Genomic DNA, 144,179 nt, shown 5'->3' on the forward strand with positions numbered 1-144,179 from the left:
ATACCTGTTGCTGATGATTTGCTCTTAAATTAAGTCTAATTTGTTCAGGAACATAAATCACAGTGTTGAGATTTGTGTAAGAGGCAAGAAAGGCAGACTCATGGCCGACTATTCCACCACCATTCAAAGAGAAAACCCAGTCACTTCCCATTTAATTGGTAGACTATTCCAGGTTTATAAAATACCTTGAGATCTTGCATGTGGTAGATAGTTTATGGCCTAATTCTGTTAGGAATAATATAGAATCCATTTTTATTTTCTTTGGCTGTGTCTTTTTTGAAGGAATGATAATCTGAATCCATTTTCATTGATACCACATAGTATGGAAGCCATAAACTTTTTAATGAACAATCAAACCAACAATTTCTAGTGTAGGAACTGGGGTCAATGACCACTCCCACTGAGTGGTGCTTAGGTGAAGTTTCTTTCTAGCCTTTTCTTGACAGAATGACTGAATGTGCAGTAGTTTCTTGGGAAAATGAAGAGTCATCAGAGAAGACCATTAGTAAGAAGCAGTGTGATGAAAACGCATCGAGTCATATGGATGGATTCAGCTCACTGTTTCACCACTCACTAGCAGAACAACTGGGATAATCTCTCTGAATCCGAATTCTTTACCTATATAATAGGGATGGTGATACCCCTAGGTTTGGGAAAATTAGCATTCAGTGGGGGAACATGTTCTAAGGTTTGTAAATGCTTTAACAAATATAAACTATAATAGCTACAAAATTCAAGAAATTCTCCTTGGATCCAACATTGTGTCATCAATGTGTACAAGGCAGTTTCTTGCTTGCAAGCAGTAGAAACAAACCAGTTAAATGTCAGTTGTCCTGCTAATGTCCTTTTACTGGACCAGGATCCAATCCAGGAGCACACATTGTATTTGTTGTCATGTGTTCTTAGTCTCCTTTAATCTGGGATAGTTCATTTTTGAAGAGTATTGGCCAGTTTTATAGAATATCCCTCGATTTTGGTTTGTTTGATGTTTGCTCATGATTAAATTCAGGTTATGCATTTTTGGAAAGGACACCACCGAAGTGGTGGCATGCCCACCTCGGTGCATCCTTATCAGGAGGCAGGTGATGTCGGTATGTCTCATTTTTGGTGATGTCGACTCTGGTTAAGGTGATGTCTGCCAGGTTTCTCCCTCACAAAGTTAGATTTTTCTTTTGTAATTAGGCACTTTAAGACTATGTTTATATCCCATGTTTTATCCTACTTCCAGCCATTAATTTTAGCATTCGTTGATGATTCTTGCCTGAAACAATTATGACTGTGGTGTTCGCCAAATGATGATTTTCTAGCTCCATCATTCCTTCTGTATTTATTAATTGGAATTCCACTATACGGAAGAGCTTTCCCTTCTTCCCCGTTAACTTGTTTATTCCATTACTTGTATCAGCATGAACTCATGGGTATTTGTTTTATTCTCGGCATTATGATCCATTACTGTCATTTACTTTGTTGGTCAATTGTCTCAATTTGGCCATTGGGAGCTCCTTTAAGTTGGCTCCTGTGTCCTTTTGTAATATCTCATCTTTTTTTTTTTTTTTTTTTTGGCAGCTGGCCGGTGAGGGGATCTGAACCCTTGACCTTGGTGTTATAACAATCTACTCTCACCAACCAAGCTAACCGGCCAGCTTGCATCATTTTTTTAGCACTTCCTTACTTTTCTGGCACCACGTGATATTTACAGACTAAACTTTCAAGTTAACCACTAGCCTACCTTAATGTGATGGGGAGAAAGATGGGGGGTTCGGGTAGGAAAGAAAAGAAGTGGTATCAGTTGGAATATACAAACACATACATGACAAAATGAGGAAGGACTTAAGGGTAGATGTTCTTCTTTTTGTCACTTCAAAAAATAACAAGGTCATGGTTAGATATTATGACTTTTTTGTCTACTACTCCTTCAATGTTACCTTTCCCTTCAGCAAACACCTCAGCTGGTTCTTCACTCATCACAGGAACCCCTCCAGCCCTGAAAATAGGAAGAGACTTCCAATAGTTTGCCAGTGTGGTGTGTGGACTGGTGTCAATCTGTGGACTGTTACCAGTCTGCCATGTGATAAGTACAAAGACTGAGATCAGTGTTGAGAAATTTTTATAGCAATTAGACATTTCATGATATCTAAACACATCAACAGACTCATCTTGTCAAACAAGGTACAGACCAGTTTGGGTGTTGTAAAGCTTGCGTGGTGTGAGTCATGTAGGGAACAACCTGCAACCTAGTCACGCACAACAAACCCCTGTCATAAGGGGAGAGATTTTCAGGTTAGTTTGCCAACTGTTACCCACAAATATATAAAATCCAGAATTTATATTTAACTTTTACATCATAAATTGTTGGAACTGGATAAGTTTTGAAGACATATTTTGGGAATAAATCATCACTTGCTTTTATTTTGGATGAAAATTAAAAATGAATATCCTGAGCTGGGTGAATTACTTTATAAAGTATCTCCTTCCATTCCTGCAACAAACCTCTGTGAGATTAGTTTCTCTACTATAAATGTTATTAAGACAAAACACAGATATACTTTAGCTATATATCATCCCCTGCATGTAGCATTGTCAACAATCCAAAGTACATTAGGTTAACAAGCAACCAAGCTTATCTGTCACATTAAAAACTTTATTGATATACATAGTTTTTGTTCAAAGTGTGCATATAGGCATTTAATATGGGAAAATTGTTTTGACTCATAACTTAAGGTACATTTGTGGAATGACAAAGTGATGAATAGTGATTATTAATTGCCTATATACAATTTCAAAGACTACAGTTTTTTTTTCTTGTGTTTCTTCTGATTATATATTTAAAATACAATTTTATCTGTCAAATATAATAAGACAATTGGGCTTGCATTTTTATTTTATTTTTAAAATTTCATTTTCATACTAGTTCATTTTATTGTACTTTTCAAAAATACTGCTCCACCATGGATTTGAAATTAAAAATAAAAGACTTCCCCAGTCGATCCCCTGCTTGTCTTTCCACTCCACCCACTTTTTCTGGGGCCAACCCTATTTCCTCTTTGAGAGGAAGAAGAGGGTGCAATTTATTGAACTGGGAACTCTGTCCACAAAATGCCTTTAGGAAGAGAACAGAAAATAACAATCAGCTGATGAACATTCTCCCCATAAAAGCCAACCACGAAGCACAAAAAAAATCTCAAACATGTTTTTAAATATAAAAATCCTAAAATCAGATCTGTAAAAACTAAGAATGGAAATGGACAAAAAACAGGAATGTACGAGAGTTGATTGAACTCAGGAAAGAAATTATAGTCAGTAAAAGACAACCATATCAGAAATGGATAAACTACAAGCTATCCACAGAAGAGATTCAAATGAAAATTTGATAAATGACATTGAGTAAAGATGGGAAGAAACCAAGAAAATGAAAAGCAGATAAATAAGTAAAAAGGGTCAGAGAAAAAGTGGTTGAAATGGAAAATATGCAAGAGAAGACCAAAGGTGGACTTTTTAATAAATGATGGTGGGACAACAGGATACCCACTTGAAAGGAGATAAAACCATGTCCATAGCTCCCAGCATACACAAGAATAAACTCTAAATGGATAAGAGATCTAAATTTTTACAAAAGAAAGAAACCATACAAGCACCAGAAGAAAACGGGAAATTATTTCATAGTCTGAGTGCAGGAAGAGCTTTTCTAACTTGACTCAAAATCCAGATGCAAAAAAGAAAATGTTGACAAATTTGACTATCTAAAATTTTTTAAAAATCTGTAACTTTATTGAGGCATATTTTACATATGTGTACAACTCAGTGATGTTTTAGTGAATTTACCAAGTTTTGTAAAGTCACCATAAATCAGTTTAGAACATTTTCATCATCCCAATAAGATCCCTCAGGCACATTTACTGTTAATCCCTTTTTCCACTTTGACCCCCTGCCCCAGACAACCACTCTTTGCCTCTGTAGATTCACCTTTTCTTTACATTTTATATAAATGGAATCCTAAAATATGTAGTCTCTTGTGCCTGACTTCTTTCAATGAGCATACTGTTTCTGAAGAGAGGGAGAGGGAGGGGGAGGGGGAGAGAGCACGTGCCAGGGTCCTTTTTAAACAATCAGCTCTCACGGGAACTAATAAAGCAAGACCTCACTCACTACCCCTCCTTTCCCAGGGAGAGCATTAATCCATTCATGAGGGATCCGCCCGCATGACTCAATCAGTTTCCAACACTGCCACATTAGAGATCAAATTTCCACATGAGTTTGGGAGGGGACAACACATCCAAACTCCGTCAATAACCCACTGAATAAAATAAGAATCCATGAGACCATATGGATAATAAATAGGTAAGTAACAAAATGTGGAGAGAAGTGTATTAGTTCGTTTCTGTTGCTTATAAGAGAATACTTGAAACTGGGTAATTTATAAAGAAATGAAATTTATTTCTTACAGTTTTGGAGGCTGGGAAGTCCACAGTCCAGGGGGTGCATCTGGTGAGGGCCTTCTTGTGGGTGGGAACTCTCTACAGGGTCCCGTGGCAACCAAGGTATTACATGGTGAGAAATGGCATGAGCAAAAGAGAGCTAATCTTCTCATTTGCTCTTCTTAAAAAGCCATCAGAACCACACCCAGGACAACACATTACTCCATGAACAGATCAATCCATTCATGAGGGCACAGTCCTCCTGATTCAATCACCTCTCAAAGGCCCCACCTTTCAAATACCATAACTGGATTTCCCACCCTCTTAACACTATTAGAATAGTGGGGAGGGCCTCACTTGCAGTAGAACGCTGACTGATATACAAAGAGACTTCAAAATGTTCACGGAAAGATTCATATTATCTTTTAATTCCACTTTTCCACAAACTTTTTGAAGTACCCTTGAAAATATGGAAGAATCAGTGGAGATGGAAAACTGTCACTTTCAATCCATCACAGTATATATTGATTTGGACAAGAATCATTGATGAATGCTAACTATATGGGAGAGAAAGTCTGATAAAGAGCGGGATATTTACATACTCTTAAACTAACACCGTTTGGCTCAGTTGGTTAGTGCACGGTGTTATAACACCAAGGTCAAGAGTTGGGATCCCCATACTGGCCAGCTTCCAAAAATAAATAAAGTACCTACCTACTGATCACTTATGAGCTGCAAAGGGTTAAGTTGTAACCATACAGTGGAGAAACTAGACAATGCCTTGCCTGGGTGATCAAAATTTACATTACTGATTGGGGGCAGATAGACATGCACTTCTGGTGTTTTGGCTGAGACATATAACCTGAATCTAATCGTCAGGAAACATCGGGCAAACCCCAATTGAGGAACATTCTATAAAACGACTGATTTGTATTCTTCAAAAATGCCAATGTCACAAAAAACAAAGAAAAGCTGAGGAATTATTCCAGATTAAAGGGGACTACTAAATGCCCTGCATTATTCTGGACTAGGTCTTGTCCTGAAGAAAAAAATGCTATAAAGGACATTGGGACAATTGACAAAATTGGAATATGGACTATAGATTAAAGCATTAAATCAATGTTACATTTCCTGAATTTGATAACTACTATAATTACATCAGATATGTTTGTTCTTAGGAAATACACATTGAAGTATTAAGGAGTAAAGCAGAATGGTGTCTGGAACCTACTCTCAAATGGTTCACATAAAATAAACAGTAATGTGTGTTTGCACACACACACACACACACACACACACACACACACACCAATGAAGAGAATGAAAAAATAAACATGGCAAAGTTTAAAACTGGTTGTTGCGCTTGTACTGTGTCAGCTCGGTTAAGCTGGAACCATGTTTCCCAGAATCCTCTTCCCAGTGTGGTTACAGATAAGGGTTGGCTCAGAGACAGCTGTGAGAGAGTTGGCGTACAGAAGTGCAACGTGACTGTCAGAGGGTTGTCATGGCTGAAGGCAGAAAACAGGTGCAGCAGTGTCAGCAGGTTCCAGCTTGTTCTCACACTCCTCCTTGACCAACAGGCCCATCACCAGCCCCTCAGACCTTCCCAGCAGCCTCCTTTCAGAACCTCAGGCCCCACTCAGCTTCTCACGTTGACTGCTTGTTGCCACCTCTGGTCGTCCAGGTCCCGCTTTCAGACACCATCACCGCTCCAGCTCCTTCCACAACTCTGTTCGGTCTAGTCCCTGTAATGAGTCCCTCATCACTCAGTGGCTCTGCTTCCCTGATAGAAGCCTGACATTGGTGTCTGAGAAAAGGGTATATAAGAGTTCTCTGTACTATGCTCACAACTTTTTTGTAAGTGTGAAATATTTTCAAAACAAAAAGTGTAAAAAATCAGATTTCTATGTTTTTATATATTTCTCTAAGATTTAAAATATTGGATGATCCTCTCACTAAAAGGTTAAAAAAAAGGTTTTCATTTCTGGTGCAAGCAAAGACTAGGTATTAGGAGTAGGCACTGAACTATTTCCTATGACAGAACAGGGTGGCAGAATCTGCCACCCCAAAATATGCCTCTTTGACATAAGGATTATTTCAAGCTAAAGACACTTGAGAAACAGCAGATGTAAGAAAGGCATTCTAATCTTCCCCTTTTCTTCCTGAAAAAGGGAGATAAAACCCCCCATGGGAAAGATGCCTTCACTGTACTAGAAGAAACATTCTTTGATGGGGAGTCACAGACGAGAGAATTCTGCAGGAACAGACCTTGTTAAAATAACTCTCACCTTCCTTTAGCCTCCACACATAATTTAGCTACTTTTCTGCAATAGCCTTTCTTTGTTCAACCTAATACAAAAGCATGCAGGCTTTGCGAGTTCCTCGGGTCTTTATTTCCTTATGAGGTTCCCATGTCATGTAAAACATATTAAATTTGTACGTTTTTCTCCTGCTAATCTATCTTACGTTAATTTATTTCTCAGGCCCAGCTGAGACGCTAAGAGGGTAGAGGTAAAGTTTTGCATCCCCGACAACAGGATCCTCCAAATGAAGCGGTGGCAGGAGAGTGGGTGGAGGGAGACGTTGCAGCTTTCTGCTTGTTTCACTGCTGACCTGAGGGGTCAGGTCAGTCTGAATACACATGGCAAAACAGAGAGGAGAAACAAAAGACTGGGGGAAGCAGGGGCTCAAGGGGGCTGAGCACAACCAATTCCCTTTGCCACTTCATTGCACTGAGGGACCCAGACTGGACCGCAGCACAAGGGGCATTTTACAGCTAGAGAAACTGAGGTAAAAGACACTAACATTCTCGTAGCTACTGGCAGATGCTGGATAACCACCCAGCCTTCAGCCACTGTATTCACATGAGTACAACAGCGACGAAGGCAAAAGATTAGAATCAGGGCCACAGATGGCTCTAAAATTACCTTCAGCAGTATCTGAAAATAGCAGGGCCAATATACCCATCTATTGTTTTATTCATCCAGCTTCTCTTGAGGCACAACGCTATTTATTCCCTTTAGTAGAACTGAATAGCAAATATTCGAAGGAAATCAGCACAGGATATGGCAAAACAAACAAAAAAAAGCTTCATAAAATACTCAAATCTTAAGTGTTCCGTTTTCACAGCCATAATTCGGGTACAGTTACATGTTTTTGTAAATGTTGGCCAGTATTCCAGGGCAAATTTAATGAAATATATTTCTGATTTTTATTGCTTTAAACCACAAGACAAAATCATTTAAAAAATAAAATGTTTTGGGCCGAGCCGGTAGCGCACTCGGGAGAGTGTGGCACTGGGAGCACAGCGACACTCCCGCCGCGGGTTCGGATCCTATATGGGAATGGCCAGTGCGCTCACTGGCTGAGCGCTGGTCACGAAAAAGACAAAATAAATAAATAAATAAATAAATAAATAAATAAAATGTTTCAATCATTATAGTAATATTTGATTCAGGCAAGAATCATCAATGAATACTAAAATTATTGGGATAAATATTTGATGAGGAAATAGATATTTACATAGTCTCAAAGTATCTCCCCACAAATTACTTATTAATTACAGAAAACTTTACAGTGGAGAGAACTGGCGAGCGCTACCTTACCATCACTAATGACCAGACATGCATGCCTCCCCATGTGATGCACTGCCAACACACACCACTTCTGTGCTGTTCCTGCCCCAAATCAAAACCCTGAAGGTAGCTGTCTTTGTTTGTTCAGGCTGCCATAACAAAATACCTTACCTTATAACACCAAGGTCATGGGTTCAGATCCCTATACTGGCCAGCCACCAAAAAAAAAAATAAAAAAAAATAAAACCAAAATACCTTAGACTGGGTAATTTATAAATAGTAATTTATTGCTCACAGTTCTGGAGGCTAGGAAGTCCAAAATCAGGTGCCAGCATTTGACGTCTGGTGAAGGTTCTCTGCTTCCAACATGGCTTCTCGCTGTGTCCTCATATGGCAAAAGGGATGGAAGGGGAAAAAAAGGGACTAGGGTTCTATTTTCAACCTCTTTTATAAGGACACTAATCCCATTCATGAGGACAGAGCCCTCATGACTTAATCACTTCTCAAAATGCTCTACCTCTTAAGACTATTGCCTTGGCAGTCAAGTTCTAACATATGAATTTGGGGTGGGGGAAAGAGACACACATTCAGACCACAGAAGTAGTCATGAGGGCTGGCTGGTTAGCTCACTTGGTTAGAGCATGGTGCTGATAACACCAAAGTCAAGGGTTTGGATCCCCTTACCGGCCAGCTGCCAAAAAAAAAAAAAAAAAAGTCACGAGGAAACATCAAATAAACCCAAACTGAGGGACATTCTATCAAATAACAAGCTTGAACTCCTAAAATGTCAAGGTCATGAATGCCAAAGAAAGGCAAAGGAACTGTTTCTAGATTAAAAGAGGCTAAAGAGACATTACAATTAAATGCCATGTGTGATCCCAGTCTAGATCCTGGACTAGAAAAACAAAATTGTTATACAGGACGTTGTTGGGACAATTGGCAAGATTTGAATATGGATTGTAGGTTACAGTATCACATCAATGTTAAATGTCTTGATTTCGATGGGTGTATTGTGGTAACATAAAGGAAAGCCCATGAGTGTCTACATGCTTAGGAAATACACACTGAAGTTCTTGAGAAATACCCTTTGGGTAGAGAGAAAAGTAAAGCGAATGTGGCAAAATGTCACCAGTTGGTAAATCTAGCGAAGGGCATATGGGAGCTTTTTTTGACATTTCTTGCTTTGTTATTCTTGTTTTAGACTACTCTAACTATTCTGTGAGTTAGAAATTATTTCAAAATAAAAAGTTAAAAAGAACAATTAAAATAAACAGATGCAACATCTGGTTCACTGCACTGGGATTCACCAAAGAGTTGTGTAAGTCCAGGGTTGTTCACATCAAGCAGAGTTTCATAGGGCCTGTCACCAAGAACCTTGGTCAGAAGAAAGTGTGCAATGGCACCTTTTCAAGACGGGGGCAAGGTAGGAAAGGTATAACTCTATCTTTGCATTTACTTATCCTCTCTCATCATTTTCCTTTGAAAGATGATAGTGAACTTGCCAGCCATGTTCATGTTAATGTCTGTTGGTCGAGTCACACAGTAGGCCCTGACAGCTTTATGTTTGAGAAGCAGCATAAAGAGTAGAAATGCCACTTTCAATAATATTAATGGTAAAGCAATATCTTTCAAAATAACGATAAACCTTTAGCTGTTTAGTCTTATCTATTAAAACACAGTGAAATATACAGCAGCACTAATTTACCTGTGGGGAGGGGTGATCACAGGACAGCATTACTGATGTTCTCTAGTCCTAAAATTGTTTTGTCACTACCTTTGCCTCAGGTAAAATTCTCTACAGCTTTGCTCATTCCTAGCCCTGTATCATTCTCAATCTACCTTGGAGACCCTTTTACTTCTATGTCTCCTTTCAACTGCTGTCCAAGTTCCATTATAACGTCTTACCCTCCATTTCTAGCATGGGGCTGGCCCATTCATTGAGACTGTAACAATCAACAAGTATCTACCAGGCACAAATCTTATACAAAGGCTACATATAGCCCTGCATCTACCAAGAAAGTCCCTTACACATTGTCTATACCTCCATTCCCCTAGCTGTAAAATGCCCCTCCGAACAGTCACACTCTGTCTTGTTTTGGGCCACATCCAGTCAATGCATAAGAAAGGCTTGTGGGGAGAAGGAATATTTCATTTGGTGATTTGTTCCCTGGCCTAAAGGAACTTACAACATAGTTGGAAAGACAAAAACACATCATAAATTACAGTGATTTGTAGAGAGGATTGATGTGAGAAACAGGAAACCTTAATCCTGTGTCACCATGGCAAATGACATAATCTCTTAAGGCCTCATGGCTTCTTTCTAAAATAAGGGGGTTGGATTGTATGACAATAATGATAATAGCTAAAATTCACTGAGCACTAACTATATACCAGGCCCTATACTAAGCACATCCCATGAATTAACACACTGAAACCTGACAATACTACTGTGAGGTAGGTACCACTATAATCCTCATTTTACAGATAATATGTGAGATCCTTTTAACTCCAAAGTTCTATAATTATATGATTTCAAGTTAAGCAATATGGTAGATTGTATTTTCCAAAGGTGGCCACAACGATATTTCCCATCTCAGAAACTCTCCTAGAAGTGTGACTTTGATACTTCTGCCTTTGAGAGGTGAGTCTATGTCCCCTCCCAGTGAATTTGGGTGGGCTTGTGGCTATAGAGAAAGTGATGTTGTGTGACTTCTGAAGCTAGGTCTATAAAAAGCAATGTAGCTTATATTAGTTTTCTATTGCTGTGTACAAATTACCACAAATGCAGTAGCTTGAAACAAATGCTTCTGCTTGATTCTCTTTTTACACTTGCTCTTGGAACTTAGCCATCATGCTGTGAGGGAAGCCCAAGCAGCCTGTGGAGTGGCTCATGTGGAGAGAAACTGAGGTCCCGCAGGCCAACAGCCCCAGTTGAGCTCCTAGCCAACAACCAGCATCAGCTTGCCAGCCATGTGAGTGAGCCACATTGAAAGTGAAATCTCCATCCCCAAGCTGAACCACCCCCACTGGTGATGCATGGAGCAGATGAGCTTTCCCCATTGAGTCCTGAACAAATTGCAAATTTGTGAGTAAAATAATGGATTGTTGTTGTTCTAAGCCACTAAATTTTGGGGTGATTTGTCACACAGCAATAGGTAATCAAAACCAAGTAACAACCTATGTGGGATGATCTACAAATACTCAAATCTCCTTGTGGACAAGGAGTGTTCGCTTATATTTCTTTTAAGATGTTGGAGCATCTGGCAGTGTAAGTCTAAAATGTCATTCAATACATGGTTGCTAATTTATTTACTTTTATACAGATATTTTATTTATTTTTGTTTATTTATTTTTATTTTGAGGGGGCAGCTGGCCAGTGCTTGCTGATTTACTAATTCAAACTTATACAGAACTTATTTACACCAGTATACCAGTCATCCATATTTGGAAGCCCAGCATTTTTAAAAGATTATCTAAAAATTATGCCACTTTCCTTTTCAACAATGGCTATATACAGTCATGTATCACTTAATGACGGGGATATGTTCTGAGAAATGCATGGTTAGGTGATTTTGTCGCTGTGTGAACATCATAGAGTGCACTCACACAAATCTAGATAGCATAGCCTACTAGTCGCCTAAGCTATATGGTGTAGCCATTATAATCTTATGTGACCACCATCATATACGTGGTCCCTCGTTGACCGAAAATTTATGTGATGCATGACTGTATTTTAAAGCTATATTTGCAAAATATTTGGGATTAAATGAACACAGATAATAAATATTAATTTTTAAAGGTACAATGGGATTGTGTAAATCACTACATGAAGTATTAGTATTTCAATGCATATTCAATTACTTTTCCACAATTGCTATTTTTATTGGAAAAAGTAGAAAACACTAGGAAAGTAATCACCGGTTTCGTCATTAAAGAATTTTCATCAATGGATATTAAAATTTGTAGGTGAAAGGCTGTTGGAGGATAAAATACCCGCACAGTTTGGAAGCGACTTCCCCTGGATTATTTGTTGGTTAGAGAAGGGGAAAGGTACCTTTACAATGGAGAAACCTGGAAGACAACTCCTTAACCAAGTGATCAAACTTAACATCACCAATGACGGAACAAAGTGACCTCATGTGCCTTCCACTGTGATGCACTAGGGACACAACATCACCTGTGTAGTTGTTTTGCCAAAAAAATGTTTAACCTAAACGTAATTATGAGGAAACAGTCAAACAAACCCAAATTAAGGACATTCTGAAAAACCATTGGCTTGGATTATTCAAAAATGTCAGTGTCACGAAGGACAAAAAAAGCTGGTGAACTCTTCCAGATTAACGGAGATTAATCTAGGGAGTTAACTAAATGTGCTCTTTGATTGGATCTCTCCCCTCCAAAAAGAAAGAAAAAAACAGCCATGGAGTTATAAAATTTAAAAATGCACTGCATATTAGATAATAATGCTGTACTAAATATTAATTATCTAAATGGATTATTGTGGTTAAGCAGGAGAATGCCCTTGTTCTTAAGGGATTGATGCTAAGATATGTAGGGGTGAAATGTTACTAAGTCTTCAAGTAACACTCAGGAGAATTGTGGAAGGACTAAAATTCTGTACCTGGTTGAGGAATTCTGTGTCAACATCTAGTCAACATGTCCATAGACTGGACAGAACAGGCAAAGTTGCCCCCTGTGCAGCTCAGGAGAAGCAGGCTGTCGGACCCTCACCTCCCTGGGTGGCACGTGGAGCTCTGAGCACTACGAGATGGCCACAGCACAGTGAGGTTGAGGGGCAGGATGTGGTTCCGCCTCTCCCAGATCGACAGACACACACGTGCCCGCTCACACACACAGGCAAACATGTACGCATGCTCACTCTATGCACTTTACGGCAGGCACGCCAAGCTGAGAGCGAGGCCACACCCCCAGCCGCCACAGGCGCAGACGACAGCTGCACGTGCTGTCCGACGCACTTTACGGCAGTCATGCGAAGGCTCGAGGCTGGGACAGAGGAGGCTGCGGGTTTGGAACTCTAGGCTCCAAGTCATTGTGGATTTGGCTACTCGTCCGCTAGCGCTCCTGCCGCTTGGCGATCATGGCCAGCGTGGTAGCACTGTGGCGAAGGACGAGAGACTATGTGAAGACCAAGGAGTTCCGGGAATACCTGACCAGCACGCACTTCTGGGGTCCTGTTGCCAACTGGGGTCTTCCGGTGGCCGCCTTTAAGGACATGAAAGCATCACCGGACATCATCAGTGGTCGCATGACGACAGCACTCATCTTCTACTCGATGGCCTTCATGCGCTTTGCCTACCGCGTCCAGCCTCGAAACTTGCTGCTGATGGCGTGCCACGGCACCAACATGGTGGCGCAGAGTATACAGGCGGGCCGCTACCTACGCCATCACTATGGCGGCGGCACTGAGGCGGCCACCCCTGCCGAAGCCTGCGACCCTCTGGTTACCCTCTCCAAGCAGGAGGACGCCAGCCCCCCCGCTCACTGCACCGGGGATCTTTTGAATGGCCGATAGGGCTTGATCAAATCTTTGCAGGTTGTAAACGATGAAAAAAGACCAATGAGACTTTGGTTTTGACTCTGAAACGGTGCGACTCTGATTTAAACCTGCAGCTTTATTAATAAAAAAAAATAGAAAATAGCACCAAACTGAAACTGTTGAGTGTTGCCTGTTTCGTGAACTGTAAATGTTTTTTAGAAAGTGAGGGTAGATTAGCTGGTCTTGCTCTTCATGGAAGCTGTGACTTGAGGATTAGTTTATATGGGGGAGGAAGTCTTTGAATGAAAAATACTTCTAATTATCCAATACCTCATAACTTTTTGTTGTTTTTTAAGCTCTTTTGGGAACATGTTTTTGTTATTTGTTTGGGGTGTTCAGGGCAAATAAGGGTGCTTAGTATTGCACATGACTTTTTAAACTTGGTACAATCACACATCTCTTCACCAAGAAAAATCCGGGGCTATTTCTACTGAGGGAAATGTTTCAAAGTAGGTTTAAATTAATGTAGTAGTGAGGTCCAGTTTAGATTTTTAAGGAGTACTTATTAAGAGAACTTAGAATCACTTGGTGACCAAGAGCAATAATAGAATCTGCCATGGAGACGGGATAAACAACTCCCAGGATGGTTACTGTCAACCCTGGATTCTAAGTAAACACAAAGTAAAAACGACAAAATCATAATTCTGTCCTCCTTTTCCTATTCTTAAAAATGGGGGAAATGGGAGTTTGTAAAACTGGTTAACCTACCACCCTGGGTCGAATGCTAGCCAGGGTTGGGGGGTGAGGGTCAGTGGTCAACAGCAATAGCCCAGAGTATCCCCTTAGGAATCCTGTGGGTGCCACTAACTTTTCTTAAACCAGGGAGCATGAGAAAAGGGAAAAGAGAAGGGTGGAGCTGTGGAGTGGAGTGAGGCCATTACCACTACTGCAGAAGCAGTCTTTGAGGATTTGACCCAAAATTTCCCCTTGCCCTTGCCCCTGGAGGACACACGAAGTTCCAGAGTGGTTACTGGGGAACCCCAATGTGTGTGCTTAGAAGTGCTTAAACCTTGCTTTTGATAAAGATTTCAAATGCAAAAAAAAAAAAAAAAAAAATCACTATCTGAAAGGTTCTGAAGACATCAGCTCTTAGATAAGACAGGCACAACAGTAGTGGAACTCTGAGAGATTCCCCTTTTTCTTCTGTGGCTTCTAAGCAGAAGTCCTCTTTGCAGGCAGTCTTTCACATTCTGCATACAGAGGGAAAAACAAACTATGGGAAAGTATAGTGTATTAGCTATTGCTGTGTAACAAATCACCCCAAAACTTAATTGCTTAAAACAACAAATATTATGTCACAATTTCTGAGGGTAAGGAATCTGGGAGTGACTTTGCTGGGTGCTTCTGTCTCAGGGAGTCTCAGCAGTTATCTGTGGCTGGAAGATCCACTTCTAATCTCACTCGTATAGTTGTTTGCAGGAGGCTTTTGTTCCTTGTCATGTGGGTCTTTCCATAGCGCTGCTCATGACACAGCTCAGCTTCCCCCAGAGCACTGTTCCAAGAGAGAGCCCAAGATGGAAGTCCTAGTCATTGATAGCTTTATTTTGGAAGTGACATACCATCACTCTTGTTAAGCTCACACACACCAACCCCGGTACACTGTGGGAGGACGATATAAGGGTGAGAATACCAGGAGGCAAGGATCACTAGAGGCCATCTTGGATGCTGGCTATCACACATGGTTCTGAAATAAGAATTCTCATGTCTTTCTAACACTCAGTAGAAAATAATAAAGCATGTAAGGTCATTGCCCACCCTCCCAAAGAGATGTCACAAAATGCTCAGCTTATAGTTGTGTGGTCATTACTAATGTGCATATATCATAGAGCATGGGTTTGAGAAGCAGAAGTCTCTGGAAGATAATAGTAGCTCTTAATATTTTAGATAATTCAGACTACAATGCAGTAACAAAAACCAGTTCTTAAAGTTATGAAATGAATCATAACCTTATATCAAGATTTTTATTAAAACATTAAAGGACTTTTTTTTTCACTTCACTGAGTACTACATGAGTAGAAATTAATATATTTTTAGGCTTGCATTACAAAAAGTATTTTGTAATTTGAATATATTTCAATAAAAGGCCACTGTCTGTTGCAGACATTTCAGAGCAGGTAGGTTTCTAATTAACCTGGTAAGGGAAAAGAAGGCAATCTCTGCTGCTAATTTCCTATCACTGTACACTTAAAATTTAGAGGTCAAAACAATTAGAGAAAATATCAAAAAGAACGCAACCCCTCTACTCCAATGCAATGCTCTACTTACAGCATCTAATTCAGAATATGCCTAACCAATTAAGAGATCTAACCCTTTGTTGCCTAGGATATTAGTTTTTATTTTATTTTTTATTTTTTTATTGAATCATAATTAATTATATATATTTTTGGGATTCAATGTTGACATATGTCGATCAAATCAATATTACTAGTATGTATATTGTTACAAATTATACTTATTGTTTATGCCCCTTGTCCAATCTCTCCCTATCCCCCTCTAGCTCCCCTCTCCCCCCACTGATAACCCTAGATTTCTTCTCTCCCTCTGAAAGAGTAATGGTTACTCTGTTGATTTGTTGCCTAGATGATCTGTCCAATGCTGAGAGGTGGGTTCAGATCCCCCAATATTACCATAGAGCAGATGCTTCTTCTGTCACTTTAGAATGGGCTTTGTGGAGAGAGACATCCTCTTCTTTTCTTTTGTCTCTGCTGGTGACTCTCCTTGCGACAATGCACTCCAGTGGCTGGTGGACCATCTGTCTGGTGGTTGTGACGTCTAGCTACTTTCACAGCAGCTGTGGTTACTGTGGTGGGCCACCCACATGGAGGTGATGTTTTTGGCATGCTCCTTGGCACTGGTGGTGTGCCTGGTTGTTGGGGGGGGTCCGGTCCCCAGCTCAATGCCCCAGGACCACAGGCAGGGCCCCGAGGCGCTGGCGGTGTAGGATATTAGTTTTTAAAGCCATATAGGTAAGTAATTAATACTTTAGTAAAAATGAAACTTTCAAATCATTAGGGTAACAGTCATTTCATAATCTCCTAAAACTCTCAAATGTAATCCTTTCTGACCTTGGCGATTTAACTTCAACTGTCTTTAGATCTCTACCACTACTTTATGAAGCTAGTAACACTTTCTGAATTGGCAGAGCTAGTTTTCCAGAAGTTTTGGTCACCACCACACTTTAGTCATTTCCCAGAATTCAGGTGTTTTATGCTGAGTTTAATATGTAATTGTTCCTCCTTAGGTTCTCTGAGCTCCCTGACAAGAACAGGCTAAATCCAAAGAACTGCCTTATTTTTGCTACTATAATGCTAACACCATTTTTCTCCTCTAATTCTTTTGAAACTGCGAACCACATATTGCATCCCAGGGAGAGGCTGACAGTAAATCGTATTGCTGGATGAGGACAAAGCACTCCACGATGAAACCAAGACGGCCCTGTGAGGAAGGAAATCCACTGACTAGGCTTTTTCCCATGACCTTGATCATTCGAAAGTGCCCCTGGAGGTGGAGCCACAAAATGAAGGCTACAAAATATTCCAGGAAATGTGACACAGATATCTTGCGGTTTGAATTTATATTGTTCCTGTCTCTTCATTATTTTTAAATTAAAAATTTTAATTAAAAAATTTAAAAATACCCATGTGCATGTTTGTTGTAAAATTTTCACATGGGAGTATGCAAAATAGAAAAGCCAAATTCCTTTTTTTTTTTTTTTTTTTTTAATTTCCTCGGCCAAGTGGAACATGATAAGATTTTCATGGACTGAAGGACTCACTGGTGAATCACAGCAAACTATTCCAATTTCCCTAGCTGATATGGACTCAGGTTTGGTCAATCAGTCTCTGATTTTTATTTTTTGTAGAATCATGGTGTAGTAAAGAAAGAATGAAATCTAGCCTTTACCCTACATCTCCTCAGCTGTATGCCCCCAGGCAATCTTTAATGCACTCATCTTCAAAATGAAACAGTAAGTAAATATCCTTTAAAATTCTTTCAATTTTTTGTTTTTGTCTAATTTAATGTTTAATAACTTTTCAAACCTTTTATACTTAGCTAAATTCCATCAAAATAAATTTTAATTTTTTTTTTCTCTTGGTTGCAACCTAGTCTTATTTATTTATTTATTTATTTATTATTTATTTTTTACCATGGATTAACACTTTTATTTTTTGTTTTTTTTTCCCTTGGAGATTTTTTATTTTTTTTATTTTTTTTATTTTTTTATGTGGTTGATTATTGTGGCCAATTACCAAAACCTCCCTCCCTCCCCCCATCCCCCTCCCTCTTTTCTGTTTGCTTGTCATATCAACTTCAAGGAATTGTGATTGCCGTGTCTCCCCCCCCCCCCCCAGTTTTCTGTGTAATTGACCTCTCTATCCCAATTCCTTTCACAAAGGTAACACAGCAAAAAAGCTTGGGAAAACCACACAACTTTCCAGACCTCTCTTATTTTAAAATACAACATGCTATGCACTGTTAAACATTTTCCTTTTCTATTTAATATGTCTTAGAGATCATTCCATATTACTGTGTTTCGTCCTGCTGAACCTACCACTGTGAATTGTCCCAAAAGTAGTAGCAGGGGATTTCCCGCAAGAGAATGCTCCAAACTGCCCTGAGATGGGGCCGGTTGGGATTCCAAAGAAAGAAGCACTAAACGCCAGGGTGATCAGTCCAAAGCATTTATTAGGGGAACTTACGTACAGAGTGGACTGCATAGTCCTTATGATAGACAGTGAGAGAAAAGGGATGTTCTACTGAGGTATGTCTGCAGTAAGGGGGTCATGGTATGGAGTTTACATAAGGGTTTAAGGGATTCAGCTCAGGGCTTGGGCCATATCTTTCAGTATTGTGGGCAACAACCTAGAAACCTGTCTCAGTACCTGGGAATGTTCAAGGACCTGGTTTTGTTTCAAGCCTGCTGGGAGGAACCTGTAGCTGGCTGGGTCACAGAGGGGTCAAGGCTCTCTCTGATTTTCCATCTGGACACAGAAAGAAAGTGGGAGATCTGGGGAACCCCACATACTGCATTGCAGCATTACCTCATTCTTTCCAACAGTTGCATAATACTCTGTAGTATGGATGTGCTATATTTTATTTAACCAGTCCTCCCTCTATTGATAGCTGGTTAACAATGCTGCTGTTCACATCCTTTTGTGCACATCCCTGTGCCCGTCTATAGTTCTGTCGAAGAGGTGCCCACAGGCTGATGTCTCTGTATATGCTACATTTGCTCCCTGGGCATGTCTTCCTTTCTCTGTTTCAATGTAATTAAATGATGCCAGTATAAAGTTTTCTGAACAATATATTTATTTGAGTAGACAAAGAAATCCAATAAGATGACAGCTCGTATACCATCACCCATACCTTACAAATCCTATATTTGCATCTACTTCAGTGTCTGGCACACGGGAGACACTTGAAACTAACTAGACACAGGTATAAAATACAAGTGTTCATAATCCAAAGTTCCTAAAGTTAGAAATCAGGTCTTAAATTGGTTAATGAATCAAGACTTCATCTGATCCCAAGTTTTGTATCTCATATCTAGAAGCTAAGAAATATTTCATTAAGTTTCTTAGTTGGGGAGAGTTGCAAGATAAATGAAAATTCTTCTTACTGAACTATTAATGTCTTCTCAAGGAACTCCATGAAATGAAGTGAGAAAGAAAATGTAAGACCAAACAGTAACTGGAAAGATTAAAGCAGGAAGTTATAAGCACATTTGCATTTACAGAATTCTAGTAAATGCATTTTAATGTAGAAATGTATATCAAATATACCCCTACCCTCTGCCCATTCTCTGCAGATTACATCCTTGGTGGGAGCACAGGAGCACATCTTCACTCCAGGGAGAGGGGAATGTGGCAGTCCTGTCCCTGAAGGTTCAGAAGTGACATGACCCAGTCAAGTACCACTGGGCCTTGGAAATGAGCAGATGTAGGGGAAGGTGAAAGTGAGGCTGACTCCACACACCACTGCATACGACGGGGCAGGAAACAAACAGGATAGTCAGGAGTGGATGATTTCTTGGGTAAAAGGAATAGAGGAAGTATGAATGAATTTGTGAATTTGTTGAAAGAAAATGAAGCCTTTGAATTTCCACATGAATGTTGAAATGTCATTCTTTAATTTCATAACAAAGGATCAGGCTTAGTTAATCATATAACTAACATTTATGCCTATAAATACTCCCAGGCTAACAGATGACTCTTCAGTCAAACAAATATTCATTGAAGGCCAGGCCCTGTGCTTGGCACTGGGGATATAACTGAACACAAACAGCTGTGATTGCCACGGGAGTTCACTTTTCATAAGCGTACCATAAACAAGCCACCAATTGCAGAGCTTTCCCCCTGACACCCTGCTTGGGATGCTAGCCTGCCCCCAACCCCCAACCCCCAACCCTACTGCCTCAGCAACCTGGTAGTAACAGTTCTGTACTAATTGAACATGGCTAGAAAATTGCCTTTCACAACAATTTTTCTTCTTGCTTTCTTTCAAACAGGAAGGATTTCTATCTTAACATTTACATTCCATCCAACCTCTGGGCACCCTCGTGAGTGAGACTTTCCAGCAGCAGGTGAGGGGGAGTGGGCAGAGCACTCCGCAGGAGCCCTCGGCACAGGCCTGGCCAAACACCAGCCTTTACTATGTTAAGCAGCTATAGTTTAGGACCAGAAAAGAACCCCACATTTTTTTTTTTTTTTTTTCCCGTGACCGGCACTCAGCCAGTGAGTGCACCGGTCATTCCTATATAGGATCCGAACCCGCGGCGGGAGCCTTGCCGCGCTCCCAGCACAGCACTCTACCGAGTGCGCCACGGGCTCGGCCCGAACCCCACATTTTAAATAGCAAAAAATCCCTGGATGCTAGCAACTATGCTAATAAAAATTTTTTTTAAAAAAGATTATACAATCCCAAGTTTGTGAATGTAAAAAAAAAAAAAAAAAAAAAAAATACCCCCAAAGAGTTAAAGGAAAGTCCAGGAAAAAGACAACAAAAATTCATTTTGGTTTGCAAACAGTAGTCTGGTAACTTTGGGAGCCATGCTGACTTTCACAGAACATGCCTGATTTTTGTTGAAGGCAATCTAAAATGAAAGAGAACGTTTTAATTTTCTTCATTTGAGGGAGTGGGGGGGAAGTGAAATACTGAAGACAGATACTTGTTTTAACAGTTTTCCTCATGGAACTAACCAATTGCTATTAATGCCATGATAAGAGCTGGGCATCACTGGCATCATTTTAAGGCAGAAATGCTTTTTGATTATGTTATAAAGCTGGTTTGCTTAAGACTAGACCAGTGACTTCAGGTGTATTTGGCTACAGAAAGCTGCCAGGGAGTTGATGTTCAATTACTCCGCAGATGTGAGAACGATTAACTAGAGAAAGAGTACAAAGCTCAGTGTCCTTTCTTTGAAATAATAAGGACATAAGGAAACCTCAGATTAGACTGTTGTGTATTCATTATGGCCTCACATAAGAGAACAGACATCAAAGAGATGAGGCTATTCTGTCTTTACTTAACATCATATGCCTAAACTCACCTCAGGCCCTCCTTTCAGGTGTCTGTCTCCCAGGTTCCTTTGAATCCGGTTTTTGATGCTGTAGATGGAGGCTGTCTAGCTTCTGCATATCTTCTGTAAGACTGTTTCTAAGATCCTCATTGTTTCTCAGAAATTCCTTCACCGCTTCCAGTCGATTTGAGAGCTGCAAGAGGAAACCATACAATGGACAGCTTAGATAATTGTATAGCAGGTTTGTAATTCAAATGAAAAACTTACTAATTCCAAGATTGGTTCCTGCTCATGTGTCCACCAAGAGACAGAAATCTTGGCTACAGGCATCTGTCCACAGACAGGTTAAGGTTTGAAAAACAAAAATAAACCCTTTAAAACAGAGCATCCTCCACTCAAACACAACACAATCCAGAATAGCTGGTTCTGGGACCACACAAGGGGGTGTTTGCTTGTCTCCTCAAATTTTTTTGCTTTAAAACTTCCTGCATTTGTATGAAAGGGCTTCATTTTATATACACACACAAAAACATATACATACATACATATGTATGTGTGTATATATAAAAATAAAGACCTTTTATTTTGAATTTTGTACCTATACATCTATTACTATTAAATATGAGGCAACCTTGTTCTCCTGAGTGCTCTCCTGACTGTGCCCCGCCCTGATGCCCAGCTGTGTCCTGCCCTGCTGTAATGGCTAAAGGACCCGGAACTTTTCCCACCTAAATGGAAGTTATAACTATATAAGGTCACCCCTTCACCCCAATGTAAAAAACCGGAAGTATAACAATATAAAAGAGGCAGCCCTGCTGCATTTGGGGCTCAGCCTTTGTGACACAAGTCCATTGAGCAGGTGCCGGCCTCAATAAACTCTGTTTCCTACTATAAGCCTCGGTGTCCTGCCTCTCCTTGAGTTCACTGTAACACGCTGTAACAAATATACATATACAAACACACATATGGATAATACTTATAAACATATATACTCATATGTATGCATGTGGATATATATATAATAGTAATAAATGTATAGGCACAAAATTCAAAATCAGTACAAGGATACAAGTTAAAAAGTCTGTCTTCTTCTAAATCCTGTCACCAGTCACCCAGCTCCTCTCCCTAGAGATGACTATAATGAACAATTTCTTGTGTTTCTTCCAAAAACATTGTATGCATTTACGTGAGTACATGTGTACATACATTTTTAAAAATGCAAATGGCTGCATACCAGACACTGTTCTCCAACTGATCTCTTCTATATGAGATTATAAAGAATGGCCTCATTATTTTTTTAATAGCTGAGTAGTATTCCAATTATGAATGCTTCATATTTTAACATATTATCTTGAACCTTCTGCTAAGACAAATAATCCTGCAGTAAATAACCTGGTACATGTGTTATTTTGCATAAATGAGAAATCTATTTGTAGGATCTGTTTTTAGAAGTGGAATGCCATTTTAATTGATTGAGTTTTCTCTTTTAATTTTTATAGATTTTGCCAAAACTGCCAACTGTAGAGGTTGTGCCAATTTAAACTCCCACCAGTAATGTACTTCTCGACAGTGAAGCTGATAAAAGTACTCACAGAATAGTACTGTGAAAGTGTTTTTACTGGTCTTATCACAGAATACCCTCACTGGTCACTGCGCTTGTTACAAAGATGAGAGTTTTTGGGTGTGGTGAATGTTTTTACATAGGGGACCTGCAACTCCAAACTAAGTCAAGATAATCTAAATCTAATGAAGAAAAGTGATGGAAAACTTCCACTCCTAGCAGAGTGGGAGTTCTAAACATTAGAGAGCATGCATAACTGACTCAGAGGAAGTAGGTCTTGGGTGGAAACTTCACAAGCACTCAGGTCATTGTGATGAAATAGCCAGATGTTGGGTGAGGGCCTCCAGGGATGGAAGGGAGAGGGAAGACTGGCTAAGTCTGAGGTAAGGGTGAATAGGGAGCAGGGAGGAACAGGGAGGAGCTGAAGATGACAGAGGACTTCAGATTGGTTAGACTGGGGATGTGCCCTTCAGGTGGAGCTTTTTATTACATGACTGGAAACCAGCCTAGAGCTCCTGCAAGACACCAGGGCTTTGAATAATAAATCTGGAAACCACAAAAATGTGAAATGGAGATCCCACCAATGACATTATTCATAGCCTGTGTTAATAACTGTGGGCACTGCACCGTTAGCTCTTATTGACTGTGCCTGGTACCCTAGACACACCTAGGGTCTTCTCACGCCTCCCATCAGATGCTTGGGACCTGTGACTGCACTGGCCAGGTCTGTGCACCACACACACGCCCCCAGATGGACTCCTTGCCCTCAGTGGGATCCTCTTTTCCCCTGTTCAGAGACCTTTGCACTTGATAACCTCAGAGCTGTGATCTTTGTGTTGTCACCTCCTGACCCTCTCTGCAGACCCTCCGAACTGGTTTGCTCTGTTCCACTTTGTTTCTTTCCCTTTGCTCAAAGCTTCATGTGGAAACCCCTGCTCCTCTTCCACCATCTGCTACAGTTCCCTTTTCCATTGCAAATCACCTTTCTCATTTTTTCCAATAGGAGTGCCTTATAACTGACATTTCTTGGAACTTCACTTTTCCACTTTGTGAAAAGCAATAAATGCATTTGCTCTTGAAATGTACTTAAGAGGTGTCCATGGCTGGGGAGATCATTTTAGCATGGGGAGAGCAGAGTCAGAGTCAAAAGGAGGCTTTCTTTTCTAGTTATTAAGAATGGGGAAGGTTTGTGCGCATTTATATGTAAAGGGAGAAGAGGAAGTAGAGAAGGAAAAACTAAAAGTACTAGAAAAATGATGGAATACAGTCAGACAGACTTGGACACTGAAGCCCAGCTTTGTCACTTAACTAGCTGTGTGACTTTGGGCAGGACATCTGACCTCTCCGAGCTTACTTCTATGTTTGCAAATTAAGGATGATGATGCTACCACCACTGAGGAGTCTTGTGAGGATTAGAAATAATCTACTAAAAGCACTTAACATTGTGTCTGAAACACTCCTTCCTTCTTATATCCATTTAATAAATGTTTAATTTATTGAGTCAGTCTACTGTGTGCCAGTCTACTGTTCTAGGCAAAAGATGCTTAGCAATTCTTCCAGTCACTTAAGCCAAACTCTTGGCCTTGTCTTTGACCTTCCTCTTTCCCATGCCACATCCGCCCACCTTCTCACTACCTCTAGACTTCCACCCTGCTCCGAACCACCAGCATCTCTTACTTGGATAACTGCACCAGCCTCCTACCAGGTCTCCTTGCTTCTACCTCTGCCCCTGCCCTCCACCACCCCAGGGCATCCTCGACACTGCAGTGAAGAGCCTTTTGTCATTTCTGCTTGGAATTTTGCTAGACTCCCATCTCAGGAGGAAGAGCCTAGGCCCTTCCAATGGCTCACAAAGACCCATATGACCTGCTTCCTCCCCTTTCACTTCTCTGACCTCCTCACCCACTCTCCTCTCCCTCCCTCCACTCCAGCAGCTGCTCAACTTGCTACTCACTCACCCAAATGCTCTTCCTCCAGATATGCGCATGGCTGATCTTCCCTTCCTTCAAAGTATTGCTAAGTCTCACCTTCTCAATGAGCCCACCCTGACCACCCTATTGCAACCTGACACTTGTCCTCACTCTGCTACTCCTGATCCCCCATACTCTGTTCTACACTGTATTTCTCCTTCTTCTACCGCTCCACATCATTTACTCATTATGTTTACTGTTTATTGTCTGCCTCCCCCATGGGGATCTTTGTTTTGTTCACTGACATATACGAAGCTTCTAGAACCTGGCACATAGTAGGTGCTCAATAAATATTTCTGGACTATAACAAATGAAGAGTCGTTTTCTATCCTTTCCACAATGGTCTTGAGTATACTCTGTCACTGCCCCTTCTCCCTGAGCTTCCCCATGGATCTCTGTGAGGGTGGCTCCCTCACCAGGGTTTAAGAAACAATGATAAAGTGTGTGCAAATCCCTTACAAGCCATTTACTGTGCTCAATGTTCTCTAGCTGAATTTGTAAACTCCCAGATCATAACAGAGCACTGAGGGCTGGCCAGACTATGTGAAGAGCACTTGGGTGACAGCCGAATTCTGGGGCAGGTGGGCCCATACGGGCCTGAGAAGCCGCTGCTCCCATTCAGCTCCAAAGCAGAAAGCATCTCACAGTCACAGCTATACATGCACAGTGTATTTTACTGTGAGCCCCTTTTTAATTATGGTATACATATACCATTATGGTTGGTCACTAACAGAAAAGGATGACGATGCTCAGCTCTCCATGGTGCTCCATGATGCATTTTTCTCAACTTGGCTTTCCAACCGAACCTTTACTATTTTGACTGTTTTAGAAACAGGTTTTGTTAAACAGTCACCAAAAAAAGTCCTGTGGTCATAATACAATCAATGTATTTCTTGATTCCTGGATGTATGTTTTTTCATATTCTAGTATCTCAAATGAGAAGGCACCTTAACATTGATAGCATCTTACAATAAACTGGCATTTTTTTTCTTTCTTAGAAGTAACTGAAATAATGCTGTGTCTTACAATTGATGGCATTTTAGATTCACCAAAGTCTGGTCTTACCTAATACTCTGACTTCGGAGACTAACTCTAAAGAACATGGGCAATCATATGTGGAACTGAGCTTTCAGAAGGGGTCAAATTCCACACACGTGGAAAGCCAACCTTCAACTTCTTAGAGACAACATGTTAATCAATCTTAACTTACATTTTGATCAGTTGAAATATTAAGAGAGGGGCTGGCTGGTTAGTTCAGTTGGTTAGAGCACAGACTTATAATACCAAGGTCATGGGTTTGGATCCCCGTACCAGCCAGCCACCAAAAAAGAAAAAAAAAATTGACATATTAAGAGAAATGCCATGGTCTGCTAAACAGAAAGAATGAAAAATGAGAATTTACCAACTCTACCTAGAGACTCTGTGACCCAGAGGACAAGCCAATTAACCCCAATTTCCTCTCTGTAAAACAGAGATAATAGGGGTTTGAAATTTACAGCCACCTCCTCAGTGATACAAGAGCCGCAGCATGGCATGTAGAAAGTCACAGGACCAGAAGGGGGAGACCTCCTGGCCAGCCTTCACACCCGGTGCCAGCTCCCTGGGGCCCTTGCCACGTTTGCAGGGAATGTGATAAGATGACTGCCAGCTTCCCTTCCAGCTCTCAACTGACATAGCGTGTTGCTGACGTACTTTGTTCTCTGTTACACAAACAGGAAAAGAACTGCAGTGCCCTCAAGAGAGAAGAGAATGCTACTGACAACACAGGGGCAGTGAGCCTGGGCTCCCGGTTGTCTTCTCTTGCTCTACTCTGCTTCTGAAAGCAGGAGCAGAAAGAAAAAATATAATAAAGCCAGATGAAACATGTGGATTTAGAAAACACAAGATTCAACATTCTTACTCATCATTTAAGATACCTATGGTGTGCCAAGGCAGGCACACCCCAAAACCAGTAGTACCCAGTCCTTGTGCTAAAGTAGCTCACCAAGCTGAATAAAGCATCTGGATCAAAGTTAAAACTGTTAATTTAGGCATATTTACCAGTCAGATGCATGGCTTAATGAATGAAATACATGCTTTGTATTAAATAAACACTCCCCCCATGTTTAATGAGGTAACTAGCAAAACTACTTTCGTTGGACAAGGAGGAATGGAGACGTGAAATGATTAGTCCAATATCTCCTGGTGATCTAGAATTCTAATCTAGTCACTGTTGGAATATTTCTGAACTGTACTAGAATACAAGTCTACTACTGTTAGTTTCTTTTACCTCGCATGGACAAACATTCATTCCTCCTGTACTCCCTATGAGAATTTAGATCACCATTAGCCTGCAGGTCCTAAGCCAGAAATCTTGATGATCCTGTCATGCCCCCCTCTTCTCCACCCTTTTCCAGCCCCATGCCATGCCCCAAGTAATCTAACTGGCCACTAAAATCCATCAGCTTTGCCCGAGCAATGCCTACAGAATTCACCTCCTCCTCCACAGCTTCTAGTTTTTGTCCTTTTCCTCTTACCCTCACATGATTGCAAGAGTCTTCTGGCTAGTCTCTAGCCACTCGTCCAACTTCCATCTGCCACAAGAGTTAACTTTCTAAAAGCTATACCTGATCCTATCACTCTTGTTTAAAAACATCTGCTGGCTCCCTACAGCTTTTTGGGAATAAGGCCCAAACCCCTTGGTGTGGCATAGAAAACCTTTCAAAATATGGTTTCAGGGCCGAGCCTGTGGCGCACTCGGTAGAGTGAGGCGCTGGGAGCGCCGCGACGCTCCCGCCGCGGGTTCAGATCCTATATAGGAATGACCGGTGCACTCACTGGCTGAGTGCCTGTCACAAAAAACCAACAACAACAACAAAAAATAAAAAAAATAAATTAGAAATATTAAAAAAAAAAAAAAAAAAAAAATATGGTTTCAACCTAGTTTACCACTCTCATGTCTGACCGTACCACCTACGTTCGCCTTGTCATTGCCCAGGCCCAAACTATTCTTTCATGCCTTTGCAGGTGCTGTTCCCTCTGCCATGAATATCTTTCTTCCTGTGCCAATTTGCCGAACTCTTCTTTGATCCCGTGAGTCCCTGCTCAACAGCACCTTCTTGTCAAAGCCTTTTCTGGCAATCCTTCTTGACCAGCAGAGAACATCCAGAGCATCTTTTTTTCAGAATTCCGCTGTAGCCCTTACCAAGTTGTTCCACTTTGGGGCACAAATTAGGCACTCAAATTAAGTGAAAATACGTGTTAAAAGGTAACATTTTTCTGTACCTAAAGATTATTCACGTCTGGAAATTATTTAACATTAAATCAGAAACATAATTGGCTGTATGTTAAAATGAGCTACTCTTCCTCCTGGCACCTTTCTTCATTTTGTTTACTCACACAGAGAAATATAATACTTTTCCTTTACCTCTTCAGGCAACACGTCTTGTTCTTCTGCTTGAAGATACATTTCTTGAAGTTTTTCCTTCAGTAATGCCATTTCTATTTCATTGACTTGGCTCTCACTCAGGTAAATTCCCACTGGACATTCACACCCATCTCGCTGATCTTCCTCAGGGATGTGAACAGCCCAGTCAGATGTCAACAGCTGTGGATTACCACACAAATATATGAACTGATTAAATGGAAAAGATATTCCATTGGATTATTCCAAGAATTTACAACTGAACATCACTAACTGGATCCATTTTAATAATACACTATGACTACAGAAAAGCTTCTCAGCCCAGCATAATTCCAGATTTCATATCAGCATTCTTTCCCCTGCTTACATTCTAAAATTTAGTTTAAGTGTAATTCATTCTAAGACTAGTTAAATCTAATTCTTCAAATTCTAAATGAGTGACTGGTTGCTTTTTTTCCCTTAGTCCTTTATGACAAAACTGTTAAATATGATTTTTACCTGTTCTATTCTGGAGTAGGCCGCCACAATCTCTGGGATATTCTTGAATTCATTCAGAAAATTTCGAATCTTCATCTGAAAATTTCGAAGCCAGGTAGAAGATACTGTCATCTCTGAAGAGTGCATGATCTCATTACGACACTTAATTACCTACAGAAACACAAAAAAGATAAAAGCCTTCAAAATCAAACAATGGAGTAAACTGAGATCTTGCGGCTCCAAAGAAAAATCATAGAAAGGCTTTGTTAATTACAAAATCAACAAGTGTAGTCTCTAGATGAGAAGGGCCAGAACTTTCTTGGGATCATGTGCATAATCTGACATGTACTTATATGGAGGTAGAGGATACTCCAGCCCTCCAGGCTCCCAAATCAGATCCATATTTAATTTCATTCTTTCCAGAAGGCATATACTAAGAAGTGAAATCCTGTTGAGTCACAAACTGAAATGACTTCAACAGTCAGGCATGTAACCTGAGTGAAGGTGGTGATGTGTAATAGCAGGGAGAGAAGGAGAGATGGGATTGGCACAAACTGGAGAGTGGATGCCCTATCTAAAGGGGCAGCCTCTACTCAATTCATGACTTGTTGCCATGGAAGCAATATGAGCCCAGTGTTGCCAGATCTTCTGATTTTTCAAGAGAAACTGGAAATTTGGACTTTTTCGTGTGACAACTAATTCAAAGGTTTTAAAAAATATCAGGCAGGACAAATAAAACATGACTCTAAGCCAGATTTTGACCATAAGACTCCAGGAACAAAAAAATGAAACCTGGGCAACAGTGGTTCAGCCTTTTCCTCTTTCCTAAGCCTCTGGAGCAGATTTCCAAACAATCCACAAGTTCCTGACTTAAATTGTAGGCACCTGTAGGTGCTGTCAAGGCTTGAAGGGGAAGTTCAACCCCTTGCCACTTGAATAATAAATTAATAGGGGCAAGAAATACAAACTATCCTTAGCCCTTGAAATCCTGTGACAGGCTAGATAGTACACATTCCCCCAAATCCCTTAACATAAAACAATCTGCCAAAGAGCAAGTATATTGGCTCTGGGTACACCCACAGGCTGAAGCAGACAATACAAAAATCTTTTAAATATTGTTGGAGCACCAGGAAGTTGAGTCAAGGTAGTTTTCTGATGTGAAAACTATGATGAAAAGAAAATCAACTTTTGCCTATATTTTAAGAAAAATGGTGCGGTGTAATCATATGTTGACATATAATTCACATAAAGTCTTCCACATATTTGGCTCAAAGACACCAAAGGAGTCAACTACTGTGATAGTTCTTTGTCTCTGCTGATGTCATAAAGGATTCTCAATCCTTTCAGCTGCTGGCATGCTGACAAAATACACATGCATTTTCTCATATTATAAATAATCTAGGTGCTGCTATATACTCTTTTCAATGACCCTCGGAGTAATAAATGTGGAAAAGTTGTTTCCTGGTGAACCACAGAAAATCCAGATCTCTAAGAGGAAATGTGACAAGCAAAGTGATCTGTTCTGACATTATTATCCATTAGTGTTTACATTTTCTTCAGTTCTATGTAATGTGGTCTTGCAACTGTTTAGCCAATGAGATGTAGAAGGGCAGGATTCCAATGCTGACATACAATAGACAGAATGATGCACTGTTCTGTATTTTTTTTAAATAAGGAAAATTACTTTGCTTCTGTTTATGGAAAAACGGGGAAGAGAAATTTGGGGTTCATCTTTTTTAGCAGTGAATATTGCGATAACAAGTCGTCTGGAAACTTTAATTAGGGACAACTAAGGGGTTAGTCTCTTGATTGCATTTGCACTGGAGTTCTTGGGTATCACAGAGGGTGCACATGATATGAGCCCCACTAGCCTGCTTAGTGATACCAACTTTGAACCAGCATCTGTCTCTGGGGAGCTACTATGCTCTGCCTGCATGGCTGGCATAGCATCACAGAGTGTGTCTCACGGGTGGCCTTCACAGTATGGAACCGACTGACCCAGTCTATGATTTTGAATCTGACCGCTCTTACCTCTGTGATTTTCTTTCGATCAACCATGAAGTGATCACAGGAGTTCATGAGACTTAAAAGAGCAACTGCATCACATTCCTCAGGTCCTCTTTTGTCTGCCTGTCCTCGAGGCATGAAGGCCTGTAGTACAGGGAAGCACGAGGGGCACCTGAGTCTAACTCTAGGTGCTGGAGAGGCAAAGGCTACTTGCCTATTTCCCAAATGATGACTGAACTTCTCTTATGCACTGAGGTTTCAAGTTAGAGCCTCAGGAGTCCAAAATGCAAGTGAGGAAATAGTGTCACAGCTAAGCCTCTGCCAAGGACATAACTAAAGGGCTGTACTATCTCTTTGCTACTAGATACACCTGACATACACCTGTCATGTCTTAATGGCACATAAGCAGAAAGCATGGGTAGAAGACACCCTTTTTCTTCTCCTTACTGAAATGTCAGCGGCTGAGTTATTAAAGAAGATGATTTAAAAATAATATGGTTACTCCAAAGTGGACACTTTCCAAATGACTTCAGAAAGTTCGGTATGGTCACATTAAGAGTCTGAGCTTTGGAATGCGACAGAGCTGGGTCAGAGCTCTGACCCTTGCCAGCTGTGTGACCTTGGGTAAGTTATTTATCCTCAGATTCTTCATCAGTAAATGGGTGATAACTGTCCTCATCTACCTTGAAGGACGTTGTGAGAAATAAGTGAATGCAGGTAAGGCACTAGCACAGCACCGGGCACATGCTAATAAACAGGCCATAAATGTTGGCAATCATGATGCCGATGGCGCAAGGTAAGTTGGACCCACATAGGAGTTACAGATGGAACCCCAGGATTTAAGATACTAGATATACCAGACAGGCCTCATTCTAGCACAATCTTGCCTTTAGTAGGGTTTTATGACACGGACCCCAAAGATAGTGTTATAGCAAGGCTTAGGCATGTTTCTTTCCTGAAATATTTCCAAACTTACATCTGGATGCAACAACTTTACCAGGCTAAGAATTTCAAGGGTACATTTCTGCCGAGGGACTAGAACAGAAGAAATATAAGAAATTACTCACAATAAGAGCTCTAAATAAAACAGACCTGTTCCACTGAAAACAAACACATTTCAGTAAGCAAACAACTATACTATATCCTATGTGCTGCTCCAGAAAGGCTGGTAGTAAGTGCTGATGTACCCCAAGAAGAGTCAGGGCTATGTTCCTGATGGTGGTAGAATCATATCCTGAGTCTCACTTAATTAAGAAGAATTTTATGTACACTGAATGGCCCTTAGCAAAAGGTACAGTAGCCAGTACCATCACTATCTTTCTATGTCTTAACAGCCACCAACATGCCAACCTTCTGAAAGAAGTCTATTATGGATGCTACAAAGGTTTACAAAGAAGCTAACTTATCGTTGGCAAACTAATGCAATTAAGTGAAAAAAAAGAAACTTTGCTTAATTCAGCTGCTGCTCAGAAGACAATGCAAAGGTAGAGGGGCCTTAATTGCCTCCAAACCAGACATACCTCTTTTCCATTATGAGGTAGGTCCTGTCTGGCATTTTCTTATCAATATAAACGGGTCTCTGCCATGTTACAATTTTATTTTAGTAATTACTCCCTTTCTTCAGAACTAGAGCCAGCAGGGAGGCTCTGCTGCCTCCATGCAGTGAAAGCAGTTTCTTAAAATTGTATTGAATCTCACCATGTTCCACATGGTAAACACACAGTGGTGAGAAACATACGTTATTGCCTCTCTCTACTGCCTCTTCTTTGGGTGATGAGGCCAGATCATGCTGGGCCCTACTGCTCTGGAAAGGACTGTGGAGTTTATTCTAAGGCTATCAGAAAGCCATCCAAGGGTTTTAGGCAAGGGGAATGCCTGATTCTCACTTGAAGACTGCACATTCTGCTGGGTGGGGAACCAACCAGAGGTGCCCAGAGTGGCAGAGGAGGCTGGGGGGGAGGCTGAAGTCAAGTCCAGGCAAGACAGGGTGAGAGATGTGATGAGGAGATGGGGAGGAGGATTCCAAGAGTATTTTGCAGGTACAAATAAAGGGGTTGGTGAAAGGGAAAGAGATGAAACGAGAATGATTCTAGGAAGTTGGTGTTGGGGAATTGGCATAGGGTGGGGGGTAGAGATAAAAAGCCCCACTTCAGAACTAAATAGGAAATACTCAGGAGGTGATAAAGTAGAGGGGTCAAGGAGCATGTGCATCAGGAGCTCAGAAGAGAAGGCAGGGCTAGGGTCACGGATTTGGGAGCCATGAGCATAAAGCTAGTATTTAACTCCATGGTCCTGGGCAATATGACCAGAGAAGAGGGAGACAGAAGAGGCTCGGCCCTGAGTCCTGAGGAAGGCCAACCAACATTCAGAAGGAGGCTGAGGAGGAAGAGACAGGGAGGGGAGACAGGAGGAAAGACAGTAGAGAAAGATGCCACGAGGGCCGAGCCTGTGGCGCACTCGGGAGGGTGCTGCGCTGGGAGCGCAGCGACGCTCCCAGCGGCCGCGGGTTCAGATCCTATATAGGAATGGCCGGTACACTCACTGGCTGAGTGCCGGTCACAAAAAAGAAAAAAAAAAAAAAAAAAAAAAGAAACAAAAAAAAGAAAGATGCCACGAAGCCAGGAGTGTTTCAAGAAGAGCATCCAGTAGTGCTGAATGCTTGTGAGAGGTAAGAAAGATGAGGCTGGAGAACTGAAGGCCACAGATGCTGTGGAGTGGCAGAGGCAAAATTCGGGGCGGAGTGGCATGAAGAGTAAGCGGGAGCTGAAGAGAAGAGAATAGGTATCAAACGCTCTGTTTAAGAAGCTCTGCTGGGTGTACCTATGAGCGGTGGATAGAGAAATGGGGAGATAGCTAGAGGGAATGGATCAAGAGAGGTTTTTCTTTCTTTTTGAATAAATTTTTGGAAAAGAAAATTTAAGTGTTCTTTAAACAGCTTTATTCAGATATAATTCTCATGCTATACAATTCATCCATCTAAAGTGCACAATTCAATGGTTTTTAGTATATTCAAAGAGTTGGGCAACCATCACCATAGTCAATTTTAGAAGATGTTCATCACCCCAAAAAGAAAGTCCATACCCATTAGCTATCACCCCATGCCCCCAGGCCCCGCCAACCACTAATCTACTTCTGCCTCTATAGATCTGCCTATTCTGGAAATTTCATATAAATGGAATCATACAATATGTGGCCTTTTATAACTGACTTCTTTCACTTAGCATAATCTTTTCAAGATTCACCCATGTTGTAACATGTATCAGTACTTCATTCCTTTTTATGACAAAATAGTATTCCATTGTATGGATATACCACATTTTGGTTATCCATTCATCAGCTGATGGACATTTAGGTTGTTTCCACCTTTTGGCTATTGTAAACAGTGCTGCTTTGAACATTTATGTACAAGTTTTTACGTGGACGTATGTTTTCATTTCTCTTGGGTATATACCTAGGAGTGAAATTGCTCGGTCATATGATAACTGTTTAATCCTTTCTTTCTTTTTAAAAAAATTAAATAAATCAAAGTGATATTAAAGCTATTTGCATAGTGATGGGAATAAATTGGGGGGCTGGACAACTGAAGACTCAAAGTCACTGGGGAGATGGGAGGGGATCCAACACACAGAGAGTGGAGAGACACAGTGATAAGAGGAGAGACACCTTTCCTCTTTTGTAGCAGAAGGAAGAAGATGCACATGGAGAAGGGTTGGTGGGTTTGGCAAAAAGATGAGAAAGTACTGTTTGTAGGCATCCATCAATTCCATGAAGCATGAGCAAGGTTAGCAGATGGAACTGAGGGTGGAGGAACAGGAGTGGGAGCTTGGCGAGGAGAGGTATGAACAGTCATCTGTGGGAACTGAAGCCTATAGAGAGACATGGCTGGACTGCTGGGGCTCAAGATCAAGAATGAAAGCAAAACCAGTCAGCTCCCTTGTGAGACTATTCCCCTGAGCAGAAGCTGAGGATGGTGGCATCAGAGCTGGAGCTGGGCCAGGCAAGTTCAGAGAAGGGAGAAAAAAGGCTGAGATAACTGCAAGAGACTGACTATAATGATGGACTGTAGAATCTGGGCTGGCTGAGGTGACAAAGGCAGGCAGGAGGGCAGAAGCTGCAGGGTATTGAGAAAGCAGTGGAAGCCCAGAAAGAGAAGTAACACAGAGGGTGGGGGTGCTGAAAGAAGTGTGCCAAGGGTGGGCAGGTTGTTAGACACCAAGACTTCCTGTGCCAACAGGGTCCAGGGTGTGCGCATGCAAGTGGGAGGCTGAGGTGGAGTGGATTAGACGATGCTAAAAAAGGGAGCCCAGGAACTGAGAGGACTGGGTTAGACTAGAAGGTCTGCAGGTGACAGCAACGAAGAGGAGGAAAGACTGGCATAAGCAGGTGGCACGGGCTTTAAGAGGATTGTGAGTGTGAAAGCAACAAGGGAGGCCTGACAGGTGAGGGACAGTCAATAGTAAAGGGTAGCATTTTGTTTCTTTAATGTTTTTCTCATTTCTAGGTAAAAGTAGAACTTGGCAACTCTATGGCGGCAATGAAAAAAAATGGGGAAGAGAGTTTACTGGCCCATGAAAGCCAAAAGTCTGAGGACCACTGATACAGTCCAAGTACCTTATTTTTGAGGTTAGGGTACAGAGGCTAGCCCAATGTCACATCACAGTAGCTGGCCAGGATTCAGGACACCAGTCTCTTTCTATCCGGCTGCTTACCCCATCCCCACCTGCCCAAAGTTTTGTTCCTTAGCCGGGCACTTAAGGCCCTTTCTATTTCAGTCCTAACTCCCCTTGGCTTACTCTGCCAACCTCATGGGCTCTATAGCCAAGATGAGCTATTCAGTGGGCCTACCGTTAAACACGCCTTACAAATTTCTTTTGATACCTGTGCTCATGACACTCAATCTACATCTTGCCCCTGCATCTCCTTGTTGAAAACTTTCCAAGCAGCGGTCGCAAACTCAAACGCCTCCAGGAAGCAGACAGGCAGAAGGAGGTTTCTACCTCACTAAGCTGGGTGGGTCCACTGTAACAGCCCTGAACCGCCTAAGACTTCACCCTAGATCAACCAACCAATCTCTCTGCATCTGTTTATGAGGGCTGACTTCCACACAGACCCGAAAGCCGCCCCGGGCACCAGGTGACCCGCCGCCTTCTCCTTCCCCCCGGCCGCAGGTGCTTACCTTGGCCACTTCCCAGGCGTCGACAGGCCAGCGGCCCGGCCGGCAATTCCCCCAGTGCACGTCTCCATTTCTGTGGATGTGATGTCTCAAAATCTCCCGTTTCCACTCTGCGCACACCTGACACTGAGGCTGAAACTGCAGGGGGCGGCAGTGAGGAAGGGCTCGGGAGGGAGGGGCGGCGTCTGGGAATCTGAGTCCCGGGCGTCGCGGTCAGCCCCGCCCCGCGGAGGGAGCGGGACACTCTGCGCTCCGAGACAGGGACGGTATGGGGTGGGGTGGAGGGCGGTGGTCAAAGCCCCGGGCCAAGTGCTCACCTGGCGGGCGCGCGGGCTGCACAGTGAGCCGCCGCTACAGGCGGCGCCGGGGCCCAGCCAGGGGGCTGCGGCGAGCAGGCCGCGGTGGAAGGAGAGCACTTCGCGGCCGACGAAACCTTGCAGGCAGCTGCGCAGCAGCAGCAGGCAGTGGCCCGCCTTCACCCAGTTTTTGTACTCGGCGCAGTTGAGGCGCGCGGCCAGCTCGGACAGCACCATGTCCAGCTCAGGCAAGGAGGCCGCGGGGCCAGGGGAGGGGCGGATGGTACTGCGCAGGCGCGGGAGCCGCCGGGGACGACCCCACCCAGAGGCCACCAGAACTTGAAGGGCGGAGCGGAAGAGCGCGCCCTGCCGCGCTGTGCTATCGACCCTGGAGCTGGGCGTTTTGGCTTCCGGCGCACGTCGGCCACACCCCGTTTAGGTGACAGCTGACGTTTAAGTACTTCGGTGCTTGCTAAGGCGGCCTCTACCCGAAACGCTTAGGCTATCTTCTCTGTCCCCCAAACAGAGACCCTGTCAGCCCCGGATTCGAATTCCTCTCCTGATGTAGGGGCTCCTCTGTTTTAACTTCTTTATTATAGAGACGTAGACGGTGCTCAAAGCACATTCCCTTCAATTACATATGTTCCTTGCATTATATAATTCTATAGTTAGCTGGTTCCTAAACCCACAGATTAGCTGTAACAAATAGAGGCATTAGTGAAACGTGACCGCTGGCTGCCTGTACTGCGCACCTATTATGCACCCGCGGTGTGCCAAGCTGACACAAAGCTCAAAAGCCTCTCTGCCACTGGACCACATAGCGGAGGAAAAGAGGGCAGCGTGTCACCTGGATTCCGGAAGGATGCACAACCCCGAGCCAGATAAGAGGATCCTGAAGCATGGAACAAAAGTTGGACGATGATTACCTAGTACTCTTGGTTATGTGATTAGTGCTTCTTGCACAAGGCAGTCTGATTTAAGTTCCAAATAAATGCCACAGAGATCAGAAGGCATTGGATTGTCAATTCCAAGTGGCAAGAGGTCGTGTCAGTTTTAGGTGCTTTTAGTAAGCTTCCTGGGCTTGGAAAACACGTCAAAATCATGTGTAGTCAAAAAGGCTGAGGGAAATGTCGCAACACTGAAGCCTTCCCCTGACTGCATGGTTCACAGCAAAAAGGCACATTGTTTAGGAGAACTAGCTCTGGACTCAAACTGCCCCTTCTTAGTGGCTTGATCGTAAACAATCTTAATTTGATCTCATGCAAGTTACTTCATTTCTCTGGGCCCCCATTTACTCGTGTGTAAAAGGATATCAGTACCTACAGTGTTGCTGTGAGGACTAAAAACACACTGAAATACTTCGAACAGTGCCTGGTACATATTAAGCTCTCAGTAAATATTAGCTATTATTTTGTATTGATCTAAATATGCCCTTTGATCAATCACTCATATTCCTGGGCAAGGTATTTTAACAAACTACTGGCCACTGTTCATTCCCATCAAACCAAATGAAAAAGAAAATTCCACAAGAAACAATGAAATATACATTAACATTTTTCCTTTCTGTCCCTTGAATGCAGTTCTCTTTAAATTTTTGTATATTGATTTCATATCAAGAACACTTGGATAAGTAAATATTAAAGTAAAACATAATAGGTATTTCTTTTGGGGAAAAAACCATTAAAGAAAAGAATAACTTTTTACGTTGACATTGGATCAGAACTCAGAGAAGCAAAGTTCAACTTCTTGAAGTTATCAAATTAATCATGGTCCAAAGAATGACCTAGTATCCTGTGGCTGAACAGGTTACTGTATTAACTGCAACATAGTAAAGTTATCAGTAATATTTAAATTCAAAATCATGTATATTTTATGTTTGCACTTAGCTCACTCAGAGTTAATTTTCAAACACAAGGTTCACCCCCCGTTATTAATAACTTGCTATGTCCTGTTGAAGTTTTCACTTTTCCCCTCTGTAATTGTGAAAGTACTTCTATACATTCTGAAATGGCATTCCAGCAGATGGAAACAAGAAGGTGGCAAATCAGGACCAATTTTTCTTTCAAGGTTAAACTAATACTAAACCAGACTACTATCCAAAACATCTTAACCAAAATTAACTAGAGAGTTGGTAGTTCTCTGAAACTTATATAAATTTTATTTATTACCATAAATACTAAAATCACAGAAAACACTTTAGTTAAGTCCCAACCACCTATTAGGGAAAATCACTATGGGCATCCAGTCCCCTTGATTGAACCTGGGTAACAAAAGAGGCAAAAGACATGTTTTGTGATGAAACTTAAGATTCAAATGCTAAATGTTTTCAAGCTTTAATAAGGTATATACCAATTCCAAGCACCAAGCATGATATCAAAATTCAAATTCATGGGTTTATTCTTAATAAGCATCAAAAGCAAATTCTACTTACTGAATCCTATCTTACTTTTGATTGCACAATGCAGTTACAATTAGGAAAAAAGTGTCCATTGAATGCATTGTGTATAAAAATGCAATTAACATTTTAAAACCACAGTTAAAAGGGGAAATACCTGAAAAGTTAACTCTATTAATAAAATTATTTGGAACAATGTTATCCTGCAGATAAAAATACATTTCTTGTATGTACATGTAGATTTCTACATGAAAGGATTCAGCTCCAAATAGAGAAAGGGTGACCCTTCATAAAGACATCTTAGACTGCCAAACTGATGTGATTACCATTATAAGAACTGAACTGAAAACAGAAGGATAAAAATGCAAGTTAAAGGAAGGACAAAAGTTTAGTCATGTGCTCCTGAATAGTGGCAGAGTTGGGTGAAAAGCAGGAGATGAAGGCAGAAATAAGACACAGAAGAAAGGCAAGGAAGGTCTCAACTCTGACCAGAAATGAATGGAGAATCAAGCAAAGTTGAGAACAGATATGATATAGCTGTAGTGAGATGATTGAAACTAGACTGATAGTTGATAGTTATAGAAGCTCAATTAAATCATTTTAAAGTAGAATTAAACAAAGCATTAAAATTTAATGGAGAATCAGTATTACAGTGATCAGGTAACTCAGCATGGTATTATTATTTTAAAAACTTTTCCAAATAACATCAAGTCACCAGAAGACCTTTGCATCAGATCATGTTCTTCGAAGCCTAAAATGTCCCTGACTGACTGGGAGAGACAGCATAGTGCTCCAAAAAGAAACCCTGCTGAGATGTGTCAGTATCAGAAACTCCATTTGACCCTGGACAGGCCTTGGATCTTGGATTCTTCAAAATGAGGGGACTGGACCAGGTTTCTTCCAAGCAAAACATTCTATCATTTTGTTGACAATGAATTAAATCGAGATTGTTTAGAACCACCCTAATTTTGGGGGGGAAAGCAAAGAGGAGAAGTTAAGCAAGATAAAGAAACATCACAGAAACTTCATGCAAGGGTACAGCATGAAAGTTCTTTGATTCCTAATTAATGCTGTATGCAGAAATATCCTGTAAACTAAATTCACCTAATAGAAAAGTTCCCACATCCTCAACAGATGAGAACATTTGCATTATTTGGGACAGATCATAGATCAATATGAACCATTTACTTGTCTCTTCTCAAAGACTAAGTTCTTTCTTTTATACCCAAATCCTACACTGAAAGACAACCGAGGTGCTAACTGTTAACCACGAATCAAGTTAGGAATGAAGAAAATAAATTAACCTTGAAACAAAGATGTTTTTGGTCAAATTTCAGACATGTATTATTAGAATTAATTACTGGCCCCGCCAGGTTAAAGATGAAGGGAGGCCCTGAGAAGTCTATAGAGCTTATACACACACAAGTGACTGTCACTGTTTTTTTTTTTTTTTTTTTTTTTTTTTAACCTAGTTTTATTAAATATTGCTTCTTTGGGATGTGTTTATAACACCTCCCAGAACACTTTCATGTAAGGATTCAAAGCGGTCATATTAAAATACAGCTTCAATATAAAGTTTATCACAGTTTTACAGTATTCAAAAATGACAGACCTGCCTTAAAAAACAAAACAAAAACCAAAAAAGGACTATTACACCCAAAGCATACGAAAACAATTAAATAAGCAAGTTTGGCAATTTCATAATTTTATAGTATAAAACAATATTAAATCTATTACTGGCAAGCAAACACTGATTACCTAGTTTGAAATGTGTCCCATTTAAACACACTATACAAGTTCACTATACAAAAGATTGATCGTCTTTTTGATGAAAGAAGTGCACCCTGAAAATTTTTGCCAGTTTAGAATATTTAAGTCTTAAAGCAAAAAGAGTCCTTTTTTCTTTTTTAAACTGAAGGCTGAATTCATAATTTTTTGTTGTTTTGTCTCATTTGTCAGCCTTCCTGGTTTAAAAACAATAGTGTTTATGGACGCCCACCAGGGGGCAGTGTAAGATTAGCCATTAAATCACGAACAGCTGCAAATATTGTGCATTCACCTGCAACAGAGAAAAATGGTCATTAGCTATTCGCAATACAGGAAAGATGATGTTAACACACCGGTGGGGGAAGGGGTAATTAAACCTAAAATTAGTAAGAACTTTAAAGATCAAAATAAAAGACTAAATTTTAACTGCCCAGATTTGGTTTAGGTTTTGATTTTTCCTTGGGAAGAAATTTTGGGCAAGTCCCAGTTAGGTTTGAATTTAAGAAGGCATGCCTAGACTTTCTGTATAGAAACACTGTAGCATTGGATAAGCCTTTGAAGCTGGGCTTTAAGGTTAATGCTACTGACAGTTTATGCATTTGTAGCTAATGACAAGAATCTAGATTATATTTATGCATTAGTTACAACTTTGGTGGAAAGTTGCACGAAAGGCCAGATAAAAATGTCTATGACAGCGCTGTCCAAGAGAACTTTCTGTGATGATGGAAATGTTGTATATGTGTGCTGTGGCTACTGAGCACTTGTAAATACAGCTAGTGTGACTGAGGAAATGAACTTAAATTTTTATATAATTTTAGGCCGGCCCATGGCTCACTCGGTAGAGTGCGGTGCTGATAACACCAAGGCCACGGGTTCGGATCCTATATAGGGATGGCCGGTTTGCTCACTGGCTGAGCGTGGTGCTGACAACACCAAGCCAAGGGTTGAGATCCCCTTACCGGTCATCTTTTTTTAAAAAAAAAAATAAATAAATAAATTTAAAAAAAAATAAAAATTTTTATATAATTTTAATTAATTTAAATTTAAATAGCCATATGTGGCTAGTGGCAGCTATATTGGACAGTGCAAGTCTATGAGATCTATCAGTTTTCTCCCAAATTTCAAGGAAATGGTCAACTTCTGGGGTTTAAAAACAATTAAATACAAAAATAAAGTGATTTTTCGTAAAAAGCACTGCACTGAGGGGGAAGTGATGGGTGTGGGAGGAGGGGAAGGCGGCTGAAGCATGGCGCACCAACAATCCAAAAACAAGATTTGGGGGAGAGGGCTGGTGATTCATCCTCTCAATTTCCCCTTTGCTCAATGAAACCAAATACTCCGCCTTTCACTTCTTGTAAATATTACAAATATATAAATACTATAAACAAAAGCTGAATCCCTTCCACTAGAGCATGGTCTAACAGTGAAGTGGCTCAAAGTAGAACCAAGGACCTCATGTGAATCATAGCCTTCTGGCAAAAGGTATGATGTGCAGTAACCCTGTGCAAGTTACTGCCAACCTTCTCTCCAACCACTGGAAAATTAAGGTACAGGAAGAAAAGGAAATCCAAAGGTTTGCCCAGCCCAAGGGGGGAAAAAAAAAAAGAACACTTCCAAAATATCTCAACAATTTCTTAAATAAAAGCAATTTTTTTCTTTTTCTAAAAACACGTTTTCATTATTGATAGGTAGACAAACTTGCTTGATCCTAGTAGGATCAAAACATTTTCCCTTTAATTTTAAATTCCACAAGACATATTACATAAAAATATGTAAGGTAATGATAGTCATCTGCTTGTGAAGGAATGGTATTTATTATCAAAGTTCTATTAGACTGCTACTTTGAGAATTCTAATAGCTTTAAACTCTGATTCTTGAGGACCTATTTTTAGCTGAAAGAAGAGAGAAGTCAAAGGATGAAAGCAGAAAATTGTAAGTAGAAGTATTACAACAAAAGAATCATACCCTTCTCTACTGCCCAGTGTATTCCTTATAAACTAAAAGTAAGAACTCACCTATGTATACAATATAGGGAAACAAACAGCTAAAAATATTTCTTTCATAATTGCTATTCCTAGTAAAATTTTGACACTGTGGTACCTAAAAATGTTTCAGAGAACAACTTTCCCTCATTTAAAAACACAATTCTGTTACCAAGCTATTCTACACAGAGAGATTTAGAGGACTTTCTTAATATTAGAAATAAGCAAAATTTAAATTTAATTTAAATTTCTTTAATATTAGAAATGAGCAAAATGGAAGAAAAGTTCTCTTTGCTAAACGTTATGTTTTGTAATCCTAAATTTAGTGCTACCAGGAGTTACATGTTAAGTGTAGGCTACTCCAGTATTGAAGGGACCTTGTTTATCTTTCTGGAAACATCCTGGTTTCCTTGGAAATGTTCAGTTTGAGAGCTTCATTGTGCACTTGGTGAAAAGGTTCACTTGCACCCGCCTGACATTTATATAAGAAGCCCAAAAAGCAGTGATGCCATTTGTATCAGCTTTTATTCTTCACAAAACATTTAGAAGATACAGAACTTTTAATGATATTATTCTATTCATGATTGAACCATGAAATATGAGAAGGCAACATGCATTTCAACTTTGTGATATACAGAGTGGCAGGTATTGATGGTAGGGCAGGAATTCACAGCCATGGAAAATTCTATCATCCTAACCTAGGGCTCTGTGGCAATGTGTGCTATAAATACAAGCTTCTAGCATTAGCAACTGGGTCAGTCCCAATAGTAAATCACTAACAAAAACAAAGTTCAGGCAGCAGAGAAATGACAAAAATGAAGAACCAGTGAGAAAAGAAGAAAGCGACAGGCAGACATTAAGATGGCCACAGCAACCAGAGCTCTATTACTAGGACTGGGGGTGGAGGGAGTAAGGAGGGAGAAGAGGACAGGAGAAGAGGTTTCTCTCAAAAGAACTTTTATAACATATAGGCAATAAAATATCGTCTACTGGTCATGTACCTTGTCGTGGTGGATTCATCTCTGCAAACCTCTTCAGAATGTTGCTGACCATCATGGGAGCAGCAACAGAAGAGTTCTGCTGTCTGGGAATGTCTGCCTGCTGGGTTGTACCAGAAGCCATGTCATAAATGATTGGAACTATAATACTAACAGGTTCTTGGGGAGGGACCGATGTTTTCTGAGTTAACTGAAGCTGTAGACATACAACACACACAAAGAGAATAAAAACATAATAAGAAAATAAAACATTTGTCTAAATTTATCAAAAGCATTATTTACTATACTTTCATCAGATTAAAACACAGCAAGCAAAAGAAAATTAAATATGACAAGAAAAGTGACAAACAACTGAATATTATGATTAAGATACAACTATGTCTCACAGTTACTTAGTTCAATAAATTTCTGCTATTACTAAAGGAACCAGGATCCCATGAAGTCCAAACGGACAGTTAAGGAATATGAGCCTATATTTGGCAGCAATAGATAATTTATGCAATTATCTAAAAGCTGCTCTATTATCCTCACATGGCTTTTTCTTCAGAAGCTCTGTACACAAACAGATGCCAAATGGTACTTACAAAAAACAGCATTTTGGATTTTAGCACCACAGCAGGTGTCCCAGGAGGTGCAATCGGCGGTGCACTGGGAGGAATCGTCAAGCAAAACTGAACGTTCCATTTTAGCTGTGTTGCCTGGTCAGGGAACTGTTTTTTGGGAAAAAAAAGATATCATGATAAAGTCATATGAACATTTAAAATTATATTCCAGTATAGGAGTCTGAAAGGTTAGAATTATATTTTATACTCAATTATTAACAGAACATAAAGTGGGTAACCTACACTTTTTCTAAAGAAATACATACATGAAGTCACTAACCGAAAAGTCAAATCTGGATTTATGTAGTATGTTTCCCTTCCTTCTCTCCCGCTTCATTAATTTCCAAGGCCTATGGTCAGCTTCTGCACTGTCTCTGACATCTACTCCCTCCTCTCTACTTTCACTGAGACCACCAAGCTCAGGGCTTCATTACTTCTCCTGTGGTTCCTTAACAGTCCCTTTTAGTGGCTGCCTCTTCCAATCCATCCATCCTTATATCACTGTCAGACACATATCCTAGAACATGGCTCTACTCAAGCTCACAAATGTTCAGTGACACATGCTCCCCCCACACCCCAAGGACCAACACCTGGCATTCAAAGCTGTTAACTGTTGTCAACCTAAACCTCCCAGTCCTGTTTCCAACTCCTCCTCTAAACAAACTAGTCCAACTGAGTTAATGATTTCAAATCACATCCACTGGTGCTTTTGTAGCCATTTTACTCCTTTAAAAACTCAAATGACTTTTTTTTGACATAAATAATGTTTCCCATAGCCTATCAGAGGCAAATGTTCTTAGCAAAAGAACACTGCTGCCCAATATTTTTGTGTGTGTGTGTGACTGGTAAGGGGATCATAACCCTTGGCTTGGTGTTGCCCGCACCACGCTCCGCCAGTGAGCGCACTGGCCACCCCTATATAGGATCTGAACCCGCGGCGGGAGCGCCACTGCACTCCCAGTGCTGCACTCTCCCGAGTGAGCTAGGGGGTTGGCCCTGCTGCCCAATATTAATAGTAAAACACCAACTAAAAAAAGGAGTGAGGTATTTGGAGTTACTCAAATGAACACTAGAAACATTAAAATGAAAGGACTACTATAAGACTAAAAAAGTATAATCAGCTGCCACCTGGATTCCATCTACATAATTGCATACTTTCACAAGGAAGAATTCAAAATCTCCCCAAACAGAGAAGATTTTTTGATAGATGGGCATCTGAAAAAGTTGGACCAATATCTCACGTGACACCAAGATAAATTTTAAATGGGTCAAAAATTTAAATAATTAAAAAAATGAATCCATAACAGTATTAGAAGTAACTATGGGAGGATGATTTCAAAATCTGGGAATGGAAAGAGTCTTTCTATCAATGATACCAAACCAGGAAGGCTTAAAAACCAATACTGACACATTTCACTATTTATTAAAAAGAAAGTTTTACCTACAAAAAGTAGAGTCAAGACACAAATGACAAACTAGGAAAAAATATTTACAACTAATATCTCAAGGGGCTAAGTTCCCTAGTACACAAAGAGCTCCTACAAATCAGTAAGAGAAAGACTGACAAATCTTGACAAGGATGTGGGAAAGCAGGTACTCCCATAAATTGCTGGTGGGACTATATACACTGGCATAATGTCTATGGAGAGCAATTTGACAATATCTACCAAAATTTAAAAAATATATATCCTTTGACTCAGCAATTCACTCTAGAAATTTATCCTACTGGCACAGCTGTAAAAAGGCTCTCTATTATGGCACTGCTTCTAACAGCAAAATATTAGAAACAACCAAAATGACCATCAAGAAGGGACTGCTTAGCCATTTTAACATATTCATATAATGAAATACTAAGCTTTGTTTAAAAAAAAACCAAAGACAATCTTTATATACTGAGATGGAAAGATCTCTAAGATTTCTTCAGTGAACAAAGCAAGATGCGCCTCCATTTCAAGCAATATATTAAGCTAGATATCCTCGAAATCATTTCTGCCACAAACACTAACAAATTTTGGGGGTAGCGAGACATCTTCTTAAATACTGTTATGGGTTGAGTTGTGTGTCTGAAAAAAATATTAAGTCCTCACTCCCAGTACCTGGGAATATGACCTTTTTTGAAAACAGGGTCTTTGAAGACCTAATCAAGTTACGATGAGGTCATTAGGGTGGCCCTAATCCAATATGGCCACTGTCCTTTGTGAAGAAGAGAAGAGACACAGGCAGAGGAATACACCAGGAGAACACCATGTGATGATGGAGACAGAGACTGGAGTAATAAATCTACAAGCCAAAGAATGTCAAGAACTGCCGTCACCACCAGAAGCTAAGAGAAAGTCATGGAACATTTTCTCCCCTAGATCCTTCAGAGAGAGAGCACAGCCTGCTGACACCTTGATTTAAGACTTCTTCAGAACTGTGAAAAAATAAATTCCTATTGTTTTAAGCCACCCAGTTTGTGGTAATTTGTTATAGCAGTCCTAAAAAACTAATACAAATGCAGACTGAAACATGCCGAAAATAAGGAAAATCCCAAAAGGGCCAAATATATACCAAGAGCAGATACACAGTGTTCTGAAAGTAGACACTGCCTGTGGAACATGTGCTGTCTGTGACTTAGCATTTCAGTTTTAATGGCTATTCACGGGACACAAAGCCTAGGACCAACAAAGGTGAGGAATCAGATTTTATAAAATTATATGTTACAAATTTACATATATAAGAATATTTAATAAAAATGGGAAAAAATACAGAATAGGATGTAGAAATGATATTTCATTAAAAAAGTGTATGGGAGAGATGTATTTGCTTTTCTGAATGGACCATCTCTAGGAAAGCAGGCCACTGGAACCCTGGTTGGACAGAGGATGGCTGGACAGGGACGGATGGGGCAGGGATAGCTAGACAGGGAGGGATGGGGAATTTCTTTCTGGATCAACCTGTTCTAAATTCAGAAGATACAACAGAATTGTGTTACCTATACAAAGACAAAATTTAAGTTAAAAATTAAGAATTTAAGAGAAAAAATGGAAGAAAGTACATAAATGGGTGAAAACCACTGCTCCCACCAACTCTAACTTGTTCAAACAGACCTTACTAGAAAAGTATGTGTTTCTCTGTAACTTACCAGCTCTAGCTTCATAATATGCACACAGTCCCTGAGGATGTGTGTAGGAGCTCCTAACAGCTTGGTGAAGGCTATTAACGTATTGGCTTTAAATGGTGGTCCTGCAACCTACAGGGATAAATAAAGCAAGTTACTCTTTATTCTACCTTGACTCTTCTGTTTCATTAATTATATTAAATTTATGCATTAAACACATACTCTTGTTTCAAAGAATTTCTCCAAAACTTGAAGTTCATCAGGTTTCCACTGTCCTGCATTTTCAGGTGTCACTTTTAGCTGAAGCGTTTGGTTGGTTTTGGGGCTAAGGGCTACTCTGCATTTCAGTGCATCAGTCTTGAACATGATCACTCCGGGTTCATTGGAATTTATCAGCTGCAGCTATAAAACAAGAAGGATGCATCATGTTAACATGTAAGACAAAGAGAAATTGAAAGTGTTACTGAGAGAATTGTTTCAAAAGGAAAACTAAGTTGATACCAGTTCCAAAACCAACAACAAAGGCACCTGGGCATTGAGCATCAACTGCTGGCAATGTCACAAAAAGACAGGCAATCAGCCATTATGTGCCTCTTGATGGAAGAACATAACACTACCTATGAAGTACTCTTGCATAAACAACAAAAAACTTAAACCTGAATTCAGCAGTTTGATCCAGAGGATTGATCAATGTGATAGAAAACATGACAGTCAAAAGAACATGTTAAATGATTCCAAAGAGAACCAATCAACAAAATCCACACTAAGAAACTCTAAAGGACAAATGACTTCTGGACATCAACTAAATATGTGATGATAAAGAAACTACTTTTTTTAGGTATGAGAATGGTACGGTTCACTTTTTTTTTTTTATTAAGAGTCCATACCTTTTAGAAATATATGCAAAATTCTTATGGATGAAATAATACCTGGGATTTGTTGTTAAACTATCTGGAGGGAGGAACTATAGAAGAAACAATATTGGTATGAGTTAAATGTTCAAGGTGGGTGATGAGAGCATAAAAATTCATTATACTATTCTACTTTTGTATATGCTAAATATTTTCTACAATAAGCTTTTTAAAAATGGCACATTAGAAAAAAAGAGTAAGGACCACAATCACAAAAGGTTAGATCTGGATTGGGCCCTTATTCTAGACCCGAGGTTGACAAACTTTTTCAGTAAAAGATCAGACCGTAGAAGTTTCAGGCTTTATGGGCTATACAGTCTCTGTTGCAACTACTCAGTGATGCCATGGTAGCTGAAAGCAGCCATAGACAATAAGAATGGGTGTGGCTGCATTCTCATAAAATTTTATTTACAAAAACAGGTGGTGGAAAGGACTTGGCCCCAGGGGCCATAGTTTACTGACCCCTGTTCTAGCCCACTATGTTGATTATGCAGCTGAGCAAAATGAGGTTCAAAGAACTGAAAACTTGGATTGTGAGTGGCAGAGCTGAGGCTAAATCACAGGTCTGATAATTGTCATTCTGAATGCTCATTTATTCAACTTATATTAAAAATATTTTTCCCCCAAATCTGAATATATATAAAGGTTGCAAAATGGCTTCATGTCAACTGTGGAATAGATATTTTAAACATTCACCACTTTGACTACCTCATTAATACATATATTGATAATAACTATAAATAACTAATATGTATTGAATTCCAAGAAATTATGCTAAGGGCATGAAATATCTCCAATTTCCACAATTGTTATGCGTTAGGTAGATACAATTATCTACTATTATCAGAAAGGTGAAGAAACATGTTCAAACACATACTAGCAGGTGGTATCACCTGGCTACAAACCCAGGCAGCCTGACTGACTCTAGAACTGGTGCTCTGGACCATGAGCTATCTCCTAAGGGAATCACCACAGGATAGAAGTCTTTTTCTATAAGTGTTTTAAATAAATTCAATTGTTCATGTATTTAAAAAGCAGCTTTCGTCCTTGTGATCATAAGTAATTTTATTTCAATGGAGACTCAGATTCAAAGTCAGCCTGTCTGCAAGGGCACTCCAGAGGGCAAATAGTTACTCATATGCTATTCTCTGCAAGGCCAGATCCTGTGTGCACTGTGTGGGGACCTCTCTCCAGGCCCATGTTAGCCACATAACTCACAGCACAGCAAACTATAAAATGCAGAAATATGTTAATGTAAGAACAGAAAAGAAAATAATGGAATCCATTTTTAATGTTAGGGCTCGGTGAAAAGCATAATACTAACGAGCTGGTTAAAGGAAGTGAGGGAATGTCACTTTAGTTCAGATCTTATTCTGCAGGACAACTTAGCATCCAGCCATTGACAATCACCACTTTGAAGTTCACTAGGTACCCATACCGTTTCTTGTTGAATAATTCTTTGAAGATGTCGTCTCATGATGACTGATCCAAGGAATCTCTCAAGTGGTGAACAAAGGTAACTACCCGCCAGGCCAGGCACGAGGCCTGGAGTTGGAGAGGGCAGCAGTAAAATGTTCAAGGCACTGTGAGTGAGGATGGTAGGTATGGACGCTGCCCAAGAGCGCTGAGGTAGTTTACGAGGTGGAGGCATGTTTGTTGGCATTGTTTGGGAACCTTTTGGGAAGGAAAACATGTCATTTAATTTACAAATGCATACTGTCTCACTGTTTCCTATTTTGCTTTCATTACAAATCTTTGATATTCTAAATTAGTTACTTCTTGTGGTGTAACAATCTTATATAAGACTTCTGGAGAAGGTATCCCCTTTCTTACACTTTGCCTAGCTTTGTACATTAACTACTATTAACTGATTTATTAAAAGGATAAAAGCTTAAGTTACCAAGTATCCTCATTCAACAAGTAGGACATGACTTTCAAGTAGGATATGACTTTCAAATGTAAGGATGGAATAAAAAAGGTCATTTGTTGGTTATACTAAAAGAAAACCTTAAAAATGGTGATGATACTCACTTGTTCCAGCTCGAGGGGAATGAGAGGCATCTGGAACTGGAGAATGTAGTGATGGGTTGGCTGGTGACATTCCCGGCATGCGTGTTGCTGGTGAGGGGCCAGACACTTGAGGAGACCCTGGCCAATTCCCTGCTCGACCACTTGGTGACACCATAGTGTAGGGGGAACTAGGGTCAAGAGTTCCTGTAAAAAAATAAAAAAATAAAAAATAGTTCACAAAACCTGTATTTTAATTACCAAAAATTATTTGACAGCATTCAATTCTTTACAAGGTAATAACTTTTTTCTTTCAATAGGATAGTTCACCGAAGCTTGTTGCTTCTTAACATGTCACACTTGAATCTCCATTTTGTGTAGTTTATGTACTTTTTAACATGATACAAGAATTAAAAAAAAAAAAAGACTGAGAAAGGATAATATTGACCTCCACATAAGCTTCAACATATGTAATATGTAACAATATACTTTATGCTACTATATGCTTGAAAACATTAAGCAAACAATCTCAAAGCTCCTTTAAAGGCATAAATATTATACTTTTAAACTAACCCTGACGAATTATATTTTCATTCTACTCAGAAAAAGATGAGGAACGGGAAATTTTCCATTTTCTTTATTTAGTAAAGTCTACATTGACTAAGAAATGAACCAAGGATCAAGTTTTAAAAGAAGCTACTTCCTGAATAATTTGATATTTCGATTTCATCCTGAAGATACTTTCAACATATTATTTATATCCAAATGACAAACTGAGAATATACTTCTACCATACACAAGGGCACTTCGAAAAGTTCATGGAAGGCGCTGGCTGGTTAGCTGAGCTGGTTAGAGTACGATGTAATAACACCAAGGTCAAGGGTTCAGATTCCCATATCGGGCAGCCACAAAAAAAAAAAAAGTTCATCGAAAAATAGAATTAAAAGATATATGAATCTTTCCATGAACTTTTTGAAGATCCCTTGTATATCAGAGAGTAAATGGTCTTTACTTACAAAAAGAAGTCTTAAAAATCAGTAATAAAAAACACAAGAACGTAGGCAAAGCATATAAACTGGCAGGTATAAAATAAGAAACACCAAAGACCAATGAATATAAAAAAAAAGGTTCAACTTCACTAACAAAGAAACACACACTAAATAAAATACCATTTTTCACCTATCAAAATGGCCAAAATTTTAAAAAATCATAATACAAAGGGCATAAAGAAATATCATGATTTGTAAGAATGAATATGCTAATAATAAACAAAAATTTAAAAAAGAAAAAAATCATAATACACCGTGTTGGCAATGATGCAGGACAATAGACATTCTTCTATGATGCTACAGAAAACTGGTAACCTTTCAGGTGAGCAATTTGTAATATGTTTTGAAAGCTTTACCCTTTGAGACAGCAATTCCACTTCTAGGAACTTACCTAAGGAAATAATCATATATGTGTGCAGAGATAGCACCCTTTTTAACTGTGAAAAATGGAAACATTCTAAACATATAATAATAGGAGAGCAGTTAAATTATGGTATGCCCAGACAAGGTATGAATACTACAACGCCATTTAATATGATGATTTAGTTTTTACTGATAGAAATGTTCTCACAAATATTAATAGCAAAAAGTAAAACCACAGATGCTACACAGCTTAAAAATTGAAGAAGCTCTTTATGTTCCCATATGGCATGGTATTCATGATACATTAGGTGAAAAAAGGCACTGAACACCGTGTACAGTATGCTGCCATGTGTGTAAAAGAGGGGGAAAGAACACTTACACGTATTTGCTTGTATATGCACAAAACAGCTCTGCAAGAATATATAAGGAATTAATAACACTAAATGTCTCTGGGAAGAGGGACTAGGTGGTTGGTGGAATAGAAAGGAAACATTTCACTAACTACCTTTTATTCTTTATTTGAATCAATTCAAAATAAAATTTTTCAGTTAAAAAGTTAAAAAATTCAAGACTCAAAACAATTCATATGGTAGGGCACTCATTTTAGGGGGGGCCTGGGATGTTTGAAGGGGGAGACAAGCAGACAAGTCGAGAACAACAGAGATGCAAGAGGGCAGGCAAGCAGGAAGTGGGTGACAGGAAGGGCAAGGCAGGAAAAGGGAGAGAGAGGAAGACAGAGAAAGAGTCCAAAGCAGATACAGATTGACTGGTCATTATCTCTGCATGGTGGGATTAGGCCAAATTTATTTTCTTTTTGCTTGCACAATACTTTTGCTATTTCCTCAACAAACAAGTGCTAATTTTGCAATAAGAAAATTTACTTAACAAAAACTACTTTCATGTCAAACTCTTATGCTACAGCAATTTCCATGTATGGACTCACCATGTGGACTAGCAAAACTGGCCCCTGGTCCTATTGAGATTCCATGCGAGGATGGGGGAGGAGTTGGAACAAATGACGCTGGTGATGGGGCTCTCAAAGCCCCACTGGGGGAGCTGGCAGCATGCAGATTTCCTAATAAAGGAAAATAATTACAGATGATCTTGCAGGACATATATTATGTCCTGTCCACGGACCCCAAGTTAAAAATCTCCCTACAGACTAAAGAAACAAGTAGTAAAGTTCCCATAAATTGTGTAAAGAAAAACTGAAAAGACTTCATTATTGATAAAAAGAGTTTAATTCCATGGGCCCAAATTCTAGCTCCTATACTGACTGATTTAAAAAACAAAATCCAGTGTCCTTTTCACTCACTCAACAAGTAGGCATGAATACCAACTTCATGCCAAACACTGTTCTAGGCATTGAGGGTGCAGCAGTTAACAAAAAAGACAAAAATTCTTGCCCTCATGGAGCTTATATTCTAGTAGAATGAGAAAGACATTGTCAGGCAGTGATGGGGAAAAACAGAGCAAAGTAATAGGGCAATATTGTGTAGCAGTGGCAGTGGGTACTGTTCTTTATATAAAGCAGAGAAGACCTGTCTAAGAATGGGACGTGTGAGTTGAGACTCAAAGAAAGTAAAGGATAAGGCATGAGGATCCCCAGGGGATGAGATATTCCAGGCAAACAGTAGAGCTAGTGCAAAGGCCCCAAAGGTGGAAGTGGTTATAAATAACAGGGAGGAGGCTGGTGTGGCTGGAATAGAGTGAGCAAGGCGGGTATAGTGGGAAAAGATGACGTCAGAGATGCTAGTGGGTGAGGTGTGGGGGCAGGTCACCCTAAGGACTTAGGGTTTACCCTGAATAAGTGGAAAGCCAATGCAGAGTTTGGAGCAGGAGTCATGAACTAACTTTTGTTCTAGAAGGATCACTCTAGCCGCTTTGATAAAAAACAGACTACAGAGCAAAGGAAGGGGTAGGGACAGGGAAACCAGTTAGAGGCCACTACAATAATCCAGGTGAGAGAGGACTAGTGGCTTGGGCAAGGCTGACAGAAGGTTGAGGCAGTGAAAAGTGGTTCGATTCTGGGTAAATTCTAAAAATAGAGCTGACAGTATTTGGTAAGTGACTGAATGTGGATGTGAAAGAAAGTTCAGCATGACTCTAACAGCTTTGGCCCAAGTAGCAGGAAGGAAGGAGCTGCCATTTACTGGGCTGGTGTGTCTGTGGCAGAAAGCAACACCAGGGGGTGAGGGGGATCAGGAGTTTAGTTTCAGTCATGCTGAGTTTGATCTACATACTAGTTATTATGTGGAATGATGAATAGATAGCTAGAAAATGCAGGACTAGAGTTCAAGGGAGAGGCTTAGGTTGGAGATATAAAAAACTGGAAGACATGAATTTAAAGATGGTATTTAAAGCCACAGGACTAGTTTTAATTTAGGATTATGAAACGGGGAACTATGGCTACCAAAACTATGAATAAATGCAACATTAAAATACTTGCTATATTACCATAACTATCTTCAATATCAGCAGGTTTCAAATTCTCTATTATGTAAGATAATTTCATATTTTTATGTTCTGTAATACCTAAAGTAATGCCTTACATTTAATAAATATGTTGATCAACTTGATTTAAAAAGTGTTATATTTACTTATTTAGTTGTATGATCTAGACAAGTGACAACTTCTCCATGCCCTAGTTCTCTATAAAATAGGGATAATAATAGGACCTGTGCCAAAGGTCTGCTGTGAGGATTAAATGCTTAAAATAGGGCTTGGCACACAGTAAACACTATTTACCTGTCTGCTACTATACTTATTTCAAAATAATTATTTTCCCTTCCTATTATGCAAAAACAATTTCAAATGATATCCTAGAAACACACTCCCTGGGGTTCTAGGACCCTGTTTCTATTTGCCTACTTCTTCCCTAGCTGCTCCTTTGCCACTAACCACTGGTGTTTCTAGGGGCTGAGCTTGTCCACCCACTTGAGCTTCAATGACCCTAGACATGACATAACAAACTCCAAGTCTTCATCTGTGGTCCAAACCATCTGTGATGAGCCATAGGCTTTAATATAGCCACCTGCCCACTGGACGTCTTGACTTACAGGGACTTGCAATACCAACAGGTTCAAGAGAACTCCCCTCCTTTTTTGTAAAATCTGCCCCTCCACCACTCTTGCCCTCTCAGTTATGTAACTTAACCCCGACCAGCCCCTACTAAAATCCAACAATGGCTTCCCATTACCTACACAATAAAGGCCAAAATCTCTAACCAAGCTCCATCTCTCCAGGCTCCAGCTATTTGGGACAGTCTACCATCCATCCTCTGAGACTTCAGGCTCCGCATACCCTACACTGCCTGAAATACCCTCCTTTTCCATGACCCTACACCTGGCTAACTCCAACCCATCCGTCAAGTCTCAGCTTAACCATCATTGCGGGGAGAGAGGCAGGCAAGGGATCTCCAGGGGAAAAAAAGCCAAACCTCCTTGCCAAATGCTCTTCCAGAAGCCCGAGTGACCCCTTTTGTAACATTCATCACACTTGGCATTACAGATGAAAACTGTTTACCTAGGCATTTAAACAGAGGAAGCACCTCCCCCCCACCACCAAAAAAAAAGGGAATTTAAAGATTTTTTAAATGAGGATCTATTTCTCAAAAAACCAGGCTAATACAGTAATTTGAAGAGCAATCTGAGTGGCTACGGTGGCTAAGTGTGAGACAGTTGGGGTGGGATCTGCCAGGATACGAGTTAGGCAGTGCTAAATGAGCAGCCCAATGTTGGCAACAAGGCAGATTATCATGGACCGGTCAAAGAGGCATTTGTCGTGTGCCAGTCCCCAAACTAAATACTTCATGCTAATTATTTCATTCAATTTTCACAACATCTCTAAGCAAAAGGTTTTATATTATTCCCACTCTACAAATGGAATCACCTGGTTAACAAGTGATGTCCCTACATCTCCCATCTGCAGATTAACAAATTCTGCTGATCAATACAAATTTTTATACAAATAAATAAGGATTTTTTTGGTATTTTATAAAGGGAAAAACTATGCACCATAAATTCTGCTTTTCAATGTGAAAACTTAAAAGCAAGTGTATTTGTTGGGTATGTCACTAAAAATCAGGGTTTTATGTAGTTTTATGTTTATTGTTTCCTGGTAAGCCGGAATGCCTTCGATTGGTACAAAACTATTTAATTCATTCTTTAGTTGATTGGTCTAATATAATTATGTTAAATAAAAGGTTTTTACTATACATATACTTTTTAAAAATTATTTCATTTTTTATATTTTACATCCTACATTTCATATCACATCTTGTATGCTAAAACTTTTTTTTTTTAAACATTATTATGCTCTGGAAAAATAATTAACACAGAACAGATTAAGTATGGGACCTGACAGGCAAAGGGTCATCTCCCCAAGAAATGTGATACCTGTCTTCTTTGCTAGATGATAAGCTTAAGAGCAGGGCTATTTTCTGGCTCACTGCTGAATTCCTAACACCAGGCAGCACCTGGCACGGAGCAAGTGCTCAAGAGATACCACTGAATCATTCAGGTAAAAGTAAAAAATTGGCATTCTCAAACACTTCTACAGCGCACTTCATGGGGCTGCCAACAAAGCCATTTTGTCTAGACAAGAAAGCTGTGCACTGCCCAACTGTGGGGGTAGAAGGCAAGCCACCCTTCACATACACCAGGGTTGGCAAACTTTTTCTGTAAGGGATTGTCATAGCAGGAAAGCAGCATAGACACTACATAAATGGGCCTGGCTGTGTTCCAGTGAAACTTTACTTATAAAAACAGATGGTGGGCAAGATATGGCCCATAGGCCTTAGTTTGTTGACCTCTGACATACATCATGTTGCCCTGGAGATGTTCCATGAATCTGGCTCTGGATGACAACACCTGCACTTAATACAAACCTTTTAAAGTACTCCTGAACCATGAACACAAATTTCACAACCCTGCCATAATGAACGAATGGCAACTAGCCACAGACTAGAAAGGGAATTCACTCTGAAGCCTGAGGCAAGATTGCACAGTGCTTCTCAATGTGCATGTATGTGTGTGTGTGTATTTTGGATCTGAAAGCTGAACATGACAAGAAAATAAGTAATATCTTACCTGGAGACTGTGTGTGCATCATAGAGGGAGACTGATTAACTGTGCTGTGATAAGATGTAGGGGGTGAAGTAAGAGGATAAGCGCCTGATGTTCCTGGCTGCTTTGGAAATGGCTGAAAAGAAGAAAACTGAATGTTGGTAAAATGGCCAACTGCAGGTAGTCTAAGAGAGTGTGACTTTTCCCAATTATAGCTGCAGTGTTAACATTTACACACTTCATTGGTTACCAAATAGGAAACGTGAGGTATGAAAATGTGTAAAATACATATTTATAACACATCTAAAAACGTTGACTTTCGAAATGTTTTAAAAACACCCTCATTCCTGACCTTGCAACACCATTGCTTCTATCTCTCAAGATGTTTTTTGCTTGTTTTATCTACCATATCACTGCTTTATGTATATATTTACCTACCACTTCATTAATTCTAAGACATTCCCCCCTCATTTTAACATCTCTGAAATCAGAGTGTGTCTTTCAATTCAAGGCATGTTTTAACTGGCAGTTTTTTCTTTCTTAGCAGCAATTAAAAAATAGTGCGTCTTACTTCTGGTGGAGTTTAGAGTCAATGAAATATGGTAATTCAACCTGACCTCTACTCATCTTTATCTTCATCTCTAGCGATGAAAAACCAAGGACAATCTAATTACTTTCCTAGTCTATCTTTAAAAATTGAGGTATGAATCACGTAAAGTGCAGAAATTTTAAATATACCGTTTGATAAAGTTTTAAAAATGTAACTACCACAGAGATCAAGATACTGAAGAACATTACCAGTACCCCAAAGGCCTCCCTTATACACCTTCCAAGCTTTTATCGCCTCTCCAAAGCTAAGCACTACTCTGATTTCCATCACTCGAGCTTAGTTTTGCCTGTTTTTGCATTTCATATAAATACTGAATGTATGCTTTATAGTGTCTGGCTTCTTTTGTTCAACATTATCTCAGTGAAATTCATCCACAGTGCTGCATGTAGCAGTAGTTTGCTTCTTCATTCCCCAAAAGGATTCCACTGTATGAACATATCCCAATTTATTCATTCATTCTACTGTTGCTGGATATTTGGGTTGTTTTCAATTTTTTGGATAAATAATGTTACAAATATTCTTGTGTTTTTTGCTGCATTTCTGTTGCATGTATACCTAAGAGTAGAATTGTTAAGTCATAGGAATACATAAGGTTCAGTTTTAGCACTCTGGAATACTGCTAAACACTACTGCAATGTAGTTATACAATTTTACACACCTTCTAGCAGTAAATGAGAGTTTCAGTTACTCCTAATACCAAATGTTGGCAAGAATTATTTTTTTTCTTGATTCCATTCTTGTGCACGTGGAGTGTTGTATCACTGTGGTTTTAATTTGTATTTCTATAATACCATATGATGTTTGAACATCTTTTCTGTGCTTGCTGGTCATTTGGACATCCTGTTTTGTGAAATGCCTTGAATCTTTTATCCATTTTTAAAACTGGGCTTTTTTTTTTTTTTTAATTGATTCTTCCTATACTATTTTAAAGAAATTACAGAATTCAGGCTAACTTACAAGCTACAAAATCATATATTCAATTGTATTGTTTAATCTAATAATGTAGAATGTATCTTTTTTTTTTGGAGACTTAAGCCACACTACTATATAATGAAAACTATGATATTCTTAAACTTTTATATTTTCCTCCTTTCCTTTCTCATGGACTAGCTTACAGACTAAAATTGTATATTTTATATAAAAGAAAAGCTACCTGCTAACATCAAGTAAAATCTACATGAAACTCTTTATGAACATTTTTCCCTCACAACTGTCTCACCAAGGATATTAACAGTTCACAAATAAAAGTATACTATAGATACCTGGTAAACAGAAAAGAAATGAAACTGAAATTGTTCAATAAAATGCTCGCTCCTTAAGAGTACCTAAAGCCAAAGCCACTGACTAATAATGTAGCCACCGCATATGCATCTTTTTAAAAAATCATGACTGGGGGCCGGCCTGTGGCTCACTCGGGAGAGTGTGGTGCTGATAACACCAAGGCCACGGGTTTGGATCCCATATAGGGATGGCCGGTTAGCTCACTGGGTGAGCGTGATGCTGACAACACCAAGTCAAGTGTTAAGTTCCCCTTACCAGCCATCTTATAAAAAAATAAACATAAAATAAAAATAAATAAATAAAATAAAAAATCATGACTGGTATTAAATATCAAACTCTTTAATTTAAAATCAAACAAAAAATCTCTACTTAATAAGTTGAATATAGAGCAAGGAAAAGCAGAAAATTCCTAAAGTTCTCACAAAGTGACAAATCAGTCTAACTTTTCTAGAATATCCTAACATTTCTCCCATCCTACCCGCTTCTAATCCTTCTGCCTTAACCTGTAACTACTTTCCTAGTTAAAAATCTCATGTTCAGTATGAAATGCTACTGGTACACAGAGCTCTTAGCCAAATCAAAATATCTAATAAACTAGGACTGTAGGCTCTCACTGTGTCAGATTGTTTTTCAGTGACAAAAATCATTGTAAAGGTATCAATAAATGACTTATTTGGGGGAGGGGAAGGAACAATGGGCCACATTCCCCCTCCCCCAAATAACACTATAACACTAGCCCTGCTTTAGCTGTGGTCACCAGCCAGCCATCTTAGTCACTTCTTTCCCCCAAAAGACGACCCTGCTCCATATCAGGTAACAGGAAAGACCTATAATGCAAATGGCTTCCACAAGATAAAAGGCTGCTCTGGCATCTACTGGGCCAAGGCATTTCTCCCCCATAGTGACCGAGCATCCTCAGAGGGCTAGTATCTCATTTGAGTCAATGGCTGTCACAAGAGCCCCACACCACAGCTATATACAGGTATTCACATGGGGTTCTACTGTGCTTCCCTGCATCTCCGTGAAGGTCAAGAAGGGAAACAAACAGTGAGGAGACAGGAAACTCTAAAGAGCTGCCAGGGATAATATACCTTCCATGAAACCCTCCTACAGGTAAGAGCCAGTACTTTGTCAAAGATGTAAATACACACTGAAAAGTTGCAGTTATTACGTAGCCAGACCAGAAGGTAGGCAATAAAAAAAGCTAAGTAGATTCTTTGCACAATGCTGGTTCCAAGCAATGCTATTTCATGAAAGCTTCTGGGTGAGAGGCAGTGAGCTATTTTATAGGCCAAGTCTAAAGAATGAGCCAAAGAGCCTTGCCTACAGGTTATATGTTCACACACACCTGAAAATAGAGCCACTGAAGACTCCAGCCCAGAGACAGGAAGCCTTTCCACAGCCACAACAAGTACTTTCCAAGCTAGGGAGACACATGGGACTATTGAAAGGGTAAAGGATCACCAGTCCCTCTCTATTTCAGAAGGGGCAATGAAAGAAGAAAAGTTGGCCTAGGGGCCTGCCCAACTCTCGGACATGTGAAGATGACAGGACAGAACTGAAAGCACTTAAGATCTATAATGTGGCTTATCCAAATGGTCTGAGGACAGAATCCTTGAAATTTGTACACCCGTTCTCTGCAGGAGTCCCTGTTAAATATCACTAGATATTTAGTTCACTGTGCTCTACTTTAATAACATCTGTATGTCTTCCAAGACATGGTGAGGACACTCTCCCAAAGTTCTCAAATCCTGAAGATGATGTTTCCACCCCTGGAATGACATAATATCATTTTAAGTACATGGGTGATCTGAGTGTCTGAGGTTAATGCTATTTCCAGCACTACTCAATTCCCATCACTAGAAGCCTCTTCCTCATCTCCCTCTGTAACTATTTTTTCATAAGGATTTCCTGGGCATCTTGGGCCCACCAAGGATCTCCTCGCCTTTCAACAAAGAAGCCCTGACACCTGTAGAACCTGTGAAGTTACACAAATGCGATACTGTTTGAAATTTCAGCTAGACATTACCTGTTGCTGGGATGGTGGCTGGAGTTGTGATATTAAAGAATCCATCATATCTCCTCCTATCGGAGAAGGAGGATTATCATCCTCATTTACAGACCTTCTTCGGGCATCCTGATTGCTGTCAACAAACATATTCAGGAATGTCTACGGATATAAACAGGTAAAATTTAGATTATTTTATCTAACTGTAATAAAATACTTCTAATCATTTAGAATATTTTAACAGAAGCAAACATATTATGTCCATCCCTAATAACTATTATTAGGACAACCTAGAAGAAATATTGCTAATTTTGAAGGAATGGGACAATTTAGGAAAATGGTTAACAATAAAAACATCTAAGTAAAAAAAATTATATCAACTAAGAAGTATTGTACAAGCAAAAAGTTGAAGAAAGAAGTACACTCTGGCACCTCTTACCACCATGTCAAAATTGTATTTTCTTATTAACTTCTGACCCAGAAATGGGAGAAGAAAAATGAAATGTTATGTTGGCCCTATAAATAGCTTTGATGACTTGGAAAATTTCCCATTTAGTCAGAGTTCTCACTTTTTAAGTTAGAAAATATGACAGGAAAACTGAATAAGAAACTAAGCCAACTTTTTTCTTTTTATATTATATGATATTTTGAACTACTGAGAATGACATAGCCTTGTTTTATAGGATGTCATCAAAAAATTGAGCAAGCCTATCCAAGTTTGTGTCTCAAGCACAGATTCTCTTTCTTTTAATACTCCCCACCTTCCCAGTCTTCAAAAATATATATCATAAGCTTATGAGAATCACTAGAGAGCTATTAAAAGTACACAGTCTGACTTTTAATTAAAGATGATGGGTTTGCAACACATATTTCATTCTCTCCCAATAACCCAACAAAACTACTGAAAAAAAAATTTAAAGCAATAAGTCACAAAGACAAAAAGAATGGGAGAAGAGAAAAAATAGCAATACATTCTGGACGCTGTAAAGCAGATGGCTGAGTGGTAACTGAACCATCCGATGTGAGAAAGTCATATCCTAAGCAAGCCGTGGGGAAAGCCAAGAAACAAAGCTATTTCCATCCATATCCCCAAGACACTTCAGAACTGGCAGCACCAGATACCTCTGGAAACGGGGATGCAGGCTGGGCTAAAAACAGAAGGACTGGGTGAAAATCTTTTCAAGACACTTAAACCCTCCCAGAGTCTCTGCCACTCTCACTAAGTTCAGTTGTTCTGTACCATCCTGTAGAGAATTTTTGACTTGGGGGACTCCAGGACCAACTGAGAAAAAGGGTATATTAAAAATGGGGCTTGGGCCGGCCCCGTGGCTCACTCAGGAGACTGCGGCTCTGGTAGCACCGAGGCCACAGGTTCGGATCCTATATAGGGATGGCCAGTGTGCTCACTGGCTGAGCATGGTGCAGACAACACCGTGCCGAGGGTTGCGATCCCCTTACCGGTCAAAAAAAAAAAAGGGGGGGGATTAAAGTCTAACATATAGAAAAAGTTGAGAATACAGGGGGTCTTCAAAAAGTTCATGGAAAGATTCATATCATCTTTTCATTCAATTTTTCCACTTTTGAAGTACCCTAGTACTAGTTTTCTTCTTCATTTGACTTCCCCCAAATCGGGAGCCAGATGCATACCATCTATGCATGAGACTTGAATACTCTCCTCTTGGTACTCACACCAGTCCAACAAAAAGACCTAAAGCTACTGACACTGGGAGTTTCCCAAAGAAATGGCCCAAGCAGATCATCCTGCAATGAAGACCACAGTCAGTAAGTTTTACCTTTAAATAAAGGCAGAGAGTTAAGAATCACTTACTATTTGAGGAAAGTCCCTAACATGAAAGATATCAACCCTCCCCACCCCATAAGCCAGGTGGATGAAAAGGAGATTATGTAGGAAGAAAAGAGGTAAGAGAAGGAAATGTAGCCATATAAGAATAGGATATAAAATAAACATTTAGAAAAAGAAAAGGGCTTTTGGAAATTTTTCTTAAAGATGGGAAAAAAAAATCTTGGCAGAAATGAAAAATAGGAGTATTGGAAGAAAAAAATGCTGAAATCTCCCAGAAAAAAAGAGACAAAGAATAGAAGAAATAAGAAAAGTAGAGGACAATTCCAGGATGCCCATCATCAGAATAACAGGGGTACCAGAAACGTTGAGAGAGAAAACAAAGGAGAAGACTGAGAAATAATGCAAGGAAATTTCCCACAGCAAAAGAGATGTAAGTGTTCAGATTGAAAGAGTCCACTCAGTCATGTACGGTTTAAGAATTAGAACAGCATTAAACACCTCAACAGTAACAAGAAACAATAAAAGACAATGAAGCAAAGCCTTCAAAATTTTTACAGAAAATGATTGCCACCTAGAATTCTATATCCAGCCACTCTCAATTAGATGAGGGTGAATAAACTACAGACACTTTCAGACATGTAAGGTCTCAAATTAACCTCCCAATGTACCTTCTCCCAGGAAGCTACTGTAGAAGGTATTCCACCAAAACAATGAAGTAAACCAAGAAAAAGACATGGGGTCTAAGCCACAGGGCATGCAACACAAGAGAGAAGTGAAGGAATGTCCCCCCCTTCATCTTTCTCCAGATTCCTAAGTCAAAATTATGCACAAGGCCTGGCATGCTACCAGTCTAAATTGGAGTAGGCAGAAGACTGTGGGAGAGACTTCTTCAAGATGAAATCAATAAGGTTTCTGATATGTTTGAACACACTGAGTAAAGAGTCACATAACTGGGAGGGTGTTTAAGGTTGAGTTAATGATAAATACAGAGAAAGCTAAGCCAAAAAAGCCAATTAATAATTCCAGCAAACTAAAATTTTGAAAAAGAAAGAAAAAGTAATCATAGTAAGCTTGGTGCAACAGTGTTTACATGTCCATAATTATGCGAACACTAAAAAATTATCTAATCAAAATTGCTACTAACCACATTACAAAGACAGGAGAAATGGAAGAATATGTTTATGTACTTCGAGCTGCCTGGAAGGGGAAAAGGGTACATAAAAAAGAATTTAAAAAGAATTAAATCTTTATCTTCCACTGTAAGAATTAGATAATGCCCTCAACCCAAAAGTCAACAAATAGCAATATAAGCATGCTACTTAGAGATATGGGCATAAATACCAAGAGAATCAGCTATGTAAGAGTTGAAACAGGTGTGTCTGGGGAGCAGAAAATTGTCAAGAGTAGGTTATAGGAGACTATTTTTAAAACAAATCTTTTGGAACTATTTGACTCTAAAATATAAACACATACAACTGAGTTATCACACCAGAATCTCCAGGGGTTGTTGCCCAGGACCTGACATTTTCAAAAAGCATCACAGTTAAACGGGTGACTAAACCTTTTCAGTAATCAATGATAAAGACTACTTTTAAAGTTCCTTTAAATTCTAAATAGCAAATACAACTCTCTTCAGCATCTTCCACCCTACTCATCACAGGGTAAGAAATAAAGGATTTTTAATCACTTTGTATACACAGGAACAGTACTTTATCAACAAAAAACTGTTGCTTTTCCCCATTATTTCCCTCTCAAAGGAATTGTTTTAGAGATCATTTTTATGTTTACTCATACTATAACACTAAAATCTGTTACCTTTAGTCCTGGTGCGGGATAAAAACCTTCAACTAACTTGCTGTTATCAAAAAGACTATAGGCACCATCCCGTATTGCCACAACACCTCTACTCCGGCAGTATATATCAATGCAATACATGTTCCTGAAGGCCAGTCTGATGTGGGTGGAAGACTGTGGCAGAATGGAGAAGCACTGGTAGGCAGTATTGGTCCTCTGGGTCAAGCCCAACATCGGCACAGTGGGGAGTTTGTTGATGGCATTTAATGGAGCCTGAGTATCAAACAGTACCTATAAGGAATAAACATAGTGAGAACAGCCAGTTTCTGTACAAATGCTAAAACCTCAGAATTTTCAATGCATAATTGTCATAAATGAGACAATGTCCTTCTGGCACATTCCACAAAACTGTCCCTTGAAGAGAATGCAAACTAGGTCACTATATCCTCTCTGAATCAAAGAAAATTCTCTAAGAAGTGTTAAAGATATCAAAGAAAAAGGTACCCACTTTAGTCATTGAAGACAAATAAGTCCGTATAATTTTTGAGGAGTTTTGCATGAGACATTGTTTTATTTTTAGACAGAAAATAAACTTAATTACCTGTAATAACTGAACCACATTTGGTGTTTTGTTGAACATTTCTTGAAGCTGATGGAGAATGGTATTGTGACAGTTACTGCAACCTGAGTTTGGGCCAACAGTTCCCAAAGAAATGTGAAATTTTTGATGTATGGAATTCCATTGGATACTAATCTAAATCAAAGAGATTACATGCTTCAGTAACTCATAAAGTAATAGATTCAAGTAGAAGAAAAAATGTTAAAAGTAAGGCAAAATGCCAAAGATCCAATAGGTCTTTTTTGAAAACAAGTAATAAAATAAGACTGGACTCAAACTCCAGATGTGCTGTTAATATGGACCAGTACATTACCTGAGCATGTATGTGTTAGCCCTCTTCTACTAAATAAAATGGAAAGAGAATGCACTAAAGAAAAACTTTTGATTAAACTGTTATTTGAAAATGATCATTGTGTTTCATTTTTCTCTTGAACTGAAGAGTCACATTCTTGGTACCATCAACTACAGAGCACTGTCATAAAGGGGAAGGAAGCCACCCCCAACACAGATGCATTTGGGTAACAGATTTTAAAACACTCAAGTTTTTTCTGACATAACTTGATGTGGAAGAGTCTAGAAAGAAGCCAGCTGGCTGAATTTTTATACTAAATTTCTAGGACTTTATATATGGGGTGGGAAAAAATAAGGAACTGTAGATTACAGAGAATACCTTCAAGATTAAGATAGGATTAAACATTAACATTCATGTAAACAAAAGCAAAGACATAACATACTGTTCATAACCATTTGTACATAATCTTCCTTACAATAATCATGTTCCCAAGCAGATTTGGAATCAGTGAAGAAAAAAATACAAACAACAAAAGTACAACACCCTGTCCAAAATTCTTCAAGATCATATACCCCATCAGAGGGTATTATTTTTGTTTTCAACTTTAAAGAGTTAAGCATGGTGGTATATTATAGTATATTCATATCAACAAAGCATTTAAAATTTACCATTTTATCCCCGATTTTTACTTGAGCCCTTACTGATTTTTAGACAGTTTTCATTTTTTTTGAGTGCTTGATTTTTAAAAGATTTATAAGAGAGGAACTTCAGATTCTTAATTCACAGACTTACTGAACTTCCCTTGGTGGTTCCATAACACAAGATAAGTTTTCGGTAATTATAAACACGAACTTCTGAGAAAATATTTAGATGAGCAGGTATGTCTAAACAGAAAGGAAACAAAAAGGAGATAAATAAATATGTAAAATTTTAAAATATAAATTTGAAAAAGAGGGCATTTTGTCAACGTTATATGCCTAGATAGAAAGGTCTCTAAATAAGTAATTTAGTTTAAAAAAAAAAAAAAAAGTAACAGCATAAATAGATAGCATGCTTTCATTTCTACAAAAGGGGGCCAGGGTACGAGGGAGATATACTGAAGCAGTCTAGCACAGTGGTTAAAGAGCTCCAATTCTAGCTCTGCCATTTACTAGCTATGTGGCCTTCAGCAAAGTTCTTAGTCTTAAAATGAGAAATAATACTTCCCTCATGGGGTGATTGTGAGGATTAAATAAGTCAATATAAGGAAACTGTTTATCACAGTAGTCCGCCTCCCTTACCCATGGGGGATATGTTCCAAGACCCACAGTGGATGCCTTGAAACCATGGATAGTACCAAACCTGACTGCCATCAATTGAACATGTTTCTATTTATGTCTTCCACCCACAAACTTAATGACTTTTCCATCTTAACTAAGCACTTCCCATGCACTATGGCCATAACTTTTGCAGTCTGAAGTGCAGCAGCAAACCTAGCATAAACTTCTTTTTCCTTCTTCACAGTTTCATGAACAGAAGATTCGTTCTTACGAGAAACCTCAGCATACAACTTTTTTCCTTTCCTTATTAAGTCAAGAATTTTCACCTTTTCACTTAAAAACAAGCACTTTATGGCTTCTCTTTGGCACATCCAAATTGCCAGCATCACTACTCTTGTGCTTTGGGGCCATCATGAAGTAAAATAAGGGTTACTTGAACACAAGCACTGCTACCAAGACAGTGATCTGGTAAGTTGATCTAATAACCTAGATGGCTATTAAGTGAATAACTGGCCAGGAGCATATACAGCATGGATATGCTGAACAAAGAGATGATTCACATCCCACCTGGGACAGTGCAAGATTTCATCATGCTACTCAGAATGGTATGCAATTTTAAACTTATGAATTGTTTATTTTTGGAATTTTCCATTTGATATTTTCAGAACACAATTGACCACGGGTAATCTGCAGAAAGCAACTCTGCAGATAAGGGGGACTACTATATATTGTATGGTACACAGTAAATAAGTACTAACTATTATAACATGGTATACCTGTGTGTGCAAATTTCTGGAAACAAAAGAAACTTAACAGTGGCTGTCTCTGAGGGAGGGAAACTGAAGTCTGAGGTAAAAGGGACACTATTTTCATTAGAAATACTTCTGATTTCTTTTTTTAATGATGTGCAGGTTTTGCTTCTTCAGTTAAAGGTGGGGGGAACTTTTTTTTTTTTAAATATAAAAGGAAGATTATCACAGGTACCTGGTAGAGAACGTGCAAATTCCAACACACACTCATATAATCGTGCAATGCTATTCCAGTCATTAAGAAACATTTCAACCACTTTTCTACCACCAACAGGTTCAGACAACAGATTTTCATATGTTAAGTAAACATGCCGGGATGGTCCTACAGGATTAAAAGAGAACGTTAATGATAATCAATACTAAAAAAAATCTAGAAATATGCAAAGACAAAGTACATGAAATATCTTACCTTGCTCCCTGGTAGAAGTGCCATTAAGTGGACAATTTGCGAACACTAACTCTGCCACCCACGTGCGGTTATTTCTACCTTGTAATCGGAAAGTGCAATCAAGGAGAGAGCGGTCCAGAGCCTTTTGGGTTTCCTCATTTACACCCTTACAGGGAGGAATTCTGGTGATGAAAGATAGCATATGAAGTGTACTTTACACAGAAAGACAAAGCACAATATATACAATGACAGGCAGGGTATGACATTAGAGCGTCAGTTCAAACTATTTCTAGATACTTTCTGCAAAGGAAGGAAGCAATTCACTGCAATTAACAGCATTTAACCTATTTCCATTCACATCAACATGGATTAAGATTCATTTTAACAAAGTGATGTTTGTCTTTAATCCATAATGTTGTTGTATAAAAAGACCACAATTCCACAGACTGAAAATCAAGAATACCAGTTTCCTACAAAATCTATCTAGAACATCCTCAAGGAAAAGCTAAGGTGAACAGAATACAGTTGACCTTGAACATCGGGTGGGTGGGGGAGGGAGTTGGGGCACAACTCCTCCCCCCTCAAAGTTGAAAATCTGCATATAACTTTCCCCATGTCATTACGCAAGTAGTTAAGTACTTAAGTAGCTGACCCTGTGGAATCCACACAAACAAAAAGGCAGCAATCCACTGAAGTGGGTTCCACGTATTAAGTGGACTCACACAGTTCAACCTGTGTTGTTCAAGGGTCAACTGTAGTTGTAAAACCACTCTTTGAAGATAGGATGATACAGTACAAAGAATAAGGGCTTTGGAGTCAGAGACCTGCATTCTAATTCTGACTCAGCCACAAGTAACCTCTCTAAATTTCAGTTTCTCAACTATAAAATGGAGATAAAGAATTACTTTATGGGTTATTGATTTAAAAAATGAGAAAACATAGAGAAAGCGCTTATGGTGGCTGATAGAGCAGGTACTAATATGTTAATCTCCCCTTGTAGTAAAACCAAGTCTTGGTCACTGACTGAATTGCCATGACAAAATTCTGGGTTCATTATCCTCCCTTTGCCTCCTCCTCTTCTGTTTGGGTAACCCTCACTGTGATGGAGCTTCATTTGTATTAAATAATTTAACATACAGATTGTCACATACATATCACATATATAAAAGAAATGTAGTAGCTTTGGTGTCTTAAAAATACCTACCCATTCATTTTCCTTCTACAGCTTTATGGACCATCTCATTTGTCATAAAACATTATGAAGTAATGTATTTTAGCTGTTAATGAGTTATTTCGTAATAGATGAAATATGAAATAATGAGAGAATATATTATTTAATTACACATTATCCCTTAATTTATAGGGAAGGTGGTTAATTCTCAGATTTGGTATAATGATTATCTATATCAAGGGAAAAAAACACAACAAATATCATCGGAATTACGAAATCTTGGTTCAGTCCTCTTATTCAGAATACAACACCTAAAACAGGGTTTCTCAATCTTGGCAACACTGACATTTTGGACTGCATAATTCCTTGTTGTGGAGAGCTGTCCTGTGCAGCCCGATGCCAGTAGCACCTCCCACTCCCTCTTCTCAGTTAATGATAAGCAAAAATATCTCCAGATATTGCCAAATATCCCCCGGAGGGCAAAATCATCCTAGGGTTGAGAACCACTGACTTAGAACAAACAACTTGAGAGCAAAAAAGAGAAAGAAATTGCATGTGGTAAAAATAAAATTTGTAGGGGAAAAGAAAGGTATGCAAATTACTTAAAAGAATTAACGTACTACTGAAATTTTCTCAATTAAAACTTATCATAGCAAAGTTTTCAAAAGTTCATCTTTCACACTACATACTTTTTATCATCAGCAGAAAGATTTTGTCCAACTTTATTTTGGGTAATTATCACAGAAACTGCATAAATTGCATAGATGTTCTTTAACTTGACGAGTATACTGAGAACTTGCCTGCCCTCACCCCTCACAACATAACCCTCTCCATAGGAGTTATAAAGCAGCCAATTCAGATAGATTTTAAAATGTCGAGTTTGAAAATATAAATGTAATACATTATCTCCCTATCACATAAAACAGGTTTCTCATGAAATTCATCTGGTTAGAAAATGAAAGCACAGAAACTGGCAGGTTTTTAAGTAAGAACTAAATTAAGTATAAGACTCCTTTCAATTTATGCTCTCAGGAATAGGAGCACCCTGAAAGTTCACTCCACGTCAATGTCAATTTCTTAATCTGTGATACAGATATAATTGGCTCTACTCCAAGGAACCTGTAAAATATTTATTTGCTTGTAAGGTTATGAAGGTAAGAGAGAAAATAAAAATAAACTACAATTATAATTTTAATCTTCTCAGCATGATCATGTTGGCGGGGGGGTGCGGGGGGCGGGGAACAGGTTTCCTAAAAGGAAATCTGAAAAAATTGTTACAAACTTGAAATACTGCAAAATACTATTATATTAGCCAAAAATTAAGAACTGAGGAAGACATTTTTCTGGACAATGTATTAACCTTATTGGAAAATTTCTACAATCCAAAAAGTTTTCAATCTAAACAGCTGCTTCTGACTAATCTTTCTCCTGTACTTCTGAGTACTGAACAAACTGAGGAACCAGGCTATGGTCCTCTAGGGCAGATGTGTATCAGCTTCATTCTGAGGATTTTTACAAACAACATTAAAACATTATGGCCCCATAGTGCAAAAGCAGGGAGGTCACTAAAAGTCCTAGTAAAAGAAGCACAAGTGTGACTAAAAGGAAAGATAAGAGGGTTTTATAAAGTTTGCACATGTGCACGCAGAAGGACAAGCTGGATCACACAATTCACAAAAAAGAGCTATGCCTGTGCGTTATCAGCATAAGTTACAAGAGACAAAGAAACACAATGAATGAGATAAATAAAAACCCTTGTGGGTGTGGCCAGAGGAATAGTATTACTGCCCATAGCTATAATGTGAGTTCAGGAGAAGGTGGGAGGTTTGCTCAAGAACTTAGAACTAGGTGCTATGAACATGCTGATCTTGAAACTTGTCTCTCAAGCCTCATTTGCTCCACAGGATCAAGGCTCCTCTGAATTTGTACAAGGCTGACAGGTCCATGAACCACAGCAATGGAAGGAGCTATGATACACCTGATACTATCATTTCAGAGATGCATCAAGGAGTCCTGCTCAACAGATTTTCAAGGAGAGAAAGTTGGACAAGAACAGAACATATTTTCAGTGAAGAGGAGGAAAATATGCCCAATTTTAAGCTTTGAAGTATCAACTCATACTCTTATTTAATATTAACCTATCTAGGACTAAAAGCTTAAAAGAGTTTGTGAAGATTAAATGTATCAGAGCAAGTGTATACTAATTGGATCTATGAAGAATTTTAACTTAATCATGTTGCGACATTAACTAATTACTTTTTCCTTCTTCACTTCTATATCTTACCCTGATAATGGGCAGCATTTAGCAGACAAACATATCTTTAATTTTTCCATTTTTATATATTTTCTTTAAGTTTTAAATATATAAAACAAAAACCAGGATTAAACTCTTTAGAAATTACTGTAAAATGAAACTAAAAATTATGAAGTGCTTCCTTTTTAGGTAGGACTCACGAGAGCTCTTGAGTTCCACACAAAAGGGAACTCAAATTGCTCTTGTAGAAATACTGAAAACAAGATATTTTTAAAATCTTGTAAATTATGAGAAATATGAAAGAACAGAATACAAATGTTAACATCATCAACCTTATCTGCAGCTGTCAAGAGTAGTAAAAAAAAAAAAAATAACATTTTAGATGAAGCAATATAGAATCAATTAAAAGTATTACATTTTCCTACTGATTTCCATTATAAAACCAGCTCTTTTTCTCCTGAAAACTTTTTGTAGGGATGGTGTTAGGATAGACAGCCAGGAAGAGGAGATATTCTAGTTCTTCAATTCTTGAGTATCTAAAGTGAGCACCATGACACATAGGTTATGTGCACGCTATCTGCTAGCCCTTTCCATCTTCCACAGAAACAAACTGAAACCCAGGTAACAAAAGCTAAAGCTGCACTGCTCGAATTGCAGAGGTGCCTTATCTTGGCAGACAGAGGAATTCAATAAATAAAAAATGCTTATATAATTTATATTGTTAAGCAACACCTAAGAAACAATGAGTACCCCCCCACCCCCTAAAAAAAACCCCCGTTTTCTGGACCAAAAAGGTTGATCTGTTAGATGGTGCTCTAGCTTTGCCAAGTCCATACTGGGTCACTTTGTTTATAAGGCACACGTATATTAGCTTTACTTATAAGTATCCTCTGTCCATTTAGAACCAAGCCCTCTGCCGATCTCCTTTTGTATACTCTTTCCTGGCGATGTAATTTACTACCCTAGTTCAATTACTATCACCAAGGTGATGCCTTTATCTACTTCTGCCCAGACCTGTTACCTGAGCTTCAGACACATCCCCGCCTGCCCAAAGGGTGTCTAGGTACCTCAAATGTAGCAAAGTCCTTTCAAACTCACATCTTTGGTGTCCCTTATCTCAGAAAACACCACCACCAGCCATCATTTGGCAAGATAAAACTAAGAATCATCTTTGCCATCTCACTCTTTCTCACCTCCAACATCAATCTAATCAACTCTTGAATATTTCATCTCCTAAGTCCTTGTGAAATCTATCCTAGTCTAAGCTACCAGTAACTCTGGTGTGAACCATTTCTGTAACTGGTTTTGCTACTTGTCTTGTTCCCCTCCAATCTGTTCTTCATATTGCTATCAGGTTGAGCTTTCAAACACCTATCTAATGATGTCAGTTTCTACTTAAAATAATCTGATGGCTTCTTAGTGCCATTAGGATAAAGTCTAAATTGCTTGAGGACACTTACAAAGGCCTACAGGATCTCACCCCTTCCTGCTTACATCTCCAGCCCCATCTCTCCTACCTCCCTGCCATGCTGAACTCCTTTTAGCCCCAGGATGCTAGTTCTCTCTTGCCGCCAAGCACTCACATCAGCAGTTATCCCCTCTGGTTAGAATCTCTCACTCCCACTCCCACCCTACCTCCATTTCCCCTGGCTAATTCTCACCTCTCCTTCAGTCTGAGTACAACTAGTACTTCCTCAGGGATACCCTTCCTGACTTCTGAACTAGTCCACATCCCCCTGCTACACAAACCCCCAGGATCCTGAACTCCCCTATCAGAAATTCAAGCCTGACACATAGTTGTACTCAATAAATGTGTTCAATGAAAGAAATGCAGAGCAAAGACATCCTAAAATACCAAATGGTGCTGGACTGACACTCCTTAGGTTTAAGAGAATCTTCTCCCAGACCTTAGTAATTCTGTGCAGAAATTTGTGGCACCCATAGGTTCTGAATTCTGCTTTATGCTGCCTCATGGAAGGAGAGGAAGAGCTCTGGCAGTATGACTGCAACTAAGTGAGACATATGACAGGGGCTTACTTTAATAAGCGAATTGCATGGCTGAAGCCATCACCTTCCACTTGTACTCCTTGATGTGGAATCTCCAGATTGGACAACTGGAAAGAGAAAAGCACAATTATATTAGACCACCACTTTTATAAAGGAAACTTCCTTTTCTAAGTACTATTGTCTCTATTCTCAGGGCACTTGTTCTAGGGCCACTCTTTCCCAAAGTTACAACATATCAGGCATGAACATCATTAGATTTCCTGGGAAACTACATTAAGTTCTGTGAAACTCAAAGCTGCCCCAGAGCCTCTAGATTATTATTATTATTTTTGGCAGCTGGCCCGTATGGGGATCCAAACCCCGTGACGTTGGTGTTATAAGGCTGCTCTCTAACCAACTGAGCTAACTGGCCAGCCCCAGAGGCTCTAGTTTAAAAAACACTTCCACAGGTAGAAAATCTTCAAAATTTAGATTGATCTAATTTTTGCCACAAGCCAAAAGTAATCCAGAATCAATTCTAGTGGTTGCAAATGAGGCAAGTGCAAAATAAAACTGGTTTTGTGTAATTCTGTTCAAAACAAAGTTTGAGGTACAGTCATATCTCATTTCCAATCATACGCAGTATTTTTTTTTTAGTTTGTAACTATTCTATTACATTTTTATTTTTAACAATTCCAAGAAAAGATTTCCAGTTTGTGTATTTACCCAATGAGATCTCTTCCCAAATGGATTCAGAAAGTAAGTTTAAAAGGTGAATGCAAGGACACTGTCTGAAACCCTTTCCATGGAACTACAAGTTAGTGAGGTATGCCAGAAAGTCATCTGATCTTCCAAAGAAATGCTTGCCTTTGGTAGATATTCCCAGGTCTTCTACGACAGACTATTTATTTATACCCACCTTGTTCCAGAAAAGATTTAAGGCAGCTCTAAGTATGTGGCTGAGCCCTATTCTTTGGGCCTGGGAGGGGTTGAGGTTCGGAAAAATAGCTACTGACCAAATAGGCAGGAGGGGTTCAGATTCAAAAGGAAGTGGAGTATGTGACAGTTCAAAAATGTTGCCACTATTTTATCAATCAGAGATAGAAACATCCTCGGCAAGATTAGATTTAGTTATTCACATGTCAGTATAAATTAAGCAGAAAATGTGCTTGCTTTTGTTTTTAACATACTATAATTTTCACTGAGCAGAAAAAGTAGGTAAGTTTTTAAGAGCTGGAGTTCAACCGAGTACTACAGAATGTTCTTATGTGTTCTATGTGTACAGCAGGTACAGAGGACAGGGAAGGGAGAAGGGAGACAGAGGACATGACTACAGGCATTAGTCTATGTGGGCATACAAAGACACATTTTTGTGAATTCTGGCCTGTGGGTAGGAGAGGACATAAATGTATTGCACTGCCCTGGCACCATGTATCCTCCCTTCCCACTGCAAAGGTAATAACTGAAGGACATTTGTGTAATCAATCCAAATACCACAATGAGAGTCCAAGGACACACTCAATATGAACACTCTCTGTAGAGCTTAGGAACTATGGCCACTACCCAGATAAGAGGATATTCATCAAACTCACAATTCTAGGAGCTGGGACATCAAGGACATGAGTACCTATTTCAGGTACCTGTTTCTGGGCTTTGGTTTCTCTCTGGGCTATCGCTGCTCTTCACAATTTCACACCTTATCCTCTGACTGCAGATCCCAAAGCTCCCTAAAGCAGGTGTTAGCAAAAAACAGGTCACAGGCCAAATCCAGCCCATTGCCTATTTTTCCAAATAAAGTTTTATTGAAACACAACCATGTTCATTTGTTAAATATCAACTATGGCTGGTTTACACTGCAACTGCAGATGTGAGTAGCTATAACAGAGACTGTATGACCCACAAGCCTAAAATATTTACTCTCTAGCCCTTTACAAAAAAAGTTTGCCAACCGCTGTTCTAAAGCATGAAGGCTATTTCAACGAGTCTTTCCAAGGCCATCATCATTAGTCCAGTTGAAAAAGTCCATTTCTACATTTCCAAGTCTCTTCTTCATTCATAATAACATATTGAGGGGATTCTCACAACAAGTAAAACTTTAAACTAGAGGGAAATAATTAGGATTTTAGTGTATCACTTTGAAGGGCTGTCAATCCTTGGCCAAACATCTTTTTGGAAATATTAAAAGCCCAGGTTCTATTATCTTCCTTTACTTTCATGTTTAGGAATAATGCTGGATATTACAATTGTGTATTCTTGAAAGACACTAATTCTGCTAAGTCTATTGCTTCCTCCATGTGATAAAAGTAAAAATTTAATATTCTTTCCAACCTGTTTCTCCAAAAGGAGCCCAGTTTTATTAGTGCTTAAGCAATATGCATGGCTTCACCAAGTCAAAAATAAGCCACCCCTTTATCAACTAACCATTTCTAATAGGCTTAAACAATATTCCTACTAAGAGGTATAAAAGATGTTAATTCTTAAAAGTTGTCCTTTTTTTTTTCTTAATTGAGCAGAAAGCCCAGAATCTGGAATTAGAGAGATTAAATAGTTTAAGTCAAGTTTTATATGTATACCATGAGATGCTATGATTGCAACCCCACCTCTCCCAAAATAAACAGGATCACAACCATTCTGGTTCTCTTAATGGAATCCATGTAACTTTAGCAACACATTTTAGAAATTACTCTTTCATTTAGAGTATTCAGAACTGTTTCAAAAAATTACCTCCAACCGAAGTCCTACAAATGGCATATTTGTATCACACATGGCGACAAAGTGAGCTAGAGCTTTATTGAAGGCACACGTTTCTCCTGCTCGTTTGGTTTTCTTGAATTCTACTGGACACAAATCATCAGACAACTAGAATTTAAGTAAAGAACACATTAAAAAAAAAAAAATGTAAAAAACGTATATGTGACGCAATTTGTTAAGGCAGTTAAACTACTGTAATAATACTCAGGGTTAACCAAAATGAATGTTTATCAAGTAAATATTGACCTAAACACTGGTAATTTATTAGTTAATACTGTTTAACAAGTTCTCTTGTGGAAAATGGTTTATAATTAATTATTAATTAAAACAGAAGCATTTTCCAAAAAATGAAGACAACTTAAGCCTTACTGCTGCCCAGTCTTTTAAAACACCATATCTAATTCTTTCCCATACTAAAAATGGGTAAAGAACACAACAAAGTTTCACAAATTCTGTACTCGTTTCCACATGTGATCATACCCTGCGCTTGGTACCAGTTCTGGTCTGTTTCCCGGTTTTGGTATGAAAAACCAACTCCTGGATGTTTTCTTTGAACTGCTGCAGCAGCAGTGCCATGACAGGGCTGTCTTCACGATCTGCAGCATTCACAGACATGAAGTAGTACTTGTATGACAGTTGTGTGGGTTTATTTGGAACCTCCGACATCTCCACAACCTAACAAGGCCCAAATCAGAAATGAGACACAGAGAAATAAGAAGTGTCAGATATTTTCCTCCTTATATAAAGTAGGGCTCAGAATTATAAATCTAATGTACATGTCTTTTTAAAAAAATTTTCTTTTTAAACAGGACAAATCAATCATGATGTCAAAAAAAGCATTTCTAGTAAACATATAATTGGTCTTCTAAAAAATATATGAGACTAAAGAAGAATGATAAAAGTAAAAGCAACCATAAACTATAGCAAATGGGACGTTTAAACTATCAGAATTAGGTGTTCTTGATATTCATACCACAGCTTACAAATTGAAAAGATTTATGTCTAAGTCTTGCAGAGCTGGTAGATTTTCTAGAATGGTAGGTTTTCTAGAGTTTTAAATTGCCCTGCTGTTTCCCTTAACCATTAAAATATCCTAAAAATTTCATTACATTCTGGCAGAGAAAAATGACAACTCTCACAATTGGAAACATGTAAAAATATTTTTCAATTGAAAAATATGGTAACTGTGAGGATAACAACATCAACAACAGTTAACACTGATATAGAGCTTACCGCGTGCCAAGTACTAAGTGTCCTAAGTATTGTACAGATGTTAATACATTTAATCCTAATAACCTTGTGAAGTAGATATTATTATTCTTATTTTTCTAATGAGGAAACTGAGGCACAAAAAAGTGACTACTTGCCAAAGGTCACAAAGCTAAGAAGTGACAGACTCATGGTGTGATCCCAGAAGTTTGGCTCCAAAGACTTTGTGCTCTTACCTACTGTTAACAGCTTACTATTTTTGAGGTCCAGCTAAAGTTTAAGAAAAGCCCCCTAAACATTTTTAGTGACAGAAATAAATGGCATCAGAAAAGGCTCCTGACCAACACAATGACTAACACACACTCTTCCCTATCTCTCTTCCTGCCTCTCTTCTCCCTTTCTCCCCCTCCTCCCCACACACACTGTTCAGGATAGCATCACACTGATGATACACCTCAGGAAATGGAAAAATTAAAAGGAAAATGGACACTTCATCAAAGAACATATATGAATGGCAAGTAAGCCATGAAAAGATGCTCGACATCATCAGCCATTAAGGCAGTGTAAATTAACACTATGATAAGATACCACTGCAAAGCTATCAGAATGACTAAAATTAAAAAAAAAAAAAAAAAAATCACAATACCAATTGCTGCCAAGAATAAGGAACAACTAAAATTCTCATACATTGTTGGTGGGAATGCAAAATTGTATGGCCACTTTGGAAAACAGTCTGGCAGTTTCTTATAAAGTTAAACACACACTTACCATATGACCCAACAATCCTACTCTTAGTTACTTATCCAAAAGAAATGAAAATGTATGCTCACATAAAAACTTAATATGCAAATGTTTATAGCAGCTTTAGGCACAACTGCCCCAAACTGGAAATAACCCAGATGTCCTTCAGTGGGTGACTGATGAAACAAACTGGTACGTCCATACCATAGAATAGTACTCCACAATAAAAGGAAAGAACTATTATACACACAACATGGATGAGTGTCAAAGGCATTATGCTGAGTGAAAGAAGCTAGCCTGAAAAGGCAAAACCACAGAGACAGAAAACAGGTCAGTGGTTACTATTTGGGGGGAAGGGTTGATTATAAAGGTGCAGCAAGATGGAATTTTGGGGGGTGATGGATCTGTTCTGTGTCCTGATTGAGATGGAGGTTACACAACTGTATGCATTTATCAAAATTCATACACTAAAGTCTGAATTTTTATTGTATGTAAATTATATCTCAATAAAGCCAACCAAAGAAAAAGTAAAATGGCAGAAAGACAATTAAAGGGAGATAAACTGCAGCAAGCTTTTCCTGTTCTTCTAAATGTCCACAGTAGTTCTTTCCACTTCTACGAATGTATCATCCCTAAGTGACAAATCTGGAGGATGGAGAGTAACCTGCATTCAGTTTTGGTCTAAATCATGTGAAACAAACTATTGCTTTATAATAAATCACTGGTCATTGATACTATAGCCTGGCTATTTGATGATGCTAAATAAGATCAGAAAAGAATAAATTATAACCATTCTTATTTTATTTTGTATGTGGCTGAACATGAGTTCTTCGTATGTTCACAGGTTTGGTTATTATGCATGTATTCTGCACTATCATTTCACATGTAGATCAGGCAGCTCACTGAGAACTGAAACGATAGCTCTTTGTTGTGTACAAAATCTAGTTCCACATAGCTGGTGTTTTGAAATTCAGAAAAAAGTGAAATCCACATCAATGACAGACTCATTAGCCTACCTAACGAGTTAACCCTAACAAGATATGTCAGCCCACATAGGGTAACTTTTCAAGATAATATCTTTAAGAAGAACAGCTTGAAACCTTAAAAATTCACTCCCCATACCTTCAACCAACAATCCTGAATGAAATTTTTCAAACATTTTAGTTTCTTAGCCAAAGTATCTACTTGGTGTATATAGAAATTCCCACAAGCTACGAAATATATTTAGGATGAGTTCATATTTCAAATTCTTGCAAATTTTAACCAATTCAAAGACGTCAAAGAAACTAACTGGAAAACATCTAGAAAGAGTAAAAAAGGAATAAGAAAGGCTCTTACTATGTACTGAAAGGTACAGGCAATCAATAAATGGAATATGTCTTCTATCAATTAAGAATGAAAAAAATACAGCTAGTTCAGTTAGCCCATATTTAAAAGGCTGGATTATGCAAGTTAATATTCAATTGAGGGCCAAGCCCGTGGCGCACGAGAGTGCGGCGCTGGGAGCGCGGCGACGCTCCCGCCGTGGGTTCGGATCCTATATAGGAATGGCCAGTGCACTCACTGGCTGAGTGGCGGTCACAAAAAAGACAAAAAAAAAAAAAAATATTCAATTGAAACCAAACAAGTTTATCTGACACCAAGACATCTCCAAATCTTCATAGCAATTACTCTCAAATTTCTTCTTCTTACAGAGATGCCTCATTCCAATCAGACTAGGCCTCACTATAAGAGATCCTAGGGTGAGGGATGAGAACATACCTTGTATTCTCCAACCAAGACATAATTTTCTTCTCTCCCCCATCCCTATCCCTGAGTTAAGAATCACTATATGAAAGTAAAATATTCAATAAAATTCATTTGCAAATTAAATTAAACAATAAATCATTCAATCACTGATATCAATCACCACAAATTACCCCTTTGCATACTTACAATGTAGTATTGTGGAAGGCGGGTAAGTTTAATAAATAACTTATTTTTAGAAAGGTTTCCAATCGGATGAGTTGAATAATTGGAAAGCTGCAATGTGTCACTGCTTATTGTAGGCAGGTGTTTTATAGACTGTTTGCAACGCTGTTGTCCAAGCCAAAACCTTAATTTAAAAGAGATAATCCACATCATAAAATCATACTTTTTGATTAACTGTGTGCTATTGATTTATAAATAGATTGAAGACCACTAAAAAACCAGTTAAGTGAAATATAACTGAACTGATAAAAGGACAAATGACCACAATGACGAATCATTTCTCCACAGTTTTTATATTAGACTGTTAGTTCTAGTTTTAAAAGTTTAACCTGCAATGTGAATGATTTTGACTGACTATAAGGTAGAATTAACTATAAAGCCAAGACACTATATTAGTTTAGTACAGGGAATGACAGATTTCCTGTGGTTTAAAGACAGCACAAATAAATCTCAACACCCTTTATAAAATGCCTAAAGTGTTCAGAAAACAAAATCAAACAAATAATAAGTACCTCATTTTTCTGGTATTACTGGAGATATACAGACCTAGTTTTTTATTTTTTATGGAAACATATTAATCAGACATATTTGTGGGTACAGAGTTGAATATCAATACGTGTATGCAATGTGTGATGATCAAATCAGAGTAATTAGTTTAAAAACTTAAATCATTTCTTTGTGATGAGAACATTCAATCTCCTCTCTTCTAGCCATTTGATAACATGCAGTAAATTGTTAATTATAGACGGTTAGCTCGACCGTACATCAGTAGAAATTTTTCCTATCTAGTTTTGTGTCCATTAACCTCTCACTATCCCCCCTCCCTTCTCCCCTTCCCCACCTCTAGTAACCACAATTCTGCTCTCTCCTGAAAGTTGAACTTACTATTATTATTCGTTTTTCTTTCTGTCTTTTTAGCTCTCACCTGTGACTGAGAACACGTGCTATTTCTCTTTCTGCACCTGGCCTATTTCACTTAACATAGTTTTCTCCAAGCTCATCCATGCTGCTGCACATTATAGCCCCAGTTTTTATACTGTGTATGTGTAAAGTGCCTGGTATACTTAGCAGGTGCCAGTAATACCCTCCTTTCCTCCTCCCTTTCAGGTAAGCTGCCAGATTTCACTTTGACGTTTTTACTATAGTACTCCTCTCATTCCTTTTATTTGACTATCTTTTTTTAGGGTGTGGGGGTGGAGAAAGCATTTGTAAAATGTACATTTGAGAAAAAATTTATATACAGTATGTATAAAAAAACTCTTGCAATTTGATAATACAGATGCTCCTTGACCTACATGGGGTTATGTCCCAATAACGCCATCATAAGTTGAAAATAGTGTAAGTAGAAATGAAAATACATTTAATACACCTATTGCTAGCCCCCCAAAAGATCAAAATTCAAAATTTGAAGTATGGTTTCTACATTGCGTATTACTTTTGTACCATCATAAAGTTGAAAATCGTAATTTAAACCATCATAAGTTGGGGATCGTCTGTATAAATATAAATCCTTCAGGCTAGGATACGATATAATTAAATATGTAAAAAAAAGGGATAAAATGACCGATTCACAAACTCTCACTGCCCGATTCACAAACTCTCACTGACGTACAATGAAATAACTACAGAAAATAAGAATTTTCATAGCAACATGATGCCACAACTTCCAAGCTCATGATCAACTGACTCACCTTGATGAAGAGGGTATAGACTAGCCTAGATGCAGTTGCATTTGTGTGGTGAGTTGCATGTGGTACAAACTGCGTAACTGTCATGTGCAGTAAAACCATGTTATAATATATAAGATTTTAAGGGTAGTTTTGTCCACTATTATCCAAAACTGTGTAAAACATGGAAAACATTTTTTTCATTGAAAGACAAATTTAACTACAGGTTGAGGGGTGGGGAAGAAAAAACAAAAAATTTACCTACACCTTTAAAGGGCCAAATGCTAGAACTGGCTGCTGATGAAGGAATGAAGATAAATTTGGAAAATATACCATCACTTGCTTCATTTTGGATGAAAGTTAAAAACGAATACCTTGAACTTGCTAAAATTGTTTTCCAATCTCTACTTCCATTCCCATCAAACATACCTTTGTGAGACTGGTATTTCTACTATGTATGTTATTAAAAGAAACATATAAAAACAGTGAAGATATACATTATCTCTCACAATAAGCATTATCATCAATCCAATTAGTAAGTTACAATAAAAAGAAACAAGTCTGTTCATCACATTAAAAATTCTAAATACTGATATACAAGGTGGTCTTTTCAAAGCATATATGGAATTACTATTTCACTCTTGACATTTTGTTGTTATAATTTTGTGGAAAAAAAAATTGAGTCTAAGTGATTGTAATGGATTGAATTATGTCCCCCCAAAACTCAAAGAAACTTAAATTGTGTCCCCCAAGTTTTATGTATTAGAAACTTAGCCTGCACTTTGACTGTTAAGAGGGTGGGAAATCCTATTATGGTAATTGAAAGGTGGAATGTTAAAGAGGTGATTAGATTGCAGGACTGTGCAGTAGTGAATGGATTAAAAACGGTGGTCAGGGATGTGGTTCTGAGGGCTTTAAAAGAAGAGGAGAGTCTGTCTCTCTCTCTGCTCTACCTGCTTCCACCATCTTTCAATGTGAGACCCCTGGGTTACTGTCGCCACCACCAGATGGACTTTGGACTTCCCAGCCTCAGGAACTATAAGCAATAAATTTCATTTTTCTTTATAAATCACCCAGTTTCAAGTATTTTGTTATAAGCAACATAAACGGACTAAGACAGCGATTTTCTATATTAATTGCTTTCAATGAAAAATGTGCAGTTTCTACAATTTTTTTTCCTATGTTTGTTCTGATTATATTTATTGGAGTGTAATTTTATGTCTGTTGACCCTAATAATTAAAAAATGGGGCTTATATTTTATATGTGTTCTTTCATTTCTTTTCTCTACAATTCATTTTTATTACATATTACTTAAAAAAGTAATCACATGAACAGATGCTCAACATCATTATTCATTAGGGAAATATAATTAAAATCACAATGAGATATCTCTTCACACTCACTAGGATGTCTATATTCAAAGACAGTAACAAGTGTTGGTGAGGATGTAGAGAAATGGAAACCCTCACACATCTCTGATGGGATTGTAAAATGGCACAGCCATTTTGGAAAACATTCTGGCAGCTTCTTTAAAAAGTTCAACAAATTTACCATATGTCTCAGCAATTCCACTCCTAGGTGTCTACCCAAGAGATATGAAAACGTTAAGTTCACTCATAAACTTGCATATTAATGTTCACAGCAGCACTATGCATAATATCCAAAAAGTGAAAATGTCCATCAACAGATGAATGGATAAACAAAATGTGGTATATACAGACAATGGAATATTATTCAGCCTTAAAAAGGAATGAAATTATGATACATGCTACAATATGGATGAACCTTAAGGACATATACTAAGTGAAATAAGCCAAACACAAAAGGACAAATATTGTGACTCCACTTATATGAAATACCTAGAAAAGGCAAATTTCCAGAAAGCAGACTGGTAGTTACCTGTGGCTAGGAACAGGGATTAACTATAAATGGAATATCTTTAGGGTGATGAAAATGTTCTAAATGTTCTAAAACTGTATTACAGTGATGGTTGCAAAACTTGGCAAATTTACTACATATTATTGAATTGTGCACTTCAAATGGGTAAACTTTATGGTATGTAAATTATACCTCAATAAAGTTGTTTCAAAAAAAAATGAATGTCCCATGATAGATTAGTGATAAACTAGTCATTCACCACAGATCAATTGAGAAGCACTACTGTAAGTGACAATCAGGGACTTTTCTTATAAATAAATTATGTGAGTTTAAGTACAGACATACACTTGATAAATCAAAGGCTTTTGGGACTTCGCTTTCTGGTTTTAGCATATATTTCTGATATCTAAAACTGCCAGATAAACAACCTCAAGTTATGCAAGATGTGAATTATTCAGCCTGTTAGGTATTTAAATCCTGCTTGTTTAGCCACACATAAAAATGACGCTAAACCCTAAAAATTTTAGAAATTGTTATCCAGATTAATGACTATGTTTTTTTCACACACAGATAAACTAAACAGCCACTCAAAAAAGGGCTCATGTAATATTATCTATGTGCTGGCATTAAAAATCATGCCGTTAATGAAAAAAATTACTTGATTATACTGAATTCTTCAAATACCTGTATTTACAAAACCAAAATTGGAAAAAGGAGAAGGGGGAAGCTAGAAGATCATGAAAACAACAGATCCTACTGAATAGTCTTTTTATTTTATTTTTTTGCAGCCGTCCCCCTCCCCATTTGCCAGTTTTGGTTTTGATCTCTGAAATTTATTTTTATCCCTTGGAATTTTATTAATTTTAAAACAGAGTTTATTAGAGTTGTGAATAATGGTGCCTTTGCATACCAGGGTGGTAATGAAATCCCACAGAATTATTTCTAGCTCCATTTTCAATTTTATTTAGTTTAATGGTATGAAGCATTAAAAGGATTTTGAAACAAACTGAATGACAATATTAGAGAAGCAGAAAAGACTATTCTGAAAGTTTCGGCTGGTAGATTCATACCATAAAGATTATCCTGGATAAGAACAAATAGGACTCTATTACAGAGAATGCTTGATACAATAAAATTCATTGTGTACATGATTTGTAAAGTGCTTGTACAGGAAAAAATGTGGCAAGGAATGAAAGTTGAGCATCATGCCCTTCATGCCTATACCTGCTCTAGAGGGGAATTTGATAGGACACATTGCCATCTTGGGCCTATTCCAAGATAATTTAGATTCTAACGTACCAAAAGCCACGTTTCATGTCATAAACCTTAAGGACAGTGACTGATCAAGAGTAATGATGGAAAAGAAAATATATCTTGTCAAAATAAGCTTCCATTTTTAGTCTTGAGCTAAATAAGTAAGCTTACTTAAGTTGCTGGATCCAGGGAACGATCCGTTTCATGTCATCATTCACGGACTTCTCCATGTCATCCAGAGTAGCCTGGTCTACAGAATAAATCACTTCCATTAGTTAGCTGCTTACATGAAATACAAAATCTTCATCCAGGTAGCCCGAAATATAAATGAAAATTATGGTTTTAGGCAGGAAATCATGTTATTTTTGAGTCAGAAAAAAACTAAACTAAATGCATCAATAGATATAAACCAACCCAATTTTTTTCCCCTCTTTAACATTTAGGGAGAGTTATAAATAAGACAGCTAACTGACAGCAAATGTATACTGGCAGGAAGAACAAATAAATACATGAATTAATTCTTTGCCTGTATTTTATTTCCCCAAACTCTTTTTAATTAGTATTTTTAAGTTATAAGTATTTAAATTCATAGTATAACTACGCTTAGAATCTAAAAATTTATAGAAACTAAAAAGATCGGCTTGCTAAATGTTACTTAGAATTTTTAATAACACTAGAAAACACTAAAAAAAATATTGGGCAAAAAAAACAAGATACAAAATGATTTCATTTAATGAAAAAAGTATTAAAAAATTAGAAGAGCACTGCTATAGAGAGAACTGTATCCCCCCAAAATTCACATATTGAAGCCCTAATCCCCCACATGATGGCATTTGGAGAAGGGGCCTTTGGGAGGTAATCAGGCTTAGATGAGGTCATGAGGGTGGGGCTGCCATGTATAAATTCGTACCCTGATAAGAAAAGACACCAGACACCGTGCTCTTTCACGTGAAGACACAACAAAAAGGCAGCTGTCTACAAGCCAGGAAGAGAGCCCTCACCAGAAACCAACCATGCTTAGCACCTTGTTCTTGAACTTCTAGCCTTCGGAACTGTGAGAAAATAAATTTCTGTTGTTTAATTTACGCAGTCTATGGTATTTTGTTATGACAGCTGTCTAAAACAAGCATACATCCCTAAAAGACTGCTGCTGTTCTCAGTTTTATACATTTAGGTTTTTTATTTATGAGTGTATGCTATGTTAATAATCAGGAAAACAGTTAAAGAAAAAGTTTTAAAGAGTAAACAACAATTGCCTTGTTGGTTTAGAACCACAGCTAAAATAATTGATAAATGTGTGATTTAGCCATCATAAATGTGATGTCAAAGAAATGAGTCCAGTTTTCCATGAGCAGCCTGTAGAAAAAAATCTATCTTTACGGCCATATAATAAAACCAGAAAACCCTTTATTTGCATCAGTCTATCTAGCTTAATTTTAATTTCAAATGGCAAATATGCTAATATATTCAAGAACACTTTTCCAGTAGCAATACAAAAACATTAAATTTCTAGTGTTTCATCATTTCAGAATACCAACTCAGTAAGAGAGCAAGTAAGAAGTCAAACTTTAATGTCTGCTGTGTTTAAGCCAGAAAAAAATCCTTTCTTCCAGGACTCTGTATTCCAAGTCATCTTGGATGTTTCTACTGTCATAAATATGTTCTTCAGCCACGAGTGACATTAGAATCCCTTGTAGTCATCTCCATGTCACCCAGCTATGAGTGGTAAAATAGAAACTGAGTGACGGGATAGAGAAGTCAAAAACACCAGCCATCAACATTTTACTTTTATATGACAGAAATAACACAAATGTACTTTATATTGGGAAGTTCAACTTCTTATACAAGAAAATCCAAAGCAGAGTTAAAACAGGGCCCCAAGGAATGGACATCAGCCAGTTACTCCTTCCACACCTACTTTTAACACTGCACATACCAATACCCAATGACAAAAAATTTTTATTTTGCTTTTATTAAAAATATTTTTTTTTACACTGAGTGACTATATCATTAGTAACTTACCAAGTCCATAAAGCATCAATTGAAACATTCCAGAATGCAAATCTACAAAAATGTGCAGACATTCTGAATTACCACAGGGCTCCAAGATGGGAACAACAAGAGCTGGAAGTGCAGTCTCTATGGAAGCTGAACAGTAAAGAATTAAAAATTATTTTCCTATCAGAATATTTTCCCAAAATATTATTTCTCAGTAAGTAGACACAAACCAATTACTGAAGAATCCTGAATGCTAGAGAACAAACATGATTTTGCAAAATTTGCAATAGTACTATTACGTTAACTAGCAGCTCAAAAGAATGTAATTTTCAGGTTGACTAGAAACAAACATACCCATCTCAAGTTCTACAGCTAAAAGAAAGCAAAACAAACAAAAGATTTCTTAAAAGGGCTAAAATAGCTACTGAAAATTCAACCTCATCAGTAAGCTGAATTCTAGCTTTACTTTCACTTGGTAGTTACTAAGAAGTTAATTTTTAAGGATTTTTTTTATATATATAATGGGAAGAAAATTACCTGTTTCGTAAACAGAATAAATTTCATCTATGGCCTAATGATTTTCAATGCCATTCTCTATAAAAAAAGTTTTTTGTCAATTAGTGCTTATGTATTTAAAGAAACACTTGAAAAAACTATTAACATTACTGATTACACAGGAAAAAAATTTTTCAAGTCATTTGTATACTTCAAGTCACAGCTTATAACATATTATTATAAGAATATAAAAGTATACACCACATATATTATAAGAATATAGGCAATTACTAAATACAAATCTCCAAAGTTGACAATATACTTGATCTAGAGTTTCATAGTATTTTCCCCAGGTCCAATTAATTTTTCCCTTAATCTCACAAACTAACATAATGAAACCCAGTAAAAGAGCAAAGCACTGAAAGCACCCCAGGTGCTGATCAGATTGAGGGGTTTTAAAAGGAATATGTTCTTCATCTTACCAAGTTCCTCTAAAACCTACAATACAGAAAAAAAGGCTGGCAGGGAAAAGATGGTGATCTAGGTACAGGGAGAAAGGGGAATGTGAAAGGCAAGGAGGAGAGTGGTGATGTAGGCTTTTCACCAGCCTTGACTTCTCCATGCCACTTTGTCAAACAAGGACAATAACATCTTCTTCCCCTCCATGCCACAGGCTGTTAGGAGAAAGAAATAACAAGTTTGTGAAGGTGCTTTAAAAAGCAAAGTTCTCACTTGGGACGGCATAGTGCTGAAAACACCCATGTGAAGAGTTCAGATCCAACACCGGCAAGCCACCAAAAATAAATAAATAAATAAAGTGCTTGAGGAGGAGGGGCATGACAGCAGACTAGAGGTGTCCAGGGAGCACTCCTCCCACAGAAAAGGACCAGAACTGTAGAGGATTCATAAAACAAATGTACCTCACAGGGCCTGGATTTCCAAAGCCTTGCAGTTTCAAATACTGACCTTGCAAAGGACAGGCAACTTTCCCCAGGCTATTGAATCTCTGTTGCAAAATAAGAATTGTTACACAGCAAGGTTGCAGGCTCAAAGACAGACAAGTTATTAATTGATATGTAAAGTTACTAAAAAGCTGCTAGAGGGAAAAGGAACGTTTGCTAAATCAAGCCTTTTTTAGTGGATCACTTAATTACCTAACAGAATGTCATCTAACTTGTTTTTACTGAATGTTACCAGCTTCTATTGTAAAACTTGTTAAACTGTACTTAGCAAAACCCCACCTATGTCTCTTCCTATAACTTCTTGGTATGGAGAATAAATGCAAGAAGAGAACCCCAATTCGTGGTTAATTTCCCAAATGGAAGAAATGCCTTACACTTGAGGAAGTTCGGGGATATTAATCCCTTTCTGGGGCTTCTCACTGCTCAAAAGAGATGGGCTTTGAGTAATCTTTGGCAGCTCCATCACCCAGGGGAAAAGGGATGACAAATCCGTGGAAGGCAAAGCAACACAGAACTAACGGACAGCTAAATATTGAGAGGAGCGTCCGTGGGAGAGTGTAGGAGTACAGCAGGAGACTGGTGAGATCCCCGTAGAGCACAAAATCTCAGGATGGTGGCACAGAGAGGCACACAGCCTCAGCATCCGGTTTCTGACACCAGGATCAGTGCAGGAGGAATCTTCCCTTGCAGCAAAAAGCTAGGCAGAAGACCCATAGTAACCCCCACCCTCACCACAGAGGTTCAAGGACAAGCCCAGAGCCAAGTATGGGGAATGGCCTAGAATGCAGATGCTGCATCACTCTAAAACAGTAGCACAAATTGTGCACTCCCCACCCCCACCCTCAAGCTGATGCAGGATCTTGAAACCAGAGCCATCTTGGGAGTGGGCCCTGCCCTGGGGCTAGTAGCCACAGCACTTCCCCAGCTTTAAGGGACTGCCCTATTCCCAGTGCAATCGCAGGAAAGGCTACAAAGACCCGATCCAGGCCTGGGCTCATAGCAGCTGTGACTCAAGTTCTACAGTCTGGGAAACCAACACAGTCCTGCTGAACTGATGCACCCCCACGTCCCCAGCCAGAGAGCAGAGAGGCAGACCCTCCTCTGGTGGACTACCCCCCCATTCCTTTCCCTACCCCAAGCCCTGCCAGCTGACTGAGTTGTGTGCACCTGAGCCCCCAAGACAAAAAAAACAGCTCACTGGTCTCTAATAAATATGCCCTGGGACTAGTGGAAATAATGTGCATCTGTGCCCTCCCAGAGAAGCAGACAGGCAATTCCTTCCTGAACAGTCCGACCTAGCAGCCTTGCCAACAGTCCCAGAAGTGGTTGCACTAGTACACTAGTGCAGGGCTTGCCTACCACCCAAAATCAGCTAGACAGGCCCTCTCACTGCGGGCTGACTTAGTGGCTCCACCCACCAGCCAGAAGGGGCTGGATAGGCCCACTGACCACAGGCCTGCCTAGCAGCCCCACCCATCACCCAGAAGCAGCTGGACAGGCCCCCCCACTACAGCCCTACCTAGTCACCTTGCCCACTTCCTGAGAAGGAGCACAACAGCTTCACCCTTAGCAGACCACCTCCTGAACTACAGAGGGAAGCATGACCCTGCATCAGGCCCCAAGAAGTGGCACAGTGGAAGGGCCACCTGCAGACCCGCACTCAGCTAGCTGAGCCAATGCGCACCCATGCCGATGGCTCAGACAAAAAGCTCAGCTGTCGTGCCCCTGGAAGACCTGCCCTTGAGTTTTTGATCCATGGAACACACACGTATTCGAGTGAGAAACAGCTTGGCTGATGTGCCCCTGGCAGGCCCACCCCTGGATCACAGAAGCAGTGTGGTGACCCTGTGCTGCTTTGTGTTGCTTCGTCCCCCACGGATTTGTCACCCCTCTTCCCCTGGGTGACGAAGATGCAAAGGATTACTCAAAGCCCATCTCTACTGAGCAGTGAGAGGCCCCGAAGTGGTTAATCTCCTGCCAGAACCCTCAAGCAAGAGGCATCCCTTCCTTGGGAAATTAACGCCGAATTGGGGTTCTCTTCCTGCATTTATTTTCCAGACCAGGAAGTTAAAGGAAGAGACATAGGTGGGGTTATAGTTTAACAGTATAGGCTAGTGACTTTCAGTGAAACAAGCCAGATGACATTCCAGTAAGGCAATTAACAAAAGCTTGATCTTAGCAAACATTCCTTCCTACAGCAATCTCTCAGTATCTTTACATAACAATCAGTAACTAGTCTGTCTTTGAGCCAGCAACCTGCTGTGCCGCAATTCTTATCTTGCAACAGAGACTTATAGCCTGAGGAAAATTTCCAATCCTCCGCAAGGTTAATATTTGAAACTGCAAGGCTTTGAAAAACCAGGCCCTATGAAGTACATATACTTTTTAGTATTTTCCACAACCCTGCCACTGGCAAACCAGTCCTGGAGACCCTGACAAACCATATGCCCATATCCCCAACTTGAGAATCAATCCAGTAATCACAACCCCACTAAGCCAGTTTCCGAGATGACTGACCCACGGGGTACATGTGCACACCTCAGGCCTGTGAACCAACCCAACAATCACACCCCAGCAAAACTGTGCCACTGCCACCATACATCTCCCAGGCCAAGTTTGCTGAGTCACTCACAGACATAGTGAAAGCAGATTACAGCTAAAGAAACTACACAGAGTCTACACTACTGCATCCACTCTGAACAGAGCCATTGCACTCTACCCAATCAGCACCCTACAACACATTTGCAGGTGAAAGTCTTTCCCCATGCAAGCCACTCCACAAAACTCAAAAATGTGTCTGTTCCCCTAGATGCACAGATATCAACACAGGGAAACAAGAAACATAAAAAGCAAAGTAACATGACAGCACCAAAAAAACCAAAATAATGCTACAGTAACTAATCCCAAAGAATCAGAAATTGCCAACTTGCCAGAAAAGGAATTCAAATTAATGATCTTAAGGAAACTCACTGAGATACAAAAAACAGAGAAAGAGAGTTCAATAAAATCAGAAAAACTCATGATCTGAATGAGAAATTCAACGGAGATAGGTATTATTTTTAAAAAATCAAGCAGAAATCTTAGAATTAAAGAATTCAGTGAACAAAATAAAAAATATATCTGAGGCATACGACAACAGACTAGATCAAGCAGAAGAAAGAATTCTGATCTTTAAGACAGCAGTTTTGAAATAACAGAGGAAGACAAAAAAGAATAAAAAAGAATGGACAAAAGCTCACAAGATTTAAGGGAAACTATTAAGCAAAGAAATATCAAAATTATGGGTATTAATGTAAGGAGAAGAAAACAAAAAAGATACTGAAAACCTATTCAGTGATATAATAGCTGAAAATTTCTCTAGCCTGGGAAAGATGTGAACATCCAAATCCAGGAAACTCAAAGGTCCCCAAATAGATCATCTACAGGAAACATTACAGTCAAACTATCCAAAGTTAAAGACAAAGACAATTCTAAAAACAGCAAGAGAAAAGCATCAAGTCACTTATAAGGGAATCCCCATTAGACTAACAGCAGACTTCTCATTAGAAACCCTATAGGCAAGGAGAGAATGGGAAGATATATTCAAAGTATAAACTGCCAACAAAGCTATCCATCAGAAATGAGGAGAAATAGTCTTTCTCACACAAGCAAAAATTAAGGGAATTTATCACCACCAGGCCAGCCTTATAAGAAATGCTACATCTTGAAGAGAAAGAACAATATCATCATGAAAACACCTGAAAATATAAAATTTACTGGTAGAGTAGATACACAAATTAGAAAGAGAACCAAAACTTATCAATACAGAAAACCACCAAACTGCAAGGATAAACAATGAGAGAGGAAGAAAGGAACAAAAGATACACAAAACAATCAGAAAACAACCAAAATGACAGGAGTAAGACCTCACATATCTATAATAACCTTGAATGTAAATGGATTAAATGCCTCTATTAAAAGACACAGACTGGCTGAATAGACAAAATAACCCACAACCCATCCATATGCCACCTATAAGAAACACGTCTTACCTACAAAGATACACACTGACTGAAAGTGAAGGAATAGAAAAAGATATTCCATGCAAATGGAAAACAAAAGTGAGCAGGAGTTGCTACACTTAGATAAAACAGACTTTAAATCAAAATCTGTACTAAGAGACAAAGGAGGACACTATATAATGATAAAGAGATCAATACACAGATGGAAGGATGGTTCAACATACACAAATCAATAAATGTAATACATCACATCAACAGAACGAAAGAAAGAAAAAAATAATGATCATCTTGGACACAGAAAAAGCATTTGATAAAATTCAACATCCCTTCATGATACAGACTCTCAACAAATAGAAGGAAAGTATCTTAACACAATACAGACATGACAAACCCACAGATAACATCACACTGAACAAGAAAAAGCTGAAAGCTTTCCCTCTTAGAACTGGAACAAGACAAAGATGCCCATTCTCACCACTTCTATTCAACATAGTACTGGAAGTCCTAACCAGAGCAATTAGGCAACAGAAAGAAATAAAGGGCATCCAAATTGGAAAAGAAGTCAAGTTGCCCCTGTTTGCAGATGACATGATTTTACCTAGAGAGAAACCTAAAGATTCTACCAAAAAACTCCTAGACCTGATAAACAGATTCAATAAAGTTGCAGGATACAAAGTCACATACAAAAATCAGTATCATTTCTTTTTTTTTCTTTGACCAGTAAGAGGATCGCAACCCTCAGCACAATGTGGCCCGCACCACGCTCAGCCAGTGAGCGCACCGGCCATCCCTATACAGGACCTGAACCCGCGGCCTTGGCGCTACCAGTGCCGCACTCTCCCAAGTGAGCCACGGGGCTGGCCCCAAATCAGTATCATTTCTAAACACCAACAATGAACTTGCAGAATAAAGAAATCAAGAAAGCCATCCCATTCACAATAGCAACAACAAAATACCTATGAATAAATTTAACCAAGGAAGTGAAAGATCTCTACAATGAAAACTATAAAACACTGATGAAAGAAATTAAAGACACACACAAAAAAAGGAAAGATATCCCATGCTCATGGATCAAAAGAATCGATATTGTCAAAATGACAATACTACCCAAAGTGATCTACAGACTTAATGCAATCCCCATCAAACTACCAATGACATACTTCCCAGAAATAGAAAAAACTATTTTAAAAATTTATATGGAACAACAAGAGACCCCAAATAGCCAAAGCAATCCTGAGCCAAAAGAACAAAGCAGGGGGTGGGGGGGTATATCACACTTCCTCACTTCAAATTCAAAGTATACTACAAAGTGACAGTAATCAAAACAGAACTGGACTGGCACAAAAACAGATACACGGACCAAAGGTACAGAACAGAGAATTCAGAAATAAGTCTACGTACCTACAGACAACTGATTTTTCACAAAGGAGCCAAGAACACACACTGGGGAAAGGACAGCCTTTTCAACAAACGGTACTTGGAAAATCAGAGAATCATATGCAGAAGAATGAAACTAGACCCCTATCTCTCACCATATACCAAAATCAACTCAAAATGGATTGAAGACTCAAATGTAAGATCCAAAACAATAAAAATTCTAGAAGAAAACATAGGGGAAACACCTCAAGACATAGGTCTGGGCAGAATATTTTATGAATAATACTTCAGAAGCACAGGGAACAAAAGCAAAAATTAACAAATGGGATTATATCAAACCAATAAGTTTCTGCATGGCAAAGGAAACAATCAAAAGACTGAAAGCACAACCTGCAGAATGGGAGAATATATTTGCAAACTATGCATCCGACAAGGGATTAATACCCAGAATAAAAAGAACTCAAACTCAATTATAAAAATACAAATAATCTGACTAAAAAATGGACAAAGGAACTAAATAAACATTTTTTGAAAGATGACATACAAATGACCAACAGGTATACGAAAAAATGCTTAACATCACAAATCATCAGAGAAATGCAAATCAAAGCCACAATGAGATATCTTCTCACCCCAGTTGGAAGAGCTATTATCAGAAAAACAGAATAACAAATTCTGGCAAGGATGCAGAGAAAGGGGAACTCTTACATATTTTTGGTGGGACTGTAAATTAGTACAGCTATTACGGAAAACAGTAAGCTGATTTCTCACTACTGGGTATATATATCCAAAGGAATGGAAATCAATATGTCAAAGGGATACCTGCACTCCCATTTTTATCGCAGCTCTATTCACAAAAGCCAAGAGTTGGAACCAACCTAAATGCCTTTCAATGGATGACTGGATAAAGAAAATGTGTTATATATACACAATGGAATACTACTCAGCCATAAAAAAGAATGAAATTCTGCCATTTGCAGCAACATGGATGAGCTTGGAGAAGATTATGTTAAGTGAAGTAAGTCAGGCACAAAGAAATACCACATGTTCTCACTCTCATGTGGAAGATAAAAAAGTTGACCTCATAGAAGTAGAGAGTAGAATAGTGCTTACTAGAGACTGGTGAGGGGAATGGGGAGGGAAGATGGGGAAAGGATGGTCAGTGGATACAAATAGTATAGAGACAGGAAGAATGTGATTTAGGGTTCTATAGCAATATAGAGACTACAGTTAACAACAAAGTACTGTGTATCTTTGAACAGCTAGTAGAGATGATGTCAACATTCCTAACACAAAGAAATGACAAATGTTTGAGGTGATGGATATGATAAGCACCCTGATCATTGTACACAGTATGAATGTACCCAAATATCATATTGTACTCCATAAATAGATACAATTATCATGGGTCAATAAGAAACATAAATTTAAAAGGAAGAAAAAGAAAGAAACAGAGAATAGAATAGTAGTTACCAGAGGCAGGGAAAGGGAAGAGGGAAAAGAGAGGAGGGAACAGGGAGGAGGGAGGAGGGCGGAGGGAGGACGGCGGAGGGCAGAGGGAGGAGGGAGATGGGCAGAGGGCGGAGGGAGGAGGGAGATGGGCGGAGGGAGGAGGGAGATGGGCGGAGGGGGGCGGGGCTGGGGAAAAGTTGGCAACTGGTACAAAGTTACCACTGGATAGGAAGAATAAGTTCTGGTGCTCTAGGGTGACAATAGCTAATAATATTGTATTGTGTATTTCAAGATAACCAGAAAAGAGGATCTTGAATGTTATACCACAAAGACGTGATAAATATTTAGGTGACAGATATGTTTACTATTCTGACTAGATCATTATATGATATATGCATGTACTGAAACAAAAACTGTACCCCATAAACATGTGCAATGAAAAAAATAAAAGCGAAAAAGCAAAGTGCTCAACAAATGTACATTATCTGTATTCCTTTATGAATCAAAGAAAAAAACCAAAACCTCTTATGAATTTGCAATAATTCAAATGAATGAAGTTACCATTGGTACTGTCTATACAAACAAATTAATATAGTAAAAGACTGCAGGAGACATTTAATTAGATGAAAATAAATTTCTTTCAAGTACATCTAATACATATTTTTATACAAATGTTTAACATGCAGGCCCAGCAGAACTCTCACCTAAAAACAAAACAAACAAAAAACAACAACAAAAAAGGGCAAACAAATTTCTTTTACAATACATGGAAAGACAGAATTGCAAGATAATATGAATCTTTCCACGAACTTTTTGAAGTACCCTCGTATTTTATAATTCAGATCAGTGCGGCAAATTAGTTCAAATCAGTGATGTTTTGCTGAACTTACTGCATTAATAAAAAATGTTTACAGATTTAAAGCAGGGTTGCTGATTTTTAAAACATGTCTACTCTAATTCCTAATTCTACCTAATGGGGTAGAGAAACATAATCTTTAAAGCAAAACCATTTCTAAAGTGTAGCAATGGAGTAAAACTAGTTCTGGGAATTGGAATAACAACTATAATTTTAATCCAATTTTCAAAACTGAGTATTCATGAAAAGACAGGGCATCAGAAAAGAATATAGAGAACACAGTTAGAAAATACTGTGATGTATACCTATGAACATATTTTATCCCTACCAATGTCCACTTTTTTTTTTTTCTGAAAATAAAATATATTTAAAGGCAACACGTTTTAAGGTATCCAAAAATGGGAAAACTAAAGAAAATAAAGTAAGGGGAATTAAAGGCAGTGCAGGATGACAAGACTATACACTACCTTTTTCTTTTTCTTTTTTTTTTTTTTTTTGTCTTTTTCGCGACCGGTACTCAGCCAGTGAGTGCACCGGCCATTCCTATATAGGATCCGAACCCGCGGCGGGAGCGTCGCAGCGCCCCCAGCACCGCACTCCACCAAGTGCGCCACGGGCTCGGCCCACACTACCTTTTTCTTGTAGCAAAAATATATACAGAGTTACTTTGAAAAGTTCATGGAAAGATTCACATTATCTTTTAATTCTATTTTTCTACGAACTTTTTGAAATACCCACATACATATCTCCTCTTTTACTTCTCCCTATTATTTATTGAGGTCAAAATGAGGAATGGCCCAATAGGTAATAACATAAAGTGTGAAGACTAAAGAGAAGTAACTAAGCCCAACTAGGAACGATGTGTGTGGTTCACAGCTTCCAAACTGACTGTGATAGCCTAATAAGGCACTGACAGAGTACAACACAAGGGAGCAGTACCCTGGTTTCCAAGAGTTAGGCAATGCTACAAACTGCTCAAGTTACCTTCAGTGCCTTGAACTGCCTTTTTTGAACTTCTCTCCGAAGTCCTACCTGCTCTCCCCTGAGCCATTCCCACCCCCATGAAACCCCACATTGCCATCTGGGCTGTCCAAAACTTGTGGTCTGTGCATTCCTGTAGCCCTCCCTTGAAATGCTCCATTCCCTGAGCTACTCATTTCCTCAGGTTATTCCAGTTAGGAGTTGGAAGAAAAGCCAGGTGATTAAGGGTGATTGCACTAAGGGATTCCAAGAACAGACAGTAGTCCCTGGCCCCAGTATAGGATCTTACTAAAGCATGCTTTTCCACCACAAAAGGGATCAAGTAAGATTACATGAATAGTATAAATGCATAAACATGAATTTAAAAAACAAGTTAAAGCATATGTCCTAAAATGGTAGGTCAGCAGACCCTTTCCTCCAGCAGTCCTCCTTTCCAGAACTGTCCTGATTAAAGCAGGACTGGGGGACCAACCCCACATGCAAGCTGCTCCCTCACCTCCAAATCATAGTCCTTGAAGCACCCTTCTTTAACACCTAGGGCTCTACAAACACCTAGGGTTTGAAAACCCCAGACAGGAAGAGCCTGGACTAATATCTTCAAGTAACAGATGAGAAGAATGGGGCCAAAATAGTGTAAATGATTTATTTGCTCAAGAGCATGCAGCTGAACTCAGACTTTCTGGCTACTCAGGCAGTGATATCTCTACAAAATTCTGCTAAAGAGCAATCTTCAGAACTTAAATGAATAGTACACAAAACCATTCCTACGTAAATATATGCTTACAGTTTATTTTTCAAGGTAATTTAAATATCCCTCAGGCAATCACACTGAGTTACTAAGCCTTGTTTACAGATGATACTAAAGTAAACCAGAGCCCATCAAAAGATCACAAACCCTATTTTCTGGAATCCCAACAAATAAAATTTTAGAATTTTACTATTTTGAAAAACTAGAAATTAGAAAAATTAAGATTGCAAATGGTTAGTTTTCTTAAAGAACAAAAAGGGAATTTCAGTAAGGGTGACAAGACAAATAGGGAAAAACAGTCAACAAATGTTACTGAAGCAAATGCATATCTTCATATAAAACAATGCAGTTGGACCCCTACACCTCACCATACACAAACATTACAACATACACAAACACTAACTCAAAATGAATCAGATCTAAAAGTAAGAGCTAAGTATAAAATTCTTAGAGAAAAACATATGAGTACATCTTCATGACCCTGGGTTTAGGAAATGGATTCTTAGATATGACACCAAATGCATAAGCAACAAAAGAAAAAAAACAGACAAATTAGACATCATCAAAATTAAAAACTTCTGTACTGCAAATGATACCACAAAGAAAGTGAAAAAACCCACAGAACGGGAGAAAATTCTTGCAAATCATGATATATGAAAAGGGTTTTGTATACAGAATACATAAAGAACTCTTACAACTCAATAAAAAGATAAATAACCCAACTATAAAATGGACAAAGGATCTGAATAGATGTTTCTCTAAGAAGATAGATGAGAAGATGCTCAACAGTTAGGGAAATACAGGTCAAAACCACAATGAGATACCACTTCATACCCACTAGGATGCCTAGAAACAAGACAGATGTATTGGTGAGAATGTGGAGAAAATGAAACCCTCACACACTGCTGATGGGATTTTAAGGTGGTATTAAGTATGTCAAAAGGCTAAATAGTTACCACATGACCCAGCCATTACACTCCTAGGTATACATCCAACAGAAATGAAAACATATCCGCATAAAAACTTGTACATGAATGTTCATAGCAACATTATTCACCATAGCCAAAAAGTGGAAACAACTCCAATGTCCATCAATGATGAATAGATAACAAAATATGGTATTATCCATACAATTATTTGACAATATAAATGAAATATTGAAACATGCCATAACATGGATGAACACCAAAAACATTATGTTAAAAATAACATGCAAAAGACCACACATTACCTGATTCCATTTATATGAGGGGTCTTCAAAAGGTTCACAGAAAGATTCGTACTATCTTTTAATTCCATTTTTCCACAAACGTTTTGAAGTACCCTCATAGAAAATGTCCGAATAGACAAATCTACAAAGTAGATTAATTAGTGTGGTTGCCAGTAGCTGGGGGAGGGGTGACTGGGTAGTGACTGCTAAGGCATACAGAGTTTCTTTTTGGATGATTAAAATGTTCTAAAACTAGATTGTGGTGATGGTTGCACAACTCTGAATATAGTAAAAACCTCATTCAGTGAGGTAACTGTATGTGAATTACATTTCAGTAAAGCTGTTAAGAAAAAAGAACAAAAGAAAGGGAGTGGTTAGTGTCCTTCCTAACCCAATCAGAGTTTCAATTGTACTTTCCAATCATAATTTTTAAATCTGTATTTACACATCTTTGCTTGAGGGATTACAGGAGGGGGGCTTCCACTGAAGGTTACAATTAAATTAAGATCATTGAGCACTGACAAATCTAATGTTAAACCCTAATGGGGCAAGTGGACATGCCTTTCCCCTCAAAAAAATAGGTTTAACCAATACATTCACTATATTTCTGGCATACCCTTTATTTCATTTTTAAGGCCCACATTTGCATTTTAAGCTGCCTTCTCCTTAGCCTCTTTAAAAATACAAGCTAACACTCTGACCTGTCTTAGATCCTCTTTTTCATCTCTATTCTTTCACTTTTCCTTGAATAAATATATATTAAACACATATTCTAAATACGTATTTATTTTTCTGACTTTCTTTTCTTCAGGTGTTTCTATCTACTTTGTCAAAGTGGTTTTAGTCCAGGGTTACTAGTACCTACCTAAGAAGCTAGTACCTACCTAAGAAGTGTAACGGACTGAGCTGGGCTCTGTGATGATGAAAGGCAGTACCTCTGCTACTAGCACTATTAAGATTTTCTACTTACAAGGCACTCCACCTATATTATCTCACTTAAAGACTATGCACTTTGGGCACAAGGTAATCATGGCCAAAAAGAAGTGAGGGAGGGATAGTAAATATGCTCATTATGGTGTTGTGAAACTATATTCCTAGAGTGAAATGACTAACTATCCCTCAAAGCTCTGAATATAAGTATACTTACTGGGTAATTAAACTTGGAAGATTTTTCACTATGTGTGTATCTGCATTTCTTACTTTGAACTCTGTTAATGCATTAATTCAAAATATCTTTCAAAAAACGACAGGTATGAATTCTGACTCACTCAAAGAGGCATATTTTATAAATACATTACAAATTATTTGCAATGCTACTTTATTCCAGAAGAAAAACTAAAAGAAATGACTCATATTAAAAAGTTAAAATAGCTTCCATTTCAATAGGAAAAAAAAAATTTATGGAGAGAGGATATGCAAACATTTAAAAATGAGGCCAAGATAAATAAGAAAGAAGAAAATAAGGGAAAAATTAGGACAAGTTTAGTAGTTTAAAAGTTAAAATGTAGAAATGCCCAGCCTCCACAGCAAAACCAGTCTATCAAGAAAAAAGTCATTTTAAAGAAAGGCCCTTCATAAAATAAAAGTAGACACTAATTTAAACAAAAAACCCAGAAATGTCAATTTAAAAGAACCTACAGTTTTCATTGGCATTGAAGCCTCTAAGAATGGCCTTTAGTTCCTGGAGCTTCTGATGAGCTCTTGCATGGACACTGTCAATCAGGAGTTTTTCTATTGATAAGTGGTCAATCTGCAGAAACAACAACAGAATCTTATGTGCAATTTAAACATTTTTACTTTAAAAGCCTGAGAGTAGATTACTATGTTTCAAGATTTTCTTTTAGAATCACATTGATTAAGTACTAACCAGTAAAAGAAGGCAAACCTAGATAAAGTTAAAAATTAACTTATAGCATTGGTAGCTTAAAGCAATAACATTTTGATGACTATAAATCAAAATATTATATATATCACTTATCATAGCTCTCAAATGCCAGACCTTAAAAATAAAATGGTGATCTGATCTAAATTATAAAATTTGAAAAAATATCTTAACAATTATACATTACAGTATCATATGTTTAAAAAAACCCCAACAAATGTAGAAGTATAACACTCACTTAAAACAAATCTCATAAAGGGTTTTAGAAACAGGTATTTTAAAGAATTTGTTCTAAAAGTTTAAGTATAAATGATAAGTTATATTCATTTAATCAAACTGATATTAAAATACATTGAGATCTTTTACCTTCATGGCCCTTTCTACTAATTTGGAATCAGAAGCTGGCAAAGGAGGATCATGAAAAATCTGTAAAGGCTTGGAGACATCATTCTCATCAATTTTAATTGTAACTTTGTGAACAGATGCCGTCCCTGTTTTTCTCCCAAGAACCTGTTGACTAAAGAGAAAAAAAGAAATATTAATAATTTTTTTCTACACAGCCTGTTAACTTTTAGAATAAAATAGAGACAATCTATTGAGCACCTTAGCCAGAGCCTGGAACATGACGGGCCCTCAGCGTTTGAGCAGGGAACAAAGTAATGTTGGAAAGATAGCTATTCTGTAATCCAATACAATACTTGGTTTATTGCAACTTTTTTACATAGGCATAAAATTTTAAAACAAAACACATGCATACACAAAAAAGGACCCCAAAATAAAACCTATTTTTGAGGTGGCATTTACCTCTGATTCCTTTATAGAAAATGGGAATCAACCAAATTCAAACAGGGAATTGGGGATTATAAACAGCCTGATCCCAATTTTCTCCAAAACAAAAAGTTTTTAGAAGGTACAATTCAAAATGGAAAGCTAGTAAGTAAGCATATTTTAAAAAATAATACACTAATCGTCTTTTAACCTAATGGTCTTTTAGCAATTTGGTATGAGACCAGAGTAAACTAATCTATCAAGCTATTTAAGACTAGTAAGTCTTAGTACAGATAAATATCTACGTATTTAAAACACATCATGTTCTAAGAGAGGTGTCAATTATGGATGTCCTAAGTGGTCTATGCGATACCATGGGACCTTACTATAAAAAAGCATGTTACTAGAGGTGAATGACTATTGGTATATATTAAATCAGATGTATGAGAAAAAAAGAGAAACAAAAAGATGGAGTCACAACATGAACCCAACAGAACCAATTTTACTTACTTCCAAACTGAGAGGGAGAGGCACTTTCCAGCATGATACCTTTCCACCTGCACAAGGTCTCCCCACCGCTCTCGGATTAACATTAGAGTTTGGGAATGTAACACTTCTAACTGAAGTGATAAGCAGAAAGAATCTGACAGATCTTGTTAAGTAAATCTAATATATTACTCCAACAGCCAATCAAGTACAGGCAAACTTCATTTAATAAAGGCTCTATTCTCAAAAAGCTGGCTGTGAAGGAAATTTCTGGAATCATATTTTTCCAGTGACTCATCCTAAAAAGTATTATAATTTGTGTCATAATTTTAGAAAAAGGTTTTATATTTAATTTTGAGGCAATATATACAAACCATTCCAGGTTGTCCCTTAATTCATCACACTTTAGAGAATATAAATTGACCAAATAGTACCTTTCCCCCAAATAGTACTATTTTTAATTAATCACTTTTTTGTTTTTACCTGCAAAGTCAATGGTAAAACTTAAAATTTGGTTTATTATAGATGTATAACTATTCTTCACACTGGCCAGTTCCCTAGCCCTGTTTCTACCCAAATAAGGTGGGGTTGGGGGGGTGGGAGGTTTAGGCTTCTACAGTTCAGGACTAAAGACAAATGGAAAATGGGGGTAGAGAAAGGAGACACAAAATCCTTACAAATACATGTCTCAAATTTCAGAAGGATACGCAGACAGTTGTACATGTCCTGAAGAGGTTTCTCATCAGCAAAGAGTCTGGACTGCACCAGCTGATGGATAAAGTTGATTTGCATACTATGAACCAAAGCTCGTCCATCTTCCATTGGCAGGAGAAAAAAAGGTAGTCAATCAAAAGGTGTACAGGTCATGTAATAGCACCAACTAAGGAAGCATACACTAACAATGAATTTTTTTTAAAAAAGAAATAAAATTATCTATGGAGTTAGAGAACATTATGCTCTGAGAAACACTAAAATTTCTTTGGTCAGTAGGTAGTTATGATTATCATGAAATTTGCTTCAAATTACAGGATAAACTGCTACACATATTTATTATTCTGTAGGAATATTTCAATAATATAAAAATACCAAACACCTAAATCAATATTTATGATTTAAATCAGTATTTATCTTTTACCTCCTGTTTCCTTATCCTCAACTAGAATTTCCAGCTTAAGAAGACGCCACGGAACATCTGGGTCATCTCCCATCACAGTCAAGGTAGCTTCAAATTCTCCTTCAACTCGAAACTTCACCCGGCCATTTGCTTTTGGAAGAAGAAGAAGAAGAAGTGTACACTGCTAAAAAATAAGCTAAACTAGAACTTTCAGTCTTGCTTATAAGAAATTTTAAATAGATTGAAAGTTCTTTCCTACACGTTCAAACCATTCAGTGGTTTGGCCAGCTTCCAAGTCATTAAGAAACCAAAGCAACTCTTCTAACGTAAGTCAACAGTATTTTCTTGAGGCTGAGCTCTGGGACCTCTTCTCTCCTCCCACCCCAGGTGATCTCACCCACTCCCCAGCTTCAAATACTAGCTCTAGGTACTAAAGAGAAATGATATGGCTGACAAGTCATAGATTCAACCACCACCAAAATTGTGGGCCAAAACTTCGTAATGATATTTCTTTGAATAAAACCCAAAAAGTGGTTTAAGAAAATATTCTAACAATGGGCTGGCTGGTTAGCTCAGGTGGTTAGAGAGTGGGTGTTATAACACTAAGGTCAAAGGTTCAGATCCCCATTCTGGCTGGCTGCCAAAAAAAAAAAAAGAAAAGAAAATGCTCTAACAAGTCAACTCTTAAAAAAAAAAATTTCAGATACATACCAACTGTAAGGTTTGCTAACTGAGGGGGAAGATCTGTGGTTACAAGCCGATGTCTAAGAATCTGATTCAGCTGAAGTAGTGTGGCTTGTTTCTCAATTTTGGTAATTGGGTCCGGAGGAATAATTTTATCCTACAAAAAAATTTAAGTGATTTTTAAATAATGTACAAAGAGGCATAATTTTTTACCTGTGCCTGTCTTTATACAACGTGTTCTTACTTTACCCAAGAGAATCTCAACACAGATTTCGGCAGTCTACATCCAGTAACAGTGACCATAACTATCATGCATTAAGAGCACCAATGATTTCACCAAGCTAAGACCATAATACAACATGATCTGCTTCATGCTCCATATATGAAACCAACTGAATGTTACTAGATAACATCCACCACTTCTTAAAATTATAAAATACAACAGTACCAAGTCAGGAAACTTTTGCAAAAATAAATTTTTAAAACACTTCTAAAAAGCAACTAGTGCATAGTACTATCATATCTAAAACAGAAATTAAGTTATGTTTGCACATCTACTCACCCCTGGAAAAAAAAGATTCACCCATTTTGATACCTACTCACATTCTGGTTCCAATTTATTTCAAAAAAACCCACAATTTTAGTTGTACAGAAAAAAGCAAACTACATTGACTAGAGAGAAAAGCGAACTACATCAGCTATTTGTCTTAAAACTAAGTGGTTTGTTTTGTTTTGTTTTGCTGTACTTAATAATACAATAGAATCCAATGCCAAAGCCTTCAACTTTTAGGAACACAGGTTTAAAGCACTTACTCTAATGCAGGTTGGCAGCCGTGGGTAAGACCCAGTAGTCAGTACATCAATGGCATACGGGATGGCAAAACTAGGCAGGCGCGCATGGACCAGAGCATCTCTAGCTAACGAGGCCAGGCGATCAGCAGTGTCCACAAACAGGATGGCTTGCTGATCTAAAAAGCTTGAGATCATCTTTAAAACAAAGAGTAAATATATTAAAAGTCCTTGAAAATTATCTGCTTTTCATATTAGTATCATTTATTCATTCCAAAGTAAACCTCAAGCAAAATAATATAGATTTTCCATATTTGAAATATTTCTTCAGAAACTTTCCCAGTAATTTGAAGAAAAAATATTTAATACATTTGTATTTGAAATTAAAAACAATAATTCTCCGTCACTTTAAGTAAAGGATTTTCCAATTCATTTCTCCATTCTTAACATTACACATAAGTAATATCAAAAGTTAGGAAAGGTAAACAGAATAAAATGCTTTTTACTCCTACAGACTTCTAGAGTTTGTTGATAATAAAGTATGGACTCCTGGATCTAGACTAGACTGCCTTGGTCTCAATTTTAACTCTGCAACTTACCAGCCTTATAAGCTTGGGCAAGTTACTTAGTATCTCTGTGCTTTTTCAACTGTAAAATGGAAATGATAATGATTCCCAAATCAATCTCATGAAGTTGTTCTGAGGATTAAGAGTTAACGCATATAAAACCTTTAGAACTGTGCTTAGAACAGAGAAAACACTCAATAAATGTTGCCCATTACGAGATGTAGGCCAACTTCATGCTCAATACAGAAATCCTTTCCATCAGTTCTCTACTCGATGTATTTCGTAAAGATGCTTGAACTAGTAGAATTCATCAAAGAGCTGAAAACTACCTCCTTGAAACTTTTATCTTCTAGTTTTATCCTAGAACAATACTTAAAGTCTCCTCTCATGTCCTTCAAACAGGCTGTCAGTGGTCAACTTAAAGCATTGTACACAACATTAATACCACATCATGCACACACAATGCTCTACATTTTCTTAGTATTTCCAAACTTATTTTATTATCTGACTTTTGCAACTCTAGGGAACAGAACCAGATAATTACTATTACTTTACAGATGAAAAAATTGAGGCTTGGGTTAAGACACCTGCCCAAAGAAAGATATCCAATAGCCAATAATAAGTGAAACTGAAACCAAAAAATGTTTCATCTCATTCTTAGTTAGACCCAATATGCAGCACAGCCCAGTATAAAAGCTACCGCCTATGACTAGTACAATGGATTTCTATCAATGCCACTGATAATAACTTATTAGCAGCCATGACACTGCAAACACACTCTCAACTTCTGAACTGGTTTTTACTTAGATTTAAGCCATTCCAAGTCTCCCTTCACTCAGGTCACAGTAAAAATACTTACCAGAAAAAAGTTAAGATCAGCAAATACCAAAGACCTCCTTCCGGGAAGACATGCATCAACCCTACTGGGATTCCACAGTTTATCCAGACCACATCACTCCACTTTAAACATGGGTAATTAATGAAACACTCTCTAAACTACCTTGCTGAACTCAAAATACATTAGCTTCAGCTACACTCCTTTGGCTTAGAAATCTAATTAATAAACATAAAACGTTAGTTTTGAGTAACATATTAGTGAATCCACATAAGTCTGTAATGATCATCATGTTCTTTCTTATTTAAGTATTCTCATATTGGCTGTTAACATGGTTAATAATAATCTCCTTTAGACTTTGAGCATCAAATAGACATTTCTTTAAGGAAGATATACAAATGGCCAATAAGCACATGAAAAGATGTTCAGCATCACAGTTATCAGGAAAATGCAAATTAAAACCACAATGAGATACCACTTCACACCTACTAGGATGGCTAGTCTCAAAAAGTCAGATAATAACAAGTGTTGGCATAGATGTGTAGAAATTGTGAACTTCATATATTGCTGGTCTAAATACAAAATAGTACAGCCACTTTGGAAAACAGCCTGACAGTTCCCTCAAATGATTAAACGTAGAATTACCACATGGCCTAGCCACTCCACTCCTATGTATATACTCAAAAGAAATAAAAGCATACATCTACACAGTAACCTGTACAAGACTGTTTACAGCAGCATTATTCATAATAGACAAAAACTGGAAACAACCTAAAATGCCTATTAACTGATGAACAGGTAAATAAAGTGTAGTATTATCCATGCAATTCAGCCATAAAAAGAAATGAAGTACTAATACATGCTACAACTTGAACGAACGTTGAAAACATCATGCTAAGTTAAAGAAGCCAGTCAAAAAAAAGGACACATATGATTCCACTTATATGAAATGTTGAGAACAGGCAAATCTATACAAACAGAAAGTAGATTAGTGGTTGCTTAGGGAAAGAGGAAAGCTGGAGATGATAGCTAAAGGGTAAAGGTTTTCTTTTTGAGGTGATAAAAATGTTCTAAAATTGACTATGGTGATGGTTGCACATATCCACGAATATAATAAAAACCACTGAAAGGCTTCCGGTCAAGATGGCAGAATAGACAGTCCCCAGCATCATTCTCTCTCACAAATCAACCAATTTATAAATATTAAAAAGCAACAAAAGCCACGCTGGGACAACTAGAGCTCAAGGGAAGAGGGGAAGAGGAAAACAGACCTACAGAGTTCATGAAGGCAGGAGAAGCCACAATGAGAGAAAGAAAAGATCACTCCCACCATTTCAAATCCCAGCCACTTCAAGGCTGGAGCTGGTGAGCACACAGAGCAAGAGCTGGCAAAAGTCACAGCTGTGCCTGTTGGATGAAGTTGCTTGAAGGCAGCAGGGGAGAAGAGGGCCTTGGTGGCCCTCAGGCCAGCAACACCACTAACAGGGTTCCCGTGGACCCACATAGGAGCGAGGAGCCACAACAACTGAAAAAAGGGTCCACTCAGAGGCCAGTGAGTCACAAGGGTCTAACACACAGCACATCTCATGGGAAGTGTTTGGAGTGTGGGCAGTGGAGGAGATGGGTCACCAGAGGAACAATGGGGCAAGGACAGCCAATCTGCCCCCCAATCAGCATAGGACCACTCAGTGGAAACTGGTCAGGAATATAGAACTACAGGGGGAGCAGTTTGCTGAAAAGCCTCAGGCTCAGACAAGAGTTGCTACAGAACCCAGATGTACCAGATCTCACAAGACCTGGAAGTACCTAAAAAGTCAACCATTAAAACCTTAGTGCACAAAAAGCCTTCCCCAGGGAATCAGCAGCAAAGCAGCAATTTAGCTCAACCACAGGGCTCAAGTGCTGGTCCTCACGGGAAGTTCCCCCATTTTAGAAGTAAGCAAAGGACAACAAATTAGTTCCAGTGCAGAGTTTAAGTAGTAGAAATAGCAAATAATCAAACACAGAACTGAAAGAAAAAAAAAAAAAAGCCCATAGACCAAAGTTTGATATTAACTAGTAAAGGTCTCACTTCACCAAAGAACACCTATAAAATCTAGAAAGACCAGAACTGGGCCCCCAAGACAGGGAGGGGGCAGGGTTGGGGGCTTCAGTCATGCCCCCCAACACCCACGACCAGCCCAGTGATGACCACCAAGCCGCTGCAGGCAGCACTCCAGGCTCCTGAACCTGGACGGTGGGGGGCTGAGGGCCTTGGCCACCCACCCGCGACATCTGCATTCAGCCAAGCAATGACCAAGCCACCACTGGAAGCTCCCTGGTCTCCCCTGCAGGAATGAGTGGGGTGCCACGGGCCTCAACCATGCCCCCCTCTTTCTCCTTCTCCCATCCCCTCTCCCCCTCCACCCAACTGCTCCACAACAACATCTTAGAATATAAAAACAGATGGAGCCAGGGACCGACCCCTCTTCCCACAACAAGGAAAGGAGCACACCAAAAACATCACTTCCATGTGGGTGGCCCACCACAGCCACCACAATAGCCACAGCTGCTGCAAAAGTGGCTAGACACCACGGCCACCGTGCAGACGGCCCACCAGCCACCTGAGTGCATTGACACAAGGAGAGTCACCAGTGGCAACCAAAGAAAAGAAGAGGATGTCTCTCTCCAAAAAGTCCATTCCAGAGAAACAGAAGAAGCACCTACTCTATGATAATAGTGGGGAACCTGAAAACACCTCTCTCAGCACTGGACAGATCATCTAGGCAACAAATCAACAGAGTAACTGTTACTCTTTCAGAAGGAAAGAAGATATCTAGGGTTATGAGAGGTGGGAGGGGGAGGGAGAAGGGGGTGGGGAGAGATTGAATAAGGGACCTAAAGAATAAATATGATTTGTAATAATATATATACTAATAATATTGATTTGATCAACATACATCAACGTTGAACCCAAAAAATATGTATAATCAATTATGATTCGATAAAAAAAAAAAGTACTGAAGTATACACTTTAAACGGGTGAATTGTGTGGTATGTGAATTATATTTCAATAAAGCTGTTGAGAGAAAAAAAAGCTCTAGGGGAATGAGAAAGTTATTTTCTCTGTTCCTTAGACAAAACATTATCCAGACTATTTACCATTAGTCAGAGTTCTATAAACTGTGGATTTACACACAGAGCTACACACATAATATGTCCAGCATGGCTAAAGATCATTATCTATTCAGAACCTCTAATGAGACTAGTTAAATAATCATTAGGTTGAGAGCACAAGTGTAAAAACATGAACAATCCTCTAATTCTCCAGTTGATGAACTTGCCTTATCTTGGAAAACAAAAATACCAAAGCTTTACGTAAGTATGAGATTTTATTCAGAATGTGATTTATCTGAACAACCAATTCAGAAAACAAATAAAAGAATGTTATACTATAAATGAGTGAAAGATGAATACAATGTGGTTCCATATCAAAACCAAGAGTTTTGAATTTTGCTTGATATCATGTTACTGAAGCACAACTCAGTACTACCAAACAGGTAATTTAAATACCCATGGTATTAATTATGGATTTAGCACCAGATTTGAAAAAAACTGAACACCTGACTTTGATATACTTCAATAATACCTAACTTTTCACTAAAAGTTTGAACATCTTTAGTAAAATATTACTCCAAATTAACTAATTATTGAAAAGAAGCCTCAGCCTTTTCAGAAATACTATACCATGCTTCTGCATTTTGGCCAAAATAGATTCATTAGACTTGGTGCCCAAATTCCCAAAACAATGAAGTGAATTGTAAACTTTCTGATAAACTTGGAATAAGCCTGTTTATTAATATTTATAACAAAAACTACTCTTTCAATGATGCTTTACAGTGTACAAAAGATTTTTCTGTTTATAAACTTTAATTTCCCAATCACATCAACAGACAACAAAAGAATAAACGGAAATTGCTTCCCATCCCCTGAAGTAATGAAAACTTAATATGTAGTACAATATATTCTCCCCCTAAATAAAACTTTGATCAATGTTATATATAAAGATGATACCAGCTTACTCCTAGAGACAGAAAATATTTGGCTGGATGTCTTACAGAATTCTTCCAACCTTGCCATTGGCTTAGCTGCCAGGGCTGAAATTGAGCATTAACTTCAATGCAAATCAGATTTTGCTTTTAAGTTCCCAAAAAAGGCATCTGCAGTCTAGAATTTAAAATTCTCAACTTCTCATACTCTCTTTTCTCCTTTCATTTTGGGAACTTTCATATAAGCTCTATGTCTAATGATAAGGGAATCTAGTGCAGCAGGATAAGCAAACACAGCAGGCTAAAATTGAGGTGAGATGTCAGGAAAATCATGCACAGAAACACAACTGCACTGTGGATTTCCTTCTGAAGTGGAATTTTATGGAACAGGCAAATTCCCATAGATTTACAAATATAAAAATTATTATAAAATACTTTCAACTTAGCTTGTCAGGGTGCTAAAAATAAATTTATTATGGTACCTCTATACTGGGTAGCTGCTAATTTTAATTTATCCAGAAAGCTTGAAAAAACTTCAAAGAATTTTAAAATCACATTTAACCAATGTAAAGTTGTTTTTCTGCTTTCACCTATGAAAACTGGCAAGATTTTTAAATGTCATTACATAATTGAATAGGGAAAAAAAAGGAATTTGAACATTGATGTCAAGCTTACTTAGAGAATCTCCCCACTTTCCCCCACTTCCCAAATATAACTGATGGCAGCTAGAAGTTTACTTGGCCTTGCAGAGCTGGGTCTAGAGACCTCACCTCAATTAAAGTGGGTAAATGCTCTCATTATTTCAGGACTTTATTCATATTATGATAATTACTCTACCCTTTCCAATATGAACTCCTTTCTCCTCACTAGCATTGACTGAAATAAAATAGGAGTAATTGTGCCTCATCTGTTAACACCACACCATTCTCCCCAAGTTATAAGCTCAACGAGCTAACACAAGATGCCTACGGATTTTTTTTCTCTCCTTAAGGCTTCTTGAACATAGCTTAAAAGTTTTTTTTGGTACATTTTAGCATCTTTGGTCTACTTCATTGCATGTCACTTCTTTGAATTCAAAAGAATGACTCAATAATCAAAAGGCTACATGCTTCTTAAAGGCAGAAACTGCACCTTATTCAAGTTTCCATCACCATGACCTATACCCTATGCTTAATAGAGGTTTGGAGAATGAGTAGATGAATTAAGCAAACCAACAGATAAATGCTATTATCAGCTCTGTGACCTTGAAGAAGTCCTGTAACTTCTAAGAACCTTATCATTTCCTTATCTGTAAAATAGGAAGAAAGTACTGACTCTGCTATTTTCACAGGATGGTCAAGAAACAATAAACTTTAAGGGAGAGCCTTGCAAATTCTAAGGAACCATACAAATGTAAGCTAACCATTTCCCCCTTATAGATCCAGTCTCATATTTAAAGTCTCCTTGTGTAATGATGTCTCCAGATATCTCCTACACTACTTTCTGATCAGGTGTCTGTAAACAAATACTAAGTTTCCACAGAATACATTACTCATTATCATATAGAAATATGACTACTTACATAAGTAATGTCACTCAGAACAAATCAGCAGATATAAGTTAAAGCTAAAACCAGAAACTATTACAACATTCAAAAAGTTATTTTACACAAAGTAAAATCAAAAGTTTAACTCACCGCACATTTTTCCACTTTGCCAGCATTATTAGCCCATTTTACTAAAGCTAATAATCGAACGAAGAGTTGGCGTGTCCGACTAGCAAACTGTACTATTTCTATTTTCCTATAAAATAAAACAATTCCTAATGAACCAACATATTACAAACAGTACTTCACAATTTATTTCATTTGAGCTAAACAAATCAATCTTTGTTTACAAACACTACAAAAAAACCCACCTAAAATATTAATCTAAATATGAACTGTCACATTTTGCATACCATCTGCATATGCCTTCTTTTTCACCTCAGAGTAATAAATCCAATAGAATGGTATAGTGATAATCACATTTTAAAATTAATGTTATATTGTAATAAAAACTGTTTACTAAAATAAACTAAATTCATGGATATGTGGCAGTAAAAGTTAACTGGGCCACTGAAAAGACCAAATTAGAAGTTATTAATTATGAATTTCATAACTGAAAATAGGAGTGATTAGCAAATAATCAGCAACCCTTTTGGTAAGAAAAGGGAATTGAAATAGATTTTTTTAATGATTGGTTCAAAAAAACTTTTTACTGAAGTACAATGTATACAAAGAAGTGTACATAAGTGTATAGTTTGATGAAGTTTTCAAACTGAACATATCAGTGTAACCAGCACCCTGAAATAGATCTTTACTCAAAGCTTGAAACTGTATTCTTTGTACAAAAGTAAGGGCCCATTTCCCATCATGTAAGAGCATAATTTAAAATACTGAATAATTAAAAAACTTAACTATGTAACTCTTTACCAAACTAATTTCAATACAAACATGGATATATTAAATTACCTAAGCAAACTTAAAGTATGTTGAGTACTAAAAATAAAAGGTAGGTTTATCCATATCTATTTTTATGCTATACCTTCTACTATGCTTTTTCTCCCAATACTCATCATTATTTTTATCATTTCCTCATAAAGTCTTGAAAGCTTTACTAAAAGCTTTATGTTGTCAATGTGTTGGCTAGACCTCTCAACTTCATGGTAGCTACAAAACTGATAATCATACCTTTCATGATTCATCTTAAGATGCTAAAAAAAAAAATATTCAACAGGCGTGGACTAATGACAGGATCCGGTAGGACACCAACTTCCCTCCAAGTAGATTCTGACCTATTAATCTTAGCATAGCTGTTCAAACACCTACAGATTGAATCCACAACTGTGCATCTTGCCCATAACACCACCATGATGCAATGCACAAAAATAAAATTTTTGCTGAAGTACAATTTTGACTGAAGGCTACAGGATCTAGCTCCTATTGACAGCATATGTAGCTCACATAAAACCTGAAAGGCTTCCTTAAAGATCAGCCGGAGATATGATTAGTGGTCTTATCACTGAGAAAAATCAGGGGAACAATTATGATTCTTTGCCAGTGTCTGTGAAGGATCATAAGAGATAAAACAAGCAGAGCATCACGGGCAAGACTAAGACACAACAGAAATGTTAAAGGTGCATTAAGATCTGGCAGCCACCTCATACTCAGCTGTCACTCTAACTCAGCAATGGCTTACAGAGGATGCGAAGTCACTGATCCTCTCCCAAAGCAAACATACTTGTGTATTATTAATTCAGTTTCCCAAATATGTTCCTCTACTAGAAAGGAGATGTACCTCTATTGTAACGTGATTTCTGACACCATGCTGTCTCAAGGGACAGGGAGCATGAGTCAGTTTTTCAAAGGCAAATCAGTTTCCCTTCCTACCCCAGAGCAGACGGAACAAACCCTGACTTATGTTTCCTTCCTTTAAAACTGACCAGCCAAACCGTAACACAGGTATGCATCAATTGTCTTTTTTTACCTCTACCTTTTTGATCCATGTCTAACTTTATCAAAAAGGCCAGTTGGGGTTGGTGGTGGAGTGTAGCCACTAATAAATGCTAAACCCCCCCCTAGTGACTTGGTAATTAAAAAAACAAAACAAAACAAAAAATCAGGGAGCATAAGTAGTGCCAAATATAAAATCATGTAGTTTATACTGTAGTTACATCTTAAATCTCCATCACATAATTTCTTTGAAACCTCAATTTATCTTGTTCCTTTGGCCTATGGAAATATACTAGTGTTTAGTTAAATCTTAAACCCCAAACTCCAACTGAACCAAAATTTTCTCAACTATAGAACAGCAATAGCAATAGGCAAATGTCAATTCTCTTAAGATATCTAGTAGCATCATTATATAAATGGGAAATTAGCAGCCAACTTTCCAAAGCCAGTCTGCTTCTCAGCTTCTTCCATTATGGACTATTTCTTCTACATTTTTCTATCCCCCTCAGGGACTTGACATGGTCAGTCACTCAATAAGGTTTGCAGAATAGAAGGTCTAGAACTGGTCTCACACAAAGAATTGTCAAGGATGAGGAAATTACATTTCCTGGGGCTCCCTAAACATATGGTATGAAAAAACACTCTAAGTTCTTCGGGCCTAGGTTTCCAGTCCACAGCCCTATGCCACCCATACCCACACACCCACACTCATAGATCAACCAATAAAGAAACAGATTTAAGGTTTTTTCATACTCACCTTTCCACATCAGATTTCCTTGGCAGTCTAAGAAGAAGAAAAAAGGAAAATAATTACATATATGCATACCGTCATCAAAATGTGATAACAGTCTTTGACTATTAAATACCTTAGTGATTCAGAAAAAGTGAGTAAACAGCTACTACAGGCTTGTGTGGCTACCAACTACTCTCTTTTATGAGTTCCCAGCAATATGGCTGTAAGGGAAAAACCAACAAAGAAACATTTCTCTCCATTCAAAATGCTTCAAAAGGTATTTCGTGAACCTGAAACATTTAAAAAGCCCGTGTCTCACAGCACACTATATCATAGAGACAAAAAACATTCTTTTAAGAGCAAAATGGTCACAGAGACAGGAGTATAACTTGGTTGCCAGCTGCCCCATATGCAATGGATAGCTTGCTTCCAAGCAGGAATTCCTCCATGTTTTCTTATGGTGGGCAAAACTGGAAGCTAAGCACACAAAAGGGCCTGTGTCAGTCAAGGATTTTATAGTAATTATAATGCTGCATGGTGGCCAGATGAAAAAATCTATATTACTTTTAAACAGTTCCAGTAGGGTTTTGATTTCTTTTTGCTAGTTCTCCAATATTAATGGCCAGCAACCAATGTCAACTTCTTCCTTGATAAATTATACCATTTAAGGGCCAGCCCGCGGCTCACTTGGGAGAGTGTGGTGTTGATAACACCAAGGCCACAGGTTTGGATCCCTATATAGGGATGGCCGGTTAGCTCACCTGGGAGAGCATGGTGCTGACAACACCAAGTCAGGGTTAAGATCCCCTCATCGGTCATCTTTAAAAAAAAAAAAAAATTATACCATTTAATACTCTCCCACCCACTAATGCTTAGAAAGGTCCTGATCTGTCTCCTGAATCACCACATTCTGTTGACTTCTATCCCATGGTCTGAGATTCAATGGCCTGAACAACTCTCATGCCTTCCCCACATCTAATCAGTTCTTGAAAAATACACACTCAGCTAGCTACTTAGATCTTCTTCTCCCATCCACGTGCCACAGGAACAGAAAAACTAAAACCAATTCCAGAGGTTCAAGGTACATGGAGGGGAAATTATCAAAATGAGCTTTGGTTTGTAGCTACCTGCTATTCTTAGAGTAGACAGTGGGATGGAAGCTGAATTTACGATCAGAGTGATAAAAGGAACTAGGTAAAGGATGGAAAGGCCAGCAGACCAGAGGAATAAAGCAGAAATTAAGGCCCAAGTTCCTCTACATGGGAAAACTCCTGAGAACACTCCTTGAGAAGCCACAGCCCATGTCCTTAAGGGAGGGAAAGAATGAAAATAATGGGTGCCTGTTGGGGGGGGGGCAAGAATAGAGCCTTTGGGGGTAGAAAGAATAGGAATAGCTGTTCCAGCTTCTTGCACCTGCCCCAGAGACCCTGAAAGGATCATCTAATGTCAGAGGTGGTGTCATTTCAGGGACAAAGGACAGGTTTTGCTGACTGCTTCTCTTTCCCAATTTCCCCCAATTCCTCCTAATCCATTTAAAATTCCTTTATGGATAAGAAATCCACCATTTGGGGTAAAAGCCCTAAAATGCAAATGTTTGAAAGAAGTAAGGCACAGAAACGTATTTATATCAAAGTGTTATAAGACAAGTTTACATAACTGGGATCCTGGCACTTTTTGATTTTAATTAAAACAGATTGAGGAAAGGAAAAAAAACAAAAACAAAAACAGAGTGGTTCCTAAGTCCCCAAAAAGTCAAGGCAGAGAGTAAACTCTAAAATGAGAGCACATATGTTGGGGGAGGGAGTGAACCAAGCAGAAGGAAAAAAACCCAGAAATCTGTGGCCAAAACCAAACTACCTAAATTGCCAAGGCTGTTCTTTTTACCTCCAAAAGTTCACAGAAGCATCAAATTTTGCAGAAATAAGTAACCGTGTCCTTACACACTCTTATAAAGTGTCCCTAGAATACAGGCCCTACATTAATTAATCCTGATAGTTTCTCCCTGGAACAAGGAAATATACACTATTTTGGAACTTCCACACCAAGTTCCTAAACTAATTTTGGTTACCACAAATCAAAAGTGAAAAAAGTTATTTTATGTACCTATGCATCAAAAGTAGAAATGACTTTTCCTATTAAATTCTCCATGGTTTACAATAATAATTCTAAAAATTCATTTATTCATGTATTAAATCAATAAATATTTAGTTAAGCCCCGACTATGTGCTAGGCATTGTTGTAGGCCCTGAGGAAAGTAGCAAACAAAATTAAAATTCCTGTCTTCATGGAGCTTACATTACTGGGGCGGGGGCGGGGGGGGGGGAGAGACGACACAACAACACACAGTCAATAAACTAATGTCAGGCAGCAATAAGTGCTGTAGAGAAAAATTAAGCAGCAAGTAAGGATAGAGTGAAAGGGCAGAGTATTATTTTATAAGCGGTCAGAGACTTTCTGATAGGTTCTGTGAATAAAGACATATAGGAAATGAGAAAGCAAACCACACAGATTTCTGGGGGAAGAGCAAAGGTGGGAGCGTGCTGGGCACTATTAAGAAACATCAAGAAGGGTAGTGTGGCTGGAACACAATAAGCAAGGAGGAGAGTATCAGGATATGAAGTTAAAGAGGTAAGGGTGAAAAGGCACAGATCATTTAGGGCCTTAAAGGTAAGATGATCACATGTCCTGGTTTGCCCAAGACAATACTGGTTTATGTCGGTTGTTCCGACATTATTATTAATAGCACCACCTTTCATGCTCAGAAGGGTCCTGGTTTGAACCGTAAATTTTATGGTCACCCTATGTATAGGTGATGATAAAAACTTCTTAATCTAAGCGAGATGGGAAACATTGGAAGGTTCAGAGCAGAGAATTTTTAAAAGGATTATCCTGGCTATTTTACGGAAAAGAAACCATAGAGGGGCAAACGCAGCAGTAGAGATGCCAGTGGGCAGACTATAGCAGTAACGTGGGCAAATGATTAGTAGGCTTGGACCAACACTTCGTTGAAGTGTTGAAAGGTGATCAGATTCTGAAGTCAAAGATGACAGGACTTGCTGATGTACTGGGAATGGGATGTGAAGAAAGAGGAGCCAACTATTTCTCCAAAATTTTTGGCCTGAGCAACAAAAGGAAAAATGGAGACATTACTTAGTGAGATAAAAAAGGAGGTTTGGCAGGTGGAGAGGCAGGGAAGGTATTGAGTGGAATTAGGAGTTTGGTTCTGAACTTGGTTTATTGAAATGCCCATTAGATATTTAAATGTAGCCATCGGGATATAGAGTCTGGAGTTCAGCAGAGAGGTCTACACTGGAGATATAAACATGGGAATCATGATCATATAAAGGGCACAGAACTGTAACTACAAACTTATTCTACAGCAATAAACCAAGTCTCCGTTTATAAACCAAGTCCTAAAATAGCAAAAAGAACACAACATAATTCAAGGAATTTCTACAAATCCCCTATGGAAAAGCAAATTACACAACCACTAATAGCAGCAGTTCTCAATATTTTCCACGGCTATACACAGGACAGGTAACCTTGCCATACATGACACTTTCTCATGGATACTCTTGGATTTTTATGAAATCCAACAATAAACGGTGCAGAGAATAATCCCTAATCATGACAGCTATTTAAATTTATTAGACAGGAATAGGCTTCGTTAACTCTCTCTTTCTGTCCCAATCAGTACAGTACATTAAAACTGAGTGAGAATGATGTTTTACAGGAGTAAGTGGAACTTACTGTAATTCTTTTAGCCATCTACAAATATTTTAACAGCCTCCAGTAACAAATTTCTGTGACATTTCACAGCCTAATACCTGCATACTAAGGTATTTCAATTGAAAACCCTGAAGTCTTGCAATAGATAAAAAATAAAAACTAATCTAGATAAAAATTAATTCTTACTTTTTCTGAACCTGGGTTATAAGATGTAAAACAGAGCCCCCAAATTTTACAGTACGTTTTTTTCACACACTGAAAATCACTACAGTGTATTGTGCTCCTATCCTGAAGGGATTTAACTAATCGTGCCCTAAGGCATTTCATGGGTAACTACGTGACTTATAAACTCCCTTCATACTCCAAAAAACAACAGCAGGCTGGTTACAAAAAATATTTTACTTACACTAAATTCGTGAAGGCATCAAAACACTCAAACGTTCCCGAAAAAAGCACTTGGAATCCAGACTTCGGATTATTTTATACACAATGGATCTCCTGCATTCAAACTTAGGAGCAATTACAACCTAAATCTAAAATATATTGTCAAAAGGCTGTACAACATTTTCCGTTTTCGGGATTTTTTTTTTTTTAAGTTCGAATGTTATGTACTCCTAAACCCTGAACTCTAACCTTGGGCTTTGGGCTAAAAAGCTTTAGGCCAAGAAATCAATAGTTTGTTTGGGAACTCGGACAAAAATCCCAAAGACAACCTTCCACGAAAGTCTAACAACACACAAAACTAACAAGTCTCGGATGCTTCATCGCCAGAAAGACTCCCAGTACAAAGCTTCTCCTCCACCTCCACTGAACCCCACGAGTTTGTAAATTATAGACTAACCAGCCCAGCGAAGAAAACAGCAGCCTCCTGGGGAGAAGGCACAAACCTCTCTCAGCCGGTTGGGCGGTAAGGGGGGCTGAGGAGCAGGCATGGGTTTCGCGGCACTTACAGGTCCGTCAACACCATGAGCTCCGAGTAGGCCCGGTGCAGCAGAAATTCGATGAGGGTGCTCAGCCGGTAGCCCGGGCTAGCAGCAGCTGCAGCGGCCGCCGCCACGGCGGCTCCGGGAGGAGGTGGAGGCGGGGCTGACGCGGGGCCACTGCTGCCCCCGCCACCGCCTCCGGGCGGGACCAGCTGGTGGTTCTCCAGCTGCACTGGGGCCATGGCGACGCAGGGCTGGGCTTGGCGCAGCGGCACGAGATGCGACCCTCGGGCCTCCCGGGCGCTCGGTCACCGCGCCGAAGCGTGCGCGGGCAGAATCACCGCCTACCGCCAGGCCGCCTCTGAACAGGAAGCCGTGGGCCGGCCGCGGAGGCCCGCCCCCATGTAGCGACCAGCCCGCGGGCCCCAGGGACGCGAGTGAGGGGCGGAGTGAGGTAGGGGGGGCGGGGGAAAGAAGGGGGGGCGGGGGAAAGAAGGGGGGGCGGGGGAAAGAAGGGAGGGCGGGGAAGCGGGCCAGCCGCCGGAGAGGAGAAACTGCGCCTCCGCGACTGCTCAGAGGCCGCTTCGCCAAGCGTCCATGTTGACGACCCAAAGCGGAAGTCGTTAGGCAGAGCGGAAGGGGAACCTGCAGGGGGCCTTCCGACAGAACCTGCGCCTCTTCTCGCCGCCGTCCCGCGCGGCGGCAGTTGGGTGCGCGTGGGAGTGGGGTGGGGCAGACGCGCAGGCGGGAAAGCGGAAAAGGGGGCCGCGCGTCGCCGGAAGCCGCAATGACGGCGGAGCCGGCTCGTCACCGGGAACGTCATCAGTTGCCCCGCCCTCACTCTAACCGCCTTCCTTCCCCATCCCCCCGCCCCCGGCATTTTAAAGGCGACAATTTGCCCTGAGGAAGCGGTCTTCGCTCCCTAATTGGGGCATGAACACGGTCGGGGAGGCCGTCTAGTTCGTGCGTTGCAGCTCTGGAATCGCGAAGAAATTGTAGCGGCAGCGCGCTTGTGATTTCTCAGACCTTTGCTCCTCCCACAGACGTACAAGGCGTCTTTCGTGAGAGAGGACGTTTCCGTCCTTTTTTTTTTTTTAAACTGTGGGAAGAAGTACAGAAAATATGACTGGGGGGAGGGGCAGGACCGCAGGCAGAATAACTTAATTTTATAGAATTGGGTATTTGCTGAGCTCGTTAACGTCCCCCAGATCCCGTCAGTCCAATCTCCCGTCAGAGCCTTTAAATCGTCTGCTGCTGGCTCTGACTCGGTTTTTGTCCCTGCTCTTCTAATAGCCTCCCTCTCCAAGGGCTTCCAGTTAATATTCTATGCCTATCGCCACTTTCCCCCCCTCAATATCCACTTGTTATGTTTTGCTTCTGCTTTAAAACCGTGATTCTCAGCCTTGGCTGCACTTTGAACTCACCTGGGGTTTAAAAAAAAAAATACTTAGGCCTGTGGGTTCCACCCCTATACATTCAGGTTTAATTGGTCTGGCTTGAGGTCTGGGCTTTGAGATTGTAAATTTCCCAAGTGATTCTAATGTGCAGCTAACTTAGAGTCACTGTGAAAAGCATGAATTGCTGCGACCCTTATCAAACATTTTTGCAGCTTCATGTCTCTACTTCTTAGGTGTAAGAGATGCTCCTGCTGTTCTCTTAAGTTTTAGAATATCCTCACTGTCCTTCGCTTGTATAATTCTTAGTCATTCTTGAAAGCCATTCACCTGTCTTCTGAAGGTGTAGCCTCTGGGATGTAATCACTTGTTCCCTCCTTTGTGGTCCTAAAGCACATTTACACATAATTCCATGGTACTTATCAAAATGCGTCAGGATTATTTATACCACCTACAGGTGCAGTTGTTGGAGAGCAGTATGCAAGATACCTCAGGGCACAAAACTTTTTTTTATTTTCAATTGACATAATAATTGTATATAGGTTTTCAAAAAGTTCATGGAAGGATTCCTTCTTGTTATCTTTTAATTCCATTTTCCACAAACTTTTTGAAGTCCCCTCGTATTTGAGGTACAATGTGATGTTTCCATACATTATACATTGTGATATGAGCAAATCACGCTAATTAACATATCCGTCACCTCACATACTTATTTCTTTATGGTGAGAACATTTAAAAGCCACGCTTAAGAAAAAAGAAAATGAAAGTCCACTCTTTCAGCAATTTTGAAATACACATTATTATTAACTATAGTCACTTCGTTGTGCAATAAATCACCAGAATTTATTCCTCCTTTCTAAGAGAAACTTTGTACCCTTTGATCAATATTTTCCCTTTCTGTGCCCACCCCATGCCCTGCTGGTAATCACTATTCTACTGTCTATCTCTACGAATTTACTTTTTTAGATTCTGTGTATAAGTTAGATCATGTAGTGGTTGTCTTTCTATGCCTGGCTTATTTCACTTAGTATAATGTCCTCCAGGTTCATCTTTGTTGTTGCAAATGACAGAATTTATTTCCTTTTAAAGGCTGGATGGTATTCCATTGTGTATGTGTACCACATTTTTTTTATCCATTTATCTGTTGATAGGCATTTAGGTCGATTCCATATCTCGTCTATTGTGAATAATGCTGTAGTGATCCTGGGAGTGCAGACGTGTCTTCAACATTACTGATTTCAATTCCTTTGGATACATACCTGGAAGTGAGATTGCTGGATCATATGGTAGTTCTATTTTTAGTTTTTTAGGTACCTCCATACCGTTTCCCAAAATGGCTGAACTAATTTACATTCCCACCAACAGTGTACCAGGGTTGCCTTTTCTCCACATCCGGGCCAACACTTATCTTTCATCTTTTCATCATTCTAACAGTTGTGAGGTGATATCTCATTGCAGTTTTAATTTGCATAGAGAACAAACAAATTTTTTACGTTAGCTAGAATGGGACCATTTTTTTGCAGTTGTTTTGACTTGTTTTGTTGATGGGGTTTTTTTCCCACTCTCTCTTTTGAAAACAATATTGACTTCAGTTAAGAAACCCTGGTTGTCACATACACACAGAAGTAGGTGGTTGTACAAGGTGGTCCTTAAGGTCTTTTCTGACACTGAGATTCTGATTCTGTGTGATGTGCATAGAAGTTTAATTCTTCCTTAATGCATGTATTAAACACAGTTATACACCATGCCTCTTGGTATTCATTCTATTTGTCACTAAAATTCTACCTAGGGAGAGTACAACCAACTTGCAAGTAAAAGAAAAAAAAATTAATGGGTGGGGGGTTGTTTTAGAAAAGAGAAAATTTCATCCACATCAATCACATTAGAGTTTATGGCAATTTATGTGAGTTTGAATAGATATATTTAAAAATTAAGCCTGGCCAGTTGGCTCAGTTGGTTATGTAGAGGAATTGTAGAATCAACATCTGTACGGATAGCAGGTATGCCTTTGCCACTGCCCATGTGCACGGTGCTATATACCAACAGCGGGGTCTGCTAACTTCTGGAGGAAAAGAAATCAAAAACAAGGCAGAGATCGTAGCCCTGCTAGAGGCTCTTCACAGACTGCTAAAAGTGAGTATTATACACTGCCTGGGCCACCAAAAAGGGGATTCCCCCATCGCCAAGGAAAACAACTCGGCTGATTCAGAGGCAAGGGCCACGGGTCCTCGTCTATTTTGTTGGTTAACATCCCTGAGCCAGAAAAGCCCAAATTTAAATACTCAGCTGAGGATGTAGCAGTGATCTCAAGGGACTCTAATAACTACTTTGATCAGGAAAAAGGGCGTTGGCATGCAGCGTCAGGCAAGCCTATCTTGCCACAAGAACAAGCCCACGCCATGATCAAACAAATGCACCAATGGACTCATCTGGGAGTAAACAAATTGGCCCAGACTGCCCTGAGGACAGAATATCATATCATAGGGCTAAAACAATTAGCAGAGCAGACAGTTAAAAGCTATGTACCTTGTCAAAAAGTAAATGTCTGCAAAAATACAGCGGGACCTGGCAAGAGACTCAGGGGAGACAGACCAGGGGTATATTGGGAAGTAGATTTTACAGAGGTTAAGCCAGGCAGAGACAGTTACAAGTATCTCCTAGTTTTTATAGACACCTTCTCCGGATGGGGGAAGCATTCCCAGCAAAACAAGAAACAGCCACCGTCGTGGTCAAAAAAGTCCTGGAAGAAATCTTCCCGTGCTTCAGGGTGCCCAAGGTAATCGGGTCCAACAATGGACCCGCTTTCATTGCCAAGGTAAGTCAGGGAGTGGCCAGACACCTAGGGGTCAATTGGAAATTACATTGTATCTACAGACCCCAGAGTTCAGGGGAAGTAGAAAGGATGAACAGAACTCTAAAAGAGACCCTGACTAAATTAACCATGGAGACTGGCATAGACTGGGTAATGCTCCTTCCCTTGGCCCTGTTTAGAGCCAGGAACACCCCCTCCTGGTTCAACCTGACCCCCTTTGAAATTCTCTATGGTGCCCCTGCCCCCTTGACTTTACTGGGGAACACCTTTGAACCCACTTGCCACAGTAACAGTGACTTATATGCCAGGTTGAAAGTACTACAAGCAGTGCAGAAAGAAGTCTGGTCACAGCTGGCTGCCGCCTATGAGCCTGGGACCCCCGAAGTTTCTCACCAGTTCCAGGTTGGAGACACAGTCTATGTGAGACGGCATCGCTTCCAGACCCTGGAGCCCCGCTGGAAAGGACCTTACCTAGTGCTTTTAACAACCCCAACGGCTGTAAAGGTGGACGGAATCTCTGCTTGGATCCATGCCTCGCACGTAAAACCTGCGCCACCAGAGGACCAAGGACTGAGAGACGCCACCTGGAGAGTCCAGAGCTCCAAGGAGCACCCCTTAAGACTTAAAATTGTTCGGGTGCCTAAAGTGTTATAAGATGAGGGCCCTTCTATTCCTCCTGTGCTTGGGGGTCTTTTCCCTAAACCGGGGAGCGTCCAACCCACATGCCCCTAGAAAATTAACTTGGTGTGTTATAAATGGGGTAGGAGATACAATCTGGAGTCAATCTAAGGTAACTGCAGGAGGATGGTGGCCTGACTTATTTCCAGATGTATGTAAACTAGCTTTAGGAGCCCCACCTAATTGGGATTTAGTAGAATACTTTGATAGCCATAAATCCCCTGCTGTCCCCAACCCCCAGCACCTTGGGATAACCCCCGGGGGTAAGTTGCGCAACTCCTTTTAAGAGGAGTTGGCTGAGTGCTCTCACCTTTTATGTATGCCCTGGGTCCTACCACGACCAAAAACTCAGCTCCCGGTGTGGAGGGATAGCAGATTATTTCTGCAAAAGCTGGGGGTGCAAAACCATGGGAGACACATATTGGAGTCCATCGTCATCCTGGGATTATATAAAGGTAAGTGCTAATTATATCCACCGAAACTACCAAAAAACTGTCCCTGCCTGTAAGGGATGGTGCCACCCCCTCCGAATGTCCTTCACGGATTCAGGAAAAAAGGCCATTAGATGGGAAAAAGGATTTACATGGGGGTTAAGATTCTATAAAGAAGGATATGATGATGGGCTGTTATTTACCATCAAGCTCAAAGTAGAAACCCAGTATACTGCTGTAGGCCCAAATAAATATTTAGCCCCAGTGGGGCCTACAATAGTCAAACTACAAACTACCTCAGCACCCCCGGGTACCCCACTAGAGTCTTCAGCCCCCGCTAAAAGGTCAAAAGCCAAGGCACCAAAGAAAATGTCTAAACCTTCTAATCCTAGGCTTAAAAAACAATCTGGAATATTCCGCTTAATCTCTGAAGCCTTTAAGGTCTTAAATAGTACCAACCCCAATGCTACCCACTCCTGCTGGCTTTGTTATGATGTTGCTCCCCCATATTATGAAGGAGTAGCCTTTAAAAATGAAATTAAAACTGTAACTGATGTCTCTAACTGTCGTTGGCAGCAATGACAGGTCAAACTCACTCTGTCAGCTGTTACAGGGCAAGGAACATGTGTGGGAAAGATCCCCTACTCACACAGCCAGCTGTGTAATCAGACACTTAACTGAGTGGTCTGGTGACACATATCTGTTGCCCCCTCTGGGGGGATGGTAGGCTTGCGCCACAGGGATTACACCCCTTTGAGCTCAAAGGTCCTGAAAGAAACCCAGGATTTCTGTGTCCTAGTTCAGTTGCTACCTCGGCTCGTTTATCATCCCTACGAAGAACTATTATCATATTGGGATAAAAATAGTGAAAACTACCGAACTAAACGAGAGCCTCTAAGTATGACTCTCTGTCCTCTTAGGCTTAGGATTGGGGGCAGCTGGGGCAGCTACAGGAGCCTCGGCACTAGTTACTCAACATCAGAATTACCAAAGTTTGCAGACAGCCATAGATGGTAACATTAAACAAATAGAAAATTCAATTACTAAGTTACAAGAGTCCCTCACCTCTCTTTCTGAGGTGGTCTTGCAAAATAGAAGGGGGTTAGATCTCTTGTTCCTTCATCAGGGGGGCTCTGCACTGCAATAAAAGAAGAATGTTGTTTTTACATTGATCATTCAGGAGTAGTTAAAGATTCCATGGCTAAAATTAGGGAAGACTTGGCCAAAAGAAAAGGAGAAAGAGATCGAAATCAGGGATGGTTTGAATCATGGTTCAACTCCTCCCCATGGCTCACGACCCTCGTGTCTACTCTGCTAAGACCATTGGTTATTTTAGTGTTGCTTCTGACCTTTGGTCCCTGCATTTTAAATCACTTAGTAGCTTTTGTTAGGGAACGTGTTAGTACTGTACAGGTTATGATGTTAAGACAACAATATCAGGAAGTAAACCAACAAGAAACAAGTATTTCATGATTGAAATACACACAAGAAAAAGGGGGGAAATTGTAGAGGAATTGTAGAAAATTGTAGGGGAATTGTAGAAAAATATAACTTTAATATACGCAGTTTTGTAACAAATGCTTGCTAAAAAAAACTTTTTAAGTAAAGCAGCTTCTAAGGGGCCATATAAAGGTCAGGTGGGCCCAAGCACACTAAACATTCCAGGAAGGGAATGACCCCCACCCGGTTCCAGGAACTGACTAGTTCCTTATCTAAAGGCCACCTGGCCAGACCCCGGGGAAGATAAACGATTGAGAAATGCGCTGTTCCTTATCGGGGTACCAGCCTGCTAAAGCCCACCTGTAAATCTAAAGGCACCACAAATCTATCAGGGTACCAGCCTGCTAAAGTCTACCCATAAATCTAAAGGCACCACAGATAACCAGCAACTCATCCTGTCACAAAGATCTGTTCAGAAAAACTGTATAAAAAGTGCTTGTGCTGTAAACTCGGTGTCGCTTCTGTTCAGGAGACTGAGTGATCCCAGCATGCTGGAATAAAACTCCTCTTGCCTGATTGCAGCGGTCTCTGTCTCATGGTCTTCGTGGAGTGAGCCATCCCTGCGTGTGTGGGATTTGTGCATGGTGCATGGGTCTTACAGTTAGAGTGCAGCCTTGTAACACCAAAGTTATGGGTTTGGAATCCCTTGCCAGCCAGCCACCAAGAAAAAAATAATCATAAAAATTTAAAAGTACAAATTATCATAAAGGATGTTCTGAAGAAATATAGGAATATTTTTGAAAATACAGGAATAGGACTGTGAGACTTGTGCTTGAATTATTGGAGATCAGGAAGGTAAGGCAAATGAAAGCTCCTGAGTGGGGAGATATCCCACCTCTCAAATGGATAATATAGCCACTTGGGAAACATCGGAAGGGCTAGTAGAAGAAATGAGTGGGGAAGGGCTGGCCAGTTAGCTCAGTTGGTTACAGTGTCATGTTGGTAATACTAAGATCAAAGGATCAGATCCCCATACAGCCCAGCTGACCCCCCCAAATAAAAAGAAGAAAGAAAGAAATGGGTGGGGAAGGAGAGAAAATGTAAGCATGTTTGGCTGAGTTACCAAAATAATGATCTCCAAACCACTTTCAGAAATAGTTTATAATTTATCATTTTAAGCCTACAGTACAATGTTTGACACTGTACTATAGGTATATTCTTCTTTCATTACATTTTTCAGTCGTTCCTCTATTTGGTGATCAACTGATTATATCACATCTCAGATAGTTTGAGAACTAGCAGCATATTTCCTTAGCTCTTATATTAACCTAAATGCTTTAGATCTCTCATGAGGTCAATCTGATTTTAACAAAAGGAATAACAAATTGACTGCAAAACACATAAAAAAGGGCATTTCCTTTTAAGCCCCTCTGATGGAAAAATGAAATTGTGATTCATATGGTTTCATTTAAAAATATACAGCTGTCTCTCAGATACAGAAGGGCCAGAAAGGAATTGAAAAGTAATGTTTTCTTTCTTTTTATAAGATATTGCAATCAATTCCTCCAAAATGGACAGCAAAAGCAGTAACTATATTCATTCCACAGATGCTACATTTAAAGTGAAGTTGAGGGAAGGAATTCACGATACTGTGGGTATGGTCTTACCAACCTAGAAAAAATGAGAACACTTTAATAGCTTTGCATTTAGAATAAAACCCAAACTTTTTACTGTGGCCTCTAAAGCCATTAGCAGAGTGACCCTTGCCTGTTTCTCCATCTACCCCTATCTCCTGTCACTCTTTCCTTTACTACACTGTAACCTCACTGGGTCTAGTACATGCCATGCCCTCCCACCTTAGAGCTGTTCCAGATGCTTGAAATACTTTTTTCATGGCTCTTTACATGGCTGGCTTCTCATCCTTCAATTTTCAGCTTAAATTAGAAAACCCTCAGAGAGGCCTCCCTGACTATATTATATTAGGCACGTACAAGGAAGTTCATCACAGCATTGTTTGTAGAAGCAAAATTATATAAACGATCTTATGCACAGTAGGACAATGGATAAGTACATTACTATATTTCTACATAACTTCAAATGAATTAGAGCTACATGTAGTAACATGGATACATCTCAAAAACAATTCTGAATGAAAACAATCTTTTTTGATACCACTTCTGATCTTTTTAAAAGCACACAAAATAATACTCTATAATTTAATATATTGTAGTAAAAGTAAAAAGTGTAAGTGAGGATGATATACCACCTTCAGAACAGTAGTTACTTGCAGGGAGGAGTAAGGGATGAGTTAATGCTTTATTGGTTATTAGCTACTTGTTATATCTAATGGATTTCTTGAAGAAAAACATGAAGGACATGTGACAATATTAATAACAAGTCTGGGGATAGAGATATGATTATTAATATGTTCCATACTTTTAAATATTTTTGAAATATTTCATAATTTCAAAACACTTAAATTAAAATGTTTCTATTAGTATAATTTACACTAGCTGCCTTTTTTTTTTTTTTTAAAGATGACCGGTAAGGGGATCTTAACCCTTGACTTGGTGTTGTCAGCGCCACGCTCTCCCAAGTGAGCTAACCGGCCATCCCTATATAGGGATCCAAACCCGTGGCCTTGGTGTTATTATCAGCACCACCCTCTCCCAAGTGAGCCACGGGCCGGCCCTACACTAGCTGCCATTACAAACTCCAAAATCTCAGTGATTTTGAAATAAACTTTTACTCACACTTTGTACTCACAGAGTTCAGTAAAGATGTACCTCATGGGAGGCTCTCCTCTAAGTAGTAACTCAGAGATCCAAGCATCTTCTACCTTGGGAAGCCATCACTTTGTGAGATTTTTATTTTTTATTTATTTATTTATTTATTTTTAATGTCCACCTACATTTCATTAGCCAGAATTAGCCACAAATCTCATTAAAGGCTAGGCAGCTGGGAAATACAGTCTTCCTTTGTGCCCAGGAAGAAAATGAAATGGTTTCTTGTACAAATAGCATTGTTTTTGCTGCAATGTTAAAGTAAGCTACTCTTTTTTTTACCTTAGGGCATAGCTTCCAAAATCAGACTGCTTTGATTCAAATCCTAGCTCTACCACTTACTATCTGAATTCTCACCAAGTTACATTGCTTCTCTGGATCTCATTTTCTTTATCTGTAATAATAGTATTTACTTCAGAGGACGATTGTGAAGAATAAATGAGTTAACATTTGCAAAAGGCTTAAAACAGTAAGGATCTATAAATATCAACTATTATCATCATCATAATTTAGGAGCAATAAGTCTTATATTTGTTTATTCACCTAGTAACCTATGAACTTTCTATCTTCTCCTGTCCTCATGTGGCTATCTTTCTGATATCCCCAGCACCTAGCATAGTGCCTCTCTACCTGGCTTTAATGAATGAATGGGACAAGTATATTCCTTCACTTACATGCTGTATTTCTATTTATATTGCTTTAACTTTTGTAGGATTAAGTTGACTTACATATATGTACATTAAATGAAGTGTTGGGAATTTCCTTTAAAATACTTTAGAAAAAAAAGGTGGGGAGGGTAGATGAAATAAGATTTGGCAGAATGTTGACAATTGCTAAAGCTGACAATAGATACATGGGTGTTTATTACACTCTTTCTTTCTCTTCTATATGTTTGAAAATATGCATAATAAAAAGTTTTAAAAAGATTGAGAATGGGTAGTCAACTAAAAGCCCAGGTCTTTTTTCTTTCATAATGAACAGCCTTTAATATATATCTACTTGACCTTTCAGATTTTTAAAGACTTTTTGTAATTTATAGAGTGTTTAAAACTAGCATTAAAAAAGGAAACTTCAATATAGCTGCTTATAAAAGAAATGAAAGTGTTAAATATTTTAACAATTTTGGTTTCAGGCCTTGAAAAGAATGTTTCTGAGGAGCTCTTTAAAAAACTTATACAGCTCCTGGAGGGGCCACAAGAGAGAAGGATTAGCCGTGTCATTATTGATCAAAAAGGTGATAAGCACAGCAAAAGCCCCAGGGGCCATTGGTCCCTACAGCCTTAGTTGACAGGACCACTTACATTTCAGGACAGCTAGGCATGAACCCTTCTAGTGGACAGCTTGTGGCCAGGAGGGGCAGTAGAAGAAGCTAAACAAGCTCTTACAAACATGGGTGAAATTCTGAAAGCTGCAGGCTGTGACTTCACTAGTGTGGTAAAAATAACTCTTTTGCTAGCTGACATAAATGACTTTGGTACTGTCAATGAAATCTACAAGCAGTATATCAAGAGTAGTTTTCCTGCTAGAGCTGCATACCAGGTCGCTGCTTTGCCCAAAGGAGACTGTGTTAAGATTGAAGCCATAGCTGTCCAAAGATCTCTCACAACAGCAATAACTATAAGTGGGCCCAGTGTTGTTTAGTCTGGAATTTTCAGTATGTTTTAAAATTAACATCTGAATCTTTACAATTGATGAAAGTGTAAGTTTGACTAAAATATCTGAAGTTATTATGGAAATACCACATAATAGGGAGAGTTGAACATGAAGATTAGATAATGAATTCAGCTACTGATGTTATATATTACACTTATGTACACTTATTACTGAATGTAGGAGAAGAAACGCTTGTTACATAGTTACTCAAATAAATAAAAAGGAAATAACATGTAGGAAAGATGAGTTATTTTTCCTGAGAAATAATCAAGAGCACACCTAATTCAATTATATCCTATTAATTTACTGATGTGAAATATCTAGTTCTTACGTGAGATATGTGATTCTGACACATACTTGAGTACGATTAAAGTATTTAAATTTGAATGGTAGAGGTAAAGGAGAAGAAAGTGGACCAAAATTTTATATAGATAACATTTTTCTAATGGAAATAAAAGACATGCAGATTTTTAAAAATTAAGAAAAACTTATACAAATGTATAATCTTAAATTTTTCTAGCTATGCAAAAACTCAATATCTTTTAAATAAATGATTTCTAATGGGTTAACAAAGCAAGAAAAAGAGAGGGATTGTTAGAAATAGAAAGAAAAAAGGGGAAGGAACCCATTTAGAATACAATTATATTCTTCATGGAGAGGTAAAATTTCATCTTGCCTTGTTCTCTTTGTTAGGGAAGAGCCTCCAACCTTTGGATGGCAAGGAGTAAACCTGCTGCCATCCAGAGGTGCTGAAAGTAGACAACCTGAAAATCAGAGTAAGACTCAGCACAGCAAACAGCAGGGGCATCAACATGGTAGCTCAAGTCTCATGGAGTGATGCAATGGGCCCACATGGAGACTATGTGCTCATGAGTTGTGCTGAGGGACCCAGGGCCAAGGGCTCCATACCTTAGTTCTTACCAATCAGATTGAAATAAGGTTATGTTGGTGTGCTTATAACAAAGGAGCTGAGGAATCAGGCACAGCAAACAGTCCTGCTATTGAGAGGGTGTTATGCACAGCAAAATAGTTCAGATCCGGCCATGCCTACGTGAGTGTTTTGGTTTCTTAGCACAAACCCTTTTTTCTTTCTTTCTTTTTTTTTTTTTGGCAGCTGGCTGGTAGGGAGATCCGAACCCTTGATCTTGGTCTTCTCAGCGCCATGCTCTGCTCTCCCACGTGGTCAGCATGAGGATGGGGATGGTAAACCCAGCAGCAGGGTTGTATTGCCAGTTGCAGCTGCTGCCTGACCCAGATGGATCATGATTGTTTTGTGATGTGTAATGCTGGATCTAGGGGACAAAGAAAGTGTGAAATACTTCTCCCTTCTCACACCTCCTAGGCACTAAGGTATTCCTTCCCCAGGTGCCAGGGTTATTGCTCTTTACATGGCCGCATATTCCATTTGTTCTAAGTCAGTAGCCACTATTTCTCATTTTACCCAGCCATCCCCCACCTCCACCCAGATGGGTTAAGGCTCATGGGAACTGGGCACAGTGGTAGAACTTGCAGCAGCCCATGATGTCCTCTAACACTGCCCAAGCAGGCCACTGTAGGAGTGAGTACTCTAGGGTTCATGAATTTTACCAACTGATTATTATTCTCATAGTCAAGCAGTCTTCCATACCCAACAACTTAAACCAAGTGGTAGCAGAAGCAAAAGGTTGCAGTCCACCTTACCCCTGTTGCCTAACTGCCACCTTAAAATGAAACCAGTTAGGCTTCCAAGACACTAGGGCCAGTGGAAAAAATAGGAGTGGCTGGAGATTATCAGGGTAAAAACACAGATAGGCGCACCAGTCTCCTGTTCCTCCGACCTCTTCCATCCTAACCTTCCCTAAGCAATTGGAAATTTTAAAGATCAGAAAAATCATCTGTCGTGCATATTCTAGGAATATCTAGTATAGATAGTCACAAATGTCTATGACAAAGAAAGAAAAAATTTAATAAACCGTGTTTTTTTCACTTTAAAAAATATAGACAAGTAAGTTTAAATAGTAGCCTTTGTTACTATAGTTACAAGATAAAAATATCTTCTCCTGGTTTCAATCTATAAAATTAATGCAAGCCATTGTTCTAGTTTATATATAATTAAGGCCAAACTTCTCAAGATTTAAACTTCCTAAATTTCCTATATTGGTCTTACAGGTCAAATAAGTTATCATTGTTTCCACAGAATGTTGAAGATTACAAAATATAAAATGGTTTTTCACTAAATGAAATTTTAATGACATGTCTTTTAAAAGGGTTTAAGTTTATAAGTTTCTTATAATTCTACGGATTATAAAGCCTTAATGTATTAGCTAAAATTGTAATTTCCAGTATTTAGTTAGCATTTGCTAAGGTTTTAAATAGTACATTGAATTCATTGACAAATCATCTTTGGATACTTGGACAATTTCTAAGTAAAAAAAATGTATACAACTTTGGTCACTAAACATAGTTTCAATTACCCTTATTCTTATATATCATAAAGTGGTTGTAAGTTAACAGAATGTTCCAGTACTTTGGATGATATTATGTACTTATTTTCTCACCTTAAAATTTATAAATCTAAAAAGTGTACTAAGAGAAAATTAGCTAAATGGTCCTTGGTTTCCTGCCTACTGGTTTTCTCTGGGTTTGGAGAAAACAAAAGTTGACACCTTAGATTAAAGGAGATAATAAAAATAATCAAGACTATACACGGTATGATAATTACATAAAATATGAATATGAATACAAGAAAATGGATATGATTTCTCTGTTACTTTAGGAAATTATTAGTTTGTTAAAATAGTAATTTCAATGTAATACATTACTTAATATGCTAAGACTAATTGTATTTTAAAATGAGAGTTAAAGCCTTTCATTTTATTGTGCCTTTTCATAGCTACATATTTATGTCCAAACACATTCAAACAAAAGTATATTAGGGGGCTGGCCAGTTAACTCAGTTAGAGCACGGTGCTGTAACACCAAGGTCAAGGGTTCAGATCGCCACATGTGCCAGCCACCAAAAAAAAAGAAAAAAGTATATTAAGGAGTGATATCACAAAAAATTACAGAGTCGGGTACTCCAGGGCTCCATCCCTCCACAAAAGCAACTATTGAGCTGGCAAAAACTGTCATAATCAACTTTTGCAGAACTCTGGAATCTAGTCAAACACTCATAACAACCAGAGGAAGGGTTAGTGATGACAGAAACTGCTGCATTGTAGTAAAAGAGAACCCACCTATAATCCCCCACACCCCAGACTGGTGTCAGCCATGAGGACTGCAACCCACACTCCTGCTGCAGGTTGCTAGTGCCAAAGGGAGCAATATGGATCATATTCTCAAACAATTGTGGTTGTGGGTTTTGACTTGTCTGGTGGCTCCCTAAAGGACTGGCACAAGGCTTACCTTTGTTTCACTCAGCTTCAGAGTGTTCTCAGGGCTGGGGTAGCTTGCCAAGTGACTTTTGCCAAAAGCATTATAAGGCACAAGTATTGGCTATAGCAGTCTGAGGCAAGAGACAATAGTTAGGACAACAAACAGACCAAAAGCGCTGGGATGGAAAAAATTTGGAAAGGATATGCATGGAGTATAAGGACTTTTAAAGCTCCCATGCATACCTAGGAATCAAGAAGGCCACATGCTTGCTAGGGGTGGATGCATGTTCAGAACCTAAGCTTTCAGTTCTGGCTGGCCTTCAGTCTCCAAGCCAGCAGGATGTAAAGGTTAAGGCAGAGTTGTAAATGGCCTGGCTAAGTGTTGAAGGAGTGCCCCAACATGGAGCCAATCTGCAAAGACTGGGAAAGTCTTTTTTTTTTTTTTTTTTTCTTCTTCTTCTCTTCTCCCTTTCCCCACTCCTCTTCCCTTTCCCTCTCCCCATTCTTTTCCCTACCCCTTCCCCCTCCTGTTTTCAGCTCTTGATGGTTCAGGAAACTCTATAAAACACTAACTGACCAGTAAGCTAACAGAACAGAGACTTCAGTGGCACATATGACAAAGAATACAGACTTTACAAAAATAGTTTTGAAAAGTCACTAAACAGGGCCGGCCCCGTGGCTCACTCGGAGAGTGCGGCACTGGTAGTGCCAAGGCCACAGGTTCGGATCCTATATACCAATGGCCGGTGCGCTCACTGGCTGAGCGTGGTGCAGACCACACTGTGCCAAGGGTTGCGATCCCCTTACCGGTCAAAAAAAAAAAAAAAAAAAAAAAAAGTCGCTAAACAAACAACAACATATAGATAAGTAAAATAGAATCTAGAGTCCAGAAATAAACCCATGTATCTATAGCCAATCGATTTTTGACAAGGGTGCCAAGACCATTCAATGGGGAAAAACTGTCTCTTTTACAAATGGTGCTGGATAACTGGATATCCACATGCAAACAAATGAAATTGGACCTTTACCTTATTATACCATGTACAAAAATGGATCAAAGACTTAAACGTAAGAGGTAAAACCTTTATAGTTTTAGAAGAAAACATAGGAGTAATCTTCATGACCTTAGGTTTGGCAATGGATTCTTAGATAGATATGACATCAAAAGCACAGCAATAGAAGAAAAAATAGATACACCAGAGTTCATCAGAATTAGAAAATTTTGTGCATCAAAGGACACTATCAAGACAGAGAAAAGACAATTCACAGAATGTGAGAAAATATTTGCAAATCATATATTTTATAAGGATCTAGTATCCAGAATATATACAGAACTCTTGCAACTTAACAACAAAAGACAAACAACCTAATTTTAAAAATGTGCAAAGGACTTGAATACACATTTCTCTAAAGAAGGTACACAAATGGCCAATAAGCACATGAAAAGATGCTCAACATTACTAATCATTAGGGAAATGAAAGTCAAAATCACGAGATACCACTTCACACCTATTAGGATGGCTATCATCAAAAAACAAAAAATAACAGGTTTTGGTGAGGATGTGGAGAAATTGGAGCCTTGATATATTGATGGTGGGAATATAAAATGACACAGATGGTATGGAACAGTTAGGCAGTTCTTAGAAAAGTTAAACCTGTAATAACCATATGACCTAGACAATTCCACTCCTGTATGTATACTCAAAAGAATTGAAAACAGATATACAGAGAATACTTATATACAAATGTTCATAGCAGCACTGTTCACAATAACTGAAAGATGGAAACATCCCAAATGTCCACCAACCAATGAATGGATAAACAAAATGTGGTATATCTGTATAGTGGGATGTTATTTAGCCATAAAAAATGAGTGAAATATTGATACATGCTACAACATGGATGAATCTCAAAAACACGCTAACTGAAAGAAGCCAGATGTAATAATATTGTATGATTCCATTTATATGAAATACTGAGAACAGTAAATCCATAGAGACAGAAAGCAGATTAGTGGTTGCCAGGGACTGGGGAGAGGGGAGAATGGGGAGTGACTGCTAATGGGCATGAGGCTTCCTTTTGGGGTGATGAAAATATTTCATAACTAGATAGAGGTGATGGTTGCACAACATTGTGAATGTGCTAAATGCCACTGAATTGCATAGTTTAAAATGATTAATTTTATGTTATGTGAATTTTACCTCAATGTAAAAGTATATTAAGATCATTTTTTAAAAAGGTAATGGGAATGGTAAAAAAATTAAGGGTATATTCAATGTCAATAGACTTATTTATTTAAAAAGGTGTATAAATACTTTGCTGCAAATTATTACATAGATGATATAGAAAAATAGTAAAACTAGATTTGGATTTTTTTTTTTTTTTTTTTTTTTGTAAAACTGCTGAGTAATTCTCTGCCTGGATAACACAAGTTCCTGTTATGACCTATTTAAAAGTCATAGGACATATTTTGTTAAGACCTAAAGTATTCTTTTAACTCTGTACTTCTGGCAAACTCTTGAATAATTTCATCCAAGGTTTCTTATTTTTTTTAAATTAAGTTCCTAAAAAGTCACTGTTAATTATTACTGTGGTTTGAAAATATTTATAACTGTATGTTGGATTTTTAAAATTATGACTTACAGGGATGGATGGTCAATTAGCCCACTTGAGAGTCCGTGGTGCTGATGACACCAAGGTCAAGGGTTCAGATCCCGGTACTGGCCAGCCAAAAAAACCAAAAAATAAAAAATAAAAATACGACTTATGTTAATGTTTTCTGTCTCCTGACAGCCCTTGGCTTTGTTTTTCACTTATCAGACCTTAAATATGAAATAATAAAACAAAATGTCTTTTATGCCTAAAATGTCTTTGGATTTCTTGGAATGGTCTCACAAACATTTGCTTCTTCACCTTATAAAAAGGAAGGGTAATGGAAGTAGTTAGTTTTATTTCAGCATTCTCCACGTTTAAGTAACAAAAAACTATTATGAGAACTCTTTTGTTTCCCAAAGTTAAGATTGTGGGGAAAGATGAGGGAAAGGGGAATGGAGGAGACTCACAAATCAAAAGATTTCAATCTTCCTAGGTTACTTATACATAAAAAAAATTGCTTGTCTTTGTTGTTTTCTACTTGGGAAAAATATTTTTTCTCTCTAGTAATGGAAACACTTATCTACTCTAGAATTGTTGCTGAATAGCTTTGTAAGATATTACATCTTGCTCAAAATCTACACTGCCCATATCACCTTCAGGTATGAAAAGAGTATTCACGGCATCTTCTAAAAGAATGGTCTCAAACAGCAGCTCTTTTGCCCCCCCCAGGGAATATTTGGCAATGTCTGGAGACATTTTTTGTTGTCACAACTCAGGGCAGGATGTTGCATCGCGTCTGTAGAAGCCAGGGATGCTGCTAAACATCCTACAATACACAGGACAGCCTCTTCACAACAAAGATTTATCTGGTCCAAAATGTCAGTAGTGCTAAGGCTGAGAAACCTTGCTCTAAACCAACCTGTTCACAGTTTAAAACCCAGAGAGTTTGTCTTCTGGGAAAAAGATGACAGAAAGACATCCCTCTAATCTTGATGAGAAGGACATTACCAATTACTGTTAACTAACACAACGGTAATACTCCAGGATATTGATTTTTGGACCCATGTCTCTCAAAGAGATATAAGCCACCCTTAAATGCCTGAAAGACTGTATCAGCTGGAGAATTCAAACTGAAGATTCTTCTAAGTCTTTCAGAAGCAATGACAGCATGAAGTAGACCGCTTTCACCCAAGACCCATAGTACAAGATTTTTTCCCCCTTTTTTTTACCAGTTTAAGGCTTAGATTGTTGACTTCTTCAACGGTGATATCTATGGTCCTATTCTTAATATTGTTCTTTGTAGCCTTAATCACTCCTTGGTATAAACCCTACACCTGGCTACAATTTGCTCATGATTTAGCTAAAACATAGAATTAAATGAACTGTTGAGTTTGTACTAACTTTCTACTCAACTTCCTTTGGTACACATTCTTTGTGATCAACCAGTTAGTTTCCTAGGTAATTGGACTTAACACTAAGAGACTTTATAGTTGACAAAAAAATTGTATTTTAAAAATTAGGTAATTTAGCTAATACCCCTATATCTGGCTCTGTGGATTCTTCAGATTGGGGATAAAACCTGTTGTCTTAGTTTGATTCTGACATACTTGAGTCCTAACTTAAAAGTATACTACAAAGTCTAACTATAAAATCTTCTGTTAGTATTTGTCTGTGTTACAGTGTTCAAATGTATGCTCTTCAGAGTTTTAAATGCTACTATTTAGTCATTGTATCATGGAAGCCCCAAATCTGAGATGGCACTCACATACTGTTTGCCTATTCCAAAGAACTCGCCCAATAGTCCAATAGGTAGAGACATTGGTTTATTAGACTTACAGGAGTTGTTGATGGCAGCCGGCCAGCTAGATATCTTCGCCACCATAGGGTACATACAACAGTTATATGGTGAACAGATCAAAGTAGGGGTAAAAATCATTTGCAAGCTTACATGCAGACCCTCACCCAACTCACATAACTCAGAGCGCAGGAGATCTGGCTGAGTAGGTAAGTTAATCTATTTGCTACACTTCTGGTGCCACAATGTCTTAGCACCAGCTTGCTAATTCATTTACTTAGGGTCCCTGCTTCCTCCAGTCTTCCCTTTGTCTTAAAGGGGATGTGCCTTTCCTTAGGTAACTACCTTGGCCAGGGGTAGTTTCCTGGGAGGAGGGGGAACTCTGGTATGCCTGGGGAGGGGGAATAGGGCTATGTCCAGCGTTTACCCTACAGTCATTGTCACATAAATTGACTCAACAGATCGTCTTACAATGAAAGAAACATGAAGGATTGACTTTAATTCAACTGTCTGAACAGCCTTCCAATCAATGGAACTCAGAAAGTGGTGCAGATATGGATTTCACAAAATAATATCCTATGGGCTGGATTTCATAGCCCTTGGCCAAAAGAAGGAACTGAGAAAGTAAAAATTAGCTCAGAGTGAGACAGTAGAAATCTGCCTAGCAATTCATTAGGCTGGAATAATACACAGATAAAGTCAGCTGCACAGTTAACAGGAAATAATATCTCCCCTAAGGACATGCTGCAGGTGTAAAGTGTCATAATAACCACCTTCGTTGGGTGACTACTGCTGTCATACTCACTGAGAAACTTTGTTCTCTAAAATCATAGACTAACAGTAACTTTGCTGTTTGAAATTATATTTTTAAGAATAACATATTGCACCCTTGCCTGGAGGATCTAAGTCACTTTGATATAGAGAAGTAGCCACGATTCCCACCCTAGGTGTAGAACTTCAGATAGGGGTTCTGGATTCAGTATTCTACATATATCCTAACTTCGAAGATTCCAAGAAATCCAAGAGTTCACTTCACAGTTTAGAGCTAATGTTGAGCCCTTTACACTCAGCCTTGCTTTGAGCCTTCCAAAACACTGCTTTATTTAAATTTCACCTAAACTCCACCCGTCCCCCAAATTCTGTAATGATTCTATCTTTTCCTTCATTTGGTGAGATGTCCTGTGGTTCCTCTTGTGTGATCTCCCTCATTGCAGTGGGTCAATGAACTGGATTTTGTTAAACTATGGGTTTGTCCCTGTAGTCTTAGACTGATTGGGCTGGCACAGAGTAAATCTCCCACTTCCACAGATGCCAAAAAAGTAAACAGTGAGATTCAATAAATCAATAAAATAGTTTATTACAGCATAAAAAAACACTAGCAGCATCAGTAAGGTAGTGCTGGTTCCTATGCCCCTAAGTCTCATAGGGCAACGCAGTAGGCTGCATACATAGGGTATCGTGCCACAGCTGAGGACCAGCCCAACACCTTTTGTAGCAAGCATCAAACAGGTCAGTCCTCCTTTCTTGGGGAGCAAACAGTCGCATCACAGTCATGTTTTGGTCACCTAGACCAACTTAATTGCATATGGTACTCTCTGTAGAAACTACTCAGTATCCGGGGATGATTAGGCCTTAGTGTGGCACACTTAGCAAAGCCATGCAAGGATGCTTGAGGCCCATGGTGGACTACCTCTCCCATAAACCGGGGAAAGATTTGTGCAGAATTCGTTTTGTCTTCCAAAAAATTTAGCCTATTATTTCTAGAGATTTTTGAATAACAATGAGCCAAAAGGGAAAGAAACTCCAATTTTAAGCTAAAAGCTTAGAGAAAAAACCATTCTCCTCAAGAGAATAGGAATTATAACTTCAGTTTTGCTTTGATATTTATGAAGGATGCCGAAATTACTTCCTCTGAATGTTATCAAACAATTGTTGAGTTACGTACTGTGGAGAGATAGGTGGTGGTATAGCAGCATATTCACTAAACTAAGAGTCTAAAATAAGATTGCCAAATATGAGGTTGCCATTTCTTCAGTAATTTCATTGATATGTTTTCTAAATTTTTCAGAGTTTTATCTTTTTAACAAGCCAAACAACTGGAAATGTACTTGTTGTATTGGAACCTAGACTATATTGGACCCAAACTGTTCAACTCTGAAGGCCACTTAGTTATAAAAATACATGTGGATGAATCTGAACCTTACAATTCGATATTGGGTTAAGCATTTATCATCCCCTAGACTTATTGTATAAAAATTCTTTCACTGCAGAAAAGTTAGACTTCATTGCCTTATATTTGACAGTAAAGTAACAGTTCGGTAAGTTTCCATATCAGTTATTTCCTCTTTATGGATGTTGCATTCAGTTATTCTCACATTGTAAGTCATTTTTTAATGCCAAAGCATTTTCTCTTTAACAGTAGAACACTTTTCCAGATACAACAAATAATAAGTAGATTTAAGAGACCATGCAGACACCTGTGTTGATGAGTAATGGCACCAAACACTAGCCCATCTGTATCTGGTATGTAGTTGTCACAGCCCATTTACAGACTTTCCTAGGCCTAGACTGGCCTCAGCCAGATACTAAATTATGTTTCAAAATCATTAGGACTTTGGGTTCTAAGTTGAGAAAAACAGAATAAATGAAACCCTGCCTCACTAAAAACTAGTTCTGCTTTATTTTTTGAAATTCTCAAAGCTCGGATATTTCCAATTATATCAGTTAGGAATGACTTTGGTCATAAGAACAGAAAATTTGGTTAACAGTGGACAGGGGTTCATTTTTCTCACCTAACGAGGCATCTGGAGATTTGTGGCTGCTGGGGTATTAGTTCAATATCTCAACTGTATCAGGATCTTCTCCATAATTTCATGGCCACAAAGATGGTTGCTGCAACTTCAGATGTGACATAAAGTAGAGGGAAAGAAGTAGTTCCAGGATATTTGTCCTTTCATTATAAAGCAAAACTTTCCCGGAAGCCTTCCAACAGGTTTCTGCTTGTAGTTCATTAGAAACTGTGAAGCATGGCCACTGCTGGCTGTAAGGGAGGCTGAGGAACCAAGGGATTTTGTAGTCTCTGTAATGGAGACTATGTGAGAGTTAAAGCAAGTGGGTACAGATATTGGGTTAGCCTACCAACACATGTGAAACACATGTAACTTTTTTGCTATTCAGTTCTATTCAATGGGGCACAGGATATCAAAATTAAGGAGAAAATCAAAGTAGTTCTGTCTGTGGGGAGTTCAAAATCTTATTTATTTTGCCAAAATACAAATCAAAGCCCCTGTTCAAGCTTTATTTACTAATATTTCCTTTAGTGTACTATATGATCTGACCCAAGTTAATTTCCTTATTTCCATGCATTTGCTCATGCTGTTAGCTCAGCCATAATGGACCTATTTCCCCATTTCTACATATTCAGCATTTTATTTGTTCTTCATAACCTAGCTCAAATATTATCTCTTCCATGAAATGTTCCCTAATCTCCCCAAATGAAAATTATCTGTAAGCTCCCAAGGCACATTATTATTGTCTAAAATAACAATAACTGTCATCAGACAGCAAAACAGTACATAAGAAAGAGATTAGAAATCAGACTGTCTAGGTTCAAATCCTGACTTATTTCAGAAAGTTATTTATCTACCCTATACCACAATTTTCTCACCAGTAAAATAGGAATAATGACTCTTTTTTCTGTCTTATAAAGTTATTGCATTGGGTTTAAGTGAAATAATACATATAAAGCACTTAAAACAGTGTTTGGCACATAGTAACTGCTCAATAAATCTTATCTTTTATTTTTCCAGTATCCCTTTTCAAACTGAGATTAACAGATCCTAAAAATAGAGGGACCATTTTCAGATGGGCCTACCTAACAGGCCATAATGTAAATGTAGTGCTACAAATAATTTACTGAGTAATTCTGTTTGTTTCATATAGTTGTTCCTGTAACATTATTTAAATTTATTTTTCATAAACATGTAGCATTAATAAATACCTCTATCTTTTCTTTAACTCCAGACCCTACCCCAACAAAACAAGAACCTTAGCAGGCATTCAGTTTCTTCTTCTACCTGTGCCCCTTACATACTGAGATCACCTGGGAATTGAGTTGGACCATTGATATTTTTTTACAGTATGTATGCAGCAATATTTATTTAGATTTGTTTTCTTTTTTCTTCCCTCTTGATTCATTTTTATTTTGCCATAGTACATCTTAAAATAACTCTTTCAAAAATAGTTTACATATCTAGGTACTGAGTAATTTTGCAGTTGTCAGGGCCTGAGAAAAACAGTTTAGAGGTGCTAAAACAAGCAAAAACAACCCTCAAGATTGAATGCTGGTGAGGCTGCATATAAAATTCTAGGATCAACATAATTTTCCTTCAAAACTTTCAAGATATCGTCTAATAGCATCCATTGTTGCCAATTTCATTCTCATTTTTTTTTATAGGTAATCCATTTATTTTTCCTCTGAATGCTTTTAGGATTTTCTTTAAATTATAAGATACAAAATTTCACTATAATGTATCCAGGTGGTGGGGGGGTTGTAAAATATCTATTTGTGCACTTGGTGGGCCCTACTGGCTTAAAGACTGATATCTTTCTTGAGCTCTGATAACATTTCATCTATTATTTGTTTATTCCCTCCCTTCCACTATCTCTGTTTTATCCATGAAGAATCACTATCACATGGATATTTAAACTTCTGAATATATCTTTCATGTCTTTTGATGTGTTTCATACTCTTCATTTTTTTGCTGCTGTGCACTGTACTCTGGAAAAATCTCCTGGCTCAATCTTCATCTGTGTTTAGGGCTGAAATAAAACCAGTATGCATTGTTAGGGCATACCGTTCCAAGTCTTTTTGGTTAGGTGTATATTCTGATTGTTTGATTCCTGTGCCATACTAGTCAGTAAATATTTTTAGTATCATTCTTAGGCATGTCTATTATTCTATTTAGCCCATCTCTTTTGTGGGTTTTTTTGTTTGTTTTTTAATTTCAATGATCATATATTTCATTTCATTTCTAAAAGCTCTAGTTATATCTTTGCCCTCATATCCTTTCTTCTAGAATATAGCTGGGATATACTTGATTTTAAAGTCTTCAATTTGCTATGTTAATTTTCTTCCATTTAGGGAGTTTGTTGCTAGCTTTCTTTCATGGTTGTTCTTGGTTTTGTGCTTATGTTTCTTTGAGATACTCTGCTATTCTATGTATTTTTGTTCCATGTAATGAATTTGGTATTGTTAGCAATGGGAGGTTCTAGTTATCTGAATTAATTTGCAGCATAGGTCTTTCAATACTAAAATTTAAGTATTTTTGCATAGACATTGTTATGGGTATATAACAGTGCCACATAGGAGTGAGGCCTCCTTTACAAACAGAAAATTCTATTTAGGAAGCTTTGGGGGAAGGGAGTCTCTCCTGAAAAATCAAAAATCAAAATCCCACGGATATGCCTCTTCTGGGTTTGAAGTCCAAATTTATACTACCTGTGTGGTTTGGTAACCCCAAGCTATGTAAAAAACTGGTCTTGGTCCAGTGATACCTTCTCAAGAACCCAATATGCCCATTATTAGTTTGTTGCCTCTCAGCTCCAAATCCATCCTTCTTTGTCTTGATTTGTGATATTGGACCTTGTAAATGCTTCTCCTTTGCCAAACAGCGCAATGTCAGGCTTTGTCAGGTGAGGGTGCTGGAGGAACAGTACAAAACATAGCAGAGGCCGGAGCTTCTCCTTCTGGTCTGGTGCGTTTTCTTTTCCTGGATCTATAGTGCAACTGGCAGTGCTGTGCAGGAGACCAAGTGGCAACCACCACTAAGCAATTTTCACCAGAATCCCAGTAGGTGGCATCCTTGCCAGCTGTGTACAAGAGACCCAGTGACACGCACCCTCCAGTGAGCTTCCCTGGCACCCAAACAGGCCCGGTTCACTAGCCCTACCTCACTAGCACCAGCTCACCAATATGCTGGTGAGCAGCTCCCTGATCTCCAGCCTTGGCCTGACACTTGCAGTTCAGCTCTGACCTGTTGCACCTCAGCTCTGACCTGTTGCACCTCAGAGGATTTTTCCACCATCCGGTGAGCTGCAACCACATTCTCTCTAACAACATCTGAATCTCATCCTGGGGCTGGGGGAAGGGGTAGATGCTCAAGTTTTTTTCTTCCTTGAATCTTTTCCCTCACCTCTAGAGGTAGTAGCTGCTCCTTGCAAGGCTCTTCCTCTATTCCTTAAAGTTCTCCTTTATCCTTTTAGTAATCACCTTTAACTAGTTAACAATTCTTTGTATTAATTATGTTCAAATTACTGGTGTGGTTTCTGTCTCCTGACTGGACCCTAATTGATACACCTGGAAAAAGTAAATGCAAAGTGCCTAATTGCATTGAATTCACATAAAACATCAACACCCCACCACTGTTGAACTTATAATAAAACATTACAAAACCACACTAGAAAACAACCCACTACAAGCAGAAATCAGCAGACATAATAAATGGAAGGATTAGAGCCCCCCCAACCAGAGATAATAGGATAAAATTTGAAAGAGAATATAAAATCAGTATATTTTAGACAATTAGAAACCTAAAAGAAGAATTGAAATGCTAAGAAAAGAACAAGACAATATGAAAAAAGAACAGATAGATTAGGAAAAATAACCATAGAAATGTAGAGATTAAAAAACTGACACCGAAAAGCAATTTAATGGATGAGTTAAAAAGCAGATTAGACACAGCTAAAAAGAGAAGAAATAAACTTGTAAAATAGATTTAAGAAAATTTTCCAGAATGCTGTGACACAGAGTGACACAAAGACTGAAAATACTTAAACATGTTTAAGAGACATGGAAGATAAAATGTATAAGGCTCAGAGCAGTGTTTATAGTATGCTACCTTTTGTGGAAAATAGGACTATATATTCATATTTTATTATATTTTGTGTATTAGTCCGTTTTGTGTTGCTATAACAAAATATGTGGAACTGGGTAATTTACAAAGAAATTGAAATTTATTGCTTACAGTTTCTGAGGCTGAGAAGTCCAAAGTCCATCTGGTGGTGGCGACAGTGAACCAGAGGTCTCATGTTGCAAGATGGTGGAAGCAGAGAGAAAGAAAGACAGACTCGCCTCTTCTTTTAAAGCCCTCAGAACCACGCCCCTGACCGCGATTTTTAATCCATTCACTACTGCATGGTCCTACAATCCAATCAT

At 38.7% G+C, this 144,179-nt stretch overlaps 3 protein-coding genes across 9 annotated transcripts; 1 reads left to right on the top strand and 2 right to left on the bottom strand.

The window, feature by feature from the left end:
• Positions 1-13,088: 13,088 nt before the first annotated feature.
• Positions 13,089-13,523, top strand: MPC1L (mitochondrial pyruvate carrier 1 like). Its single transcript, XM_063084625.1, has one exon. It carries the CDS (start codon positions 13,089-13,091, stop codon positions 13,521-13,523), a length of 435 nt encoding a protein of 144 aa, XP_062940695.1.
• A 4,690-nt stretch (positions 13,524-18,213) lies between these two features.
• On the bottom strand, positions 18,214-36,205 carry CXHXorf38 (chromosome X CXorf38 homolog). Of its 3 annotated transcripts, none has more exons than XM_063083848.1 (7): positions 35,975-36,205; positions 35,661-35,795; positions 30,509-30,628; positions 28,499-28,648; positions 28,004-28,183; positions 21,097-21,259; positions 18,214-19,576 (listed from the first exon to the last, which is right to left on the bottom strand). In XM_063083848.1, the coding sequence occupies exons 1-6, from the start codon at positions 36,188-36,190 to the stop codon at positions 21,098-21,100; spliced, it is 963 nt and encodes a 320-aa protein (XP_062939918.1). In that variant the 5' UTR covers positions 36,191-36,205; the 3' UTR covers positions 18,214-19,576; position 21,097. The 3 variants fall into 3 exon arrangements, with proteins under 3 accessions (XP_062939918.1, XP_062939920.1, XP_062939919.1); XM_063083849.1 differs by lacking the exon at positions 18,214-19,576 and adding an exon at positions 20,493-20,640; XM_063083850.1 differs by lacking the exon at positions 30,509-30,628.
• Positions 36,206-38,177: 1,972 nt separating this feature from the next.
• On the bottom strand, positions 38,178-118,664 carry MED14 (mediator complex subunit 14). 5 transcript variants are annotated; one of them, XM_063083499.1, is made up of 32 exons: positions 118,057-118,127; positions 114,139-114,196; positions 113,402-113,428; positions 110,848-110,953; positions 103,768-103,941; positions 102,982-103,111; positions 102,292-102,420; positions 101,864-101,971; positions 101,181-101,313; positions 100,269-100,419; positions 99,659-99,770; positions 85,963-86,088; positions 84,112-84,190; positions 79,105-79,264; positions 75,700-75,894; positions 75,193-75,327; positions 72,520-72,596; positions 67,079-67,239; positions 66,845-66,991; positions 65,394-65,485; positions 64,292-64,444; positions 63,712-63,981; positions 60,114-60,254; positions 56,218-56,329; positions 52,071-52,202; positions 49,740-49,922; positions 49,147-49,382; positions 47,020-47,199; positions 46,822-46,929; positions 43,680-43,805; positions 43,099-43,291; positions 38,178-40,407 (listed from the first exon to the last, which is right to left on the bottom strand). In XM_063083499.1, exons 5-32 carry the CDS (start codon positions 103,939-103,941, stop codon positions 40,334-40,336), a joined length of 4,017 nt encoding a protein of 1,338 aa, XP_062939569.1. In that variant the 5' UTR covers positions 110,848-110,953; positions 113,402-113,428; positions 114,139-114,196; positions 118,057-118,127; the 3' UTR covers positions 38,178-40,333. The 5 variants fall into 5 exon arrangements, with proteins under 5 accessions (XP_062939569.1, XP_062939567.1, XP_062939565.1 ...); XM_063083497.1 differs by lacking the exon at positions 114,139-114,196 and having other exon boundaries at positions 85,963-86,004; positions 118,057-118,664; XM_063083495.1 differs by lacking the exon at positions 114,139-114,196 and having other exon boundaries at positions 118,057-118,664.
• Between the last annotated feature and the right edge of the window lie 25,515 nt (positions 118,665-144,179).

Source organism: Cynocephalus volans, chromosome X (assembly GCF_027409185.1).
Source record: "Cynocephalus volans isolate mCynVol1 chromosome X, mCynVol1.pri, whole genome shotgun sequence".
NCBI classification, from domain to species: domain Eukaryota; kingdom Metazoa; phylum Chordata; class Mammalia; order Dermoptera; family Cynocephalidae; genus Cynocephalus; species Cynocephalus volans.

Excerpts from the sequence above, each read along its gene's own strand:
- CXHXorf38 (XM_063083848.1), bottom strand. The coding sequence starts at position 36,190 with ATGGTGCTGTCCGAGCTGGCCGCGCGCCTCAACTGCGCCGAGTACAAA. Across the intron at positions 35,796-35,974 it reads GCAGCCCGCGCGCCCGCCAG|TTTCAGCCTCAGTGTCAGGT; the intron begins GTGAGCACTTGG and ends CGCCCCCTGCAG. Across the intron at positions 21,260-28,003 it reads AAGACGTGTTGCCTGAAGAG|CTCTCAAATCGACTGGAAGC; the intron begins GTAAAGGAAAAG and ends TTCCTCTTGCAG.
- MPC1L (XM_063084625.1), top strand. The coding sequence starts at position 13,089 with ATGGCCAGCGTGGTAGCACTGTGGCGAAGGACGAGAGACTATGTGAAG.
- MED14 (XM_063083495.1), bottom strand. The coding sequence starts at position 118,271 with ATGGCCCCAGTGCAGCTGGAGAACCACCAGCTGGTCCCGCCCGGAGGC. Across the intron at positions 101,314-101,863 it reads GGACATGTACAACTGTCTGC|ATTCTTTCTGCTTATCACTT; the intron begins GTATCCTTCTGA and ends AAGATCTGTCAG. Across the intron at positions 86,089-99,658 it reads CTTCAATGCCAATGAAAACT|CTTCCATAGAGACTGCACTT; the intron begins GTAGGTTCTTTT and ends TTTACTGTTCAG.